The 144,179-nt window shown below is 35.6% G+C and overlaps 4 protein-coding genes across 4 annotated transcripts; 2 read left to right on the top strand and 2 right to left on the bottom strand.

Moving 5' to 3' along the window:
- The first annotated feature begins 4,107 nt into the window (after positions 1 to 4,107).
- Positions 4,108 to 53,636, top strand: LOC144445473 (adhesion G-protein coupled receptor D1-like). The gene is made up of 26 exons (XM_078135040.1): positions 4,108 to 4,245; positions 12,753 to 12,777; positions 35,818 to 35,961; positions 36,505 to 36,704; positions 37,820 to 37,970; positions 39,532 to 39,754; positions 40,336 to 40,438; positions 41,098 to 41,289; positions 41,544 to 41,612; positions 42,185 to 42,293; positions 42,988 to 43,095; positions 43,551 to 43,623; positions 43,876 to 43,981; positions 45,132 to 45,172; positions 45,794 to 45,908; positions 46,769 to 46,872; positions 47,389 to 47,491; positions 48,318 to 48,468; positions 50,068 to 50,134; positions 50,622 to 50,688; positions 51,325 to 51,410; positions 51,818 to 51,944; positions 52,233 to 52,274; positions 52,808 to 52,888; positions 53,180 to 53,246; positions 53,617 to 53,636. Exons 1-26 carry the CDS (start codon positions 4,108 to 4,110, stop codon positions 53,634 to 53,636), a joined length of 2,712 nt encoding a protein of 903 aa, XP_077991166.1.
- Positions 53,637 to 57,535: 3,899 nt separating this feature from the next.
- Positions 57,536 to 70,114, top strand: LOC144447461 (poly(A) polymerase beta-like). The gene is made up of 18 exons (XM_078137496.1): positions 57,536 to 57,677; positions 58,331 to 58,477; positions 59,280 to 59,428; positions 59,932 to 60,041; positions 60,749 to 60,802; positions 60,998 to 61,109; positions 61,719 to 61,808; positions 62,361 to 62,499; positions 62,942 to 63,014; positions 63,398 to 63,518; positions 63,795 to 63,879; positions 64,336 to 64,389; positions 64,680 to 64,817; positions 65,907 to 66,077; positions 66,589 to 66,934; positions 67,617 to 67,838; positions 68,129 to 68,200; positions 68,744 to 70,114. The coding sequence occupies exons 2-18, from the start codon at positions 58,332 to 58,334 to the stop codon at positions 68,843 to 68,845; spliced, it is 2,184 nt and encodes a 727-aa protein (XP_077993622.1). The 5' UTR covers positions 57,536 to 57,677; position 58,331; the 3' UTR covers positions 68,846 to 70,114.
- A 9,674-nt stretch (positions 70,115 to 79,788) lies between these two features.
- LOC144453506 (serine/threonine-protein kinase PDIK1L-like) lies at positions 79,789 to 90,825 on the bottom strand. Its single transcript, XM_078144819.1, has 3 exons — positions 90,698 to 90,825; positions 89,045 to 90,219; positions 79,789 to 80,995 (listed from the first exon to the last, which is right to left on the bottom strand). Exons 2-3 carry the CDS (start codon positions 89,964 to 89,966, stop codon positions 80,865 to 80,867), a joined length of 1,053 nt encoding a protein of 350 aa, XP_078000945.1. The 5' UTR covers positions 89,967 to 90,219; positions 90,698 to 90,825; the 3' UTR covers positions 79,789 to 80,864.
- Positions 90,826 to 98,533: 7,708 nt separating this feature from the next.
- Positions 98,534 to 142,065, bottom strand: LOC144453563 (E3 ubiquitin-protein ligase UBR2-like). Its single transcript, XM_078144883.1, has 49 exons — positions 141,994 to 142,065; positions 141,033 to 141,298; positions 140,292 to 140,370; positions 139,770 to 139,877; positions 139,218 to 139,348; positions 138,478 to 138,538; positions 137,653 to 137,730; positions 137,086 to 137,272; positions 136,663 to 136,767; positions 135,955 to 136,043; positions 135,603 to 135,701; positions 135,028 to 135,109; positions 134,259 to 134,337; positions 133,833 to 133,932; positions 133,445 to 133,573; positions 132,577 to 132,661; positions 131,898 to 131,984; positions 131,245 to 131,306; positions 129,729 to 129,839; positions 118,645 to 118,710; positions 117,927 to 118,034; positions 116,851 to 116,920; positions 116,259 to 116,383; positions 115,492 to 115,544; positions 115,197 to 115,299; positions 114,784 to 114,832; positions 114,078 to 114,232; positions 113,761 to 113,851; positions 111,998 to 112,069; positions 111,746 to 111,834; positions 110,880 to 111,121; positions 110,434 to 110,586; positions 110,015 to 110,061; positions 109,118 to 109,211; positions 108,467 to 108,640; positions 108,152 to 108,279; positions 107,625 to 107,733; positions 106,998 to 107,058; positions 106,542 to 106,685; positions 106,147 to 106,243; positions 105,555 to 105,625; positions 105,131 to 105,293; positions 104,515 to 104,593; positions 104,124 to 104,257; positions 103,533 to 103,707; positions 103,064 to 103,141; positions 102,639 to 102,809; positions 102,109 to 102,210; positions 98,534 to 101,385 (listed from the first exon to the last, which is right to left on the bottom strand). The coding sequence occupies exons 1-49, from the start codon at positions 142,063 to 142,065 to the stop codon at positions 101,244 to 101,246; spliced, it is 5,355 nt and encodes a 1,784-aa protein (XP_078001009.1). The 3' UTR covers positions 98,534 to 101,243.
- Positions 142,066 to 144,179: the final 2,114 nt, after the last annotated feature.

Raw genomic sequence — 144,179 nt, 5'->3', positions numbered from 1 at the left:
TCAAGTACAAAAATAAAACGACACCAATTTTTGTTGGAGGCAATTAAAAACTTGAATATAAGTCAGCGAAAAGATTTTGCCACTTATTGTTTCATGCCGCATATAGTTGAAGCTATAGTTTGGATGATGATCCTTCTAGACAGCTAAAACGAAATGAGTTTAAAGTTTTAAAAAGTTTTCAGAACTTCAATTTGTCCCGGGTGATATCTGACAGAACTATCGTGTAAGAATACTCTTTTCGTCACTGGTACTACACAGTACGTTCATTTACGAAAGCACTTAACAGTTTCTGTGTAAGATATATATGCCCTAAAACCTTCGTGGCAACGTTATTTACTGCCTGCTCCGATCCAAGTTATAATGCTGCATGTGGTAGGATATCAAACACAAGTAACCATTCGGCTGTGTTGTGGAAAATACAGGAAACGTTTATTCGGTTGATTTGGTTGTGTACATATACTTAACTGCAGTCATTTTTAGATTGAACTTAGAAAGTAAAAACAACTTGATAACCTAGTGACACATTGCAGACAAGTTACCATGCAGTTTGTGCCCTTGACGGCATCCGTATCACTTTCATTATTTCAGCAGTAGATAACAGGTTGCTGTGTACACAGTCTAGTACATTTAGCTTGACTATCCCTGGGAAAAATACACCTGTGTTGAAATGTTGTCAGTTATCTCAGGCTTGGCGTCAACCTGTCGCATGTGTGCTTAAGTTTCAAACGTATAAAACCCAAATGCAGTCGTAAAATAATCTCTCTGGACTCTTGTTACTGTCACCTTTACATTTCCTTTGCTATATCCATTATGCAAACAGCATAGGTAGGAAGTAACATCGATCAATTTACCTGGCAGACGTCCTGACATACACCTTGTAATGAACTTGTAAGTCACGTAGTGTCTGTCCAAAGTGGACTAGAGTTTAACGGCATATATTAAGAACCCAATGTCATGTCTCTACTGTTATCGGCTGACGTGCCAGTACGCACGTAAGGCTAAAACACAGATAATCAGTTTGATATACAAATTGTAAGATAATTGTGCAATCTGAAATCGAAAACTTTAAGATTGAAGTTGAACCGTAAAAATGCTATAAAACATACTATAGGTGAAACTAATCGTGAGATGTCGAAGTAATTGAAACTAGCACGTTGCTATCAGCACTAATTAAAATCAATACAAGTGTAAACACAATGGAACTTTAATTTTATGAATAATATATGTCTAGCTATAGTTTGTCGTCAGTGTGGTTTCTTTAAAACAAACACGTACAGTGGCGACCACAGATCTAATTCTAGTCTACATGTATTAACAGCGGTATATATACAGTGATCAACGAGAAGCCGTTGTGAATTGTAGCACAGACAATCTATACTTGTCTGTGATTGTAGTTAATCACACTTCAAAATGTACGATAGCAACTACCTTCACCTTTCCAACAAGTGTGCATTTTTAATCAGAATTTTATATTACCGACCTGATTCACGTGCACCTGAGGAATTATTCTGTTCAAGAGTTATCAGCTGTCATGATTACTATTATATACTAAATATATCCTATAAGAGTTATGAAAGTGTAACGATAAACCACTAATGACGTTACTACCACAATCACTTCTTGGTTTGTGATTTATACTATTCAAAAGCCTTATCAGCATGTGGCGCTGACATTCGATTTATGAATACCCACAGAAACTTCATGATAAATTCTGAATATAAAAAGCAAGTTGTGGTCTATTCAGTCTCTGACATGACCAATAATAATAATAATGTTAGGGGTATCGCTAAAAATTTCTAACACCGTGACGGTTGTTCACATGCTAATCATATCCCACAAGTTACGATTATGCTTACTGTCAGAAATATGATCACAACTTTGGTTTGCATTGGACAACAAACAAAAAATTGTCAATGTTAAATAAACGAAAACTTTGGTGTTTGTCTGATAAATAATGAAGACAGCGTAGATAGGTTTGTAGTTGATTAAAAAAGCTTCACGTTACATGAAGTGATAAGCCTCATACCCCTGGTATGTGCTCATACTACTTTTGTCGGTGTTGTCTAGTGTGTAGTTGTCTTTTATCTGAATTATATACATAGTACCCGTACTACTTGGGCGAGGGTATTCACCTTCACTGAGTGATATGATCGTTACAGGCAAACAGTAATATGGATATTTCATGGCTTACAAATTGTTACGACGCAGTGATAGAGCTCGATAAAGCATTATATGAGAATTGACAAGAAAAATATTGAAAAGTAATATGCAATACTTATTGAAAGCTCTATAGTTTATAGTTAATTTGTATTAAGGGTATATGCATATCAACATTTTGAGACAAGCAAGCCATGTCCTCTCACTACGGGTGCCAATACATGTGAATTACGTCATTGTTTCTCTTGATAATTACCTTACTCAAGCGAGGTCGGCCAATTTTAACTCACTTCTGAATGATCCATCTTTCGCATTTTCATTAAATGTACGATTTCTCCGAGACGATGTTTGTAGTGGTTTATTGATTGATGGATGGGTACTCGGGTAGGGGTCTTTACAAAATGTATTTGAATACACCAACTGGAAGCTATTTGATATAAACAATGAAATGAAATGAATATGCACACGTACTATTAACCTTACCTTTTTTATAAGGCTGTATACGTCATTAAATTTTAGGCCTACATTGCAATGAATTAAAGCACTGACTAAGTAGATCTAAGTAGGCTCATATTTGGATAATTATCAAAGGATGATGCATCCTGCTACCACGTACTTCATCCTTTACAATCAAATTTTCATAGAATATACTAGAATAGACCTAGAAAACTATCACAGATGACTACTTGATTCGTGTATTCACACTTACTTATCCGTTAACGAAACGGTAATCAACGATCGAAATGAAGCGCACAGGTGCAATTACCGATCAATGTAAAGTTATCAGAAAGTCTGACAATGACCATGTGACATCTACAGGTTGCCCATTCTATTTCAAAGAATATGATGCAGCAAAGACTAACTATTGGGTGTATATTGTTCTGGGTGATTTCTAAATTTATAAAATAAATGTTTTTGATGTTAGATATAATAGAACTTCATGTTTAAACCCAAGCGTTCCAATTTTGAGGTGACTTTCAGTAACTATTTGTCAATCTTCATTAATGTTGCAGATCAAATCAGCAAAAACACACTTGGCCTACAATGCCACTGAATGAAACTACATGTAATACGCTATGCCTGAAAACACACCAATACCCATTTAATTTAATTTAATTTTAAAAATATCCAGTATTAAAGGCAATATCCTGTAAAATGTACTAATTTTTCTGTGAATGTTTAACCTCCATAACAACATATTATGATAGTTCTAGCATTTGTTCAATAAACCTCCAGGTGAGATGTAGATACTACTATCTCGCTACGAAGATATAAATGATAGTTTATAATTTTGAATACATGAAAGAACAAATGCATGCTTTAATGTGATTCTAGGTTCGAAAATCGCTGTTTGTATTCGGAGTGCTATATAAAGGAAACATCAGAGATACCGCGAAGGTCAGCCACACATTACAGGTGGTGCCACAAAGTATTCAGCTTGGAATATTATGTTGATGGCGTGTTGTGCATTGCGTGACGTCGTGTGTGACGTATCAGATTAATCTATTATATAGCTGTTGATAACAGCCTACAAGAACACTAATTCTAATAAATTTGCAATAAACTGGCCTTTTTCATTTTTTAATGTGGCTATTCACTTGAAATTTATGCGTAATCAAGAAAAGTGTTGGCGACACATTCATGTTAAGAAAGCATTGAATATGAATTGCTTCCCCTATACATGGCTCAAAATTGCTGACTCTGATATTTTTCAAAGTCTTCAACATCACCGACTACGCGAACTCTCAAATCGTTATATCTTATGTCATATCATTGCGATCGTAAAGAGTACTAAAAAGTGATGTCAAATTATTTCAGAATGTTGTTCTCAAATGTAAGTTTGATATAAAAAATGCACCTGCCTTTGTTCATTTGGTTGCCGGGAGACAAGTTATTACGTGGTGATCACGTGACCAAACAGCTTTGGGTAAGTAGTATCGCTGTATGCTCATGTATATCACAAGGAAAAGAGACGTCGGCTGGGAAAGGGTGAACTCTGTACAATCGTCGTATGAATACATTCAAACCATGTTCTCACTCTTTCACGTACAACCTGTGCTTGCTTGTTGCCTGCTGTTCCCTACAACGGTTAGTACATTTATTGGTGGCTTAACTGAAAGTTGTTTTTAAAAATACAATACTACAGACTGCCATGTTATCATTTAAGATTTCCTGTTACTGTTATGTAATATTTTGACTACGCTTTTGTAATTAATAGTTTTGACTCCACTTTTTTGTTTATTAAAAACAACCTAGAGGATTTAGCACTGTCACGGTGTTCCATTCCTTACAATGAGTTACATTGTAGGACTAGTTAACTATTAGTTCAGAATAGGAAGCTCATGCAATTCGTAGGATAACCACACGAATTGTGTGCTGATCAAAGTCGAATACAGAACAAGATTTAAGGATGGGTTCGACCTTGACGAAATGTTATGACCCTGGGGCTATGACCACTTGTCTCTCAAAATTGCAGTGAAAGTATGTTTAACTTCAGACCCCAGACATGAAACTACAATACCCACACTATCATATGAGTAGAGATGCCATCGACTCTGACTTGAAAATATCATCGTTATAAGCATTTCTTAACTTTTCTTTAGAACACAAAAAACGCTAATAAAATAACTAAAGTTTGGTCATTAAATATGGTATTCTATCCTTTCACTGTGTGTTCCTAAAATCATGAGTATATTAACAAGGGTTTCGTAAATCATGACATAACATAGCGATACAAAATAGTGGAGACATGTTATAGACATAGGTATCCGTCAGTATCGATCAATAAAGTCTTCTTCGAGATAAAATAAATTGTATTATTATTATTATTATTATTATTATTATTATTATTATTATTATTATTATTATTATTATTATTACTTATGTAAAGAAATTTTCTTTTTAAATTCTAAATGTGACAAATATTGCAACTCTGATAATGCTTTCCCGGTATGATTCACCTTCAAGTTCTTGAATCATGAGATTTAGTACGCACAGTATGTTGCTCCATGTTTCTCCCAGAATGTTTTTTTTTTTCGTGGCTTCGGTAGGAATAATAGACACGGTGATTTGTGTACATCTGCAGTTGAAGCCAGGGGAGGGGAGGGAGAAAACGGTTAAGATTGAACGAATGTAAACAATTTTAGGTCTACTCACAAACCAGTAACAGGTGTCATTTTATATTTACGTAAATGGAGCTGGAGTTTAGACAAGACTGATTGATGATTATGACTGTTGATGTAGTCTAAAACTGCCTTATACTCACGAATGACATACTTGTGACAGACAACGACGCGTATTTTCAGAAGGCTACTGGTGCAGACGTTACATTATGTCTACGAACCTTGAGAATCATGTCTATAAAACTAATTCTCTCAGGGAATTGTTAGAGTACTTTTAGAACACCAATTTATAAATATACACTGAAAGCAAATCTATGTTGAGGTGAAAATTTACTCAATAACACAAAAGTGTTCTGTTGATACTTGGCCACTTAGTCAGTCACATAGTTGATGCAGTTGTGAGTGTTTTTTATCCTCAGTCGAGAGAGAAGAGTTACATTTATATATAAGATAATATATATTAGAGGTTGGAAATCCTGAATTGTTCTTGTCGTTGTTTATTTCTAGGGTAGTTGAAGTGTCATGCCAGGAATAGTATATAATTGTCCAGAAAGACAAAACTGTTCACCACTATGCAAACTTTAAATCATTGTTTCAACCAGAAATGTACATTTAATTTAATGTATTTGCCAGACAGAAAACTCATCTCAGCAATGCACGCATCAGATGCTCTTCAGCAAATAAGCTTGCTTTCATCAAAGGTAGACTACTAAATATTGAAAGAAATCTTAGACTTTGTAAATTTTGTTCACAAAATGGAGTAGATGACTCTCATTTTATAATGGTCTGTGTTTTTACATCTGACTACAGAACATGCTATATTCCTCAACATTATACTTCAAATGCTACATATCAAAACTTTATACTTTTAATGCAAACACAAACTAAAAATGTAATCACGGGAGTTGTAAAATATATTTTTAATAGTTGTTAACTAACGACATCATAAAATTCTTATTTTTGATATTTTTCGACACCTTTGACCTTGAAAATTGTAATTGTTTTATAAGTCATGTACCGAAAGGCCAATGGCCTAGCTTGTACACAGAAATAAACTTATTATCATAAAATTATTATATATAAGATAAAATACAAAATAAAGAAATGATGACAATTACAAGACAAGGTCATTCTTTTATACAGGCGCAAGTAATTAAGTGTTTCAGTTTACAATTATAAACACGACTCGAAACAATCCCAAAGCCGCATCTTGAAGACTTGCTCGCTAAGTATCATACGTTCTTCGAGAGGCGCCTTAGGCTAATAATTCTGTGACCAGGTCAGAATAATTAACGTGAAATCTATCGAGAATTGTTTCTCTCTCTGTTCTACACTATTAAGACAGGAAATCAAAAGAGGTGTAATTATATCGCCTACAGTGTACATGTCCTGGCACATTTGATCTGACATTGGTCCAGTAATAGCTGACATTTTCATAATTGTATAAACTACCATTTTGCGTTCTGTCAAATTACCAACAAAATTACATAAGTGAAATTGTATGATGTAACTGGAAAAAACAGGAAATTCACGTTTTGAGTTTCAGATCTCCGTCTCCACAGCTTATTTTCTTTTTGATAACTGTCGACTTTGGCAAGCCTGAGAAGGGAAGTAACTAGTTTGGCAATAGTTTTCCACGTACCCCAAGAAGGGAAGTAACAATTTTGGTTATCGTTTTCCGGATAACCCGGAAAGGTAGTCATCAGTTTGGCATACTTCATCTAGAAAGTATGTCAGATCATGCTACATATTCACGTTATCACAGAATTAAAAGCCTGGAAGCTTCTTGTAAATTAATTTCAAAATAGACGTTGCAGAAATCCGGGTTGTTCTGATCGACTCGTCAATACAGTTAACACAGAATGTTCCGTGGATTTTATAGCTTGAATTTGAATTTATCAAGATAAGCTACTGCAGTATTCAAATTTAAATCGCAAAGTGCCAATATGTCCGGAAGGCTTCTACAATGCAAACCTTTAATCGCATAACGCTTGCATCTTCCAAATTACAAATTACAAATTCAGTTCTCATAATGCTACATAGTTCGCAAGAATAGAAACCTGTTGGAATGCACATCATGTGATTTCATACCTCAGTATCAAGGGTAGAGTTTAGACCATGCGGTCGAACGCCCGTCCTTCGGAGTGAGTTCATCAAAGTTCTTTCACAAACTGAAATTGTCCTTTCAATAAATAATGAGTGTTTTGTGTTTGCATGAGAAGTGATAGTCGTAATTGAGCCAATTTCTGTTAGCGAAGAGTTATTTAATGAAGGATTTCGGCCATCATTTTCATGATTACTTTTTGTTTCTTCAAATGTCGTGTTTCTAATTTTGAGAGTACATAGCTTGGGGCTCCATTTCGAGCAATAATCACAACTTCAAGTAGTACCTGGCTCTACTACGTGACACGTGGAGCAAATGATGAGACATTCTCCGGTGCCAAGGCTAGTGATCCTACAGGAGGGACGAACACACATAGCATCCAACGCATTGCTCGCGTTTTGAAAACCCGGGTTTACAAATTGTAAAGTATGTTATGAACAGACTATTAGAAATAACACTTCTTTGGTACAAACCTTGAAATGCGTGGTAATCACCAGACGTGCCGTTTCATATGGCGAGTATGGCTGCACGTCCTAGCCGAATTGTCTCTAAAACACAAAACAAGGTGACTACCGCTCTGTTCAGGTCGTAATCGCCCAGTAATTGATACATGTAATGGATTTCTGTGAGACATGGTTGAAACCGTTGAGAAATGCGCAATTCAGTTAAGATATTCCTCTATCGTAGTCACATCCTATCACATAATAGAAAACAGGCATAACATTGGCTTATCAGTATGCACAGTGGGGTTTTAAGTATAAAAGTATAGATTAAATACGGTTCACATACACATTTTGGTGATATTTAGATGTTATGACCAACCATTTAACCAAGTGTTTCATGTGAAAGATGTATACTTGAAGAGAGGGACTTTATGTTATTATAATTCGCATGTTAGGAAGGATCACGGTCATTTTAATTTGTCTTTCGGTACAAATGAAATCTTATGACATCGTCAAATTTGTTCATATCTATATTCAAGCCACATGCATGTATACATACATACATACATACATACATACATACATACATACATACATACATACATACATACATGCAAGCATACATACATACATACATACATATATACATACATACACACACACATACGTACATACATACATACATACATACATACATACATACATACATACATACATCTTTTCAAAAAGCAAAACGCTTTCATGAAGAGATGCTCTTTTGATTATGACAAGGTGTAATCTTCGTACGGATTATATTCAAATGAAATTTACAGTCTTTCACCTACAACCTATTTCCTGCTGTTTCCTACAACGGTTAATAAAATCATTATCCATGTTACTTAACTAGAAGTTTTTAAATACAAAATACTACATTCTAAGCTGGAAGCTACTGTTTTCTTCTATGCGATCAGTAAAAGTAACTACGCGAACCTTTCCAAAATACAGGTCATATACTGATTAAAGTAGAAAAGAGGTCATACTTTAAGGCTGGACTTAACTTAAACCTGGGGCTATAATCGATTGTCTCTAGATTGCGGTAAAAGTGTGTTTAATTGCGAACCTCAGGCATGAAATGACAATATTCACACCTTTCTGTGAGTCGAGATGTCATTTCGTCTGACCTGAAAATAAAGTCCTTTCAGACTATACATTTCCCGTCCTTTTCTCCTACTCATGTGAACCCCTGTTTGATTGCACTATATATTGAAATTGGACTTTTTATCTATTAGCGTTCTCTCTTTTGAAAACAGAGAGAGAGAGAGAGAGAGAGAGAGAGAGAGAGAGAGAGAGAGAGAGAGAGAGAGAGAGAGAGAGAGAGAGAGAGAGAGAGAGAGAGAGAGAGAGAGAGAGAGAGATGAAATACATGATTTAATGGGTCCGCTTTTTTAATCAGTGTTGTTGTATTTCACCTGGGAAAGCAAAAATGATACGTTGATCGATCACTATGATTAATATGACGAATAACAATTTAGAAATGCCAGCGGTTCAAAGGGTGGGTTAGTAGGTCTAAATAAAATACATAATACCTTTGCTGATTACAGAAATAATTTGAAAGTATTTTTGTGATCCAGACAAACGTTCAAGTTTGTAGTATTACAAGCGTTTAATTAGATTCCATTGGTGCAAAATTTATTGATTTATATGTAGTTAAGACTCTTTCACAACAACAAGGCAGAAGATGATCGCGTGTATAGCGCTGTGTACGCTTTAGTAATTAAATGTCTGGCGTTTGTCTGCAATGTTATGACAAGCAGTAGTCGGCAAATTTAAATGAATAGTTTGCCTTCGATCATCAGTCAAAGAATTTGTACAGCGCAAAATCCAATACGTAGTAACGTTCTATGGCGCTGAACAAGAGCAATAGTCTTGACAACAATGTCTTTTTTCTTAGTCTATATGAGTGTGCGAGATTGTATTTTGAACAGCTTTTCTCTAATATTGAACCATGTTAGAAGAGTGTACATGGAAATGTCTTCTATTTACAAACTGATACTATTGTTACTATGTTTAGTCGAGTCTTGTACCTAAGTGCTATCAACTGATGAGCAAATAACAAATGTACTGACATTCACAAGATCGCATGCTTGATTTGCTTTCACATCCATGCATCATGAAGACTCTAGATCTGATCTCTTCTATAACCTAAGGTTGCGAGGAATGCTCCTAGTAAAAGTTTTCAGTCTACATGGCGTGTATTTCCGCTCCACTATGGATTGTTCGACGATGGACTGTCTGCATTTCCTTTGAATATTTCAGGAGACGAGACAAACCTTGTCCAATTTGCATGTCTACTCGAATGGAACAACTTATGACTTGTCATAAGTCCCTTCATGCTTTCCATTTACATTCACTTCTCCTTAACATCGGGTTCCATTAAGAAAATTCCCTTGGCCGTGCTTGTTAATTCAGCAGGAAGACCTGGAGAAGTGTTTCTTGAGAGTGGCAATATGTTTTATTTCGAAAGGCTGGAATTCACTAATTTAATCATTTAGCACCACTCTCTCAATATCAAATCCAGCATAAGAATGTCAAAGTAAATTGTTACTCATTTAATCATGTCAGACTTTGGACTTGCCGTTAATTGACATCGTAGATTGTTTCATATCCTCACAGAAACTGAAAAAAAACCCTGTTATTTGTAGGTTGTATTATGGTATATTTGAGTTTAATGTATTCTCTAATGGATAATGCACCACGTCCATTATTTAGAATTGATATTGACCTAATCTGCGCCAAATGTGGTTTTTGCAATGGGCAGATAATTCGAACTCCACTGGCTGCAACTGAGACATTTTTGTCATCAAACAACCAAAGATATATTCACTAAAGATTACTTACAAACAAGTCTCCATAGATGACATATTCCCCTCAAATAGACACTTTAATGTATTAACATTTTTGAGTTAATTGGTACACTTGTAAATCATGATTGTTCACTACAAATATGGCTGCCATTGAGTAGAATGGGATACGAGCACCAAAAGTAATGCATGTGTATGTTTATTTGGTTCGGCATTATATATAGACATGATTTAAAAGACATTAGCCACACATAATTGCGACAAAGTGTCTGCAATATGTAAGTGGTATTTTTTGGTGGTCCGTGAATAGAGACTATGATTGAAGTTGTTTAGTTATGCAGTATTAAATATAGTGATTGTTTACTACAAATATGGCCGCCATATGGTAAAAATTAAATGAGCACCAAAATAATGGTTGTGTCTACTTCTTTCCCCCAATATTACTTGTAAACATGATTTAAAAGAATTGGCATGTCTGAGAAATGACGGACGGACGGACGCATTGATGGAGCCCATTGTAATAGCACCCCCTTTAGGAGGGGGGGGGGGCCTAAAAGACAGCTTGACTTGCCCCGATACGTACATATGGTAGTGCTCATTAAGTATTCTATGTCAAGGGACAAGCAAGGTCATACACATTCAGTCACAGCAATCACCATGTATTCTTTCACTGCATTATTGTTTTATGTGGAAATTCAACATCTTCTGGTCGATCGAGGCACCGAATATTAGAGTTTGTACTGCAAACTTCAAATTCATAACGATTTCTTACAATGTTATGTATACAGATATATGCACAAGTTTAACTGTAGATGATTCAATACACATAATGGTTTACAATATTGAGAAGTAAGACATTACATCAGACGAAACTGTTTTTGTGGCTAGTGCAAATTGAAAGGATCCTTTTTAAATGTAAACGCACTAACATTCGATAACACAGAATCACTCAGGTGCTATCATAGCGCAAATGAATCTTACAGCTAAAATGATGTTGGCTTGGTGTTTCACTCATGCAATATGACATTTATTACATACCCTCTGATAATTCTAACACAAAAGAAACTACCTTGGTGCCGAGCACAGTGGGGGTGTAGAAGTGGTGTTAGAAAATAAACAATTGCAGCCATTAAAATCAAGTCCATGTGTAATGTTTTCATTGGTAGCCTGCTTTACTGCACTGTGAAAGAATAGCAATATTTACCACTGTTCAATGTGACTTGGCAAAGGACCCTGCTGTGTTTATTGTGTCTCTGTTATTGTTAGTCTTGAGTTGAAATGTGTCAAAGATGTGTCAAACATGTAATGTCCCATGAGAGCCTACATCTTTTTAGCTATAAAATTCCTTAACTCAAACTCGAAATGTGATTTTCGCGTACGTTCATTTACCCTTCTTACACTTCGAAATAGGAGTATTTTTGCCAAAGGCGTTTTTCACTTAATTACAACTAATGTCATCTAAAGCTAAACAAGTCTTCTTAGAAGACACACTTCCAATATCAAATGTAAGCTATTTCACGGTTCCAACATAAAACATAAACATCTACAATAACTAAATTTGACCTCTATTTATAAAAACATTGTGGGATTTCTTGAACATAATGACAACAAAAGTTTAAATTCAGTTTGTCTCATAGTTCCTGAGACACTGTGTACATTGTGGACTTTTACACCAAATACGTCGCCATTGTTTCAAATTTGAAAAGGTCGCGAAAAGAAGAGACTGATGTATCTGCATATATGGTATGCTACCTTTGTGTCAAGTTTGAACGAAGTTCACCTGCGCATGTCAAAGAAATTGTTATGTAATTTGGACCTAGTGTAATAGTCCCCTCCCCCATGACAGTGTTCATGTGGGGTGGGAACCTAGTAGTCACATTTGCCTAATAGCTATGTATTCAAATCTTTTGGGCTTGAGCCTTTATTTTTTGAATTACCCTTTCAGAATTCTAATAAAAAATACTATATAAGCAAAACCAACAGCGCTGTTCTAATATTGTCAAACATTGGTTTCGGAAAGAGTAACCTTGGCTATTGTACTCCTGTAAGTTATAACTATGTATCATTTTTTTTATTTGTTCCTCAGGTCGCTGGTGTCACACCAGATATCGGTAAGTAATGTTTTCAATCTATTCATTAAGGAAAAGAACCACTTTCCGTATTGTAACTCTGCACATCCAAAAGTATTACTATACTCAAATAATTTTTTCTCTTCCCAGGTATATTCACACTATGGTGTAGATTGTTTATACAAATCACGACGAAAGCTACAGGTTCTATATTTACACTCATTCGTCTTTGACGAATGAATGGTTATATCAAGTACGGGATAAATTCGAACCTTAGACGTTTGTGACATTATTTACTGGCGCCAAACCTGTTCAATCCTATCTACCCTGTTGCTTTAGGATGCATTTCTAGTCAACCAGACTACAATCTGACTAATTTGACAATCCCACACACATAAATGTCAATCACAATAATTCATGTGTGCCGACACAGTAAAAAATGAATCTTCATAGATATCCAAGCTTACAAAAGATGTAGTCAGGTACAATCAGAAAAAAATCAAATGTTTGGTATTGGTATAATGTGTTCAGATTCATTTCCTTCACAAATAGGTATTTTACTTCTTGAAGAATGCCTCAATTTTACTGTTTTCAAGTCCCCAAGAATGTCACAAATTTTATTGCAATTTTTCAAAGCACGTCTTTGTATGAGTTGCAAAACGAAGGCTTGTATATATATATATATATATATATATATATATATATATATATATATATATATACATACTAAGAGATATACATACTTAAGAGTATCTGGATGTCCATTCACAACATGCCATCACGTTGGAAATATCAACCCCTACCTTTATTTGGTTTTAAGTTTTAACACATTGTGTGCTGGGTTTAGAGTAATCTCATGAAGAAGGAAGTATCTGAGACAATTGTACTGATACCATACACTTACTGAACAATAAACTGTATTCATAGCACGGTGCGTTTGTTTTAATGATTATAAAGATGAGTAATATATATACCTGTTATAAAAGGTATCGCCAATTTGTAGGGAATGATGGTGTAAAGGAATGATATGGGTCATTTGCTAGGTTTTATAGCCTAGATTGCGTTGTATATCTACTACCAACAGAAAAGTGCGTTTTGACCTAGAACGGCGCAATCATTTCAAATTTACTGTTCCAAAGTGATTACGCTTCACCATAGAGATTCATAAGCTGTGTGGTCAGGTTTAAAAGAGTGCACTGCAGAACGAGGTGACTGTATGGTCATATCTAAACATTTCTTGGAACCATTTCTTGCTTGTGTTCCTTCCGTCCAAATGCGTTACTTAAGAAAGTAGATAGTCTCAAAAACAAAGCCGTCCCTTTCTTGTCTGTGATATACTATATATTTCAGACTATATCTGGCACAAACGTTTCCATGGCTTACTTTTGGATTATGAAAGGCTATGAACACTGTCTGTGCCATTACAAATGATGAATAATCAAACTCACAGTGTCAATAGCATTTCTATAAATGGCAACAATTGTGAGGTTTTCTTTAAAGCGCAGTATGCAACTATAAGCGTACAAAAACAAATACATTAACAAATACATAATTTATATCTAGCAGCAGCATGGTACAGATACGTGTATCCTTAGGGGATGTGATTCTAACTAGATGTATAGGTCACAAACGTTTTCAGCGCCATCGCCTCGTCATGTTATCACCTTACATCTTACAATAAGCTCTGTATGATATTAGCGACCAAATCTCTCTCAAAACATTCATAAAGTTAATCTCGCCTCGTTCAATTATTTCGGAGATGTTGGTCACAGGATCTTATACACTCTTTTGCTGAATCCTTGAGTAAACTGTTGTTTATCCCTGAAATGTCAGTGAAAAATATCATTCCTACACGTTTATTCTGAATGTTTTTGTCGTAAGAATTAATTAATTAAGTGATTCATTAATTAATTAATTTGGTACCAAACTATGTCATCTGGTATTGTATATTATACAATCTAAATAACGAGGGGACTTCTTCCAGTTGGTAGGTAAACATGAAATTTATAACAAAAGCCCCCACCCCTCCCCCATCCGAATTCACTAAGTTACAGACTGTGCCCCATGACAGACACATGTCTAAATACATGTATCCCATTACAATATCGAAGTTGATATGACTAGTGATTAAAGAAAGTCTTGCATCACTACTTACATAAACCAGCTGTGTCGGGCTACTCAAACCAGTACACATACTACGTAAATTAAACCTACCCCAGAGTGTGTATCACAGATTGAATGATGGCTTCTGCGTCGATACTAGATTTGCTGTCCATTCACTGAAACCTAATGAAATAAAATCAATTAAATCAGACTAAAAAGAATTTTCAATCAGTAACTCTCCAGAATACAGTTCTTAATTGCAGGCTCTAACCCATAGATTGTTCGCAAGTAAAGATATAATATAAGTTACGTGTTCAATTTACCTAAATTCTGGGCAGGTTCATATATTAGATTATGGGCAATACTAACTTTAAGTATTCACGCTTCGCAAAGGAGGTCTCAAGTTTAATCATGGCAGACAAAACGACAATTTTCAATACTTTATTCCATGTTTAATAAAGATTGTTGAAATTTCATTTCCTGTTCACCCTTCAAAAACGCAAAGTCCTAATTTAATAGGATGGCCATCAAACTTTATTCTCTTGAGATAATATTCACCATCTAACATGTTCAGTGTCATCGTGTGTCCATCACATTACACTTGTCATGTCATGTCAGTCCGGTGCAGTAAATATGCATTTATTCCTATATGGGGTATCCTTTACTTTATTGTTCCAGAGGAAGCTATCCTTCCGATAGAGTATATTTGGATTTATGGTTGTGAACTATCGTTGTAAATTAATTCCCATACGACTTGTACATCGAAATGTGCCAGGTATGATTTATTGTCTGTCTGTGCTACAAGGATATAACTTTCTTCAGTTACTGAACCGAATCTAATAGTGATTAAAACATTATCACACGACTGTGTACTTCAATTTCAAGTGGATCGCTTTCATTGACAAACATAACATTTTATCATGTGTTCCACTTTCAAAAACCTTTGAATTTCTTACGTTGCTTAAATTGAAAGAAAAAAAACACAACCACGATTATCGTGATCACCGTCTTTACCCATACAGTAAACACTGTCACCATTACCACTACTACCTGCATTGCCACTACCATTGTCATCACCACTATTCACTGCATCTTTACATCTACCATCGACACCATTTATAGTAACCACAGCAACCACCACCACCACCACCACCACCACCACCACATTGATAGCCACTACCAACACTACCATCATTACCATGATAATCATAACTATTATCATTTCTATCACGACGATTACCATGCACAGCAACCTCGTAATCATTAGTACTACCACCATACCACTAGGATATTGCATATTGATGGCATCGACTGGTAATTGCTGTATTAGATTGTTGTGCATGGTACCTATCCTTGGAATAGTATTCCAGCAGACGATTCATTACGACTTGAACATGTCTCGAGGTTGACACACGCATACGTTTGCATGCGCACGTACGCACGCACACACACACACACACACACACACACACACACACACAATCACGACCACTATCACGCACGCACACACACACACACACACACACACACACACACACACACACACGCACGCACGCACGCACGCACACACGTACGTACGTACGAGAATTGCAACGTGTCATTACTTTATGATAAGAGTACGAGTGTCTTGACTTTGTGGAAACTATTGGCGTATTGACGTTACAAATTTTAACAACGTATACACACTGTTGTTAGATACCATTATCTATTTCCTGAATAATTAATGCAATGAGAAAAAAGAAACAATGCCTTAATCTTTGTCAATAGCGATTGCAATTTTAGCTAGACTATTTGCAGACTCTTATCTTATATGTGATTATGAAGCCTTTCTAGCTGTTATATAAATAAACATGAGCGAGAAGCGACGATATTGTACAGAATGCAGAACACACAATGTTGTCTATACACTGTCAGCAGTGATGCTATTAATTGCGGTTTTAAATTGACGACTGACGTTACCTGGAGAATGTTGTGTCAAGTCTTGTGGTTTAATGATAACAATATCTGTCAAATGTTTCATTCAGTTTCTAGTAATTGTGTAAATGACTTAACGTCTACGTTTCCCTAATTATATGTTACTTCTGAATCAATACCTGAATAGCTATTCAGTCTATGCCAACTGATCAAATGTATCCGTAGTTGCAACATGTCGAGTACATTTACCAAACCTTATCATTTCAACAATGATATGTGATTTGTAATCAGGAAAAGCTCATCTTGCTGTATATCATGTCACCAACTACGCCATTCATAGCTTTAATATCTTCAATTACAAACGTTATTAACCCACAAGCAGTTCAACTTTTAATTTTCGGGTTGTCTTGACTTACGATCCACTTCAAACAGATTGTTGCATATGGTTGTGATTGACTGGGACGGATCGGGCAAATTAGAAAATTGAAATGCTCATTAATAAATTTGAAGACGGTGTGCAATAACATCAAATTATGGGGATGTGTCGTCATTTTGATCGGTAATAGACTTTGACGAAATGATGGTACTGGTGAAATAAAATCCTCTGTGTATAAGGGTTTGTTGATGGCCTTCAATTCACAGTAATGATGTAAAAATGGAACTACCGTAACAGGCGGTTCTGAAAGCCACAGAGAATACAAGATGTATGTAGAAATGAGTTGTTGATGAATGCTGAGACGAAATGTAACTGAATGCCATTGGTAGTCCTATGTATCTACTCTAGACAGACCTGTCAATACCAGACTGGCATGGAGAGAACAACAAAGCAGCAGTAACCACATAGAAGATAGCTTTTACATAAGTTTTGTATACATTCATATTGCTTTGGAACAATAAATAAAACACAGTTATTACGTAATAAAGATAAACTCGTCTTATAGATTTAATCTATACAATAGTCAATCACACAATCACAAATGTTTTTAGAGAAATGTTTCCTCAATGTGACTGTATCAACAGTAAGACTGTCTCCGTCGACGCAGGAAGCGGTTCTTCCAATAAGCTTAAGCTACTTCATTCAACCTGTTTGATTTAAGAAAGTGATTAGTTTAAACAACCTGATGCTTCTGTTCATAATCTTTAATTAAAAAGCGTCGGTCTAATTGAAATGTGTTTAAATGTAATACTCCGTACTTCTTTAGATTATACAGTCATGAAAGTGTTAACACGAATGTGATGTAATTAAACTATGATCTAAGCACAAAAATTAATGCATGGAATCATGTATGGTTATTAAATTTGAGATTTGTCATTATTTTCTGGTTTCATTGCAATATTCACTAATATCGTAGTCCAGAATTGAATTGTCATTGGTCCATAAGCAATCTTTCCACAATTCAGTGTTATCTAAATCCAACCATAACGGTTTTTAGATACCCGACTAGCTTAACAAACAAACAGACAACCATGGTTCAAAACATAACAATCCCAATTAGCAGTACACTTTTAGTAATAGGCAAGATTAGAAATTTAGAAAAAATGTTTCGTTTGTGTTTATTGAACTTTTTATTTACATAAGCTTCTACTACTTTTTGTCATATGGCCCATTGTCCTAACTGTTGCTACAATCTTTATATTCTTTAAAACAAACGTGTTCATATACTAATGAATGTATAAAGATTGACCATGTAATGTAAATAAATAAAGTCTTCTCATCCAATTCAAGTGTCTTGTTTTATAATATAGATATCAACATAATTACGGGGTTTATACATTGATGACATTTACCCGCATCAACATAAAGAATAGTCAAGACAGAGATATACAAACCAGTCTTTTTATCTGTCATGCTAGTAATATCACATTACAAATTTCTCCACAATGGTCTTGATAGACGGGTATCTATTCTGTCGATGCTGACATTCATTCGAGCACGCTCATTGAAAAGGTTAGTACAGCATGAACACATTGAACGCCTGTAAATGAAGTCTCAGCGTGAACAAACCGAAAAGTAGAACATTCGACAATGATCATGATAACATCAACCCAAACTGTTATGTATCACATATTATTCAATATGGAGCTGAAACCTGCGTACAAAACATGCTGCGTTGGTCCTTAATATCGACCTAAAATTGTAGTCAAATATAATGCCGAAAGATGGTATCTTGCAGCGTACAGCTAAAGGATGTTTTGAACGACAATGGTGAACTGTTTTCAATTAACAGACGCTGATTAAAATATTAATTTGTATGACATCCTGTATACGTCTACGTTTATTACATTATTCTACTTTTTTCCACTATAATGATGAATGAAAGGAATGTCAATATCTGATACAGACAAAGTAAACATGGTTTTAAAATGTGCGTGTGGCTACTTAGATCGTTGTAGAACAGCAGTGCGACTAATGATGATAACCTCTATCGCTTCAGCTCTGGTAAACTCTTTGACAGGGTACTTAAAGAGTTAAAAGGACTCTGAGAACGATATTAGTATTGTAACGAGCAAATCGGATGGGAATGTTAGGATAGGTATTACATCCTGGTAATAATAATGGATGGATTTTGTATTACAACGCTGATTCAATTGCTTGCAGTTATTAGCTGTTGTCATTTTGATGTACAACGCTTTAGATGGACGCCCAAAGGCTCTAAACCGTTTCATTTCAGATAATCAGTTTTTCTACTTTCTCGGCGTATATCTATTTGCGGTTAATTATGCCTTTCGAGATCCATCTGGGTATTTTCCATTAGCTCAATGCACCACATGCTGACATTCGACGACTGAGATAAGAAAAAGCGTGAAACAACAGAAAACCCCAAAGTACATATAATTTGACTAAAAAGTGTAAAGCTTTGGTGTACGTCAGCCTTTCACCGATACCATATTGGAATGCTATACTCTTGTTGCGCTAGAATCATATACCAGCAGGTGCATGGCCAAAATGTCGTTTTCTTAATACAAGACGATATATTGAGTTGGACTTTTCTTTGTCATCAAAGTTTGATTTGTGGCACTGCATATACAAACATATTACGCTTTATCTTTCAGAAACTCATAAACACGACAGTAAAATCTTATTTGACTTCAATATGGAAGCCAATATAACTGAAATGTCCGATGTGATATACAGTCATTTCCTAAATATCTCGACAGCATACGTATAAAGTAAACCAAACAGATGTTTAGACGTGCAATACAATCTATGCAATTTAATTTACATAATTTTGTAAAAGTTCACTCATTCCTATTACCGTCACCCCTATTTGGTAATTTAATATCATATGCAGTCTTAATATCCGATGGGTTTTCATTTCATTTCATTATGATTACTTGCAGATAATTGCAATCTAGTAATACACTGAAGTTAATTACCCTTTTCGGACCAACATCAGGTAGCTATACTCGACGCTTTGGCTCCCCCCCCCATATCTGCACAGAAAGAATAGTTAACTCGCATAAGCAAGAAATCACAGAATAACTAATTTGTACTGCGATTTTGATGAATTTTGGGGTATTTTGTATTCATTGGAGAGATGCATTCAAGCAGCAACTTAAATATTTATCTCGCTTATTACTTTTACAACTTAAGTTAAAAGAACCGTGTAGTACCCACCTGTCTGCATACACGACGACGTTGAATATTTCAAATTAAAAACTAAAAATACGTTTGGAAAGTGCTCTCTTTTTGTTGCCAATTTGGCAGCACAAATCTAGTAATATTAGCAGGCACATGTTCAATAACAATACACATAAGTCTACAAAATTGGTCATTTAATTTCAATTTGGAATAACAGGTAAGTATTGCGAAATAAATATTTCAGAAAGTGAGTAAAAAATAAAATTTGAAAATCAGCCGTCTGTTTCATTCGTCTGACCGTAAAATAATTACCTATCCAGCTTAGTTTAATAATGTTTGTTACAAAAAGAAAACCATTTTGAACATGCAATAATCGATTTAAATTCAAAGGATTCTGTCAAGCTATTAGAATCAAATGTGATCAAAATATTAGAATATTCTGACATTAACACACAAATATTACAGCACATTATCACTATGTGAGATATTTTCCATGTTATTTCATCACACTTTTAGACAACTTAACAATGAAACGGAAAACTAAGTCTAGAAGAATTGTTTTAGGTAAAGTATCATGATGATCTGTTTAAAGTTACAGGGTTTTTTTTTCACTGTTACTGCAATGATCGTATCACTTTGGCGCTGTTGAGTAAGAAAAATACACTGTGAAAATGTACAAAACATCGCGGAGATGTGAAATACTGATATAATATTTTAGTGACAACATTATAGGTTTACCGCGGAAGAATACTACTACTGTATCCAAGTGTTACGTAATTATAGTGCATTTCTTCACGACTGAGTGAGTGACAAGGTATAACTGATTAAATTAATCAGTAGAGTGTCGTCAATTCTGCCCCTCACCCTGTGGTGTAACAATATGTTAATTTGTTTCCTCGTGAGTTAGTAATATGAATGTTTCTCCATGGGGTAGCAATATGAGTACTTTCCCATGGGTGGCAATGTGAATATGTTTGTATAATTGAAACGCGAAAGGGCACTTTCACGTAGAACCTCACTTCCTGTCCACATGATTTACGATTGAATAGAAGGGTTGCCGTCGTAGATTCTATTGCGATCTTGTCACCATTACAAAAAGCACCATAAAATAGCCAATTGTATCCACCCATGGGATTCACTTTTTTTATCCATACAAGTGAATAACATCTTCAATTTATAACATCGAAAGTATTTTTAGTTATAATCAATGCATCATATTAGAAAGTCTTATTACAGGCTATGAATAAAAAGATATATACATAAAACCGTCATGAAGATTTATATGGTAGGTTCAAGGCTTTAGAAGTGATTTCGGCATTTTATACTTACTCCTTATCGCTCCACGTAAGAATGAAAAGGCACACGTACTTGAAAAGAATGTTTTAAGGTTAGGAATTGCAAATCATGTCAACGTTATCTAAATGGCATTATTAAATGCTTATTTCAAGTCAAGGTATGCAAATCATAATACCTATTTCTCTTTTAACAATATCTGAATGCTGATATGTCTCTGATTAAGCGACTCTATTAAAGACTTGATAAACGTCAACAACCAGTTGCCGTATACGTAGCCAACTGCCATGCCTTAAGGTACGTATTGAATGTAATTACCAATGCGAGTTTGCCGACGAATTATAATCGTTGTAAAATCAACACAGCGGCGATATAAATCAGTGCGCTACGTTTAGTTACTAACAAATCGCACTATAATAGCTCAAAGGACTGTGAGCATTACTCGAAATAAAGACAAATGAGTTTTCTTCTTGATGTTCGCTTCAACTTAAAGCCATTTCCTTTCGTTATTCGTTATTCGTTATTTCGTTATTTGACGGCAAATGTGGATAGAAAATGTCGTTGTAGCCTGAACTGTTGCCTCAAGATCGACAACAATATTCAATACCTTTGTCAAAAGAATATAAATTCTAATGTTTTATTTTTTTGCCGTGTATAATACATATCATTGCAAAATAACTTTGTTGGTATCACGACACAACATGTCTAGTTAAAAAACATTGAGCTAATGTAAGACAGTTAGATAGATTGTTAGTTATAGTTAGTTAGTTAGAGTGTCAATAACTAACCATAACTACAGTAATTTTTGCTGCATACCTAAAGGTACTTGTAATACACCCATTATTGAAGCATATTGCCATAACTCAAACCTGGTATTTAAGCACACTCACTGTATACGAAACAATGACACACTTACTTATTTTATTTTTTATTTATTGTTTGGATCAGGCTCAAGGCCCATATAAAAGAAATACACCAGGAATTTACAAGAAAATACATATAAAAAACCAAACTAATACAAAAAACAAATAGTGATATTAATCAATAAAGAATACCTCTCCACTGGAGAGAGTCATGGTACATACATGAGTAAACACACTGTACATAAACATTACTACTATCTAAAACTCTCTTCACAAAATTATAAACACTTTTCCGGACAAGTTCACCAAATGACAAAACTGAGTAACAAACAAACATAGAACTATAAATACTACACCGCCTGGACAAATAAAAATTTCTAAAACAATTATTATACGCAACTCGAACTTAAAATTAGACCACAGCTGACAACAGTTATAATGAAGTCGCAACCCCTATTATGCCATCGACTATACTACAACACTAACTATACATCAACATTAACATTGAACAACTGGAGTAGTTTAATCGGGGATTTATATAAGTTTGCCCCACCGAGCATGAAATCTATTGACCAAGCTGGTGCCACAAGTGAACATTAAGTAAAGATTTGTACATAGCTACATAAACAAGTATTACAATCACTTGGCTCAAGCGGCTTAAAATCATTTCAGTGTAACATTAATAACAATTAAGAAGTTAGAAGGAAAGAGAAAACTGATTCAGATGTATTGCATAAGATAATCGGTCCCCTAAATTGTATCATGTACAAAGTATGAAACCTCCCTGAGAAATGCTAAAAACTAATTTCTCAATTGCTCTTACCACGTGTTACATAAAGAACTTTAATTTATCACTGCTGTTCAGATATAAAATAAGGACATATGTCCAGGCTAGAGTCATGAAATTGAAAATATAAATTAGTTGCAGAATCAGCGTTTATACACATGGCATAGAAATATACTTGTATATGGATCGAGTTTCATGATAACATATTCCATCTATTCCATTGAACAGCTAATACATCAACTCGTCTAGGTTCTTGCTCTCGACCGACTGTTTTCAAACCGTAGATATAGACAAATAACTGACACTTCTGTATCAGATGATAAAGGTTAAAATGGAATGTGAACTGCCGTAACACTTTAATTTATATTTTGTGTGTAGAACACGATGGCATATTTCCTAACGCAAGAAATAACTCCTTTGTATGGGGTAACTACAATTTAACGACAATATCTCGGAATTTTAATACCGATTGCCTGGGTTATCAAAGTCTATTGTATCTTGGCGTCTTAATTCCAGTGAAGAGGCAATCGTGTGAAATATCTTCAACACTAAACAAGTTAGTTCATCAAACTAACCTTATTGTATCCAAACTTCTTTGAGTAAGAAAATAAATCTAGTGACTACCTTATTACTATTAACTGGAAATATATCAGGAAAGAGACGAATTATGCAAAGAATACTTCAGTGGGTAGCTTTTAGTATGGACTGTAGAGAATAAGAACAAAGAATGTGCACTTTGTACTTGGTTGGATATAATTCAACCTTACAAAGGAAGCAAATTTAACATTTACAGTATGGGACAAAATGCAAGATGTCGATTCATTAACGTTCTTTTGAAATATTCGATGAAAAGAATGTTGGCAGCTAAATGTGTCGAGGCTGATTGGATTGAACGTACGTGAGTGCTATAGTGGTAATTACATTAGGGTTACTTTCCATTTGTATGCCTTTCAATAAGCATATAGTGATTTGGTCGTGTTAGTGACCTCATTGAAAGACCAAATAAAAACGTTATGCTCTATAAATGTGTATGATTAAAACATATTTTGTAACATGTGGCCATACTGACTGTAGCTTTTTCTTTTAATTTTACCATTACCCATTCAACCCTTTATAGATATTTATAAATATAAATATGTAACAAACCTATCAATGACTCCTCACAAAGATTGAAAAATAAGGTTTACTAAATTGCATTAATCGTCTTTGTGAAAAAAGGGACAGTTTTCTATAAACAAAACTATTTTTAATGTCAATTACGAGAAAATGGTTACTAATCGCTATAGTTTTATAATCCTAAAACGTTATGTTACTGTATATTGAAAGGTTCTGCAAACTAAGACATTAAAATAAGTTATACGATGGAAATTTGCCGATGGATCCAAAAGCCATTCATATACTAGATAGATTTATATAGTAACAGTATACATGTAGTCCTAATCACCGAGTAATAAGCTTTATTCTTTGAAACTCTTTCAATTATTATTAAACTGGGTGATTAATAATCAACAGCGATAAAAATCGGTATTCTTTTTGGCTAATCACGGTACATTGTCTTTATTTGTCACATATACAAAGGACCTTGTTTCGACTGAATAAGATACATTACAAAAGCCATCTTTTTTAGAAAAAAAAGTCGAACACATAACAATATCAAATGTTTGCTACTTCTGTTTGACTTATATGTACTTGTACTGACGCCATGCCGTCCGAATTCGCATCTGAGCGGGACTATGAGTGTGTACTTCATATAAGCATTTCTTTCCTTAAAATGAAGGACTGGATGTGCTCACTAGACTTCAATGACATGACATGACATGACATGACATGACATGACATGACATGACAATCATGAATAGACGGTCAAACGTACTGATTTGCAATAATGACGGCTATGATGATGTAAATTGACAATTGTCGACTAGATTTAACCGTTAATTGCAAATTGGTACTGCTGAATAGAATTGAAAGTGTAAAATATCGAATAATGCCTCTTATGTGTCGAAATGTTTCATTGTAAGCTTATGTGTATGGATGGATGTATGAATAACTATTCAGTCTTCACTGATTTGCCCTCCTGCGCTTCATCAGGTTATAGAAGTAGGCCTCGATGATTGTCCCATTAAAATAGGGCTGCCCTGTAGACATTTGTGGCATTGCTTGCATCGAATGAATACATCACAGAAGAGGCATCTTAATATATTGGCGTAGAAAGAGAAGTCTTCACAACACTTTGACAGCTCTTAGTTAATGTTCGTAAAATCTATATTCTTAGTTTTTTAAACCGTTATCTTCTCTCACAAAGCAGTTATGATCTCAATTTGTTATGGCGATTTCAATTTAACATCTCAAGACAACATGTTTCTATCAGCTTCTCGTTCTCATCGACTTTTATATGTCTCGAGAGTATAAATTCATAACGGTTAGCCTATAGTTCAATATCATACAATGTTACAGGTGATAAGGGTAGCGGAGATGAATTCCGCAGATTTTGCGGCTTGTTTTGCAGCAAGTTTTCTTGTGAATGAATTCGAAAAATGAAAAAGTAAGTTCCCAGAATTTTACTAGGGCGCTTTTGCCTCCAGTTTCAATATTCCTTTACCACGTAGCACACTCATTCACGTTCACATTCAGTTGCTAAAAGTTAGTTTTCAAGGACCCGCGGAAACGTGCAACTGTAGAATCGGAAAATAAATAGCAGTAGGATCATACTGTTTTTATGATGAAAACTGATCACGGCATTAATTCTCTAAGTACTTCAATTTAAACAAGTCTGTTTACGAAGCAGAAGTCAGGCTACTGGATTTGTACTGTTTGAAATTTACTGACAAAATAAACCTACCATTGTAAAGTCGTTGTTGAATTGATGAGGGCGATGAAAATACACGTTAACATATAAAACCCCCTTATAAAGTTAAATATTTTGACATTACAATCACGACATGTTAACCTTAAAGGAGTGACATGTCACACGAATCTGATGGACATAATATTATGATATCACATTCATATTGACCTTGGGGGCAATGAAATAACTACCATCTCATAGGAAATTACCTGTCATAATTAATCACACTATATCGGCTGGGCTATGACACTAGTGCTTCCAAGAGGACTTTACCAAGGATTATTGTTCAAACACAGTGAATTATCACACTCGTAAAAGTCCCAAGAATACATCAAGACGTCATGTGCTTTGTATTGTGTGTTGGACGTTCTTACGTTCTTTATCGGATGCCTAATGCATTTGGCAGTATGAGGTGTGTATCGTTATCGAAATCGTTAACATCAAAAGACAACTACAACAGTGGTTCCTTACTCACAGGACAACCCACTCCTTTGTCAAACTATTTTGACCAACGTCCTCTGTATTCGCCATGCAGCTGTTACCTAACCGTTGGTTCCTCTAACAACAACATCTGATGAAGATCGTGACATTTGATCGAGACAGTCATGTGTTGTTTTTGAGTCCAGAATGAAATATCACGTACGTCATCACATGCAGTGCAATGCTATAACGAATGAAACGTTTTCAGTTTACAGTGAGATACCTGTGAAGATGAAAGAGACGACTTGTCAAGGCCGACTCGATATGCAATGCAGCTCTGTAGCTAGCGTGGTAACATGATATATATGTTTGAATACATTTGCCTCTAATATCACGTAAAATGCAAAAGATGTAAAATTATACAGCCTAATGTACGTGATAAAGATAGTATAGTCAGTTATGCACTGTTGGAATCATTTTAATCGTTGTGGAACTTCTTAAGTGTGAGTAAAATGTCATAAACTTGATGTATTATCATAGTATGGGGTTTTGCACAGTTGAAATAACGACCAGCTGTTGGGCGCGACTGGAGATATGAAACAATATCTGTGAAGAAGAAATTCTAACAACAGTAAATTAGTTTTCGATATTATGGTTGAAAACCCACGAACAAAGAAAATCAAAATCAAAACTATAGTATACTATAGTATTCAATTTGAACTTTTGTTCCAAACACAACTTGAAAATTTACGTGAAATTTTCGACTGTACACTTCTGTCTTTATCAACAAATTAACCTGTTATTCAGTACACGTATATAAACTTCCAGGCACCTATGACCCATTATTAGGCTCACGTGTCCGTACGCACGCACGCACGCACGCACGCACACACATACATTACATTACATTACATACATACATACATACATACATACATACATACATACACTACATTAATTACTGCAACATTACATTTACCAAAACTGTTACATTTTAGCATCTCATTGGGAGCAAAAAAGACAACAGAAAGCATCATGTAACTACAACGAAGGGACTAAGATAAAAGTCGTCGACAGATTCTACAATACATAATAGAGGTTCAGCTACGAGGGAAAAGTGTCATCCTTGAAAACTTAACTTGCAGACTTTACTACAACATTTATACTTTCGTGATGTGTAACTTTACATTCATCATTTTTCGGAAAAGTCACTCATGGGCTGTTACAGTTATATTTTATCATCAATTTGTATATCCTCGTCCAAAATGAAAAATAGAAGCCCTTTCAAACATTTCACGCCTTAGGGAAACTTTCACGCTTTACATTCAAGTGTTTTGTCGAAATGGATTTTTTCTAGAAGTGCAAATCTCTTCTAAGTGAGTTGGCATGCAATGCTGGTTAAGGTAATAGCTTTATATTACAGAAAAGTAGTATAAAATGGCTTTATAATAATCGTACTTTGGGGAAATGAATTTTGTCGAATTAATTTTTTATATATTTGCGATATTGATATATCACGTGTCGTCGGTAATATTATGAGATTGTTCGGAGTTACACGATTTCTACATTTATGTAAAGGGTTTTGGTAAGAGATTCTGACATATATATATTCATTTTTTGCGAAGAGACTTTTATCCAAACTATTAACACGGGGAAATTCAATTTGATAATGCACACGGCCACTCAGTGGAATTGTTGGGTAAGTTACGATATCGTTAACGACACTGCACTGAGTGCCTTTTAAGAAATCTGTCCTCTGTGGAAATATGGTTCTAATAAGATTATAAGATATTGCTGTGGTAAAAAATAACCTTCTTATAAGTGTGTCATTAAACCCGCAATATACGCAGTATTACTATATTATTGCGCCGAAACTACTTTTTAAGAATACTAAAGTTTGAACATAAAATAATTGTGCTGTGAGATTTGAAATGTCTTCAATTATGTCAAATACCTAGTTCTTTGTTGCGGTACACCAAACAGACGTCACAGTGAGACATACTCTTATACTCGTTACCAGTAGGAAAGTAAACGTTTGAAGCCATTAAAATTATCTAGTCCATGCGTACTTTTTTTCAGCAGAAGCCTATTTCTACTGCACTGTAAATGAATAAATTTCAATGTAAATGAACAGTAATGCTTTATCACTTTTCAATGTGATCGGGTAAAACAGTGTGTGTTGTGTCTCTGTCATTGTTACTCTAGAAATGAATTGTGTCTACCTTTCTATTAAAAACATTATGTCCTATAAGTGAAACGCCAAGGCAACTTCATTTCTCGTGTACATGTAATATGGACGTGCTCTGTGCATGTATTTCATACATTTTAGGTGAAGTATTTACTTTAGTACAAGACGGCATTCAAACTATGTGAAATCTGACCAGGTTCAGCATGTAAAGGTGTAATTAAAGCTCCATTCAGGCAAGTGTGATGTAGAGAAAATGTATAAATGCATGTAATTCTGAATCAGTATGTTCAGCTGGTTACTGCATCATTCTCAGTATACACAGACTTGTTAATAGTGATTAATAAGTTTCATTTTGTAGGTAGATTTCTAAATATGTCTAAAATATTCGAGAAAATCCGCTGAGTGTATAGTGACTGACCATTTGCCCTTTAATCGTGCATTGATGAATAAACATGAGCGTATAATACACTGTATCAGCAAGTGGCATTTGACTTAGAAATGCAGCTCATGGCCTGTCTTCATGACAAACACTGTAAACATGATATTAATTCCCCCGTTATGCATACAATCCTGCAACTGTAAAAATGTTACTTTCAGAACGTATGGATAAGTAAACTTGGCGAGTATGAATATCATAACACAGCAGTTTCAAACATATTATTGCTGTGGAGAGTGTAATGAAATGAATATGAAACCACGATAATGGCGTGGTTGAAATATACATACATTTCGTCATCACTGTCTTGTATGCCACGTTCTAGAAAGCACCACATTGATATTGAATCGGAGTCATATATAAAATTATCTGTGTGTACCCACAACTTCCTCGTCTGTGGAAAAGAAATGAACCTGAAACGTAATCACTGAAGAAGGGTTTGAAATGTGTTGACTGGTTGAATAACCAATACGCTATTATGGTCAACAACCAGGAAAGGTTTATATAAGAACTAATTCATAACTCCGAATGTTAATTTTGATGTTAAAGTAATCAGATATACACTGATATATAATGCACTAGTATATGTCTTCGTCCTTAAGTACAACACCCGCAAGACAAGCCATATGCATGTAACTTTTCATGCTAACGTTAGACTTGGAGAACTTAGTCGTTAATGAAACAAACATCATCTTTAATTGACTCAAATATATCTCCTTTTTTCCCATCAAAAGAACATTATGTAAAAACTCCCAAATACTTGGCAATCTGATGGAGAAACTAACTCTCTCTTTAAACCCCTTGCCTTGTGATCGTCCTAGTTGTAGCGTATATCCTTCATCATCATCATCAACAAAATAATATGTTTGGTGCTGAGAGCAGTGTGGTTGTAACAAGCAGATTTACTAACACACTGTTGTGTTGTACACTCTTGTGAACAAATTGTCTTTTTTTTTGTATTAGATTCGGCCGTACGCCGTTTTGGCGATCAATTTCCTGCTTGTTACACCAGGCAAGGAAACTTGTCAATATCCTGTAATCTGCCTACATTAAGTATTATAATTCCAGAATCACAATTCATTATGCGTTTCTAGGTCACCTACCCATATACAAGAATAATACATGTCGGTGATAAGAACCGTTAAGGTACCTTATGAGGGGGGGGGGGGATATATACAAAATTTGTACAAGTATTACAATGGTAAAAGAAGGTTAATATTGGCTTGCTCGAGGAAGATCTCATCGTTATTGTGTTGAATACAAATTTACAGAGATCATTCGACAATTCATATCAGACGTAACCTAATGTTTTGAAATGTTGATAGATTTGTTCACAATTGGAAGCCAATCAAATTGTAATAACCATAGGGTATGAATAGATGATTTTGCTTGAAATGTCTAGATTAATAGGACTGTTTTTGCCGATTCTCGTATCAAAGGCTTTTTACATTGCCTCGCCATGAGTACTTGCATATACCTAAAATGGCAAGTTGTACATTTCGTAACCACTTGACAAGTTTTCAAAACAGCCAGGTCTACATTCTTTATCAAGAATAATACAAATTGTTAAATAGACAGTGTTTTCTATACACCAAATTTCCCTTTCCTCTGATTTAGCAAACTTTTTCCCTTTTATGTAGAAACTGATACTCCATTGTGTTTGAAGAAGGGCATCATAAAGCTTTTCTCATATACATGTAATTGGTGCATTTGTAAATTCAAAGAATGCCGTTTTTTCCACTTTTATATCCCATTCCATTTCTTGATTAATGTGTTCGTTAGCACACAATAACTAATGTAGACCGGTTTACTCGACATGCAGTAAACTATTTGCCATAAAACGGTGCATAAATATGTCAATATTTCATTGAATGATGTCTTCGGAAAACGGTATGACACGGGATTTGCAGTTGCTATGGCATCGCTAATACTCGTGTTAGCAATGTAAACGGTTGTCAGACGATGAATACTAATGAGTGTTTCCAAACATTTTCGATAACGGCGATACACTCAAGGCGAATGGAATATAACAATGTTATACTGTTTATAGTAGATCAAAACAAAATGGAGGAGAGCGATGAGTGGTTATCCACCCTGCTCCAAAGTACAATTTAGATGATCAACCCATCTTCTGTACCCTGTTCCATCACTTACCAACATCACTAACTGAGACTGTACTTTGTTTTATCATACAATCGCTACCTCCTTTTTTGTATCACCTATCAAGGTTGATAAGTAGAATCCCAGTGGTGACCTTGTGTGATTTTCCCCAAACTCAAGTACGTACAAGCAATGTAATGGATTTATATCGAGGTTGTGTTTGTTATATTACTTGTAAACTTCTTAAATGTCCTGTACAAGGTGGCTAATCGTTGTTCGGTACATCTATTGAATGCTTATTTACTTGTAAATGTGTTATGTACTTAGATGTTGTTCTACTATTGTTTACTGTTAAAAACACGTCCATGGTTAGTCATCAGTTGGCTGATCACGATTTCTTGTAAATTGATTACTTTTCCTTCAGGAAATCAAATGGTTTACACTAATGGTCGGATTTATCTCAAACCACTAACTAAATTAGTTGTCTGAGGATTTATCCATGTCAGTGCAGTTTGAAGCACCACGCTTAAATGGTTTACAATGACATTTTCTTTTACTAAGTTTGACACGAATATTAAACCAATGCATCTGTAAAAACACATGATTGAAGTACTCTATAGGAAAGAAAAAAAATACTGCAAATGAAGTAATTTATTTTATACGACTAAATAAGCTTAGGTCATCTCATTTGTGCAACGACTAAATTTACTACTATGTAAATCCCTGACATACACAATATCTGACATACACAATTAATTACTTTCCATTTTTATTTAATACATTGACGGTATGTGGACCAACATTTCCACATAAATCCTACTGCTGCTAGTAACATTATCGGATTGCTTTGTAATAAATGAGTACAAAATCGACAGTTTGACGTCACTTCATTTTTGTCGTATACTTGATTTTAACTTTAATATCTGCGAATGTGTTCATTCATATATTCATTTGTTCTTGAGTTATTACATATATTTTATTCATTTTTGATCACTGTCCTTGTCACAGTAATTTAATATATAGTAGTCAAGTGCGGTCTTCGAGGGTTTGTTTGATGTGATGTGGTGTCCCTGTAGGTGAAGGATCACTTGATTTGACACCTGTTCAGACGTTTATAACAGTTTTATACTCGTTCATAGTAGAACACTATTGCTTAGTGTCATGCGCGTTCAACATACTAGTAAAGTAAACTTACATTATGAAAAGGACGATGCTAACCTAGATTCAAAGACTACAATGGTTGAAAAAGTTTAGCGATGATGATGTTATAATGATCGTGGCCATTTATAAACACAGTATGATTATCAGAGTTATTTATCCTCCTAAATGTCAAAATATTATTACCTTTACCTATGAATTTGTTAGTAGGTAAACTTCATGCCTTAGACTCAGAGATAATTGAAAAACAATTGTCTTATCCTGAATTCCATATGAGAACTTCCATTTTCCACTGACAGCAAATACTTTTGGTAATGTATTGCGATTAACGTATCCTAATTATACCACGCACAATCCAGGTTGAATGCATTCGAACAAGAAATATGGATTTTATACCCTTGTCGTCCTATGTCACATTCAATTTGCGTCGACATTAGTTCGCTGATGCACCAAATATGAGTCAAAGCGTTCCAAATCGCCATTATTTTGCCTGCTTTTTCATAAATTTTGTTATAACTATATTATCCAATATTTTTCGTCATTCAGTCGGAAAACACTCGTGACCTGAGGATTTTGTCACTACTCCATCATCTTTTGGATAATAATGACGATGCTCCTTAGGTCAACGTATTGTCCTTGGCTGAACGAAGAAAACATTGGGAAATAATATCTAAAATACATATCTAAACTTGATTAACGACGGTCCACATGCCAATACAACCACGTTTCTAATCCTTCTAATTTAAACAAAACGCAATTTTGTGATATATATGTATGTACGTCATGTGGCAAACAAACGTGCTGTGCCTTCAGCTAAGTTTAATTGGTAACCAGCTGTTTTAGTTCAGTGTTTCTCTATCTAATTAGTTTATTCAAACAGTTAAATATCGTAATGTATTGCATGTACGTGGTTTGTATTACAAAGTGTCTATATATCATAGCAGACTCTGTCACTATTCACAGACTACTCTCCTACCAACCATAACTATACAACATCTTTATGTGTGCCCCTGATGATCATGCGAAAAAGATTAATTAAGATATATGTGTCAGAAATCAAGTGACAATTTTGATTAGATAATTACGAATTAGTATTCGTTTTACGGTGGACGTCTAAATGATTTTCCCATTTTGGCAAATGAAATGAGATTGGCCTTACATTGTGAATAGTTAATTTTACTGTTATTGCTTACGAATGTTGCAGACGCTTGTGTTTTCGTTGACAAGGTACATTCTACACCTACAGCCAATTCACATTAGGGACCAGTCAGTTTCTTCGGCCTGGGGGGGGGGGGGGGCGGTGGATTGGGGGGGGTCATGCTGTTTTGAAAATTGTAGATAGGGGGGTTATTGTGTTTTTGATTGTGATGGAAGAACAAAATCCTTTTCTACAATGGCATATAGCCTTGTCTGAAATGTGGTACATGTAAATATCTGTTCTTGTTTCTTACATTAATTCTTTAATATTACCTAAGTTCAAACACAACTATACATATACATATACATGTATTACCTAGCTACCACACTAGATACAGAACATGTCATGTAAATGCTTGGCTGGTTCACAATCAATGCTTCACTTATATTGCAATTTGGGGCAAAAGTGAACTTGAAGGTTTCGTAATGGTAATTTTCAGAGATAGTTTATAAAAGAAATTAATCTAAAAATTGTTCTACTCGTCAGTATGAACTTGTCAGAAGGGATTAAATTAATACACTTTCTATTTTGGACACTACATGTTATTGACACTACACATCACCACATCTTATCAGATTCCAGTTTCTATTATACACTAGGTATGCCTACCTAAAGTTCTCTAAGATACCGGTGACTTTACTATACATGCAATATTAATGCCCCTATATCAATGTTACGGGCCCATTTTGTGTGACATCGGAAACTCATTTAAAACGTACATTTACGTTAGCTTTTCGATGCTTGGAAATATTACCTCAAAGGCTTTGAATAACCTAAACATTGTCTTAGTGGAAACTCCAGATCTGCCAGGGGGGAAAACCCCAAGGACTCCCTCACCCCAGAGGTCACTCATGCATTCAACCAACAATCAATCAGATGCACAAACAACATTTTTACTGTCATAATGGTATTAAACTTTTCTTAAATATTTTCACCCTATTCTAATTTGAGATGATTGAGATTGCCTTAATCTCCAAATCTCCCCTACCAATGGTACTACCATTAGATGGGCTAACATTTACTACATGTATATAATGATGCCATTTAACTTTTTAAGAACATATTTCAACCCTTAGTGTAAGTTATAAAGAATAGTTTCTGATACTTGCTGTCTTGTAAAGCATGGTTTAAGTTATTGCTTAAAAGGGTCTGAATAGCCTAAATATTGGCTTTAAGAGAAAAATCTTTCAGGGCTTCTAGAGGGACCCCTCACATGAGATGGCCATATCCCAGTCTCAAGCTCTTACTGTCAAGATGCTATCAAACTATATTTCAAAAATGTTTCAACCTTATGTAGTTGCTTTTTACATGTTGATGCTGTCTTGTAAAGCTTGGAAATTGTCTGAAAGGGTCTGAATAGTCTCAAAATTGACTTTTCAGAGTTAAAAACATCCTGGGCTTCTAGGGGGAGACCCCCTACGAGCCATAAGAGATGTACATATTCCCATCTCAAGCTTCCCCCCCTACCTTTCACTGTCAAGATGCTATTAAACTCCTTTTGGAATATATTTACCCTATGTAGTCAATAATTGTAATTATGATAGTTCTAACCCGGGATCTTATAAAGTAGATGTAAGAGTCAAGCAGTTCACACTGAATCACGATCAAAAAATACCTGTCATGTGAATATTATATATGGGGTGGGGGTGGTCATCATGTTTTAGAATTAAGTGTCAGCCTCTTTTTGGTTTTAGAGATGGGGGGGGGGGGTCCAGTGACTTTTTGTCGGCCCGATTTAAGAATCCACCCCCACCCCCCCCCCCCCCGGCTGGAGAAACTGACCGGTCTCTTATTGTATCTGAATTCATACTCATTAAGATTAAAAACAAATTAGTTCATACAGATTAAGGGTTTAAGCCTGAATCATGAAATATTAGCATTAATTCCCAAAACTTTTTTAGACCCTGAACATTTCAATTCCCTACAAGGTACGTTATTTGCACTAGCAAACACTAATACGTTCTTCATTTCCTTTTAAAAATCATATTAGTAATTGATGACTATGTTTATATATGAACTAATTACTACAAGAATTTGTTTTAAATGTATTTAGAATAACTCGTAAATGTTTATTAAGCATTGATAAATATATTTATGTGTACGGGGAATGGATTATAATAATTATGTATTATATCGTGACAATGGTTGCATTATACATGAAATGTAACATGTTTTTTTATATTGATTTCAGTATATGGGTCAGCAAAGTATCACTGGTCGTTTGATGAATATTACGAGATGGGAGACACCGGTAACTATATAACACCTGATGAAGGAGGGATATCGAATGGTTATGTACTGGCCTCTGGTGTACCATTTGTGTCACTTGTTGAAGGTGGGTATTCATAAACAAGTGTTGCTTTCACTTTCACAGTGACTGGTGTACATTGTCACCAATGAAGAATGTCGAGTACGTATAATCACTGTTACGGGTATTGTTTTAGCTATTAAAGTCTATGTAATATATTCGTTCAAAAGAAAAATTCGTTTTCAGTTCGTGATTACTATTACATGTAAACCTGTTAGTGATTTGAAGGTTATGGAGACAATGTAGTACACCACTGAACTATCATATATTTTTGCTATATTGAAGTGCAATTCAATTTACAATATCCAAGTGTGTAGACTACTTTCCCCATTAAAGTACATACTACGTAAGCACGAACGCACACGAACGCACACACACACACACGCACGCACACGCACACACACACACACAATGATCAACAATACCTCCTCCATAATCATTCGTTTAACTTTACATAATATAAAGCTATTTCGGGATAGCCACGTGGTATTAATTAAATGTTACCTACCTCGTAATGTTAAGTGATTGTCTTTGAGGGCTCACTGCTTTCGTTCGTATGTCCTTTTACAGGAGTGGTAAACAATTCTTTAAGCATTAATGGGACTACTACAGTTTACCTTGGTGATGCATCTGGCACGTGTTTAAGTGACCCTATTATATGTACTGTCGGTCTTTCTGCTGCATTATGGGTCCATATTTCAGATGAACAAAGTAATCCGTGTGTGGTGTTCACATCGGGAGCGGACACGGGCGGTAGTCGTGGATTTTACGTGAGTAATAGGGAAATCCAAGGCACAGGAAACTTATTAAGAAACTATCTATCCATTCCTGATCCATACATTATTCCTTAACAACTGTAAATATATAGGTATGATGGCATAAGAGTCATATCCATGTTTACCTTCTTATGGAAAATTCTTCCATCTTGATCATGTTCTTTGAGAAGACGCAATGCTGATGAAATTGTACGTAAAACTCTCAATTTTAGCCTTTCAATTTAGTCTAAGGCACACAATAACCCAACACTCTATAGGCCTAAGGTTTTATATATTGAACAATTACTAGACTACCAAATGGTATTGTTTATTTACTGGCAGATGTGAGGACAATGTAATAATAATATTTATTTCTTATAGAGCGCATTAGTATAAAATTATTTTAAAAGGTACATATACACAAGTATAAACATGATATGAAACAGGATAAAAATACAAAGACACGGAATGACATTTAAAAGACTGAAATGTAAAAAAACCTAAAGTTAAAAGTTAATAATAATGAGATCTAAAAAGATGGCATTTCAAGGCAGATTTAAAACTGTTCAAAGTATGAGAAGAACGAAGACATGATGGCCAAGATTGCGAACACCATTAGATGGCTGTATATCGACATATGTACATGTTAACATAACATATATATATCATAAAAGCTCAGTGGCTGTAACTTTTTCCCATAGTTTTTGACATAGTCAGATCATCGCATTTTGCTGAATTACCTCTCTCAACTAGTCGTTTATGGTACAGTGTATACTGACATGATGTCTATCTATAAACAACTGTAAGAGGGGTATGGACCATTTCCTCTGTTCGTTTTCAAACTGTACACTTGTGGTCACCACGTGTATGTACATGCTTCAGCAACTACAACAGCGTAAGTCATTCAAAAGTAAACACAACATTTATGAAAAAATATTTACACATACTGCTACCGAGGCTTTGATTAAACAATGTACACATGAACATTATGTATGAAGTCAATTTAATGTTTCAGCGGAGCTAGAGTAAATTCAAAGTTGTAAAATGTTTTCATATGGTGCCTCTTAAATCATCTTCACTTTGCTTTAATCAACTGTACAGATATTAAGCTTCATTTCTTTTTAATGTAGTTGAGATACCAAGGCAGCAATAGTGGACTTTTGAAGTTCTATGTACACGACGGCACCAAATACTGGACTTCTGACGTCGATTTTGCGACATTTCAAGCAAACAATTTCTGGAACCACGTGGCCATGGTATGGAATACAACAGGTACTGATGGTAAGTTAAACATGCAAAAAAAGTTGCTGGTAGTAGCAAATTGTCCCTTAAACAATGTTAAAACCCCCAAAACTTTCGACAAAAGCTTTTTTTTTCAAAGGAGTAAGATTAGCTTACTAGTATGTTATGGCAAGTTGCTCTCGATTAGTTGTCAATTATATTATCTGAGTTTTTACTTACATCATTACGAAAATACCAGTTGGACTCTATGTCGAGAATATGCAAATTACCTTGGCTTCAATAAATGCTTGCCTTGCTTTCGTATCTTACATACAAAACCCAAACATAGATTAAATACCTTTTAGTATATACATGTATAATATTACATTGTGTTGTCATTAGAATTGTTTGAACGTATACTTAAAGATTGTGAAACCTTCCTACATTATATGATATAGTGAATGGAAATGTGACAGCTACAGTCCTTCTGTGATCGATATATGCGGTGACATTTCGACATTTCAAAACTATCATGTTGTTATTAGTCTCTGTACAATTAATATCTATGAATAGAGAAAAAAATATCGCATTCGGGGAAACGTTTTGATATAAAAATGCCTTTAGGCCTAATTAATTTAGCAAGGGGATATTTAGTATTTAAGGTTATAGTGTATATGAAGAGTTCATATTTTGTCATTACATTAACGAGTACTCATTTTTTTGCGCCCTTGTTTGCATATAGATAAACTCTTGTCTGCTTACGTGCATCTATCTGGTTTACTAAGGGAAATAGACTAGTGGCACAGGCATCAAGTCATTGAAAATTACATAGTCCCCGCTACGATTGGGTTTTAAGGAACTGGCAATTTATGTTGTCATTTTCAAACCTGGTTAATGTTGTTTGGCCTCATATGGTTGTTTTTGATATCACTACTCTGTTCAAGCATGTCTGAGTTATAGCTTTGGACAAGAAACCTGCGCCAACAAAATAGCTGCCAGGCTTGATTGTATCACAACGAAAATGGATATGCACCTGTATGTCATAGAACACTGTGCTAATACCAACTTTGAATGAGATCTGTTCAAGCATGTCTGAGTTATTGGTTTGGACATGGAAAATTCACAAACAAAATGGCTGCCAGGCAGCCATATTGGATCGTATCACGACAACAATGAATATGCACATGAATGTCATAGAACACTGTCCTAATACCAACTTTGAATGAGATCTGTTCAAGTATGTCTGAGTTATGGCTCTGGACAGGGAAAATTCGAAAACAAAATGGCTGCTAGGTGGCCATATTGGATCGTATCGTGAAACTAATTGACGTAGTACCAAGTTTGAAAAAAATCGGTCCAGGCATCTCCAAGAAACAGCTCTGGACGGACGGACGCACGGACAGGCGGAACCTAATCCATAAGTCCCCGTCCGGACTTCGTCCGACAGGACTAAATATTAAAATACATGTTGAATCCCCCTATAGCCATCCCGTAAGAATAACACCACAACACTTTCAGGGGTTGTTTTATGCATATTTTACATTCCTATAACGTAGCTCTATAAAGTCAAACAAAATTCCCAAATCGAAATGAATTTGTTTTGGTTTTGCTTTTATTACAGCAACTCTGACTGTGTTTGTAAACGGTGAAGAAGAGACGTCAGAGTCATTAGGTATCGATAACACCATACCCGATAACGTAGACAATACGTTATATTTGAATGGTGATACTGCAGAAACGGAAATGTGCATAGCACAATATGACGAACTAGCATTGTGGGAGGATGGTATAGACTATATGGATGTTGACGCTATTTATCAACAAGGTAGTAATCAGCTGTATGACGTATCTAATTCCAGAAATGACGGTGATAGTGATGGCTGTAACATTTGAACGTACCTGGCCTTTACCAAAGACATGAATTCAAGTTGTTCATTTATATGTATAACATCGACGTTAAATTTACGACATGTATATGTTTTAATTTATGAATTTTTGTTCAAACTTTGATTTGAATAAAAAAGAACGTCATTACATATCTGAAATACATTTAGTAATGAGACTTTCCTGGCACTTTTCATGTAATCGCTGATATCGATGTAGCAACGTTTACTTGATATAAAACTAAGGATCCAAACAGAAAGTCGTATCCACATCACACGTCACCTTAGTACGGTAACGTATATATATTCTATTGAAAACACAACACAGTTCTGTTTCTCTTCTATCTTGTTACAAAGGAAGGTGACTAGAAACGAACGACACGGTAGTATTTATCTGTCCCTTTTCTCTGTTCGATTATTCTATTGACAACGAAAGTGTCATATCCCCAGATTGGTAATATTGCTATGATGATTCATTAAAATAGAGAACACGTAGACATCATGTACATTTTACTATTATTGTCCTTACCACATATAGGTGTACCAAGTACCACGCCGTCCTCCTCAACTGTGCAGTCCACAACGCCAGGTGTAACAACAGGTAGTTACTCCGTCATGTCATCAATACATTCAGCTAACATTCATGCCAATGGCAATGGGCAAACTCTGCAAGATATATATGATGAGGTAGGTCATACATTTGTACGTTTTAGCAACAGTTTCTTTCCTCTAGTGACACAGTCACTGCCTGTAAGAAGGAATGAACGGTTGTTCGTTTGAGCGAATGCTGGTTTTGATCGAAATATAGTAACAGTTTCTTTCTAAATTGAATCTATTTTCGTGTATTTCTTATCAAGAAATATTCATTTTTTTTTGTATTTAGGAAGGGTATTACAACACTGTCCTACTACATTTTATACGTAATGGCAATAAATGTATATCACATCACATTACACCATATCCTATTACAAAACATTACAAGACTATATATATTAGGAGGACAATCTTTGAACCAAAGATGCAATTGCAAGTTACTCTACTTCACCAGTACCCATGGGGAAGTTTAGGTTACAAGTTGTTACAAGCACAGAAGGTCTACCGTCAGTTACGAAACTTACAGATGTGACTGTCTCATATACATTGCGAAGTTGATTACCTGTTTGCCTTAGTATTCTATATCTTGATATTACAGTTTTCCTCCTACAAATCTGAAAATCAGATGAATTATTAAATGTATTTGCGTTAAACCTGGTAAAGATTATGCTCTGCTCTATAATTCGAAATCTTTTGTTGTTGTATTGCAGCTAGCCGACAATGGTGTCACAGCATCGGGAGCAAAACTCTTGGCAGAAAAAGTAGCCAATCTGACAACAAGTAATGAGCACATGACATCAGAGGAGTTGTCATTAACCCTTGACATTTTAAGCAAATTGTCAGGCTTAAACAGTAATCTGGATAGTATAGCTACTACTGATGAGAAGACGGCCATTCGAAATGTAAGTTGAACAACTATAATGGGATTAACGTATAACTGTCAATCAATAATCTACAACATGTAACATGGTGTACTTGTAGATAACGCACTAACATATATGTATTTATATATAAACTCAGTATATGTAAAATACATATATATATATATATATATATATATATATATATATATATATATATATATATATATATATATATATATATATATATATATATATATATATATAGTGTATCTTACTCTTTCCTTTTCTTACAGAGTTTCATCGAAACCGTTAATGAATTGGTAGATGCAAGTAAATCAGGCATTTGGGATAAAACAGTAGCGGTAAGGCCATTGTATACGAATTTTTTGTGTCCATTTATGGAGGGTTTTGAAATCTTGATTTCATTTTGCGTGCTTTGAGTAGTCACCATTCAGTTAAACTTCGATTCAAGTACGTTTACTGATGTCAGATAAAAGAAACTGTCGTAATTATTGTTTTCTTGGGCGCAATGTGTTTCTGCGTAGGAACCAGGTCTTTGAAAAATATGAATACCGTTAACCATCTTGTCACACATATTAGTATCTCTATGTCCATGTATGGAGTTCCGGTTTGAATCAACATTATGTCAGTTTCATCTTCCATATTCGTTATATTGCTCAGCAACGATCACCGTAATTATCTTTGTGGTTATCTCAGGATTACAGTAAATATGAAGACCATCGGAAACATACATAAGTTGCCCGTATTGTTAGATACATAAGAAATTAAAGTAGTGTATGCTTTCAAATCAGTTACACACTTTCTGGTGGCTTGTTATACCCGATCGGAAACGTAAACGTATAATATATCCTTAGAACAGAGTTGTGACGATTGTATATTACTATTGTCTGTAAAGACTAGTGTCTTATTACAGGCAAACATAGATGCCAGTGCCTATTTGATGGGCATAGTGGATGATTATGCAGAGACTTTACTTTCTGACGCAGACTTTCAAGTATTTGAAGCTATACATAAGAACATAGGTAAGTTGGTGTCTTGGTAAAGAATTTAAGCTGTAGTCTTGGTGATATAGATAAGTCGATGTCTTGATAACATAGGTAAGTCACAGTCATGACAACACCTTAGGTAAGTTGTAGTCTTAGTTACATTGGTAAGTCGGTGTCTTGATAACATAGGTAAGTCGTAGTTGTGGTAACTCCTTAGGTAAGTCGTAGTCATGGTAACATATTTTGGGTAGGTCGAGGTCTTAGTAACATATATGCAAATCTATAGTTATTATTCCCAAAGAGTGTATACACAGCTCTACCTAAATCTAAGTAAACAAGGTTCTTACTGTGTGTCTATTTTGTTACAACACAAACGTGTCTGTCTTGTGAAGGTATAAGCTTAAGCTTGATATACTAGTATGTGTTTTTTATTCAAAAGGTAGTACAATTTTAATGATACATCCGAAGGCCTTTCATATCAAAGGAAAATTCACTTTTAAGTACAGCTGAAACCTCTTCAAGGTACACGTAGTTTCCATTGGCTTTTGTCATCTAAGAACAAAATTGATAAGCTGAAATTGTATATTTCCTACACTAAACATCAGTATAAGTGTGTACCAGCACATGCAAATGCAACTGTAGTTCTAGTGAAGTGTTTGGACAAATTTAGATTTTGAGGACACTTGGAGCTGAATCTGTTATATAGTAATGCAAGCGAGTTTCGTTTCAGAAATGAAAGCCATAGCAACGTTGGATGACAATGATATAATTATTGAAATGAACGACGGTGATGCAACAGTCACCATACCCGTCACCGCCTTCAGTCCAGGTATAGTAAGCTAGTCACGTTCATTAAGTTTGAAATGTACAAAATATCTCAATGAATATGCAGAGCCTGAGAGGACAGGCATGCAATTTGCACGAGTGGAAAGCCGAAAGACAACCGATGCTTCCATGATGCTATGTTGACAAAGCTAGTTTCTGCCGTGAATCGTGGTTCGAGGGTTTACATAATAAACCTATACATTAATATTCGATTTGTCCGTTCTTTTATTCGAGATCCCCTTTGAATAATAATAATGATATTGAGTTTGTGGTATATTATATTTACAGTGAATTCATTTCACAATTATGCCAACATTTCGAGTTGTAAAACTAAAATGAAGGATGTTCCAAGCGGCTAAACCTGTATGCATAATGTCACCACTTGCCAATATATGACTGTATCAGTGAAACGTCACACTGATAATTGAAACTTTGAACGGTTTTATATTTTGATCACAGAATCTACAGACCGAAGAGTTATTGCGACAGTTATATCTGAAATGCCTCGCTTGGCCAATGCCAGAATCGAAAGGAAAAGCAAGTAAGATTCGTCATACTTCACTTCAACAAGCAGTATTTTCCTGCACGAAATCGTCTCGGGAGTTTTAAATTTAGAGGGCTGAGAGTAAGAATAAAGAATAGTAAAGAACAAGTATTGCACTCCAAGGCAGAACCTTTAGTAACCTTTATTTATGCGAGGGATCGAATTAAGGTTTGATCGTTTGATAACTAATGATGCTCTCCGACTGACAGAGACCTGACTAAGTATTGACGTTTTTTCTCCCTACTCCAGTTATAGTGGTAAAGTAGTGAACAGTGCAGTTATTGCTGTCGATATCAGTAAGAGGGCCAGTGGAATATTTAAAGATGACGTCACCTTGGTTTTTAGGACTAAGAATGTAAGTAGAATAATTAATGTTGATACAAAACACCAACAAACTATGAGTACAGACGACAATGGGTCAAAAGATCACAGTTTGCACTTTTCTGAAAACACTTTCTGCAGTAAAGTTAGAAGTCTAACACATTTTCGTACAGTTTATCAATGAAGGCGATATGCAAATTAGGATACACCATATCCTTTACAGCTTTGAATAAGGTTTTCCCCCGTATAATATATTGATATGTGTTTGTTCCTAATTTATACATATACTTGGTCAGTTAGTTTTGTTTATAGCACCTTTGACCTTACAGATACAACATATAACTGACATGATGGTCGTTCATATGACATGACCAGTATCGTTCCAATTGAAGTGTTAGAGCAATTGTCGTTACGCCTTTTTTGTTGCTTTTGACTATATTGTGTTTCTTTTTGTACACAAAAAAATTAGGGTTTTTTGTAGCTGTTGTCGTCTTTGCATAGTACCAATAATGTCTGTTGTAACTGTCACGTTTTGTGAATTATACCTTTTACCTTTCTGGAATGATTTGGGTGCACTTCTACGAGCACTCGAGTGCTCTAGCCTATAGGATGATTTATAAACGGAAACCTGGGAAATTGAGAAGGAAGACAGTATCACTGTAACTTCTAAGTGTCCATTATTTCCTTTGTGCTGGTTTATATTTTTTCATCTTTAAGTACAGTATCATAAAACATCAACTAACATAGATGAAAATGTCAAAATTTAAACCACCTTGAGAGTAAAAGAATGACATTTAGCTGCTGCGGTGTCCACTCTCTCACGGTCTAGAGCATTTGTGCACCATTGTTTGGATTGAGATATGCGGAGTTTTAATCTAAATAGTAAATGTGCCTATAGTATACAACAGTCTGTGACAACCAGTCACTCTCCACTGAAGACAAATCGAAGCAACGGGTTATGGAAAGACCGATCTATTTGAAATTACTCGTATGTCAAATGAGGTGCATGAAATAGAATGAAAATGTTTTATTTGGTTGCTAGAAATTCATGAAGCGACAAAGTGTCATTAAACTCTTCCGTGAAATGATCTATAGACGGTGTAGAGCTTTGCCAATCAGCGATTATATGTGGTGATGTGTGGGTTCACTGATGTAGCGTTAATTGTTTTCAACTCTATTCACAGATCACGTTTTCGAATCCAGAGTGTGTTTTCCTAGATAATGGGTATGTGATCTTATAAACACGCTATATTAACTGTGAGTTGCAATATCCTGATACAAATATAGGTTTAAGGAGTCTAATAGTATCACTGGTGCACACGTCTCTCTGTGCTGATACTATAGCACTCCATCTGGGAACTGCCGCTTTTTAGAGCTAGCATTTTGATGTTTTCCTTACGAGAAAAGTCTGGAAGAGAAATATTTACGTATATTTACACTGCTATGACGACTCACCGAAGTCTGTTTGATAAGAGAGATGGGAAGAATGGTGAATAAAAGCATAGACAGAGCTGATACATACACTGTGATAACAAGTCAAAGAAAGACAGGTATACTTCTATTAAATGTAGAGAAAAATACTATCTATGGCGCTGTGTTATCCAGACTCCGACCGACCCTGTACTGAATTTTATACAATTACAATCATAGTATTTGAAATTGATACGCTCAGTCCCAAGGTATTTTAGGTATGTATTATTCCATAGCATGTTAACTTTTTTTTTATCTGAATGTAAAATGGTGAGTTGAATTTGCAGAGTAAACGAGTTAGGAATTCAAATGACTCTGCTGTCATTGACGACGAATCTCTCTCACTCTCACATTTCTGTACGTCTACTAATAACAGTGGCGATTGGTCGACAACTGGGTGTCTTGTTGATGACTTGGGTAGTTCAAACATACAATGTAAATGCAACCATCTAACTAACTTTGCTGTATTAATGAGTATGAACTCAATCAAGGTAAGTTCACGACACCGAATACTGTATATGAATCTGATGAGTGACACTGATGTAGTTTATGTCACGTTTTGCGGCTTTGGAAAATCTATTTTAAGTTACTCTTTCAATTTTAAAAGTTATTCTTAACAGTTCTTAAACTTTATTCTCTAAAAGTTAAAGTTAACAAAACCAAGCATATTACACCACCACGACCCCAATGTGTGTCACTAAAATGAGAGGTTTATTTGATTGAAATTGGTTGGTTGGTCGATCGCTCGCTCGCTCGCTCGCTTGATTGATTGATCGATTGATTGATTGATTGATTGATTGATTGATTGATTGATTGATTGATTGATTGATTGATTGATACTTTATCGCTTGTAAATGTCACAAGTAAATATCCAAGATCACAGTTTTACCTAAAATTAAAGGACTATTTTGGTCAGTATGTTCTTCCTGAGACAGTTTTAAATGTTGATTTTGACCAGGTTTCACCCTCTGGTATAACACTTGTAGTAGTGAAGTAGTATTACATTAGACCAATATAGTAACTGCTTTACTGTAGTGATCTCAGCTGTTACTAGTCTGAAAGGTCAAGTCGTTGGTCCGCTTAAGTAACCACTCGGGTTGAGCATGTTCAACGTCATAAACCCCAGGCCTCTTTACGGTAACATCAGAAATTACCCGCCAAGTATCCGTATTATATAAGCGGAAACAACGCCCGGATATTTCAGTCTAAGCTGATACCTATCATATATCCAAGATTTTAATAATGTTGCTGTGGCAATGTATTTTCCTGAAATGATTAATAGAACCTAAACTCCTAAGATTATTACACAGTGTCGATAACAGTGTTTCCTTCTATTGCCTACATGTTACAGTTGTCACATGCCAATGAGATTGCTCTTCAAGTTATCACTTACGTAGGATGTTCCATTTCATTGATATGCCTATTCTTTGCTTTGGTTCTTCTTCTCGTTTTAAGGTAAGTTGAATCATTTAAGCGATCGTCATAATTGGGCCTGTCAACTCAATTAAATCGTTAGTTCTGTTCGTTTAACGTTATAACATGTGTATTTGATTTTACTTCGTGATGTATAACTAAATTGTGGTCATTTGTGTTGTAAATTCATTCATGACACATTTTTACGAATTATTTACGTGACCTTGACCTGCAAGGTAGATCAAATCAGATCACTGTTAACACTGTATTTTACTGAAAGGGGAACGTCATGTAGTTTCATAATCTTTGAGTTCTGAAGTAATTTCGTGATTTCAGATCTGATTCACATAATTTTGCTCGTTTGCCAAGAAACACCAAATTGCTCTATTGTAAAATTCATGAAATAAAATATGCCACACTGCCACTGAGAATTTACACTGACAGTCGACTAATATCTGATATCGAAAGGCTTCGGTACCCAATATTAACCCTCAATCACTTAACATTCGACGAAATCTTTGAATATCTAATAGTTTGCATATGTGATTAATCCGACAGAGAATTATCCTCATCTCGCATTACAATTCTTAAAAACCTCATCGTTGCCCTACTACTGGCAGAGGTCTTGTTTATGACTGGTATTCGAGCTACTGAAAGTACTGTAAGTACGCATTTAGATTACATGATTCCATCTTTGTGGGTCTACTGAAAACGATCATCCTGCCCATCAATACAATATATTACTACTTAGTTATAAGCTGTATCTGAAAGCTTTGAATACAGGTTAGACATTCATTTCAAACTTGCATACCTTTGATTGCAGACACATTGCGTAATCGATGGCGTCATTATATGTATGTACACGACACTGTTTTGGAGTTATGAGCCTTATGCAGATGTTGGATTTGTAAAAAAAAAACGGTCCCTAAAATAATTTTTAACAAGACATTTTTAGCAATGGCCTCTTTTATCGATGTTTATAATGCCGTATCAGCAATTGAAATCATACAGGGTAGGTGACTCCGTCATTCATTATTTCCACGATAGATCAAAGAACCAAAATATGATGGGAATAGAATGTTTCTGTTAATATCCTGTATGATGATGAAATTTAGTTGGATTTCTTGTGGCTTAAGAAAAGCTGCTTGTATAATAATCTAAATCATTGAGTCATTTTGTAGTTGCATGATATATTAATAAAACAATTTACGGGACGAGAATAATGCAACACAACCTACAGTATAGCATTCAGCCGAAGTCAATTTCTATTGTTGAAAAAGGGGGAATGTATGTTCTGAAAGTACTGAGAGCAATTCCTAGAACTTAAAGACAACATTGCGTAAGAATTTACAGTCACATTAATCACATTGTAAGTAGTGATATACAGTCACTTAGCAATTAAAATTGAAAACCTTTTCTACAATACCTATAAATCAGGAGGCAAACTGAAGCGTTCCCTAAGGTCTCGCACATTTATTTTATTCCAGATGCTATGCACTATCATTGCAATTTTTCTTCATTATTTGTATTTATCCGTCTTTTCCTGGATGTTGGTTCAAGGAATACAACTCCTCGTTAAAATACGAAAAGTGTTCGATTCAAACATACGGGTACTCCATTTCTGTCTCCTTGGTTGGGGTAAGTTCAATCACGTACGTCCTCTTGATTTAGACAAGTTTATTTGCACTGATGAAAATATCATCATAGAATAACAGATTTAGATAAATATGTGATCTATCGGGGTTGTTAACGTTTTTACAGCATTCGCGTGTTGCCATTATCGTGATTACATATTGTCATTCTGTGGTCTACCTCTTGTTTAGTACATCCAGTGTGACGCAATACCATGTGCCACATCATGAATTTCACATCATGTTAATTTGGAAACCGATTTTAATTCTCCATTTGGCAACATGGTATAGACAATTCCTACGTGTAAGTTCTCATCCATGCACGTGTAATATCTAGGCTAATGTGGTCTTATTCGCACAGTACCCAATAACTAAGTAGCCTGTTGTGTATTAAAATATTTTACAGAATTTCCATGACATTGCTAACTTTTCTTTTTCATTTTCTTCAAACGCTTCACGGTATGCGCGCTGGGGCACAGGGTAGGGGGGGGGGTGATTCAATTTGGTCCTGACTGTCTTAGCATAGCTAGACCGAAACGTTTTTGCGAATGAGAATTCCTCAACCCATGGACAATGTTTTATATCGTACACCTTTGTACTTCTGTTCTAAGCTTTCTTTTTTTTACAAAGGAACTTCTGTGATTTGAATATACGTGTAGTACTCAATGCAGGCGGGCGATTGTTGTGACGTAGTGTGACGAAGCCTTGAATTGTGAATATACCAGTAAACAGTAGTCGACTTGCTATCGCAAATTCTATAACATTTTGATATTAAACACCAATAGGTTACATTTCAGATTAGTGGCAAAATAATTTCTTTTTTGAAAAAAATGAAATTATATGTGCACAATATACAATATATACAATAACAGACTACCTTGTCTTGTAATGTTGCGTTTCAAGGAACGAGTATGGCTTTGAATTGATTACAATATGACAAATTCATGCAATAGTATCCGTTTCCATACTATCGAAGCGTTGACCACACTTGACAAAAAAACCAATAAGTAACAACACGAACAATGTTACAATTACCACAATCAATACAACGACAGAAATAGAATAACGACAGCTATCGGAAGAACAAAACTATTAAACATTTTTTTGGAATGCAGTATTAAACTGTTACATATCTGACCAGGGATCGTAAAATTAATCTATACTCCGTTGTTTTGAGGGATTAAGTCTACCATTCATACTACTAGAGGAGATTTTGATGCTCCCCCATGGTACTTGATAGAAGTACTGTGCGGCGCAGACATTCTTACATAATACATGGTGGATATGACAAATGGAAGGCATCGAGTAGTATCTATTTATGACTAGAGTTCGTTTATTCCTCAGAAGTGATAAATAAACAAGTAACCTTTGCACATACAGGTTTTGGAGTGCGTGGAGCTGTCATGGTGATATAGGACGAGAGTCACCACTGATGTAATTAATACGTGTGAACAATGCTATATTCAAATGTTATTTTCAATAGCAGTACACCTAACACCACTTGCTACGTTTTACAGTTGTTGAAAATTGGACGCTATATTGAATAAATTGAATAAAGTGTGGAAACGCATCCCAACTGTCATTTTCAACCTCTCGTTTGATGCAGGTCTTCCGGCGTTAGTGGTTTCTGTGACGTTGGCAATCGATCACCATGGATACGGTACAGCTTCTCAGTGAGTATAAGTCTTTACCATTAGTATGCTACTAACACAACAGGTACATCGTACACAACAAGGTAATGACCAATTATTGACAAAGTAGTACAATCAGCAGTAAAGCAACATTTGAAAGTAGTATTTCGTCATTTTTGTACGGAACATATTTTACTATCACGACTCAAATATCCTTACAACACTTCCAATTATTTTCCTCACCTTGTATAAGTTAACCATGTTGTTGAACAATCTGTTTGTTATATATGTTTTTCAAGAGTTTTCGCCATCATATCAGAGAACTTTACTTCAATCAATCAATCAATCAATCAACCAAAGAGATTTATATAGCGCCAAACTCCACTACGTAGTAATGTTCAATGGCTCTTTACAAAAATGTGGGTAGTTTTCTATTCAAATAATAGCTTTCAAAATCATAGGTTATCTTCCATTGGTGTAAAGCATGATCGGACACTTCTCTCAACAAGTAAAACAATTACATTTTCAGTTGTTGGTTATCAACTGTACGACATACCATATGGGCATTCATTGGACCAGCTCTCATTGTCATCTCTGTAAGTTATCATTAACTCTATGGGCATATTATATAACTTTGGTAATCTATCGACTGAATCACGCGATTTGCTGAAGGTTTCATATGGCCAGGAGCATTGAAATAATTCTTTAAAGCATGAGCTGCACGGCCCTGACATACGGTCGTTGATGGCGCTCCATTGATCTCCGCTTTTCTGACAAATAAACGTTATGCAATCGTTGGCCCTCACGCCAAATATGAACGTTGAATTGATCATCTTCAAGCTGTTAACATCACATGCAATGTATTGGGTAGATGTGCATGCTTTAAATCTGTGAACTTTTGATAAGTTCTGGCAGTTCAATTCAATATTTTGCAGTATGTTGATGTTTTCCATGTTTCTATATGATGATGATGATGATGGTGGTGGTGGTGGTGGTGGTGGTGGTGGTGGTGGTGGTGGTGGTGGTGGTGGTGATGATGGTGATGATGATGATGACGACAACGATGATGATGATGATGATGATGATGATGACGACGACGACAACGACAACGATGTTGTTGTTGTTGTTGTTGTTGTTGTTGTTGTTGTTGTTGTTAAGTTGTTGTATTACTATGTATAGTTTATCATCACTCAGTTTGTAATTAAGCTGTTTTTCTGACACAAATTTTGAAGGTAAACACGGTAGTTTTAATCATGGTGATTAGAGTGTTTATGAGTGTAAAATCCAACAAAGACAAGACTGAAATCCAGAAAATAAGGTACGTTTTTTGTTACTTACAGTAACCATGCCAGTATGACAAAAAAAAATACTAGAGTTATCATTTTAGACTTAAAGGACCCATATCTCCGTTATACTTGCCTGAAAAAATGGCGGGCTCTCAGATTACAAAAAAACGTCGACTTTTTATTTATTCCGAAAAGTTTTCTTATTAAAATCAATGACAGGGCAAAATGAATACAATATCACAAGCAAATGGGTTGGAACATTATTCACATATGCAATTTATAACAATTTTACTCATGTTCTACAGTTTGCATTCTATTGTTTTCGGATATTAGCGCATAGACTCTACAATAGCAATACTCTACATGTTATTAATACGCATTGTGTGAATTCTATAATTCGGTACATTACAATTTGTACTCTATGGTCACTCCACTACAGGTCTGGATTCCGAGCAACTGCATTACTTCTCCCTTTACTGGGACTAACATGGGCATTTGGTCTGTTGTCCATAGATGAAACCACGGTCGCTTTCCAGTATATATTCGCCATACTTAACTCATTGCAGGTGAGATCGTAGTCTTACAAACATAAGATAGGTTCTAATGGAAATATAAAAATTCTAAAATTGAGTGTAATCGGAACCACACAATTTTTTTCGGCCTTAGGTATAAGTGGAACATTCGAAATAAGGGTAACATTGTATACTTGTATATCGTACTTTAATACACGTTGACCACCAGAGACAGCAATTGCACAGCTACTGACAAAGATAAAATGGACATATCCGTCAACTTTGAAATATTCTTTGCATATGGCGAACGGGTTCTTATAGCGTGTGTATTCTATTTTCCAGGGACTCTTCATTTTTGTGTTTCATTGTGTCATGAATGACGAGGTAGGTACAACACGTATTGTAAGATTGCATATCTTGAAAAACAGAATGGAGAAGGAGCGACAGACTGTACAGTCACGATATTATATCATCAGTTGATTGTTTATTTATTATTTGGGGCTAACTTTGTTTTGAAAGAACGATGAGTAACGACATTCACTAAATACTAGGTACTGACTGAATCTCAATCTAAAACAGTTCTTGATGTGACTAGTTGAATTTGTACTGTAACTCCTCTAGAGTTTTACAAGTGCCAACCGAGTAGAGAATCGTGACTGATGGCTATATATATTTGTATTTATAAATACAGTATACTTTTATATACGACCGTTAATGCATTGATAGGCATGTTTTACATAAGTAACCGAATTACCACGGAAGTCATATACACAAAAGATTTACCAAAAGTCACATATACCTATTCGCGCTCGTGTAAATTTTGTTTTATTGTCAATATTTTCGTAGAGAGTTTGTTTGTGATTGCCTACTCTAGTAAAATTACTGATAAGTTATATTCTTTATTGTCTTTGTTGTAGGTGAAATCTGCATTGAACACTCGCCACAAAAAACTGCTATCACAGAGTGATCACGATAGTGGTCTCTTTACAAAAATCATTGTAAGTCTATTTCGGTTATTTGTGCAAGAGTTGAGTGAATATAGTCAATCTACACACCAACTTACGCCTGCAATATGACTTGGTTAGCTGTCAAGATTTGTTTTAGACTATAGGAAGATGTGTATATATAAATATACGGATAATGGATGGATGGATGGATGGATGAGTGTGTGGGTGGGTGGGTGGGTGGGTGAATGAATTAATGAATGTATAGCACATTACCTCTTTAATTCCAATTTGATATTTAGATTTGTAGACCAATAATAAGTCTCTAACATTTTTCCTTTTCAGCGTTCTGGAAGATCTGCCGTGGCTCCAGAAGACAGCTCTTCAGTCACTCGGTCCACTCGTGCCACAGGTCTGTGAGCTTTCGATGATTCGATGACATTTAAATTTCATTGCTTTCGTATTTACCAACCTTTCATTGTTAGATTAGACAGACAGACAGACAGACAGACAGACAGACAGACAGACAGACAGACAGACAGACAGACAGACAGACAGACAGACGGACGGACGGACGGACGGACGGACGGACGGACGGACGGACAGACAGACAGACAGACAGAGAGACTACACTCCATGTCTGAATTCCAGAAGGAAACGTAAAAGTAGTAAATGCAATCGATATCAATTTTACATGTAAAAGTAAGTCACTTAGAGTTTAAGTCTGTTGTAACCACTTACATATTAAATATTAAAATGTTTTCTCTTCTTGCACATTATAGCAACAGCCACAGCAATGTGAATGAGGGATCCTGGAGTGACAATGGAAATATTCTACGTTTATGATGACGAATACATGTATTTCATGAACAACTCGAGCTCACTTCCTCTTTGTTTCAATTTGAAAACCGAACCTGTATCAATAATTACTTTTAATCAAGATAACTCCTTTAATTTACTTAACTTATTTTAAGTGGCAGTTCAGAAACATTTACAATGTAAATAATTTCAATATATTTATTACATAATATGTATTCACTTTTACATTGTTCTGTGTACATGTTCATTTTTATATAATCCGTGTTAAACTGAAATAACTTTCCATATTGAAACATTTGAAGAGTAAACAAGTAGATGGTTTCACGATCATTATTTCAAGGTCTACCTTTGTAATCTGTTGATTGACAATGTGAATTAACTCACAATAAACGCATATTTAGAAGTTATAGTTTAGAATTATATCAATACATTACAGAAAATGACAATTTAGACTGATGGGATGACGCCCAACGTTTTTAAAAATTTGAAGTCAGTAAAATAGCTTACTTGCTTTTTAGTCGTTATACATCATGCTCATTAGTGTGTATGCCATGTGACTTAAATACATTTACCAACTACAGTAGTATAGTAGCAATTGAGATTTGTAGTATATGAGTTAAACAAGGAAGTCTGTTATTGAGTACATATCTATTACTGTATTTAAAACTAAGATCAGTTGATGCCCAAGAATACATATTTGTATACGTTATACTAGCTGTCATCTTGGAAGTATAGTCATTGAAGTTATCTCTGATTTGCTGTCTTAATAGATATAATATATGTATAGAAATTACTATTTGATATTATTATACTCTATTACGTTTGTGTTTATTTTTACTTCATCCCTTCCAACCTTCTGATCAATGTAACTTCCCATTGGAAATAATAAATACATAACTTTACATACATGCATATGTATCGTCCAATTTACCATATGCTACCGTGGTTGTTGTTTTGTTATCTTATTATTGTGCTTGTATAGGTGGGTGAGTGAGTGGATGGATGGATGGATGGGTGGATGGATGGATGGGTGGGTGTGTGGGTGTGTGTGTGTGGATGGGTGGGTGGATTGATGGATGGACGAGTGGGTGAGTGGATGTATGGATGAATGGATGGATGGATGATGATGATCTGAATTTCACGCCTACTTATGTATTTGTCTTGTAAATTATTATTAGACTTATGTTTATATATAGTTCCTATCATTTCACAACATACAATAATTTTGTACTTCTTGTTGCATAGAAACATTAATATATCTTTTATTACCGGATCATTTGATTGATATGTAATTACTCTATCATTCATATTTGTCAGTTTTTATGTTTTTATTGTAGTTTTTTGTTTGTTAATTGTTCTTCGTAAATATAACTAACTATGTTGGACCCAGGGCCTGAACCCCTGTGGTCGGGCAGGCTGGTGGTCGGGCTACTTGATCTAAACAGCGCCCTCTTTATGATTACCTTTTGACGGCCGGTCGCTACCTCTGTGCTGTGTAGGAATTTCTACCATACCGAAGTTTGCTTTCTATCATATTGACAAACAAAATCTTTTTACTTTGCTGTCATGATGACTGAAAAAATCTGATTATGGGGCCCGCAGATACCAAATGGTTTACCCATACGCTACTTTCTATCTTGATTTTGTCTTACACAAGTTCATTTCAGTACTCAACTATTTCAAGTGTGTGGACCCACGGAAAACGGACACAGATAGTCAGATAGATAGAGAGATAAAATGGGATAAAGGTACAAACACAACAACGAAATTGACGTCAAATTTGGAATTTCGAGACTTTTGACTATCGTGGATCAGCTGTATTCCCTATTATATAAATTTCAATAACCCCAAGCGTACTTACCAGAACTGACCATTTGTCAAGACTTCCTTCAGCCACCACAAAGACAGACATGATTGGCTATTTGATGAGACTCGGTTAACGAGCGATCCGAGCGAGCGATTTGATGAGACAACCATGCGCACGTGCGCACATGCAAGATGTTTGGTCGGTCTGATCTGGCGACTTGATGTAAACAGCGCCATCTTTAGGATAGTCTGGAGAATAAGCATATTGCATGGGTCGTACACTCACAGGGGACCAAACAAAACAAAACAAACAAACAAATAAATAAATAAATAAATAAACTATCAAATAAATGACAAATGAACAAACAAACGAACGACACGTATAGGGACAAATAAACTAATCAAATAAACCAGCAAATAAACAGATACTCATGGGGGTATACTAGATATGTTTTTCTTTCTATACCCATCACTATTTTTTATGAAAGTCTGAATACAATAAAATTTTGAAATTTATTGTTCCCGGAAACATGTGCCAGTATTATAAGATCTTGTTAATTTTTCTTCATTAATTTTCTATTTGGTCTTAGCAGAAATCCATGGATCAGAATAATCCTTTACAAAGTGAAGTCGACAAAATAATCAAAGGTCTATATCTAGATATGTTACTTAGGGGCCGCGCCGGTCATGTTTAGATGACTGTGGGGCCAGTGTTTTGGAGTTTGGATTTTCTCAAACTGACACGAACCCCCCCCCCCCCCACACACACACACACGACACCCCCCCCCCCCACTTGAATCTATGGAACGTGTATTTTACTGAGGGTATCTCAGTACACAGCATAAATCCATGGAAGACTAACTGCATGCAGTTAATACAACTCTTTCTATCAAAAGAAATCTTTGCAAATGTAGCAAATGTTGATCTGACAGAAGGTAAGGTATAAACTAATTTCTAATAATGCTACGTACACATACGTACCTGTTTAAGGTATTATACACTGCAGTAAAACATGGTCTAAGTATTGCTTCATTTTTATGACTTCTAACACATTTGAAAGTACATAAGTGACATTATTAGTTTGATATAATTCCAATTTATAACGCGGTGGGATACTAGGTATTCGATCAACTCCAGGGAGAGGGCTGGCCGAGGGGAACTACCATAAACGGCTGGGCATGGAGGGTTTGCTGAGCATGGAGGGATCCTTTTTACGCGCGGCTGTCAGATTTTGAGAAAGGGTATACCTTTCATACATAAAAATAAATATAGTTTCCATAGGGTGGTTAGAAATCAAATGTGAGCTCTTCACCACGATTATAAAGTAATGTGAACATATTTGACTTTCATGGTAGGCAGGGTTACAAACGCTAAACTATTAGATAACAAACGTAACAAGAAATTAATGACAATGCCAGAATATACAAGGGTATCCTTTTTCGTGAGATGTGGTACAACACTTTGGGTTTAGAGTTTTGGACGGAGTCTGACCATTACCCACGGCGTCCCCCCTCCCCCGTCGACTTCATTAAACTGTTATTTGATTGAGGTTATATTTAGCAGATAGTTTTTGTACAATACTGGAAAATGAGAGAGATAAATAGATAGATATTATTCAACTAAACATATTGATAAAATAAATAAAAATAAATAAATAAACATATAAATAAGTAAAGAATGAATGAATGAATGAATGAATGAATGAATGAATGAATGAACGAACGAACGAACGAACGAACGAAAGAAAGAAAGAAAGAAAGAAAGAAAGAAAGAAAGAAAGAAAGAAAGAAAGAAAGAAAGAAAGAAAGAAAGAAAGAAAGAAAGAAAGAAAGAAAGAAAGAAAGAAAGAAAGAACTAATAGATGATAACTATATAAATATGTGACACTCGGTTATGTGATCCGTCGTCATATTTTTTCAAATACATTACATTACATTACATTACATTGCATTGCATTGTAACAAAACAAGCTTCGCTGCCTTCGCTCAGCCTGGGCTTCGCTGTACTTGCATGATATGCAGCGCCACCATGTGACAAACATTTTCTTCAAACTGTCCGGGTGCATCCTGGGAAATATGAACGACCTTGGTATGGTTCCGCCATTGTTCTGTTTATCCTGACAGCGTGATTATGGCTTAAAACAAAGCTGCTTTTTGCCAATTATCACAAAGCTATGGACTGGAAAGGTTTATTATGTGAACAGGGATAAATGCACCAGGTATGCCATACAAAATATTATAGTATGATGCGGTGTTGGCGGAAATCATGCCATAGCCATGATTACCGGAAATGAATCCCAAGCACTCGATTTACTTTGTTTTGCATTTTGAATTACATACACTGATACTGGCCTCGCAGATAATGCAATCCCAAATTTAATGTACTGAGGGTAGCATTTCTAAATTCAGTTGACAAGTCAACTTAGGCTATCGAAAGTGAGTGCAGTTGCGAGCATTTCGTTGTAAATGTGACCATTTACATTACGGGCCACACCGCCAACTTGGATGCATTGTCTTATTCGTGGTAGTAGAAATATGGCAGGAAAATAAAAAGGGCGCTAAACTGCGACTCTTGAACTTAAATGAAATATTATCGTATGAATATTGTTGTTGGGGTAAATTACTGGGTAAAATTGAAAACTTAGAGATGAGCCTACTAGAAGTGGAACGCTTGCGGCGACTAGTAGTTCAAAGTTAATATTGTTTATTTATATCAGAATGTGAGTGTGGTAGCCAGGTAGTTGGCTGTGAGGTAGTTTCATCGTGTTTTTGAATATAAAGTACACATATACGCATACAAAGCTTAGATGTTCATTGTTCTGTGTTAGTCTTAAAGTGGCTTCTTCTTTTTTTTCTGCGTATTACCTTCCAGTATGGATTCTTCCCCGTTGACATATGGTATCACTTCACCCATCAGCTTGGCTGATCCCAAGCAAGCTGATATAGAATTGACTAAGAAACTTGCAGAAGCACTCATACCGTTTGATGTTTTTGAAACAAATGCAGAACTTAATCATCGGTAAGTAAAGTCATGGAAGTATCGCCCACACATCATATACACACAAAAGACTGGTAACAGTGACACTGATAAGGTGTATGAGAACCACAAAGATAAAACACATGGCATATTGTGATGTTATCTATTGTCAACAGATTTGGGTCATGACAGGTGTGATGGCGATTGTGTGGTTTAACACTATTTCATTCAGTGTATGTGGCAGTACTGAAGGGTCTGTGGTGGAACAGTCTAGACAGTGATTGGAATTAACAGTAGTCAGGTGTCCACAGACTACCAGTTCATGTCATGGGGCTACCATAATTGCAACTGGTAGCTCAGGCTATCACTGATTATGTGATGATTTAAAGGATGGAGGATTTACAGACAAAAGTATTTTTATAACTCATATTTCCAATAAAGGAACTCTGTTTTCAGTTCAGGAATATAGGACTATTGGTCACCATCCATGGGCTACCCATTTCTGAAATTGGTAGCTCACTAAGACTTCTAAGCAAACAAAACAGCCCTGCTAGTGGGTATACATTGGCTTTTAAATGATCCTAAGATCTCTAGTGGAATTGATGTAATCTAGCAAAAATGTAGCTCAACCACATGCTAGCAAAGTTAACAACAGTGCATGTCACTAGTAATCCATCATACATTGACAGGCGCATGCTACTTCATTCACACTGAGTTGCTCAGTAATATTATACCTTTCAAAAAACCTGCTCTTGATATGCAAGATAAGTCATCAAAAAGTCTTGTTGATAAAGTTTTTATGACCATTTCCACTTTAATTTTTTTTTCCCCTAACAATTATTAGAATGGTTGTGTTGGCCAAGTTGAACAAACTTGTGACAGAATGGATCAAAAGTATGAGTTTATCGAAAAACATGCCACCAAATATTGCCGAAACTGTTGGGGGCAAAATCTACACATTTGGTTCCTACAGACTCGGGGTTCATACTAAAGGTAACTTTTCTTTTATATTTCTTGTTCAGTGGACAGCAAAACATATACTAAAAGTTCTGTTCAATATTCTGAAGGATATGGCATGGATGATACTATTGATAGTAACTTGCCCCCCCCCCCCCAAGAGGTTTGTAAGGGGTGCACTGCCCCTCTACTTCAGTAGACCCCCCCCCCCCCCCCCCCCCTTTGGTTCAGTGTGAATGTCATTATTAGATTCCTTTCAATGCAGGCAATACTGAAATTTGAAAATGAAGAGATGTTAGTTCTTTTCAGGTATTATATGCAGTGGGACGATCATTGTGCATGAACATATCAAATTTTGATAATAACTGATGCTGTAAAAACAGTTAACATCCCAAACAATTCTGTACATACATGTACAGAAGTACCTACCAGTACATACTATACAGTTGAACATTGACAAAAAAGGAAGTAATACTAACAGAGATGATTTGTCTGGTATTTCTAAGTCTGAAAATCAAAATATTATATTCTGTCCACAGGTGGTGATATAGATACATTATGTGTAGCACCTCGTCATGTAGATCGCACTGACTTCTTTTCATCATTTTTGGATTTGTTGAAACAACAACCAGAAGCAAAAGACCTCAGGGTAAGTTACAGTGTACCTCTCATAATAAATTAGACTTGTAGTACCACTCATAACATTTTAGACTTGTACCTCAGAAATTCCAATTTATTCACACTTCGTACCAAATAAACCCATTCTACTGGTTCATATTAGAATTGAAGTATGGCAAACACTAATTGACAACATTCCCCAAATTTTATTAGCCGTTTGTGATGATTGTACCATATGTGTTGGTAGGGCTCTCTTTTTGTAGATTTGTATATAGCATTTGGTGATTTAGGGTATAACCCAGCAGACATTTAATCAAAAGAATTTAACCAGCATTTTCTAGTTCTACTTCACTCATTGAACTTAAAAACTTCAGAAATGTGATAAAGCTCAGGAAAGTTCATTTCAATACAAAATGCCCAATATTAATATGTAATGAAATGATGAAATCTGTGTCATTGTCTCAACATTTATGAGGTGCTTAGGGGTCCTTGTCATTATAGTAGGAAAATATAAGGTACTTAAGGTCCTTGTCATGCATTAAAGGAAAGTATCAGTAAATCCTAAGTACGACCAGAAAATAATTCTCATGCCCTGGATTTGAACGTGCACAACTTGGCATATGCTTGGAATAAGCAACAATTATCACAGATACTCTAATGATAAGATGTATACCAGGATATCAGCAGTAGTTGATATGTTTAATTAAAGCAGTCAGTTTTACATTTTGTTACTTGCAGGCAGTAGAAGAAGCATTTGTTCCTGTTATAAAGATGGTATTTGATGGTATAGAGGTGAGTGATTTATCATTGTTAAGTATTGAATAAATGAAATCAAATTTTTGTGATAACTCTAAATCCACAGCTTTAAAAGTATCATGGCATTTTACAACTACATGTATTATTTACACATCACGCTTCCACTCAGGTTGATATAACATTTACAGGTTTGGTACTTGCATTAAATTCTGCTCAATTTCTGTTTGGCAGATTGATATGACATTTGCCAGATTGGCACTTGCCCAGATACCAGAAGACCAAGACTTATCAGATGATAACCTCCTCAAAAACCTGGATCAAAGATGTATACGCAGTCTCAATGGTAAGTCTCGAGTTTCACCAAAAGGTCTGTAGGCACTCTCAATGGTAAGTCTTGAGTTTCTCCAAAATTTCCGTTGACAGTCTCAATGGTAAGTCTTGGAGTTTCGCCAAAGGTCTATAGGCAGTCTTGATGTTAAGTCTTGAGTTTCACTAAAAGGTCTATAGGCAGTCTTGATGTTAAGTCTTGAGTTTCACCAAAAGGTCTACAGGCAGTCTTGATGTTAAGTCTTGAGTTTCACTAAAAGGTCTATAGGCAGTCTCGATGTTAAGTCAGGTTTTCACCAAAAGGTCTATAGGCAGTCACAATGTTAAGTCAGCTTTTCACCAAAAGGTCTATAGGCTGCCGCTTGGCAGTCTCTGAAAATAGTATATGTGTAAATGCTGTATACAAAACGTGCTTGATATTGGCATACAATATATTATAATCTCAATTGGTATTTCTCACAAACTTTTTGGGTGTGGAATAGGTAATGTCACTTGTTTCACAAAGATTGTCAGATATGAAAATGAATATAGAGTAATATTTGTGTAACAAGAACTGTCTCCTTGTACAGATTACCGGTACTTACTACATGTAATATATATTGTATACTCATTGTCCATTTTACAGGCTGTAGAGTCACTGATGAAATTTTGAACTTGGTTCCCAACAAAGACAGTTTTAGACTGGCACTCAGGGGCATTAAGATATGGGCTAAAAGTAAGTAGAACTTGTCATTTCACCCACTCTTTGCCATTAACAACTAGAATCATTTGTAGAAGAAACTGTTGTAAACAAAACACAGTATTTGTAGATTTGTCACTTGGAATTTAATGGAAATTCTACATCAGTCACCCATTCTTGATAACTCCAGGAAAGACCTTAAGTCTCATTTTTTTCAAAGGGCATTTAATTACGGCAACTAGATTTACTTTGTTCAGCACCTTTGAACGTTACTATGTGCTTGATTTAAGTGCTTTATATATTGTTTTTGATTGAGGGATTGATTTTATTGAAATTCCATGATGACCAGTTTACCAATATTGATATCACAAACATCATTCTTATAATAGAAGGGGCATGATGCTCTGTCAGACGTGTACCCGTATTGGTCCTACACAGTAAATGTTCAATATTTCACCATAAATACCTGTTACCAAGATCAACAATGACACATTGAAACCATATTGATAAATTTCAATATCTGAATATCTGTTTACATCAACTATGATGATTTTGAGCATGAATTTCTATATTGTATTTTTGTTGCAGAGCATGGCATTTATTCCAATGTATTAGGTTTTCTGGGTGGTGTTTCCTGGGCCATGCTAGTAGCTAGAACGTGTCAGCTCTATCCTAAAGCAGCTGCTTCTACCATTATACATAAGTTTTTCCTAGTATTTTCAAGATGGTAAGTGTTATATAACAACAGTATGACAAATGACACTGGTGAAGAGATGTCTACATTAATACACACACACACACACGCTCACACACACGCACACACACACGCTCACACACACACACACACACACACACACACACACACAACATTAAACTCAGTTGGAAACTAGACTCTCAACAAAACTCGAGATCATAAGAACTCAGAATAGCTTTTGACATGTAACAGAGCATCACCTGGTCTATAACATACATACATAAAATAGAAAGTCTGAAGTCTGTATGCCACAAGTGTGTCATAACTGTGATCGATATATTCTGCAAATATTATATCCCTTGAAAAAGTAGAAAACTTCATGATAAGTCAGAAGTAGGATGTAAAACCTGTGTACAAGATCCTATGATAAAGTTATCAAGATTTTGATATCATTCATGTAATGCTTCATTTCTAGGGAGTGGCCAAGACCAGTTCTCCTGAAGCAGCCTGGTGAAAATAAATTGAATATGCCTGTTTGGGATCCTAGGGTGAGACCTGTTTATGTATCCTATCTCAGATAGCCCCTGCCTCAGATCAGGGTCGGGCGTTTACTGATATGACAGTAGATGCAATGTAGTCATGCATGCTTAACACAGAACAAGTTCAGAATGGTTCTGGTCGACCGCTGGGTGTCCTTAATCAAGATGGTTTCAGAAGACCTTCTTTATATATGTCCTATTATAAAGTAGAGTAGTTTCAGGACACATTCCTATCTGCAGTAAGAGTTACTGGATCTTTCATGACCATGCAAATGTGTGTACATAGGGTATGAAAATGAGAGCGTTTTATGAAAATCGGTATGCCATACTAGCCATATGAATGAATTAGTCAGTTGTGTGCTAGTGTTGAAATTGTTTTGTTTGTTAAACAGACTAATCCTACAGACCGTTTTCATCTGATGCCAATAATAACACCAGCATATCCCCATCAAAACTCCACCTACAATGTGACATTATCAACAAAAGCTGTCTTAGTAGAAGAATTCAAACAAGGTAGGTTCAAATCACTTAGTTTGATTGTACTCGCACACTACATCGCAAAGTACCATGCATGTTTGTCTCTGGTACAACTTGAGTCTCTTCCATCCTATGTGAATATTTGCTCATTTCCCTGCCTATCATATCAACATGCCTCTTATATCTAGGAGACTTCATTGATACTAGTGTTAGTGAGTATCCTTTGATAAACCCCAGTGTCAGTGTGATATTTCATATTTGAAACCAGTGAACCTGTTTATTTTGAAATACATGTATTGTTATACATTGCAGGTCTGGCAGTAACAGAAGAAATCCATTTAATGAAAGCTGACTGGTCTAAGTTATTTGAACCAACAAACTTCTTCCAGAAATACAAGTAAGTAGTTGTCAATCCAGAATAGCAGTAACTGAAGGCAGTCCTTGGTAGTGAAATAAGCAATCAAATGCCCATTCTTGTGGAAATCTATTTTACGTTTTAGTAAGTTAGTGACTATCATATGTACCCATAGGAACACAAAGCTCAAAGGCAATGTCTGTGCCTCAGCTCCATTGCCTCTACAACATCTGCTGTTATCATTTTTACTTGGAGACTTAGATACTTAGATAACATTGGTGGTATCCTTGAGGGATGCATGACAACCTCATTGAATGGATAATTTCACATAGTCAAATTGGCATAGGTAATTTAAGTAAAACATGTATAGCTAAACTAGAGAGGAAGGAAATAATTTTGTTCAAGTTGAGTTCTGTATCATCTTTATCACAGCTTCCAGTCCTGAAACACACTATGATATATTGAGGGTAATATCAAGTGAATTCATTCTTATTTCAGACATTATATTGTTTTGAGTGCCAGTGCCACCACAGAAGAACACCAGTTAGAATGGTAAGTCCATAATCTATGTAACAGTAAAATATATTTCTTTCCATATGTGTACAACGTTGTATTCTGTGTTTGAGTATGCACAAGAGCATCGAGTCTTACACACCCTCTGTGATGGCCCCATTGGTCATGATATTGCAAGCATGGCCCACCCATAAAAATCTGAATGAGTCTCAATTCAAGCGTCCACACCTACTTTGTTGTAAGCTACACTTTCTGTTCAGAATAGGCAGATTGAACATGAAGATACATGTATTGAAACTGATCTAGTCTGTCGGTTTTAAACTTTGCAGGATAGGACTTGTGGAATCCAAGATTCGAATCCTGACAGGAAATTTGGAGAGAAATGCTTACATCAAGCTTGCACATGTCAACCCAGAGGCCTTTACACCCATGAAGTCAGACAAGTCAGAGAAATCTGATGAACAAAAGTAAGTGAATAACATAAAGTATCTCAAGTAATGCATAACCCTTTGTCATATCAGGTCAAATTAGGACTAAAATGTGGGTGAGAAAGCAATATTCTGTAGATGTATAGAAAATGTTGTTCATCAACATTTTCTTTTGGCGACACTGAGAAACCAAGAACCTTGGATTGAATCATAAGCTTTTATTGTAAAACTCGACAACTCTGAAAACTGCTAATATGCATTTGTTTTGTAGTTAAATCAAACATAACAGTTTTCAAGAATTTCATTGCATGGTTTCTGTGTGTACTTAGTTGGTGAAAATGAAAATTAGGGAATCACTTTCATCCTTTGAGAAACCATCCGTGCTCAGTGGCAGTTTGAATGATCTTCCCAAACTCTCCTTGGGCAACTGAAAGGAGGGAGCCACCAGTGAAGTGGTGAGTCTGAGTAATAGACTGTGAACACCACTGCAATGCATGCAATGATTAGCCTGTATATAGATATAACACCCTCAAGAGTCTAATCCAAGTAACTTTTACTGGACAGTGTACTGTGTAGCTGCTGTATACAAAATGAAAATGATGGTAGTACATAAAGTGTGTGTTGTATTGCAATACAAAGCCATGTATGTTAATATTGATTGGTGTGTATACAACACTGGTAATTGAGCCTTCAGTTTACTAAAGATAGTGGTAGATTACACAAGTGGGTGATAGTGGTTCCTCTGTTCCTCTGCGACTCTAATCACCCTGTGATCAAGAAATGGTAAACGTTGGAAGTCCCAAATCACTACACTGCAAGTTCATGGAACTCTAGTGAGACTATAATTAAACAAATGCCCATTCAGTAGCTTATCACTGTTGTATCAATGTTTTGCAACGATAGTTTAAGTTTGTCCCTATCTTAGCAAACCGAAGGCTCAATTACCAGAGTAATAACAGATGTGCTGTCTTTTCATTTATTATTTCAAGAAATGTGTGACATGATAGTTTTCCATAGTATGGCTACAGTGTGTAAAGTTTTGTTAGATATACACCTAATCCACCCAAAGACCCCTCTCCCATATTATTTATATGTTATACTAATCACATCTTGGTTTTTCTGTTGCAGGCCTGAATTTTGTTGCATGTGGTTCATTGGTCTTGCATTTGAGAAATTGGAAAATGTAAACGTAGATTTGACTTATGATATTCAGAGCTTCACAGACACTGTGTATAGACAAGCAGTTAGTATTGGAATGTACAAAGAAGGCATGAAGCTTGAGGCAAAGCATGTCAGAAAGTGAGTAACACAACAACATACTACATGTATGTGATTTATTAATATGAAAAAGATGATGTTAAGTCTGTGTAGAAAAGGTAATTGTGATGGTGTGTATGGAAGTATGATAATCACTCGCAGAACTGAGGCCAGTTTTGAAACTTGACTGAATGGAGGCCAGTTTTGAAACTTGGCTGAATGGAGGCCAGTTTTGAAACTTGGCTGAGTGGATGCCAATTTGAAACTTGGCTGACTGGATGTCAGTTTGTCTTCATAGAAATCCATCATATCTCAATAAATATCATTTGTAAAACCGCTAGTATGGGGAAAAAAAGAAAGATTATTTAGTTTGGCCACTAGGTGGTGCTATTCAAGATGTAAAATTTTCAAGACAGTATGATGTGAATTTGCTTGGGTGTGCCCTTCGCCTTTAGATATATGTAGATGAATGATCTTGATTCTTCACTTGATATCAAATACTCAGCAGCTACATTTTAAATCTAAATTTCTATTCCATTGTTTTATATTTCAGAAAGCAACTGGGAGAATACCTACCTCAAACTGTATTAAAGAGTAATAAAAAGAAATCCATTCAACCTGGTGATGGCAGTGGCACACCAACCAGAGACCCTACATTGACATCACCAACTATTCATATTAAAACACCAGACAAGGGTTCTAAGAAGGCTGAATTAATGGTTGACGAATCTAGTAATGATACCATTGAATTGGTAGAAACAAAGACAGACGCCAGCCTAACTGAGAATGAACAGAAAGATGTAGATGGCGAGAAAACCGATGGTAACACAGAAAAGAAAGACGAGTCAAATGTTAGCATAGGACATGATGCAAAAATTGATGGTAGTGCCCCAATCCAGGTAACAAGACTTGTTTGTTAGCACCAATGAATTTTTTAAAATGGTGATTCTAAAAGCTATAGGTGATTTTACGTTTTTGATAAACATAGCAATTTAAGATTTAGAAAACACAAAGATCTGCTTCCTCCTAAATGGCACTGTTTAATGCCATACATAGCAAAATTGAGCTTGGCAGAGTATGAGAGCTTCTACTAGTATAAATGCACAGTTTACTGATCACATACCCACACACAATATTTTACAGAGGCATATGCTTACAATACCAACTTCAAGTTCTACACTTTAATGACTAAATACCCAAATGCAATGTAGCACAAATATGTACACTTGCAGGTACCAGGTGTAACACCTCGATATACTTAATGATATATGGGACCATATTCATATGTATTTAAGGCTGGCTGTTGTCTTGTTTTAATCACACTTTTTTCCCTTCATGCTTTTTACTACATCAAGGGTATGCCCTGATTAATGCCTACCTCCCCCCCCCCCCCAAAAAAAAAATAAATAAATAAATAAATAGTAATAATAAACACTCAGCCCAGACCTTTTATACTGCAAAGTATAACTAATGAAGACATTATGAGATTTCTGAACGTGTTCTTAAATCAGTGTGAATGAAAGTAAACATTTATAATAACATGAACAAATTTTCTGCCATGATGCTCTATATATTTCACAGCCAATAGCAGACACTGTAACCAGTGAAGGAGATGTGAAGCCGGACGCAGTCACCAGTGAGACTACAGCCGACAAGACCAATACAACTACACCGCAAAGGAGAGATAGTGAAGGCAGTCCTAGAAAGAGACCGCTTTCTCCAAGTGTTGAATCATCACATCCAGCCCAAAAGAGGATACGAGAGAGTACAAGTCCATCGAGGGAGGAGGATCTCTCCAGTCAAGTAAGTCATAAAAAATGGTAGCAATTGCAACATTATCAGCTCGTCAAGAATTTCACTTATTGGCCGAAGTCAGTGTCGTCATTTTCCAATTTGCGAATGCTGACTGTTATGACATCTGTGCAAGCCCATTGTGATAGGCATGCTACATTCTGGTAAATTACTGACACTAATAGTAATAAGAGGCACGGCAGTACAGCTGTATTGATATCAGCTCCCTTGATTGTACTTGTCAGGTGTTCACACACTAGTGGTAGCTAGTATATGAATTTACATGTGTTGACTACTTACAGAAAAATGGTCCAGAGGTTGAAGTTCAAGTACCCGAGTCTTTACCATTGACTCCAGCTGACAAAAAGATAAAGGTGGGACCTAGAATGTATATAGAATAACTCTTTAGTATTTTAGCACAATTGAACTCAGAGTTCAATTGTGCAATAGGCCTGGTAAGATGTGTGTGTGTGTGTGTGTGTGTGTGTGTGTGTGTGTGTGTGTGTGTGTGTGTGTGTGCATCTGTGTGAGTGCTTGCACATTGTGTGTGTGTGTGTGCGCGTCTGTGCATGCGTCTGTGTGTGTGTGTGTGTGTGTGAGTGCTTGCACATTGTGTGTGTGTGTGGGTGGGTGGGTGTGTGTGAGTGAGTGAGTGAGTGAGTGAGTGCATGCATGCACATGTATGTGTGTGTTTGTGTAATGACAAATTCAAAAATATTGGATTGATTGCCTTGGTATTTGGTGGATATATTTTTGGAGTACATTTTGTAGAGAAAATGTTTTTTAGAAGTAGTGTTACTGTTCTATACATTATGACTTTGACCTAAAATAACTAGATAAAGAGAATTTAAAGTGCTACATCTTCAACTAAAACTTGTTTCCCTTTATACTGTTCCCTATACATATTATTATTGCAGAGACTTGCCAGCACTGACCTGCCTGATCTCCAGTCACCCGCACAGAATGCTGGCAATCCTATCACCATTGTGAAAAATTCAATTCGATTGAAACTGAAGTAGTTCCATAGTAAGTAAGTATTGTAAGTAATGGTGAAGTCAAACAAATTGATTCTGTTTGACTGATGACATGTTTTGTAGTGTAAGTACAGAAATTGGAAACCCCCTGTGAGTGTAGGATGGCAGTTATACACATCTATAACCAGTCTGTTGTAGAAGAAAGTAATGGTGTAGACTATAGAGTGTAGTGATAAACAGTGCATGTGGCTGCAACAGATACAGTTAGAAATTAGATGACTTCCTTTATACGGAGCACCTACTGATATTACCATGTAAATATTCTGAACTATACACAATACTATTTCAGTTTGAGTTGAGTATTTAGATATATAGTGAAGAACTTGAACTTTTTTGATGTAAAAATTAATGCTTGGGTTATTTTTACATCAAAAATAAAATGAACTGTAGTAGTACATTCTAATTTCTGGGTTTTGTATTCGTCATAACTCAATCAGATAAACTAGTTTTATATTGAGAGACAGTCTTCTGACAACTTTTGTCATATGTCTGTAGTTTCCGTATGTAATTCTATTGTAGGTGATAATATAGTTCATGTCTAGAGTTTTTCGTCATTTATAACATCGACCCAAAAAAAAGAGTCTGAGTTGTTTTGACTGTTGTTTTCAGCAATTTTTGTTTCTGCCAGTATACTGTGGAATATGTTATTACCACTGGATTGTATTTTTCACAGACTTAGTAAAAATAACTTGTGGGTATGAATGCGTTTTCGTGCTGACGTCTTTCTGTTTGTCGACATGAAGTAGATTGTTGCAATTCCTATCATAATTTTTCGATTTGTAGAAAAACTATATTGTGATTGCCATTAAATCTTTATTTTCCATATATCTAACTAAGTGTATGTGTAGTGTGAATTAATGACAGTGTTCGATACTTTGCATATGTGGTCAGCAAACTGTACCATCAGGATGGAGAAGAAGTTAAGCAGCCCAACTACGTCAAAGGTCAATAACATTTATGTAGTGTTAACTACCTATGATAAGGCTGACAATGAAATTTGTGCTGAAAAATGTAGTCCTGTAAAAAGAACTAAATTAGATTCTGAGCGGTAATAAAGTATTCCATAGTATTCCTAGAATTCCCATAATAAGTTAATATGTTCCTATATTTTCCTTTGTTATTTTGTAGTTCCCCAAATATTCTAAAGAGATACAATGACAGATGATTTGTTGAAAAAAAAAGTTTGTTGTGAGACTCTTTTGTATAACAAGATGGTGGGATGTCATGTAATAAATTATAATTTTAAAAAGTTTATATCTGTGTCACTGTACAATATTGTTGTGTGTGTGTTGTAGATGAGAGTTGATATGCACAATACCAAAAAGAGATGCTTCCAGAGTGGTCTGAAAGGTACGCCGTGGCAGGGCGCCCTCACACATCGATCAACCCCTTCATAGAGCATGGTGGGATGATACAACACATCTTAGGGACGAACGCACAATGTCGAGCATAGCGCATAAGCTCAACGAACGAACATCGTTCATTCAGGTCAAAACCCCCTCCCCCTAAACGAGTGCCCACAAGTGCGACATCAAACGTTTGTATATGATGTAAACTATGATGAAAAGTAGTAATCACACCACAACGATCGTTGTAATGTTAAAACATGATTGTAAACACATTAGAAAACTATCAAAAACCCAGCACCATATCTCACATTAGAAGTAAATTTTTATCAACTTATCAACATCTCAGTGCTAAATACAACAGTTGTTATCATTGAAGGAGTGAAAGCTTTCCGTCGAAACATGGTTAGAATTGTGAAATGAAGTTCAGCAATCGCATTTGCACCAGATCCCTTCCCCCACCTAAATGAATGAAGTTATTGAGCTTGTGTGACATAGTGATCATCAGACTATTTCTAGATATGTCCAACTGCAGACGTATTGTTTCTGGCAACGGTAACCACATCTTTAGCAACAGGCAAATCATATCCTATTGCAAAGATTATAGTGATGGGTAATCATCAAGTGAACAAATAGGCAAAGAACTGGACAATGTATGCTTTGAAACTTAGACCGTACCCGTACCCAAAGCAAAAACAAAATGACTTCATTACAAAAATAATATGTGTTGGGTCGTCAAGTGAAATAAAAAAATGATAATCCAAACATGCCTAGCAACAAGAATCATGCCCCATAGCAACAGTCAAAGAACACTTTAAGTTACAAAATAGCAACAGATGGGTAGTGCAGTGAATGAGCATCCAAAATACAACCTAGTGTGCATAGCAACCATGGCCGCACAATTTTATATGCATCATTACCATAACAAGGTATTTTCTTGCTGAACATTCCATAACATTGTAAATATATGCACGTTTTACCAAAGTTAGTGTAGCGTATATTTATTATATATATATAATATTAATTTCAACCTACCATTTTTCCTGTCCATAATTTGTGAAGATCGGTTCTCATCACACACACGACTAAGGTTGCAACATTGCATTGATTTATGACCATATTGGCCTGTAAATACCATCTTTGTATCTTATATTTATCCCCTCTGTTATCTTGCAACTAAAAGAAATGTGGCCACTTTTGATGGCAGTATAGTCTTGAAGCGGTTGAACTGCACAGAAGCTTGAGAAATAAAACTCTGGGAGCATAAGGTGACATAAATGGAAAATGCATTGGACATCGCACACACAAACAAACAAACAAACAAACAAACAAACAAACAAACACACACACTCTTGCATTGCCAAAAAAATCTCGCGCTTTTTTGTGCCCCCTCCCGGCCATATTAAATAATCACAAAATATTATCTTTAAAGACTTAGTATAATGAATTAAATACTCGAAAATATATGTCATTACCTTTAATATAATGTTCTATTATTAAAAATCTACTTGCCCCACCTTGAATAAAAATTTATATTCTATTTTGTAAAAAAAATCATATCGTGTACATTTCATATCAGTTTCTCTTGCATAAAATGCATCACGTTTGATACTGAACAAGACACGAGTTCCACATAGGATTAAGTAGTATCGGCTTTACACAGAAAACCTTCTTCAGGAATAGAGCAATGTAGAGGCATGTGTTTTACCATGAATGTATTAGTCTCACTAATACATCCACGGTTTTACCTAGCTAGCAACACACGCCTCTACATTGCTCTATTCCTGAAAAAGGCTTTCTGTGTAAAGACGAAACGTTGAATTAAAGATCTACTTAACCCTACTTGAAACCCGTGTCTTGTTCATTATCAAACTCGCTACTTTCCTCAAGACTTGGCTATTCACAGTGTGCACATCACTCTATAGTTAGACTGATCTTAGTTCCATATCGTAAAAAAATAAAATGTATGTTCATTGATCTCTCTATTGCGTTCTGGAAATAAATGTACAACTGTAACAATTCATGACGATTTCAGCCAGTGTGTGTACTCTGGAGACGCTGAAAACTTGCATACAATTTTTTTCCAAGGTCGTCTACCTCAGCTTCATTCCACAAGACTGCTGAATTACAATACTATATGCACCGCTTGCTGAAGCACGCCACACCTGGTAGAACTATTTGGCCCTCTAGGGATAGTTTGCTTACCTGTTTAGTAACAGTCGCAATTTAGTTTATTGAGTTTCAAAGCCTTTGGCAGTCGATACAATTCAAGATAGAAGCAGTAGATAACAAGCATACCGAAGTGGATTTATATACAAGGTCTGACTCTTTATGAAAAGACTATATTGACAATCCAAATGGCGATATTTATCGTTGTGTTGATTTGGCAGGCCAGTTGAATGGTCGTTCTGAAACCCTTGAAAATGCAGACGACAGTTTATATTTGCACTGCGTATAGGTCATTAAACTGGGTGACCCTAAAACGAATGACAACCTGAATGACGGAAAACGAATGACAGCATTTCTAGGTGGTAAACAGTGGAATGACACCCTTTTCTACATTCAGTTAGTTGAATGACACCCTCTGCACTGTAAAACCAGTGGAATGACAGCCGCCACTCTATAAAATAAGTGGAATGACAGCATTTTCAATGCTTTAGAACTGGAATGACAGCATTTCTAGGTGGTAAACAGTGGAATGACACCCTTTTCTACATTCAGTTAGTTGAATGACACCCTCTGCACTGTAGAACCACTGGAATGACAGCCGCCACTCTATACAATAAGTGGAATGACAGCATTTTCAATGCTTTAGAACTGGAATGACAGCATTTCTAGGTGGTAAACAGTGGAATGACACCCTTTTCTACATTCAGTTAGTTGAATGACACACTCTGCACTGTAGAACCACTGGAATGACAGCCGCCACTCTATAAAATAAGTGGAATGACAGCATTTTTAATGCTTTGGAACTGGAATGACAGCATTTCTAGGTGGTAAACAGTGGAATGACAACCTTTTCTACAATCAGCTAGTTGAATGACACCCTCTGCACTGTAGAACCAGTGGAATGACAGCCGCCACTCTATAAAATAAGTGGAATGACAGCATTTTTAATGCTTTGGAACTGGAATGACAGCATTTCTAGGTGGTAAACAGTGGAATGACACCCTTTTCTACATTCAGTTAGTTGAATGACACACTCTGCACTGTAAAACCAGTGGAATGACAGCCGCCACTCTGTAAAATAAGTGGAATGACAGCATTTTCAATGCTTTGGAACTGGAATGACAGCATTTCTAGGTGGTAAACAGTGGAATGACACCCTTTTCTACAATCAGTTAGTTGAATGACACACTCTGCACTGTAGAACCACTGGAATGACAGCCGCCACTCTATAAAATAAGTGGAATGACAGCATTTTCAATGCTTTAGAACTGGAATGACAGCATTTCTAGGTGGTAAACAGTGGAATGACACCCTTTTCTACATTCAGTTAGTTGAATGACACACTCTGCACTGTAGAGCCAGTGGAATGACAGCCGCCACTCTATAAAATAAGTGGAATGACAGCATTTTTAATGCTTTGGAACTGGAATGACAGCATTTCTAGGTGGTAAACAGTGGAATGACACCCTTTTCTACATTCAGTTAGTTGAATGACACCCTCTGCACTGTAAAACCACTGGAATGACAGCCGCCACTCTATAAAATAAGTGGAATGACAGCATTTTCAATGTTTTAGAACTGGAATGACAGCATTTCTAGGTGGTAAACAGTGGAATGACACCCTTTTCTACATTCAGTTAGTTGAATGACACACTCTGCACTGTAGAACCACTGGAATGACAGCCGCCACTCTATAAAATAAGTGGAATGACAGCATTTTTAATGCTTTGGAACTGGAATGACAGCATTTCTAGGTGGTAAACAGTGGAATGACACCCTTTTCTACATTCAGTTAGTTGAATGACACCCTCTGCACTGTAGAACCAGTGGAATGACAGCCGCCACTCTATAAAATAAGTGGAATGACAGCATTTTTAATGCTTTGGAACTGGAATGACAGCATTTCTAGGTGGTAAACAGTGGAATGACACCCTTTTCTACATTCAGTTAGTTGAATGACACACTCTGCACTGTAAAACCAGTGGAATGACAGCCGCCACTCTATAAAATAAGTGGAATGACAGCATTTTCAATGCTTTAGAACTGGAATGACAGCATTTCTAGGTGGTAAACAGTGGAATGACACCCTTTTCTACATTCAGTTAGTTGAATGACACACTCTGCACTGTAGAACCAGTGGAATGACAGCCGCCACTCTATAAAATAAGTGGAATGACAGCATTTTCAATGTTTTAGAACTGGAATGACAGCATTTCTAGGTGGTAAACAGTGGAATGACACCCTTTTCTACATTCAGTTAGTTGAATGACACCCTCTGCACTGTAGAACCAGTGGAATGACAGCCGCCACTCTATAAAATAAGTGGAATGACAGCATTTTTAATGCTTTGGAACTGGAATGACAGCATTTCTAGGTGGTAAACAGTGGAATGACACCCTTTTCTACATTCAGTTAGTTGAATGACACCCTCTGCACTGTAAAACCACTGGAATGACAGCCGCCACTCTATAAAATAAGTGGAATGACAGCATTTTCAATGTTTTAGAACTGGAATGACAGCATTTCTAGGTGGTAAACAGTGGAATGACACCCTTTTCTACATTCAGTTAGTTGAAAGGGGTGTCATTCCACTGTTTACCACCTAGAAATGCTGTCATTCCAGTTCCAAAGCATTGAAAATGCTGCCATTCCACTTATTTTACAGAGTGGCGGCTGTCATTCCACTGGTTTTACAGTGCAGAGGGTGTCATTCAACTAGCTGAATGTAGAAAAGGGTGTCATTCCACTGTTTACCACCTAGAAATGCTGTCATTCCAGTTCCAAAGCATTAAAAATGCTGTCATTCCACTTATTTTATAGAGTGGCGGCTGTCATTCCACTGGTTCTACAGTGCAGAGTGTGTCATTCAACTAACTGAATGTAGAAAAGGGTGTCATTCCACTGTTTACCACCTAGAAATGCTGTCATTCCAGTTCCAAAGCATTAAAAATGCTGTCATTCCACTTATTTTATAGAGTGGCGGCTGTCATTCCACTGGTTCTACAGTGCAGAGGGTGTCATTCAACTAACTGAATGTAGAAAAGGGTGTCATTCCACTGTTTACCACCTAGAAATGCTGTCATTCCAGTTCCAAAGCATTAAAAATGCTGTCATTCCACTTATTTTATAGAGTGGCGGCTGTCATTCCAGTGGTTCTACAGTGCAGAGGGTGTCATTCAACTAACTGAATGTAGAAAAGTGTGTCATTCCACTGTTTACCACCTAGAAATGCTGTCATTCCAGTTCTAAAGCATTGAAAATGCTGTCATTCCACTTATTTTATAGAGTGGCGGCTGTCATTCCACTGGTTTTACAGTGCAGAGTGTGTCATTCAACTAACTGAATGTAGAAAAGGGTGTCATTCCACTGTTTACCACCTAGAAATGCTGTCATTCCAGTTCCAAAGCATTAATAATGCTGTCATTCCACTTATTTTATAGAGTGGCGGCTGTCATTCCACTGGTTCTACAGTGCAGAGTGTGTCATTCAACTAACTGAATGTAGAAAAGGGTGTCATTCCACTGTTTACCACCTAGAAATGCTGTCATTCCAGTTCCAAAGCATTAAAAATGCTGTCATTCCACTTATTTTATAGAGTGGCGGCTGTCATTCCACTGGTTCTACAGTGCAGAGGGTGTCATTCAACTAACTGAATGTAGAAAAGGGTGTCATTCCACTGTTTACCACCTAGAAATGCTGTCATTCCAGTTCCAAAGCATTAAAAATGCTGTCATTCCACTTATTTTATAGAGTGGCGGCTGTCATTCCAGTGGTTCTACAGTGCAGAGGGTGTCATTCAACTAACTGAATGTAGAAAAGTGTGTCATTCCACTGTTTACCACCTAGAAATGCTGTCATTCCAGTTCTAAAGCATTGAAAATGCTGTCATTCCACTTATTTTATAGAGTGGCGGCTGTCATTCCACTGGTTTTACAGTGCAGAGTGTGTCATTCAACTAACTGAATGTAGAAAAGGGTGTCATTCCACTGTTTACCACCTAGAAATGCTGTCATTCCAGTTCCAAAGCATTAATAATGCTGTCATTCCACTTATTTTATAGAGTGGCGGCTGTCATTCCACTGGTTCTACAGTGCAGAGTGTGTCATTCAACTAACTGAATGTAGAAAAGGGTGTCATTCCACTGTTTACCACCTAGAAATGCTGTCATTCCAGTTCCAAAGCATTAAAAATGCTGTCATTCCACTTATTTTATAGAGTGGCGGCTGTCATTCCACTGGTTTTACAGTGCAGAGTTTGTCATTCAACTAACTGATTGTAGAAAAGGGTGTCATTCCACTGTTTACCACCTAGAAATGCTGTCATTCCAGTTCCAAAGCATTAAAAATGCTGTCATTCCACTTATTTTATAGAGTGGCGGCTGTCATTCCAGTGGTTCTACAGTGCAGAGTGTGTCATTCAACTAACTGAATGTAGAAAAGGGTGTCATTCCACTGTTTACCACCTAGAAATGCTGTCATTCCAGTTCTAAAGCATTGAAAATGCTGTCATTCCACTTATTTTATAGAGTGGCGGCTGTCATTCCAGTGGTTCTACAGTGCAGAGTGTGTCATTCAACTAACTGATTGTAGAAAAGGGTGTCATTCCACTGTTTACCACCTAGAAATGCTGTCATTCGTTTTCCGTCATTCAGGTTGTCATTCGTTTTAGGGTCACCCCATTAAACTGTCAATATGATTTCATTCTCAATGATTTCACACATTTTTTCTCTTCGAAATTCTCTCAAACACAAACAGTGTATGTCTCCACCTAGAATTTGTTGTGAATAGACATTAACCGGATAGATCATGTTCTATTATGCAACTATAAAAAAAGGTCGCTTTGATACTAGGTTAAAGGGTGAAACCTTTTGTTACCGAACTGAATACGCAAGACAACATCTCAATAGACATTGTCTTGAAGAGTGAAAGTAAACAATAGTAACATCGCTGCATCCATGTTGGCTTAGTTCTTGAATTGGACAAAGTCCAGTCATTTCGCCGTCACTATAACTAATATAATGTGTTTATAACAACGTTAGGTCAACACTTGCTTACAGTTGGCTCTCATCCAGCGACTTGTACCAGACGCTGTATACGGCGATTTTTCAATATCTCAGACCACTGTAATAGTAAAATAGACTGTCAGTACGCGCAGTACTTGTGAATTACTAACCTAGAACGGTAACAGCCCAGAGACGCCGTCCGTGCGTGGATAGCCACACCAACACTCGCAACTCAATTTCAAACAAACCTGGTACAAATGTCTTAAAACGATAGCACGCCATTTTATTTCATGAACACCAGGTCATATTTGTCATAAACGTTATAATTTTTGACCAGAACCCAAGAAGTTGAGTCAAATCTACTCATCTCAAACGTCTATCGAGACTTACTTGAAGTGTCTACCCATCCAAGTGTATATTACCAGATGCGAGATATCTTGTAGTACCCATCGTCAAAGTGAACCAGGTGTTAGCTCAATAACATTTTAAGTTTAGTACAAGAGACTCTTTTCCATGTCTGCATCTATGTAATCTTTCAAGTAGTGTGTGTACTCTGGAGACGATGATGAAAACTTGCATACAAATTTTTTCCAAGGTCGTCTACCTCAGCTTCATTCCACCGGACTGCTGAATTACTTTCATCTTTGCAATAGTGCGCCATTTCGATTGTTTCAAAATAAGTCCAGGCTCAAGTAATGCATATTGTACATTCACTTAGGAGTCAGCACGTGATCAACTAACATATTTATGCATATCGATTAAAAAGGATTAAAAACACAATTTTTTTTGTCATCCAAAAATTCTGAAAGAGATGCAATTTATAGGTTTCACAATTTTTTCATATGACGTATTTCTTAGTAAGATCATATACGCTGTTGTATAAGAGGTAAACTAATATGTACTTCTAGTTCTTTGCAAGTAGCCAGCGTACAGGCAGAGGTGTATTAACCTGACGTCCAAACGTAGTGAAGATAAGTCTGTCAATACACGTACGTACTGGTCTGGTGATAGTCTTCTTTTCATATTTATAAAACAAATTTAAAGTCACAACTATACATTTTATAAAACAGTATGATAAATGATATATGTATATGATTTATTCGATACTTTGGCCTCTGGCCTTACAAATGTATAACAATACAGTGAATGGACACTACAAGGTAAATGATGTAGAATAATGTGTTCAATTGATACCATTGCTGCCCTCTCACTTTGAAATCGAGCCTGGATTCTATCCAACTCCCATTATTTTGATATTTTATTCACTGGTTGGTAAGCCTACTACATTTGTATATTCTGTTCAGTCATGCCAATGTTTCTTTTTACTAAACGAGCAGGTTATGTGAATTCTAAAATGTCAAACTAAAGTACACGGACTAGACATGGTTGGGTTATTTCACCATTTCTCTATGACAACCTACTATACTTGTCATCACACCATCTGTAGTCGTCGTGTTAGCCATGTTGAATCACCAAAGTACAGAGTCCGGTGATGAACGTCAAGTAGCATATACATGTCGACCAAAGTCTTGTTATGATGGACGATGGGAGAGTTTTACTAAGTGCAACATAACAGAAAATCTTGATACGAGACACACAAATTGCATCGACTGAAGACGGGTCATCTGCTCGTAGGACTAGTCTGCATATTGATACACGTATTTGGCTTACACGTAAAACATTTAAACATTCAGAGATATTTCAAAGGAAACTTTATTTTTTTATCCACATAGAAATATACAAAGAGGTACAATAGTTTAAGAGATTAAGAACAAATTGAATTAAAAATAATCACCCACGTGGTCACACATGCATGTATACATACATACATACATATATACATACATACATACATACATACATACATACATACATACATACATACATACATACATACATACATACATACATACATACATACTTGTATACATACTTGTATACATACATACATACATACATACATACATACATACATACATGCATGCATGCATGCATACATACATACATACATACATACATACATACATACATACATACATACATACATACATACATACATACATACATACATACATACATACATACATACATAAATACATACATACATACATACATACATACATACATACAGACAGACAGACAGACAGACAGACAGACAGACAGACAGACAGACAGACAGACAGACTGACACACATACACGCGCACACACACGCACACACACACACACACACACACACGTATATGTATAGTACGTACATACGTATACCTACAAATATCATTATCAGAGAAGAAATGCCATATTTAAGAAAACACCTATATGACACTTATCTCAGTGAGGCTAGCGAATGTATAACAAAGTGACAGTATGCTTAAAGCATAGTTTCACTTTGTTATACACTTAAAGCATAGTTTCACTTTGTTATACACTCGCTAGCCTCACTGAAATAAGTGTCATTAATAAACGTATATTACAATTCCGTGACTATATATGAAATGTATAAAACTGTGTTTATAGATTTCTATTGCTTTTTCCGGTGTCTTTGATGATAGTAATAGAATGCATAGAAATTTCAATGTCAAGTTGAATTGATCAGTACTAACGTCGATATAGGATTATATTATGTCATCTTGTCTTATAATTAACATCACGATCTTTTGGTAGCCAACACCCACACGTCACATCATATTTTTATACATCGCTATAACAGTGGGTAAGTCTATTTCACTTTGTTGTAAATTCTATAAATTAGTATTTTATGTTTACATCACTGATTGTGAGTGGCATTTTACAGTTTACCCCTAGTGTGAAACTATATACTTGTGGATGTCTACATTATCAAAACACATTATTGTAAATGTCAAAACGTTTGGATTTGCATAATCAGTCGAACTGGTGTCTGTGTTAGTAAGTTAAGATATATCTACCATGTGTATGCATATACTTGTCGTGAGATGGTTCGTTTGTTGTCATAGAATTGTTCGTGTTGATGCCAACATTGTCATAAGTATTGAAGAATAATCCTAATTAACTTCCAGACACGTGACCTTGGTGATACTAATTATTTAAACATTCACAACAAATAATCATCATCCCCCCCAATACATTTGATCATCTTGCGTTCACTCAATTGCAAGCAGAAAGTCTATTTTCATATTAAACCAAAATGGCGACGACATATTGACGGGTTAAACCCGTCAATATACGTCATGCCCGAAAGTCTCATTTGCATACGTACGTACGTCATCACTTATAAAGATAAGAGTTTATCAACGTTAACTATGCTAAATATTAGTTCAAATTCGTTAAGACTTTGACCAGATATACGTGTAAATAGTGTAAAAATGAGATAATTGTATTATGAAATGTATATTATACAAATATTAAAACGGTTTGATGAATAGTCAGTCGATCCAGCCGAGTTGGCGTTTCTGCACGACGTTCAGTTTCACTGAGTCTGCACATATATCCTCCATTCGTATTATCCCTTCAAAAACAGCCAAAGAGGATGCAAAAACAGCACCACGTGTTGAAGCAACAGTGACAAAAAGGACTCTGTCCACGGCGACGAAGATATCGACGACAATGGCAACATCCCGTGCTAACAACAACGTGTGGCCCTGCATTAAAAGGAGAGAATGAATAGATATATCACGACTAGTTTGTATAATTGTCTTCTACAGGAAGAGATTCATAAAATGGAGACATTCATTGTGAGTTGTTGTTGTTGTTGTTGTTGTTGTTGTTGTTGTTGTTGTTGTTGTGTTGTGTTGTGTTATGTTGCGTTGTGTTGTGTTGTGTTTTAACGTCTTAATACAGAGTGTCCGCCTAACTACACACGCCTGTCAAGTTATTAATACATTTGCAAATGACATCTTTTGATGTGTGATCACTACACTGTTACAGTAGCATTGAATAGCGTAATTAATGCCAACATCTTACAGTGTAATGAGTTGTCATGCCACAGTCAAAGCATATTCCTTCTATCGATCAGACCTGTTACGAGTAGATACCTGTATATGCTAACAATGACTCAAACATTGTTCGCACATAACCTTGCTTTCATACTTGATAATGTTTGAAACGACAACGTGATCGTTACTCTCCGGGTTATCATATTAAACATTGCATTAAACAATCATTTACGGCGATCGAAACACAGCGTAGGTATAGAACTACTCACAATTTATTTCAATTGTCCAATACGTTGTTTCTTTTCCTATTTTGTTTGTTTGTTTGTTTGTTTGTTTGTTTGTTTGTTTGTTTGTTTGTTCGTTTTTTTTTCACTTTAGAAAAGAGTAAACAACAAAGTCACAATGACCCTAGTACTATTTAGAAGTGGCCACGGTCTGGGAAATGCATCATGACTGCAGTTGTTTTCAGTTTTGTGTACAACACCGATTTCAGTGATACGGATTTGATCAGTATTAGTTGTCTAGGTGATATTCATAGATGAGTGAGGTAAGATAGTGGAAAATAGCATCTCTCGGGATTTATTGAAAAGTTAAAACATTCATGCAGACAGCAGTGTTTTGTTATGTACTGCCGGGGGAGGACGAGTCTGGTTAAATATTTCGATTCCGTACATTTAAAAGGAATCGCTTTATTTGCCCTTTTTCAGCCAAAAGCAAAAATTTGTATTAAAATGGAAATCAATATCTCGTGTAAAAAGGTTCTTTCACTTTTGTTGGCATGGAGGTTGAAATATTCCCAATGACGTCATAATGTTTGCTATTTGATTGGCTGGTACGAAGACTTCTACATGTAGTGCAACATTGTCTGAAAGTATACTGATCCGTTGGTATCAAATATACAAATACACCATGTATGTGATCGGCATGAGAATGGTGATACTTATACTCCAGGGATGTTCGTTGTCACGTGATATTTTCACCAGAATGTCGGACAGGAAATTTTCTCATTAAAACTAAACAAAGAAAAGGTTAGGAATGACTGAGCGTGAGAAATGGCATTTAGAACAGCAGGAAGGCACGCAAAACTAAATTATGGACGGAAAATGTCTTGAATGAACGGTAATTAATTTCCTTTCACTGCAGAGTGTGCGTAATAGGCTTACATGCACATCTAGAAATGAAATCAAATGCGATCAATGTTTCCCAGAGTTACCTATTCAGTTCAAAATTTTGACAGGAAATTCGCATATATTAGAAATCACGTATGATAAAATGTGTTAGAATCGGATAAAATTACAAGAAACTTCCACTTCAAAAATATACTGCCATTGGTGTTGTAGCACAACTGACTATACTGAATTAGCGAATTTTAATAATTTACTAGATTTACTCAAGTGTCCGGGCTTTTTTCGTTCTAAATTTGAATAAAATATATTTTTGAAAGAAAACACAACTGTATTCGTTTGTGTGATACTATAACCTACTGTCCTTAATTGGTGATTATGAAAGAGTTGTGACGAACGCGACTGCTAGTAACAAGGGAAAAAAGCTGACGACATTTTCCTTTACAAATAAACTAGAAATAAAGAACAAATTTTAAAAATTGAAGCTAAAGAAACTAAAACAAAACTCTTCCAACAGACTGATGCAAGTCTAGTAATTTACCAAATGATTTTGAAATTTCTATTTTCAGGACACCAATTATTTTGTTCAGATCTAAATATTTCAATTGCACAATTACTATGGTGTAGTTACGGTAACAAAATAATTTTCTAGGGATTCCGAAGAAAATTCATAGCAATTTACATATTTCTCTTACTCTGGACATAGATCCTACACGTGTAGATGTACGTTACACAACAGTATACTTTCAGACAATGTTGCACTACATGTAGAAGTCTTCGTACCAGCCAATCAAATAGCAAACATTATGACGTCATTGGGAATATTTCAACCTCCATGCCAACAAAAGTGAAAGAACCTTTTTACACGAGATATTGCAATTAGCCTGTGTACTTGATCACTAGTTTGTGTAACGTACATCCCAATACAATTAGACTGTGTACGTGATTACTAGTTTGTGTAACGTACACCCCAATGCAATTAGCCTGTGTACGTGATCACTAGTTTGTGTAACGTACACCCCAATGCAATTAGCCTGTGTACCTGATTACTAGTTTGTGTAACGTACATCCCAATACAATTAGACTGTGTACGTGATTACTAGTTTGTGTAACGTACATCCCAATGCAATTAGCCTGTGTACGTGATCACTAGTTTGTGTAACGTACACCCCAATGCAATTAGCCTGTGTACGTGATCACTAGTTTGTGTAACGTACATCCCAATACAATTAGACTGTGTACGTGATTACTAGTTTGTGTAACGTACAACCCAATGCAATTAGACTGTGTACGTGATTACTAGTTTGTGTAACGTACATCCCAATGCAATTAGCCTGTGTACGTGATCACTAGTTTGTGTAACGTACACCCCAATGCAATTAGCCTGTGTACGCACTAGTTTGTGTAACGTACATCCCAATGCATTTAGCCTGTGTACGTGATTACTAGTTTGTGTAACGTACACCCCAATACAAATAGACTGTGTACGCGATCACTAGTTTGTGCAACGTACATCCCAATGCAATTAGACTGTGTACGTGATTACTAGTTTGTGTAACGTACACCCCAATGCAATTAGCCTGTGTACGTGATCACTAGTTTGTGTAACGTACATCCCAATACAATTAGACTGTGTACGTGATCACTAGTTTGTGTAACGTACATCCCAATGCAATTAGACTGTGTACGTGAACACTAGTTTGTGTAACGTACACCTCAATACAATTAGACTGTGTACGTGATTACTAGTTTGTGTAACGTACATCCCAATGCAATTAGCCTGTGTACGTGATCACTAGTTTGTGTAACGTACATCCCAATACAATTAGACTGTGTACGCACTAGTTTGTGTAACGTACACCCCAATGCATTTAGCCTGTGTACGTGATTACTAGTTTGTGTAACGTACATCCAAATGCAATTAGACTGTTTACGTGAACACTAGTTTGTGTAACGTACATCCCAATACAATTAGACTGTGTACGTGATCACTAGTTTGTGCGAGTTACAAAAACTAGTGATCACGTACACAGGCTAATTGCATTGAAAACACTAAGACAAAGTTCTGCCCCGCCCCCCCCCCCGGCAATTTGGACGTTACTAACGTACAAACCAATGCACTTAGACTGTGTACGTGATCCCTAGTTTGTGTAACGTACTTCCTAATGCAATTAGACTGTGTACGTGATCAATAGACAACAGATGCCACTGTTGTCGCATTTACTATTTGCCAAATCGTTTATGACTATTACATGTTATCTTGAATATCTCAAGACGATTTGTTAAATGACGACATATAAAGAAAGTAGATATTCCTAGTACTGTAATCGTACAATCAGAATCACTTGTTTGTAATCTCTGCTTTTATTGCTTTTAGCCTACGGAACGTTTTATACAAAACAATTAATAGTTCAGAAATTGTTTTCTGAAATGGTCGGTGTCTTTTTGGCATGTATGACAGACAAACGATTAAAATATAATTTCACTGGGGTAAGGAGGGTAGATATTTGATAAATACTTTCACGCATATACAAGGACATACTCTCCGTTCAAGTCTGTTAGATATAGAACCGACCCCTTAATAACTATGTCTATTGTTGTTTTTTTGGTTTATATGCACCTGCGATTGTCCATCGAATTCTTTGTTACGAAAGGTCACCCTGCAGACAAACATGACGTAGTCGTCGCAGATCAAGGTTTACAACATATTTCACTATATCTAGAAGCATGTCTTGCTGTATTGTTATCAAACTTTATCGATTGCACAGTTTTAATTAGTTTCAATTTCACTGAATTAAGTGCACGGTTACCAAGGAATTACAGATTCAACTCACTCCGACTCACTCGTCGATACGAGATTCTATCAGTGTAAATTGTCAATGTACATGCCATGGCACAAACGAACATGGCTGATAATGTATAGTAAACCTAGATATTTACATAAGACAATTTTGCCGTTTTACGTTATTCAACTTGTTAATGACGACTATTTAGTGAATTACCGAGCTTAGTAAATTGTATATTAAGTAGACATTTTAGTCACTACTTACTTTCGCATGTTGTTTTAATTTTCTTGCGAAATAAGTGAAAGTTAGGTTTAAGTTAAAATGATGTACAGACAAAACGATTAAAATATTATTTCACTGGGGTAAGGAGGGTAGATATTTGATAAATACTTTCACGCATATACAAGAACATACTCTCCGTTCAAGTCTGTTAGATATAGAACCGACCCAACAATGTAAGTTAGTGATATGATGCAGGGCAACTGTCGAACCAGTCAGCTTGCAAGCACCATTACGCGTGTTGATCTTGCATATTTATTACCAATATCATTGTAATGATATTACCCTACATCAAGTTGATTGATATATTGATCAACATAGCATAGAAATAAAAAGTGGGTCGTGCCCTCGGGTGGCATTTAATCAGCAACTTTTTCATATGTACATGATCACAGACAAGTAAGTCTGTGACATAATATGTATATACAAAATGCAATACTACATGAGTTTATAACCCAATATCACCTCTTTGTTCGTCCATACCAACGTTCGTGTTATTTCCTCATAGTGACACAGTATGTGGAAACAGCACCCATGGTGACACGGACAAATGTATAGAGGTGATATCGCGATCGCGTAATATACCATTTGTACAATTGTAATATAATCGACGTTTAATGTACTTATCTCACTAACCACGGCTGTAATCAAGAAGTTATGAATACTAAATATCATTATATTAACCTTTTCAAATTATGTAACGATTTCAATGACCCCCAAGGCTTTTCATCAACAAATCGAGTTTATTTCATGTAATATTAATAGGGAGACTGCTTTTCAATTTATTTACATTTGCAGCAGTAATGTTATTTTTTTCTTTAAAAATATGAACACGTGCCAAATTGAGTTTTAGCAGTTGAAAAGTGATATTTCAAAGGAAAAGTCACTGGGGTAAAAATAATATTAAAGAGTACCAAGAGTGTTACTACAAATGAGAATATGATATTAAGCAAACTATATTCATACATAAAACGGTTGACATTGAGTTTCAGTTGTGTTTATTGTGATTCCATCACATGGTAAAATAGATGATGAGTACTTTCTTTGCATAGTATCTCTAGTATAACTTAAACAGCTATATGTCTAGACCACCTTATACAAGTGCGTTTCTTTCGCTTCCTAGCCGTTGTCGAATACACGATTCGCCTGACCATGCATCACCATAGTCTAGTACTCAATATTTCAATAATGGTTGTAATTGTATACAGAGTTACATGTAATTAGGTTTATAGCGTTGTGTAGCGAATGGCACTTGCTGGCTAAAATATACTGTCAATTAAACTAATGAAATCGTTCTGGCTGTGTAGTTGTTTGTACCGTGGTCATGCTCTAATGAAAGCATTGAATCTAAAAGAGAGTGGAATACAAGACAATTGTAGTTGAAACTGCTTTGAATACATTAAGTATTAAGGCTAGAATTACATGTGAAAACCCAGGAAAACGTTAATTGCGATGCGCGTGAATTTTGGCTTTTTGCGGCAGACGATATTCAATGAACTGTGCGCCGCGCTGGGAGAATAAGAATTGTCGCGTTATTTGTATACTTACAAGTAAGATTTTGCCATATTTGTATTTTCTTTTGCCAAATATGCTAATCAAAGTATAACAGGATTCGTTTCTCTTTATAGAAAAGACACACGTTACACACATGAAAAGCGATATTTTAATGCGTTTTGAAACACTCTTTACGTGAAATGCAAAATTAATGATTTATGACAATATCAAGTACATTTCATTCCTTTTACGACCCATGGCCAAGGTCTAATTTATGGAAAGTTGTTCAAAACACTTCTGAATCGATCTAAATACAGACACGATATTACTCAAGTAGCAAGGTTCTTGTCCAAATTATTCTCTTTTAACAACCGTGCATATTTCGACTGAATCCTTTCAAGACCAGATATTTCATGGGCTCATACAATAGACTGGCAATTAAAAACAATTTTCTTTGATACGAGGAGGAAATGTAATGATATTTTCACCGTTTCTTTCACAAATACATACTCGTACATGTTACTTTCTGCGGTGATGTACTGTCATTAAAATAGACATAATGTGTATATAGTAATCTACATGTAGTGTACTCAATGAATGTACATGTCGGTTCAAATAGTCATCATGCTTTTATATCACGCTATTGTGTACTTTGTTCGGTGTAGATAACATATTTGGTATCTATATTGTGTGTTGGTGCCCTTTCATATCAGAATTCGCCCCATACTCATCCTGATAAAATCATGGCGTTCTCATATACTCTCTATTCAACAACCTTCTAGGTTATGTGTCCATGTCATGTGTGTGTGCCAAACAGTTTTTAAAATGCACAGGTTATATACATATATCATTTCTTGACAATCCATACCGGTTAATTCGTCCTGCACTTTAGTTATGTCCTGCTCAACCGCTTTACTTTTCAGTACTCACAAATGATATCATTTCATGTTTTGCAATTTGCTGTTTCCTTACAGGTTGACAATGTGTACTATATCATTACGAATTCAATTAATATGATATTTGACTGGTCTGAGATAGAAGAGTCCCTGGAGAGTTGTCTGCAAAGTAAAGTATAGATTGTACTGATATTCTGGGATATATGTGACATTTAACATACGAGGTTTTACATTCATGTTTCAAACCAAGGCTATACATGTGTTTGTTTCAAGATACTTTTTCCATATGCCTGTTGCCATGGTAATTATAAACACGTCATAACGGGTATAATGACAAGATTAACGGCGTAAAGTGTAGTATTGTTCCTAAGTAAATTTATTCACTCGTCTCTCAGTCTTGAAATATTTGCCGAATCATTGTCTAACCAACTAGCGGTGTATGGAAACAAACTGAAACCACTGGAAGGGAAAAAACCCGTAATTTTGTAAGACAACAATAACAAGGGAACCGGATTACAAATACTCTTTGCGCCCAATTGTATATTTAACTTAGATACGTTCTGGTACACAATGTAGGCCCATAAACCCTACAGGGCCTAAATCAAAGAATTCATCATATGTATTACAGGTTATTTTTCTAAGGGGCTTTCTTTGATGACTTCAACGGTTTGGATCAAGATATCCACTATTGTGCAAACGCATCAACAATACATTTTGACAGAAACACAATACATGTAAGCTACCGTGTTATAGTATAACCCACCCTAGGATAGATTTAAGATCGTACATCACGGACACACTGAGCTGCTATGCACGTTTTAGTAGCACACTCAGCTGTGGAATTCGAACGGAAAGAAATGTACTGATCCGTATCAAGCACCCAAGCACGGTTCAATTAGAATTTTACTATCGAAAGCATCAATCGATAAATCATCTAAGTATCTTAATGTACAATCTTGTATTTTGTATTCCAAGTAGGATTGTGATATTGAACTGGTGTAAATGCATCGCTACGCCACATGAGTCTTCACCTTCTATGAAATGTAATATTTCCATAATATAAAAAATTATCAGGCAATATCTTAATGACACAAATGTTGGTAAACTTTCAAAACTATTGTCAAGTATGGAAAATTAATGGATGGCATATGCCTGTTTACGTTCTTTTTATCTTACCGTCAGAAACATCTCGAACAGATGAATAGATCTCATCAGCATTCGGTCGGCGATCGGGTTCTCGATGTAACATGCTATTGATCATCTGCCGAAGTCTGTCGTCAACGCTTACGTCACTGTCTAATCGTCGAACAGCATGCGAACTCTCAGAAAGAGTCTTTCCAATGTACGAATTTTTCCCCTTTCTAGCGTCGTTATAACTGTACGGGGCCACTAACACCTGGTTATCGTCACAATACCCGTCAACTTCCCTTTCTAACATTGCCATGAAAATAATTCCCATAGAAAAGATATCCATTTTAAACGTGTACTCGTTTTTGTATGCTTCTGGAGCAACGTATGCCTCTGTACCTTCCACAGTTGTCATATACTCCATATAAGCACCCGATTCTTCATTCTCTTCGCTCAAACAAAGTTTTTTATCCGCAGTGGCGGCAACTGAAAATCCCGTCACTTTAAGAATATCGGTTCCGTCTGGCCGAAGTTTAATAACAATGTTCCTTGGTTTAAGGTCCCGATGTATTATATCGTTATGGTGAAGAAATGATACTGCATCTGCCAACTCCATCATAAAACGCACATTCAGTTCTAAGTCGTAGGCTCGTTTGAATAAATAATGGCTTAAACTGCCACCGTCACAGTATTCCATGACAATGTAGGCATATTGCTGATCGGCGTATCCATCAATACACTCGACAATATGTGCATGATTTCTTGTAATTGAGAATGCCCTAGATTCGCGTATAGCACTATCATAGTTGGCTTTGCCGTGCCAAGGTATTCGCTTCATTGCCTTTAGTTTGTCATCTTCGTCTTTGACCAGAAAGACAGTACCGAAAGCTCCACGGCCGAGTGGTTTTATGATATCATATTGGGATGACAACACTTCGTTGACAATGTTGAAAAGAGACTTGGAGGTCATTATGACGCTAATTTGGTTGTAACAATATATGTGAAAAAAATATAAAAGACCTAAACAAAGCCGAGAACAAAATGTCGGTGTCCAATTCACAGTCAACACTCCTTACGACGATGTATGATATGGTGACTTCGTGTTTACGTTGTTACCGGCTACGGATAATAGTAACGTTATATAATGTGGCCGATGACGGGGGTCTCGGGGGAGCCTTTCCACCTATGTCGACACAGAGAGAATTCCATCGATGTTCGGGTCACTGCAGTAATGTAAAATAGAAATTAGTCTGTAGAGAGAGACACCTGATGTTTTACCATATGAATCAAGATTAAAATGCACACTGCCGTAAGTCGATAAACCCTTCTTCGTCACAGATCTTTTCTATACAGCAATACAAACCTATGACGTACAAAAGTACAAGAATTCCATGTGACTGGAGACAGGTGTGAATTTAGCGATCGATAAAAGTGTAATTAAACAGCATTGATACATTTTGGAACTATCTCGGTGTCATTTTGTGCTTTCATTGAGAATCTCACAGTGACCTCACACCAGCCCACATGTAAATAGGTAACGACTACTATTCAATGTCATGCATTTAAAACAATGTACAAGAGAAAGTGGGTGAGTGGATCTTCAAGACTCCGACTCCGAGTCGTCACAGATTGACACATTCAATCGAACTTAAAAACCATACTGCACTGAGTAAGTTGTATATGTATATATTATATACATACTGTACTATACCGTCGTGTTGCCTTGGTTTGCCGGGGCAGTTCCGTGCACGACCCGTCACCTTATCAAGTACCTTGCAGCAATGACAAACATTACAAGCTCCATGGCACCCAACCAAAAGTGAACGTGATGTATATGTTTGTGTTTGTTTGTTCAGTTTATTGATAGCTAAGGGTCATATTATACATGACCTGTGAGGGCGGCGTACCAAAAGTCTTGCATTATAGTCGCACTTTCTATGGCACGGAGCAATAGGGGTCGACGTGCATGTACACGTTTTATTTGAAAAACGAGTAACACTAGTACTGCAACGCAGTCTTCTGACACTTAACTTTTTCATAACTATACTTCGAAAGTCCAGGATTAGGCACAGTTCACCGTTGGGTATTTGTTGGGGTAGAGATTTTTAAAGCCATTTCAAGTACTTATTTCAAGACAAATAGCATGGCTTCCAAGCTCTCGAAACGCTCGTATATGTATCTGTATACACAACTTTTAATCATATTATACCTAGTACTACCCCTTATTAATTTTGCACCGATAATAATTTTATATATCATCATATGCACCTACTTTTAAATGTCAATCTTAGAATGTGTCTCATAGAGCAGGTAGTGCAAAAAGTGGGAGGGATTTGGAGAGTGCAAAAGCGGAAGGGATCTTTTCGGTAACGTGCAACAGTTGTGAGGGTCATTTTTAGAGAGGGAAAAAAGTAGAAGGGATCATTTGGTAAAGTTGAAAAAGTGGGAGAGATATGTGGCAAAGTGCACAAAAAGTTGGAGGGGTCTTTTTAGAACTAGTACAGAAATTGAAAGGGGTCACTTTGCAGAGTGTAAAAAGTGGGAGTGGTCATTTTGGCAAAGTATAAAAAGTGAAAGGAGTCATTTTTTGAAGAGTGCAAAAAGTGGGAAAGCAATTTTGCAAAAGTAGAAGGGTCGTTTTTGATAATCTCTGTGAGTATTTCATATACTGAAGTCACCAGCAAAAACCAGTATACATAAACTGGTCGCCCTCGATTTATACTAAGGCTTGAAAATTCTAGAGTGGGATATCCCTGTGCCATCCTTCCAAATCTTAACATTTGCATGTGTATATGACATGTTCTCTGTTCCTTAGAAAATAGAGAGAGAGAGAGAGAGAGAGAGAGAGAGAGAGAGAGAGAGAGAGAGAGAGAGAGAGAGAGAGAGAGTGTGTGTGTGTGTTGATACAGTACCTGTAAAGACGCCTCCTAATTAAAAGCTGAACATTTACTTCAGAATTGTGCCCGATCCTTCTATTGACTATGATAATATTACATGTAATGTAGTGCAAGGCCATAAGTTAGATGTCTGATACATATCCATGTTTAATTTGTTTTGTGGGTTTCAAAATTACAAGTACACAGGGACAGAGACATGGACATAGACATAGACATAGACATAGACACAAACATATACATAGACATAGACATAGACATAGACATAGACGTGGACATGGACATGGACATGGACATGGACATGGACATGGACATAGACATGGACATAGACATGGACATACACATAGACATGGACATAGACATAGACATAGACATAGACATAGACGTAGACGTAGACATAGACTTAGACATGGACATAGACATAGACATGGACATAGATATAGACATGGACATAGACATAGGCATAGACATAGACATAGACATAGACATGGACTTAGATATAGACATGGACATATATATAGACATGGACATAGACATAGGCATAGACATGGACATAGATATAGACATGGACATAGACATAGGCATAGACATAGACATAGACACAGACACAGACATAGACATAGACATAGACATAGACATAGACATAGACGTGGACATGGACATAGACATGGACATGGACATAGACATGGACATAGACATGGACATAGACATAGACATAGACATGGACATGGACATAGACAGACATAGACATAGACATAGATATAGACATGGACATAGACATAGACATGGACATAGACATATACATGGACATGGACATGGGCATAGACATGGACATAGCAATGGACATAGACATGGACATGAACATAGATATAGACATGGACATAGACATAGACATAGACATAGACATAGACATAGACATAGACGTGGACATGGACATGGACATGGACATGGACATAGACATAGACATAGACATAGACATAGACATAGACATAGACATAGACATAGACATAGACATAGACATGGACATAGACATAGACATGGACATAGACATGGACATGGTCATAGACATAGACATAGACATAGACATAGACATAGACATAGACATAGACATAGACATAGACATGGACATAGACATAGGCATAGACATGGACATGGACATAGACATAGACATAGACATAGACATAGACATAGACATAGACATAGACATAGACGTGGACATGGACATGGACATAGATATAGACATGGACATAGACATAGACATAGACATGGACATAGACATAGACATAGACATAGACATAGACATGGACATAGATATGGACATGGACATAGCCATGGACATGGACATAGCCATATACAAAGACATAGACATGGACATGGACATGGACATAGACATAGACATAGACAGACATAGACATGGACATAGACATAGACATGGACATAGATATAGACATGGACATAGACATAGACATGGACATAGCCATATACAAAGACATAGACATGGACATGGACATGGACATAGACATAGACATAGACAGACATAGACATGGACATAGACATAGACATGGACATAGATATAGACATGGACATAGATATAGACATAGACATGGACATGGACATGGACATGGACATAGACATAGATATGGACATAGATATAGACATAGACATACATAGACATGGACATGGACATGGACATAGACATGGACATAGACATGGACATAGACATAGACATAGACATGGACATAGACATAGACATAGACATAGACATAGACATAGACATAGACATAGATATAGACATGGACATAGATATAGATATAGACATAGACATAGACATGGACATGGACATAGACATAGACATAGACATAGAGATGGACATGGACATAGACATGGATATAGACATAGACATGGACATAGATATAGACATAGACATAGACATGGACATGGACATAGACATGGACATATATATAGAAATGGACTGCTGATGCTTAGAAACAAGAGCAGGTGAAATATAACGAATGTTTTAATCATGATTTTAACTGAGTTATCTTCAGCGTAGTGTCAAAATTTCAAGTGTTAGAGTGATAAATTTCCGTCTACACCTACCATTGAAATGCTGTCTGCCGTACTGCACTCTATGCCATACTGTACTATGCCATACTGTACTATGCCACACTGTACTTTGCCATACTGTACTATGCCATCTGTACTCTGCCATGCTGTACTATGCAATATTGTACTTTGCCATACTGTACTCTGCCATACTGTACTATGCCATACTGTACTTTGCCATGCTGTACTATTCCATTCTGTGCTATGCCATACTGTGCTATGCCATACTGTACTTTGCCATACTGTACTATGCCATACTGTACTTTGCCATACTGTACTTTGCCATGCTGTACTTTGCCATACTGTACTATGCAATACTGTACTTTGCCATACTGTACTGTGTCATACTATACTATGCCATACTGTACTATGTCATACTGTACTATGCCATACTGTACTTTGCCATACTGTACTTTGCCATGCTGTACTTTGCCATACTGTACTATGCAATACTGTACTTTGCCATACTGTACTGTGTCATACTATACTATGCCATACTGTACTATGTCATACTGTACTATGCCATACTGTACTTTGCCATACTGTACTTTGCCATACTGTACTTTGCCATGCTGTACTATACCATGCTGTACTCTGCTATACAGTACTATGCCATGCTGTACTATGCCATACTGTACTATACCATACTGTACTAGTCGCAAGTCAAACAACGACAAGACTTCTTCCAGTCTTGAAGGGAGAGGGGTAAGCAAGGGTATTGCGGTTATCCAGTACAGAGTACAACGGACAACAAATTAAAGTTTTACAATGTTTATTTTCACTTTTCGACAATTAAGCAATTACTGGCTGTGAAAACTGACGTTCGGGCTTTCTTTCGATACTATAAGCGAACGAAGTTCGCAGTGAGGGCTTGCCCGAACATAGCGATGTTCGGGCGTGTGTCGTATTCTATCGGAAGAACATCCGAGGTCTAGCAGATTGTATAATGATTTCAGTGAAGTTGCATAAACCCGCGAATTCTTGTCCTGAAGTCAAGTTTAGAGTTCCATTAGTAAAATTGATATTCCACTGAATTTCGACCACTTCATTGATCTCGTACGTATACATTCCTTATTCAAGTGATTCTTGAAATGAAAACTGAGACGGCTGATATGAACCAATGTGACGTCATCATGATGTTAGCTGTCTTGAAGACTTCACAATCATTCATCAATATTATTTTCATTGCTTAAAGGATATAAAGAACTCCTTCTGAATTCATCATATTATTATCGAATCAAATTTCTCTCTATTCATGAGATTTTAGGGGAAAATTGAGGTCACAACAAAGAGGTGGTTGCGAAAGCGTAAGCGATCTTTAGATGGGGGTGGGGGGTTCCAGATTCAACACCGTCCTTTTTTTACACCAGGGAGACACTATTTTATGTAGATGAATATTTACTTTTAAAAACTAATTACATGTAATTACCATATGAAGTGAATTTAACAGGTTTGCGTATTTACAATGAATTTCTCTTACGAACATCTTAATAGTTGACCTAACCGCTACGCTACATATATGCAATAGTTACTACAGTACTGGTGATAATTACACTGTAAACATACTTCAGTTTAGGCAAATAACATTATTCGCATGAATTAAAAGGTAAGACATTACAGCTGTAGAACGATAAGATCTGGCCTATCTCAACCCAAAGATACCCTGCTACTTCAGTCAAAGTCCAGGCCCTCGTCCACGTAGGTCACCCAGCTAGGCCTACTTTCTTTCATACTTGTCTTCATAGAAATGCTTTCCTCGTCGGAGCTCGAAAAGAATTGCTCTATGATTTCCCCGTAGGAGTTTATCTTTTTCCCCCGAGCATTGGGAGATATTAGAGCATAGAAACGGAATGGGAAGTTGGTGTTGACAGAGATAAATTGTTATTTATAAAGTGATAGATAATCATGCCAAGAAGTAGTCACGTCACAGTAGTACCTAACTTTATTGCGAGATGACAAGTTGAAAGGTAATGTTAATGTACATGTATTATTGTCGTTGTGTCATATCATCTGTTCAGTTATTAGTAACTCTATCAACCCTAGAACTGCAAGTGGAGTCATGCTTTAAGACTCCGTGCGTGCGTATGTGCGTGCATGCGTATCGTGCGTGTGTGCACGCTCTCGAAAATGTGATCGAATCCGACGTCATATTCCCCTTCCCGTGAAAGTGATAATGCATACCAACATCTTACGGCTAAAAATTGGTCGTCTGTGGAATAGAACAGTTGGGTATCAGGATATCATTCCCAAATATTTTTCTTCTTTCAGACACGAAAAATACTCGTCTAGCAATTCGTAGTGACAAGGTCCCTTAGATCAGGCTAAATGAAGAAAAACAGTGGGTAATAATATAATATACCTCCTCAATTTATGAAAAATCGGGAAACGTGTCAGTGATTTAGAACGTTTTCACTCATATTTTGAGCACCACAGAACAACTAGCACATACACGCACACGGGTTGCTATGACGTGTAATGACCAGGGTATATAATCCATATTTTCTGTTCAAAGACAATAGATTGGTTTGTACATGGTATGATATGATAGTTATCATTCCTGGCCCTGCCTACTACTGACCATCTTCGAGTCGTATGGAATATTTCAAAAGGGAAGAATCCAGCTGACACTTGGAGGTGAAAACTATTGGGAAAAAAATGGAAAAACCAACTAATTCCAAGCATCCTAGACAGAAAGTGAATAAATAAGATATTTAGTGCAACTAACATTCGTTTGTAATATTACAATTATGGGAACACAATGAAATAATAATACATTTGTAGTAACAATGGCAATATAACTGAGTAGGCAATTTATTGTATTAGTAGCTAGTCGGCCAGAAAAATAACCTATTTAGGGGCCATCATTGCACTTTTCGAGCATTTATACAACTAAAACAGCAGAAGGTGTTCCAGTTGTCAATAGCTTTGCCTGTCACCTTTACAGATGAATGCAATGGGTCGATAGCTTTGCCTGTCACCTTTACAGATGACTGCAATGGAAAAATTGACATTGATAAATGGTTAAGCTTTAGGAAAACCATTTACAGTAGTAGTTGTTCTATTGCTAGTAGATAGCTAAACACTTCGTCAGTCAAAGTAGCAGGTATTTGATTAGCCGCAATAATTGTACTTTTGCTTTTATTTACAATACTTTTTTTTTAGTCTTTTTTATATTTTATTTTGTGTGACTAAACCTTTTTCGTTTTATTTTTTATTTCTTACGGGGTTTGCAAAGGAAAACAAGTTCTAGCAGAGGACCGAGCGCGACGTAGCGAAACCGCTACAGTACAGTACTGCATCTAGTATTTGATGTATCGGTTTTCACATATCTACTCTATACACAGTCAACAACCCATACACCCAGGAGTCAAGCTTTCAGAAAACAATATCCGCTAATAGAAAAATAAAACATAAGGTTTATAAAATTGACACGAGGTGTTCAACAAGAATGTATTATAATATAACATTTACAACTTATAATTGCCCGTGCGATGGAAACTTCAAGTTGCTTTTAAAGGCTTGGCCGGTTGAGGGCGCCATTGTCATTGGAGAGAATACAGCGTTGCTTTCGCTCCATGGTCTATGCTAGTTGCTACTATATTTTAACACCCCCCCCCCCCCCCCCCCCACGTACGGCTTGACGAACACTTTTGAATTAGGTGCTGGGTTGTCAATGGTTGCTCAGAATTTCACCAAATGTGAATGTATCAATAGTATTAAGATAAATACTTCCCAGAGATATGATAATAGCATACTGTATTTTGTGTTTGCATAATAATTACATTTACTATTAGATTATACATGAATATAACAAATAGAAGTTTTAATTTACATATCACTCATCTGATCATTTCACTTTGAAATCCAGTATCTACATACTTACCATAATATCCCAACCAAGTTTCACTGCAACAACCACATGGTTTTTAACTTGTAAGTCATTCAAACACACAGGCAGACATGCACACACACACATATACATAAATAGATACATACATACATTCACACACACACACACACACACAAACACACACACACACATGCATGCATGAGTATGTACATACGTACATACATAAGCACACATACATACATACATACATACATACATACATACATACATACATACATACATACATACATACATACATACATACATACATACATACATACATACACAGACAGACAGACAGACAGACCACACACACACACTTCACCACTTTTTTTAGCACTACTCAACTCAAGGAGTTCAATTGCACTAAAGATTTACCATTTTCTCCTGTTTCATGTGTTTATTACTTCCTCCCCTTAGCCTACCTCTACTAAGATTTATAATTAATATGCAGAAACATTCCGAAGACAATCAAAACAATAGATATCAAGAATTAGTATTAACAGCAACAAATCATTTAGGATACATTTTACAAATCAAAATATTTGACTGCATTGTTCATGTACAGTTTAATCCCCCCCCCCTCCATATTATTTACAACCATGTATCTATGGTTTATACCTACCCTCCCCCCGCCCCATCAGCTCCTGCTGCTATAATTGAGCTCTACGTGACACACTCCTCTTTCCTCTCCAAATTACTACAACTGCAAGGTTAATGTACAATCTATCTTTTGACATAAACCCCACATACCAATTAATACATGCCTTTATTATGACTGTATCTTTCTATCTATCAAATACCTGGATAAATCCAGAAGTCACAAAACCAGTTCTTCTCTTCTCCTTGGATTCCAATACTACATGTATCACATAACTTAAGTGTATAACAGTTTAACATATTCAAATTTCCATGCTGTTAAAACTGCATCTATGCATACACTGTTACAATCACTATACATCTATCTATGTATGTATACAATATTACACTCCTGGGTTACGCTCAATGTTGCTTTCTGGTGATCGGTTGCAAGATTCAGATACTGAAGAGGTAGCTTCATTCCCAAAAAAATCACAAAAATGTAAAAGAACCAAACCTAAATTTGGGCTTTCTTATGACAAATGCATGACTGTATATAGAATAGTTTGCAGGGATCAATGTTTGATACAGGGCTTTTGACATATGTCTGCATGTACAGTAAAATGTCCTCTGTTGCCTACTAATTAAGATATTACATTTACTGACATACATCTTCTTCTTATATGAAGAATATCAAATCTGTTTACTTCAAAAGCTATGTAAATGTAATCTGTCTACTATGGTAAAAGCATGCAAGGTAAACCTGGGGTCAAATACAATTGTGGTTTGCCATGGAAACAAGAATCCATCAAATCATAAATAATTTTGATGGATTGGCCAGAAAGAGCAATAACTATCAATGAATACATTTTAACTGGCAGTACAAAGAAAACTAAATTTAACAGATATGCAATGTCTGTAGAAACAGTTTGAAAAAAAGTCATACTGTTACAGGCCTCTACTGTCCTTTGCCTTGTTTTGTCACACTAACCAGTGTTTCCTTCAAACGTCCTATTTGAAATCAATGCTCCCTCCTTTTCAAGTAAAATGATAAACATTACAATTCTTGACAACTCGTCAAAACCAGCAAAGTCAAGGTTTAAAATCTTGATATTTCACTGACAACACTGGATTTCTACTTTTGAGAAAGCCAACCTGTAAAAAAATATGTGTATTTTATTGTCAATTCCATACTGATTACCTCTTTGTTAATGCAAAAAAAACAAAAAAAACCCCAAAACATCTAAAGTGTCTTTTTTTGTTTCATTTCAGCGCTGGTCTTAGAACACAAATGGTGGATCTGACTTTAGGTCGCTCAGAAACACAAGACAAGGTGTTCAGTAAACGATCTATCCCGATAAATAACAATTCCTGGTTAAATTTTCAACATAGAAAATAAAGGAATACATGCCTTCAATCAGCTAATAAATATGTCAAAACATGCACACATCACAGTGGTTTATTTTATTTTTAGCCAGGTCATCATCAACATATTTGAAGATAACGCAGCAAAAAGATCTGTGCTATGTTTTCAGGGACTTCTTTCTGCAATTGATGGCAACAGTGTCCTCTTTCCGAGAATAATATACGTCTTAATGATGACAGACATGTTAAATCAATTTATTTCTATTTTGACACATTTCATGAAATCCCAGAATTGAATTTCATAATGATGTGTCAGGTTGGGGTGTGTGTAAGTAGTAAGAACATTATCCACAAATGGACCCAATGATGCATGAGATTTTCTAAACAATTCAAATAAAAATTCTTTTAGGGATAGGATAGAAAGGTAAAACGATATTTCAACGCAGCTGACTGCATTGTTACTTTGCTGTTTTCAGTGAAGCAATTCATCACCATTGCAGTATTTGTTTTGTCTGTTGCGGAATTTCTCAATCCATAGCCTACTTAAAAGCAGTTGCTATATACATGGTCATGGTTGCTAGGTATTTCAGTGACTATATATCTATTATCATGCCTCCATGGAATCATACTTATTGCATGAATCTCCTTGAACAATTCTTTTGGTCAAAAATAGATACGAGAATGACTGATAAACATGTTGATTTTGTTCAGTTGATAACGTAAATAACCTGTATATGTTACTCCAAGACAGGACAGGTGTTATAAACTACTTCAGGTTCTCAAAACTGTATGATGGACTGAAGACATGTTAAGATTGTTTTGGGAGTTTTGGCTGTCTAACTATGCATCCTCTTTGATCTTGTTAAAATTAAGTAATATCCATTTTGCTGCAATGGGAATATTTCCTATTACAGTACTGTCAATCAGAAAACTAGAAAAAGTATGTATTGGCAATAAAACTGCAGACAGTAAAATAGGTAAACCATACAAAAGTTAAATAATTACGAAAAAAAAATTGTCTACTGCAGTAAGATATGTCTGTTTATAGATCTGCTTCAAAATCTGTCCAAGCTATTTCAAATGCTGCCAATCAGTGAAGCTGCTATGATTTCTGCCAATCACCAAGGCTGTTACAGACTCTGCCAATCATCATAGTTTTCACAAGCTCTACCAATCACAAATGCAGTTACAGGCCCTGTCAATCACCAAGGCTGTTACAAGCTCTGTCAATCACAATGGACATTACAAGCTCTACAAATCACAAACGCAGTTACAAGTTCTGCCAATCACAAAGGCTGTTACAAGTTCTGCCAATCACACAGGGCTGTTACAAGTTCTTCCAATCAAAAAGGTTGTTGTTACAAGTTCTGTCAATCACCAAGGCTGTCACCATTACTGCCAATCACCAAAGGTGTTACAAATTTTGCCAGTCAATAGTCAGCAAGCTTGTATTTGATTCCAACTGATGGGCTATCTCTTCTGGTACTCCGTGTAGAAGCCAGAGTTTTTGTAATTTACGGTATCTATCTTGACACAGGTGTAGTGGATTACCTCTCCTGATAAAAAAACATAATGAGATACCAAAGTGACTTCCTGTCTTGTAAAGCTTGCAAAGTGTATAAATGCAATACATATAATATGAACAATTCAATGCCAGTCTTACCACGATAGAACTCTAATAAAATGTTTCCTAATAGAGATAAAGTTACCTTTCTGGAATCTACGTTGAAGCAACTACGTAGCTTTGCCTTTGAATCACTAAGACAGACATCATCAAAAAGCTTTCTGTTCTTTCATGTAATAGCTTTTCATGTCAGACTGACTACTGTATTAAATTTTTGAAGAAGTCTTGATAATACACAAACACAATGTACACTAGTGACAGGTGAAAAGACAAAACAACACATTTCCATTTATCCATGATAATCACCCCAAAATACTAGCAGTTTCTTTTGAGAAGACGTGTCCTAGAAATATTACCTGCAGGGCATTCTAGGTATCATAATGTATATATTAGTAACATTATGACCAACTTACTATGCTGGATATTGGCTCTGTTAAATCAAACTTGTACCAAATTTAGGACTAACATGGTGTGGCAACAACTTACTGTGTTGAAACATATACTATGAACAAACACCGTGGTTGCAAAGTACACTATGATGAAACATACCCTATGTTGCTAAGTATAACATGATGGACCATATACAGTTACACTACATGTATGTTCCAACAACTTACAATAAATGGTACAAACACAACAGAATGATGCAACCTACCTTAGACCTTGATCTGTTTCACCATAATCATCTAAATATGGTGGTGTGAAGAAGCAACCTTTATTTTTACCCGAAAGGAGAATAAGTTGACACTCCCTCACCCTAATGGATAAATCGATGAACAGAGGAAATACTTGCTAAGTTACTTAGTACTCATAGTGTAACTAAATTGTTTACAAACTATCAATACAGAACATTAGTGTAAAATGTACACAATATATGAGTTAGACAAATCACACGTGTCCAATTGTTTTCATGCAAATATCACTTGATAGGAAATTACAGACATCAACTTACACTTTGAAAGATTTATTAGTTGGGTCACATTGAGTAATAACATTGAATTGGGTTCATTACTGACTCCTTACCATCTCCAGTTGAGTATTACTGCTGATAGCATTTCATATATGAACTTGATAATGGAGTCAAATAAGGTTTGGTCAAAGTCATGAATAAATTCTGAGTCTTAAAGACTGAAAGCTACATTTTGATATTATTTGTAGTGAGTAAAATCAACACTGCATACATACCTGAGAAATATTCCAACTCCAGCACCACATGTAAATGTATGTGCCATGCAGGCCCCAACAATATCTCCATCTATATCATTCTGACAGCAGTAACTCTGAGAGCATAGAGTTTTACCACAAATCAAACACAGTGTTGGTGCTCTACTGTCACTACCACTTGACTTTGGACACCTAAAACACACACAGAATTATTTGTGTTAATGATAGTTTTCATACGTGTTTATGTACTTAGCTTGACAGTAAGTGCCAGGTTTGTACAATGGATGTTAGAGTACCTTTGTAGTTCCCAGTCTCAATAAATAACACAGTCAAATGTACTCATAGCATCTATAAATCTCAAATCATAATTGTAATAAAACTTCAAAGCTACAAGTTTTTTGGTTTTTAAAAAATAAAAGTCATGCCTATTAGATTAGAATACTTACATAAAGAGTGATATAGTATTAATAAGTTGACTGTAGTCCTGAGGTAGGCTAATCAGCTGATTAACTGTAATGGGATACCTGCAATCACATACAAATTCACAAACATGTTAGTTCTGCTTGTATATGTAGCATAATAGGTCTCAATTCTAAGAAATTGCATATTAGTGTTCTAAAACTTGGCTAATATAATGACCAAACCAAACCAAACCAAACCAAGTACTAAATTTTCAACAGTCCATCCTGAATTTTTTAAAATTTTTTTTGTTGTTGTCTGAAATATTTTTAATATGCAAAATACCATGTGAATGGATTATGCATAACATGTCCTGAATAGCATAAGTGTACAAAGTGCTTGATGAATGGCATAACTTTGAGGAACATGAAGTCTTCATGAATGATGTAACTCATGCTTAAAACACTGCAACACAGTGTCAGTGCAAATTGTAAGGGTAAGGTGAGATTTGTTCACCTGATCAAGGCAGGCTGTTGTTCTGCTGATAATTTTGTCTTCATATCAGGATGTTGACACCATCTCTCTAGAATCACTTTCATTTGAGGTGTAGTCTCAATATCAAACAGCTGTGTCAGATTTGTAGGCATGGCTAGGTATTGACACAGTGGCTCAAACTCATCAATACCAAGTTCTATCGAACAGAAGGTAAGTAACAGTGTTATAGGAAAATATCATATCACAGATTTAAAATATATACATCTGATAGCATTCATTTTCTTGTACAGTTTATATTTGCATATCTTTCTTGGGTACTTAATCCTTGCTTGGATTGTTTCACATTGATAATCCACTGCCGACTAATGCCACAGCATCACATTCATTACACATGTACACATAAACATCTAATTCTAGAAATTAGTGCCAGTTTACTGAAGCACACTGACTGACAGATGGATGGATAGGTAATGACTTATCAGGCAGACTGGGTTGAAAAGTAACAATCTGTGGTGAGAAAAAGATAACAACCTGTGCTCAAAAGTTGTCTTTATCTGTCTTGGAAGAAATTTTTTTGTACTTTATCAGTATGCACATTATCTGTTTACTTACCATGAAGTGTAGCTGGACTGACTATACCATTGAGAAAATGAAAGAACATAGCAGCACACCTCAAGAATGGCAGACATGCCTTCTTGACATGAAATAGTAGTTGCCAAGCTGATGGTGTAGTAGTAGATGCCACCCTGGTAACAAACACATACACAATAACATAAATATACAACAAGTCTCCACTGAAGACAAACATCCAAAATCAGTGTTTGCTTCCTTTGATGGTAAATATCACAGTCCTAAGAGAACTTCATGCTTAGAGCTATGGCTCAATCAAAATTTACATGGTATTCATGGAATATTAACTTGTCTAATTTGTCATCTATGTTATTACCTGCTCAAAATATTTCCCAAGTACAACAAAAAAGTAAATACTGAGTGAGACACTCACCCTGTCAATGTGTAAAGTTTCTTGTAAATTTCAAGTAATTGCTGAGCTTCGTTGTCATCTTCTTGCTCCATTTCAGTATCTGAAATTACAGTTTCAAACATATCTCTAAAACAGTTACTCCTATTACATGTAAATACACCAGTACGTGTCCTTAACAGCAGGAGGCAATATTATTACGTCATGAAAGAAGCTCAAAAGTAATAATTACACTTTCAACTTTCAGTCAGACATACCCACAAACAGAGTGTCAGTCATTGTCACAATATATGGTTATCTGTTACATTCATACAGTTTCTATGTCACCGATGGGGGGGTGGGGGGGGGGGTGGGGGTTTCCATCAATATGAAATTTTTATATTCATTGATAGTAGGCAAATATTACTCATAACATTGAATGCCCATAATGCTGTCACTGTCAGTAAAGTTTGTATGATGAAAGTAATGATGGACTAGGATTACAATTTAAGTCTGAAAAAGTTGTCTGGCAGAGCTATAGAAAGAGATGTTCCTTAACAAAATAACGATCCTGTTTATCTCTAAAGCTCCACTGATAAGATAATAAAGATTCAAGACTATGGTATTAAGACATTGGGGTTTAAGCATGTAGTCAACTTACCATCTATTGTAAATGACGCTGATAGTAATATTTGAATAATGTGAGCTGTCAAAGTGGCTTGTAAAACAGATTGGTGATTGATACCTTCTCCAGAGACGTGTATTGTAGATACAGATCTACTGTCTTCACAGTTCAGTAGAGGTACAGACAAACAGATGGACACCTAGTTGACAATGAAAACAACAATATCTTGTAACAACTGCCCTCTATAGATAAATAAATATAACTTTTTTTTTTACAACATCTTATATTCTCCATTTGTACATAATATTTCAAAATTAAACTGCACAAATTGGCAATGTCACAACGCTATAATAGAGAAGTTGATTCATTTTGTTAGAGTAATTGACTTGACTGGTCAGACAGAAACAAAGATATTGTAACAGTTATTTCTTTTTTGTACTGAGAAAACAGTATTACTTACCATTAATGTAAACATGTCCATTTCTAGTATACATGGTAGTTTATTAACAGGGTCATCCATACCTGTTAGACCTATCAACAAAACACAAAGGAATACAATAAACATGAATTATCCTCACTTTGTCACATATATCTGACACAAAATGTCACATTCAAACCTAGGACCAAATGAAAAGAACAGTTCAGTAGTACATTGTGTATAATGTTTGATTGGTTGATTGAATTGTATTTTCATGTATTGCTGTTCCTTCTTGTGTTTCCTAACTTTTGCATATTTTCCTTGTGTTTTATTTATTTTTTTAATTTCTTAGCTTTTTAACTTTTAATTTTAATGACACATTTTAACTGTTACATTGAGAGCTAAACAATAGGATTTTAAAGGCTAGTTATGAAATTTACAGAATATGTCGGTTAATTGTTATTTTCAGATTTCTATGACAATTTAGGTTTTGTCAAAGATAAGCAAATAAATCCAGTGAGATAGAGGTAATGACAGACATACATAATCAAATAGGATAGGGTACAATGCATTTGATATGTTTCAAAGTATTCCATATCAGTACAAAATGTTAGCTTGTGGAATAAAAACTCACCTGATAGTAAACGCAATGCATGTTTCTTACACTGTGTAGTATTGGTCACATTACCACAGACTGCAGCAAATCTCACCAATGCTCCTAGACAATCAGTCTGATGAGAAAACACCAACAAAGTCAGGTCTACATCAATTGTCTAAAATAATTGCCATACTTTGTTTGACAGGTGCATGCCATAAAACATCAATTTACAGTTTTGGTGGACATTGTATGAAAGGCCAACTTGAACTTGACCTTTTAACTTTGAGAACAACACCATCTGGGTGACTAATACAAGTTTCAAGAATAAAAAGTGACGTCAACTTCCATTCATGGAATTGGTAATAACACTTGTAAACTCTTGATTATACCTGTTAGTAGAAAACAGAGGAGACCGTTCCATTTGGACTCACCTGTCTTGATGATAAAGCACCAAACAATGGTTTGCCTTCATCTCGTAATAAATTCTCTATTGCATGGATAGTATAGGCACATGTTGTCCAGGCAACAAGTGGAACTCTTGGATCTTCGTCATGTGGCATCAGACCAAGACCAACCTGTATAAGAATTATACTAATCTTATCCAACTTTTATGATACGACAAGTATGTTGAACATAAAGTTTTATCTTCTTTCTTTAATAAAACTACGGAAACTTCAGATTTTTAAAGAAAGGAACAACAGCTATCATCATGGTAAACAGAGTGGGTTACTATCTATCCTTGCCATTGTGTCTATGTCCTTGATATCAATGAAGGATGATACAAGCCAAATGAAAGATACTAAGTCTGCAGCTGTTTTTGGTAATTGCTTTTCCAGAAGATGATTTTGATATGGGTAACCTATGTAAGTCTTGGTTCATGACCTTACCACATATGTTGACCTTGCAAATATCCTGATCATCTCAGAGATACTGTCAGAGAACTGGGACCTGACAAATAACAACAAAAACATTATTTTACTTTCTTATATACTGTCAACTATGATAAGGTTCAAAACTTAGTGATGTGCATATGCCCACTACGGTATATCACCTTTGTACAATGTTTGAATGAAATCAGTTCCAACAAGGGATGTGGCTAGACACCAGTGTTCCTGCTAAGGCTTATTTGTGCGCTACTTGTGCAAGGTCTCCGTCTGCTCTCGCAGTCAAATTTCATGTTTTGCGCAACCTTATATCGAAGCATTAAGAATGAAACAGAAAATATATACAAATAAAGTATAATTAATGATTAAATAAAATATTGTCAGAGAGTTTTATTTCTCTCTATGCGGCATCCAAGAGCAGGTAAAAAGTGTTAGCTTCATATTGTAAATAAACGTATGATATTGATTCTGGTCTTCCGCCTACAGGAGGATACCCCTTCAAGACCAACAACTATAAATGTGGCATGGATTGGGTTACATCTTGTATTTATACAGAGTAGAGAGATAATACAGTTCTTAGTATCTTCTTTAGGAGAGACAAGTACTATTAAACATCATGATGGTACTTACGGTGTTGCATAGACGTACTCAAATAATAGTTGGAAATTGTCTGCTAATGTTTGTGCCATCATTCTGGTAAGTGATGGAAGTGGACATGGATCCATCAAACTACCATCTTCTGAAATATCAAAAAATGTATTCATTTATTAGGGTGATAATAACAGAAAGCATATTCACAATGGAACAACCATAACTTAAAGCTTTCCTTACCCAAAACATTTGACTCATCCAGTTGCACTAGGCATGTTTATAAGGAATCTGGAATGCATCTTTCGTAGACTGATCACAAACACAATAGTCAAAACCCTTACATCACAACTATGCAATGCTGTGGGCATAGGCCATTGTTACTATGGATTTTAGTCAGCTGTCAGTCATTCATTAGTTGATTGCCCTGTAAGTCACTTATTGGCCAATCAACTATCAGACTCTTATTGGTCACTCATAGACTGAGTCAGCTGTCAGTCACTTATTGGCCGAGTGACTTGCCAGTCACTCATTGGCTGAGTGACATGTCAATCATCTTATCAACTTACCAGGAGATTCCTGTTCTTTCTGTTGTTCTTGTTGCCTTGCAGCTGATTCTTGACTTGCTTGGAGAATACTTTGTATACCTTCCAACCATTCATTGTATGATACTTCTATATCATTGGGTTTCTCCATACTTTCATCACTACAAAATAAACATGTTGTATGATTACTTGAAACACTCTATGTGAACAAGTATTGTGAACTATAAAGTGAATGGAGGATTCTATGGTAAGATGAAGTTCAAAATCTATTAATTTCTACGCTTTGGAGAATCATAAAGAAAGCAAAACAAAACAAAACAAAATGTAACTGTACTGTACCTTTGTTGTGATGGTGTTGTTGGAGAGCCTGAATTGGGAAGGAGTGGAATCACTGCATTACTTAGTGATTCACACAATGGACATAAAAATTCATTTTTGTCAACGTCAAAACTTAGATGAGCCCGGAACCGTAACGGTCTTCGTTGTTCCTTAGCAACAACTGACTCAAAGAATCTGAAAAGATAAATGATATGAAGTTTATTTCTATGAATCATACCTGTAAACTTTGTTTATTCATGCAATTAATTTGTTCATTGTGGGGGTAGGGGAAAGGAGGGGGAGGGGGTATCTAAGAAAGTTCTGTGGTTGAAAGTACATGCAAATAAATATTGAATGTCTCTGTTGGTGAACATTTGTTTAGTGCACTTAAATTTTAAGGGGAATTGAAACATTATTGGAACTGTCACGACTATAATAAACCAAGGGAAAATGTTGTTTTGAGTTTTTGCAAAATACATCTTTCCTAAAATAGAGAAATGAATTGATTTTCAGTCACTTTCCATCCCCTATGTATTTATTAAGCAATTCTACATATAATAGGCTGAGGCCCTTTTAAGTGGAAATAAATGAAAGAACAAGAAGTGAATTTGGCTGCTTTTTGGCAGTCAAAGTTCAATTCTGTAATGCAATGAGTTGTTATGGTAGACCTACCTTTGCCAGCAGTCCCAGTGCATAATATGACCACAAGTACTGATATGTGTACCACAGTAAAGATCAGGTGGCATAAACATGGGGTCAAAATTCTCTGTAAGTAGTAACAAAATACAATTATCAATGGAACCATGCTGCTAAATGTTTTACTTTTGAAGCAACAACTCGAGTACAAAGTATGTTAGGGTAGATATATAAAGTCCCTAACAAGTAGTGAAACCACTGATGTTTTGAGTTATTAATAATCTTTAGTTTGAGTTGTGCGTAAAGCAAAGCCTACATATGTACATACGGAATAGAAGCTTGGATTTCAGACAGCAGAGTGAGATAAAGTTACAGAAAATTACTGAATGGTTGTCCTCAATTACTTTGTACAAACATGTGTTCCTGTTAGATTCATTTATTCAAAGTGTCCTGACTATGTCCATAGTCATAAGGGAATACACGAGTCAATATTATGTCTATTTTCAACTCTGGTTGAGTTTATTTTCCAAATTATTAATTGAACCCAGTGTACCATTACTACAGAAATAGTTTGATTATTAATGAGTCATTGCATAAACTAATGAAAAGTATACAAGGTCATATGAGTACAATTCATCTGATGACATGTCACTGTTTTGATTTCCATCGAGATTGAATTTGCATAGTCACTACAGGCACTCACTGACTACTATCTATATTATCAGCTAATGTTTAGGGTATCATGTAGTCAGCCTGTACTTTACGGTAGACCTGTCACTTGTCTAGTTCATAATAATGCATTATGCTACAATTCCAAACAATTCTTAAGATGTGTAATCACTTGATCTCCATCGCTGTATTTTTCTAGGTTGAATGGTAGCACACAGAATACACAGATGTTGTGTATATTACATTTACTTCCTTTCTACTCACCAGAATCGGTTATATTCTTGCCCCTTGTCTTGGACAGCACAGTTGATCTGAAAACAAGTGTAATTCAATACACAATTGTTTTGATAGGTAGCTACAATAATATATATACTCCTTGATCAAATCATGACTTTTACATTAACCCCATCACCTTCAACTTTACACAGTACTAGCAATCAATCAATGCAAGGCATACCACATAAACAATTTCTCTAAAAGTTGGACAGAACTATGTTCATCAATAAAGCTGTATGTTTTGTAACAATGAATACAAGTGTTCTTAGAAGACGTATCCTAATAACAAACGATACTCTGCCATGTCTACATCTCAAAAGTAGCAGTCATCTTTAGTATAATTATGATGTTCATTGCCATGGTGATGACTATATCGACACCAACAAACTATTGGGGAATATATTCACCTTTGAACTAAGGCAGCTAGCACCATGGCTCTTCCATCTAATGTCACTTCCTGGTCCTCTTGACATAGAATACAAGTGCATTTACTGACTCCTTGCTCAAGCGGTTTACTTCTATTGGCACCAACAGCAATTGGAACATCCAGAGCTGCTTCACTGTAAAGACATACACACAAATAACTACTGTCAAGTACAATAACAAAGGATTTGCTTTCCTTGTTATCAGAGATCAAAGTATAGTTTATAGTGCAAAAACATTAGTCCCTCAATGCTGTTATCCCAGTAAAGCATACCACTCCGTGTGCATGTAGCAGAGCACAGGACGCAAATGACAGCCCAAAAACAGATGACAACAGACAACCACTTCCCCTGTTGCTGTTATTGGCAGCAGAGCTAACGATGCAATCAATAAAATCAACTTCTGCATTTTCATTGTGATCTTTATATACCTTGTATCCATAGCAACACTCATTGGTGCTGCGCTGTCTAGTTCTGTACTAGTTTCTTCAAACAGCTCTGCATTTTCTTTGATGAAGTTTCTCTGCATAGCAGACATTTGTGCCATGATCCTGGCTCTCCTCTGTTTGGCCAATTCAGCTTTTCTCTTCTTTTCTTCCTCAGCATCTAAATCTTTGGTGACTTTAACACTGGTCGTTTCTCTGCCTTTGGCTTGTTGAACTTCTGCAAATGTCTAAAAAAAAAACCATATTTGTTAATTCTGCTAAAATCATGACAATGTTTGGAAAATTATTGATGTTTTATTTTTCTTGAGGCATTGAGATCAGCATGATAGTAACTAAATTTATTTATTCATCTGAAGAGTGACAAAAGTGAATATCTTATTCTAGAAATAATCAATCAATCAATCAATCAATCAATCAATCAATCAATCAATCAATCAATTTATCTATCTATCTATCAAATTTATAACGCCACAATTCAGAGGCACTGCGTAGAAGGCTTTGGAGAATAAATAGGTCTTTACATTCTTTCTGAAGGCATTAGTTGTAGATTTTTGTTGAAATTCCAAAATTTACTTTAGTTTATTCCAAAGACAGGGTGCAGCATGTGAAAGAACACATCCACCATATCACACACACACACACACACACACACACACACACACACACACACACACACACACACACACACACACACACACACACATACACACACACACACACGCACACATACACACACACACACACACACACACACACACACACACACACACACACACACACACACAATTCAAGCATCAAAATGACTTTTGGTATTAAAGACATCACAACAAGCTATGACATAATAAAACTACCTTTAATATCCAGGCCAAGAGATCTTTATGTTCTTCAACTCTTTGCATTTTGGCCAAAGTCTCCAACAAACCCAACAAGGTGGGGTTTCCTATAAAATAATTCACAGCAGTAATCTATAAGAATTGAGAATTTTACAGAGCAGACAAACAAGTGACAAGAAATTGGTGGTGCGAATATACACATGTACACATAAAGTTAATTTACATTTGACAATTGACATAGGTAAGTAAACAAAGATGGACTGAGCTCACCCTTAGTCTTACCAGGAGAAGGGTTCAAACAAGACAAGCACCCTTCCTTCAGATTGTGTTGCCATGGTAACTCTGGAGAAACAAAATATGATGGTGATACTAAGACTGGTAGAAGGTGCATCGACACACAACAAGACACATACTAGATACCTTTATACCCTAGCAAGAATACAAGAACAGATTCCATATCATTGTCATCAAATTTGGATTCTATGACAGAATGGTCTATGATATGTATAACGGTATGAATTAACACAACATAACACAACACAACACAACACAACATAACATAACATGACAAAGATATAACACTATATGTTATTGTACTAAACTTTGAGGACAATATTTGACATTTCAATCAAAATGTGCATTACAGTAGGACATAAATATAACAATACAGTGACACAAAACCATGCATTATGGAAACAATACAATACATTTTCATTCAATGCTAGTACATATACTTGTATGATAGTAACAAAATTCAAAGCTAAGCATAGCAATACAATATACTTTTAACATAACATTACAGTGCAATGAAGAGATAAAATGAAATACTATGCACCACAAAAAAAACGGTACAATTTACAGTGCACTCTATTATGCTACAATAAGGTATGTGAGATAAAGTAAGGTGTGACACTACACTACGCTATGCTACACTTCACTATACTACGCCACGCTACTCTACACTGCACTACACTACACAATGGTGTACTACACTACACAATGCTACACTACACTACACAATGCTACACTACACTACACTACGATACACTCCACTAAACTATGCTACACTAGACAACAATGCACTACACTATGCCACACTGCACTGCACTGCACTACACTATACTACACTACACTGAACTACACTACTCACTAGTGTAGTAGAGAACAACATGACAAATATACTGTAGAACTGTACTATACAATATGATATGATATGATACGATATGGTGTGCTGTTGTATGATAAGAGTAATAAGGTAGTGCAGTGAAGTGTAACAAAACAGTATAGTACAGTACATATATATTCACAGTTGTATAGCATAGTATACTAAATATAATATACATTATATATTAAACTATAGTACAGTACATTATGGCATGATGTGGCTTGGCTTGGCATGACATGGTATGGTAGTACAGTATGATGTAACATAAACTGGTATTGTGCATCACAATACAGTGCTGCAATAAATTGCAGTACAGTACAGTACAGTTCACTGCATAACAGTATTGCAGCAGTGCTTATTGAACATAGAATGGTACAATTAAATACAGAGCAGCTAACTATAGTGCAGAAAAGTACACTGAAGGACAGTACAGTACAGTACAGTACAGGACAGTCCAGTATAGCACAGTACAGTGAAGGATAGTACAGTCCAGTACAGTACAGTACAGTGCAGTGCAGTGTACTGCAGTACAATTGTGTGGTAGTGCACATTAAATATAGAGTAGTAAAATACAAAGCAGTAAACTATAATGCAGAAAAGTCAACTCTCTGCACAACAACACTACAACACAGTACACTACAATACAGTCTGGTATAGTAAACTTGCAGTACAATGCAATATTAGATATATACCAATTTCAAATTACAACACTATCAAGTACAATGCAAAACAATACAAAATATTTCTAATTTATTTGGCATACAGCTAGCATAACTGTCAATATTTGACTTCACATTAATCAAAATGAACAAAACAGACAACTACAACAAAACATTAGAATTACTCCAAACTACTTGAATTAACAAACCTGATGTTGCCTTGGCAACAAAGCCAAAGTCTTCATTGTTAGCATGGTATAGCTTTTCTTCCTGAAGAGCCATTCCGATCAGGTATAACACCTGGAATAGACAATATACAAATGTTCAATGTTTCATAATTTCCATAGACAAGGTACAGTACAAATATATTGATTTGCCTTGTGAAAGGGAGGGGGAAGCGGACACAGAACAGGGATTATATTGTATTTGAGTATTTGATCTCTCCTGTTCTATGTCAAGTACACATGTGAAGATGTGGACATCATTAAAAGATAATTTTTTCCAACAATCTGAAATGTCTACTCACTCTTTGTATCATAGTTTCTGTCCATCCTCTTATCTTAGATGTACAAGCTCTCCTTAGAATGGTAGCCAAGGCATACACCAACACATCACATTGGAGTAGTTTAGAGATGGATTTAAAGGCTGATGTATATGACAGAGGCATTGGTGGGGGTAAAGCTATCAAATCAAACAGAACGAGGAATATGACGGCCAGTTTACAGTTTAATGGAATATGCTGTATTCTAGTTCACAGCCATTTTCAAATAAGGAGTCATATGAGGACATCCAAGATATTAGTCAAAACAAGGGTAAAATATTTGTTTTGGATAGAGATAACATTTGGATAGAGATAGCATACTGTAACAAAAAATGCATGAAAAATGATTATTTCAATTACACCATTAGAGAGTAAAAACATTAACTATTTGAACTAACCAAAACACCGTTAATTTATTTTTGTCACATAACACTTCAAAAATCTGCCTCTGATAGCATCTTTGGTGATCAATCTGTAATCTTACAATCTTTATCTTTCTGATAATCAGAATGTGGCTTGTTTTCTTCTGGCACCAGTATATAAATGTCATTTTATACAGGAACAACATGTCAGTGATGTCATTAAAAGGTTGGTTGATTCAGTGAAACGCTGTGTGCTTATAATTAGATTGAAAAGTTACAACACCGTCCTGTTTTTATTTATATACAATTATCAAGAGTAGATAGTTTACCGTCTCCATCACCACTTGACTTCTTCCTTTTCCTTTGTGCTTCTTCAGCCTATCAAAAGATGAACATTTTTAACATATTACAAACTTCTATTGACAATTTCTAAAAAAATTCAAAAGATGCTACCTAATATAACTGTTTTCTATGAATAGCATACACTGTACAGATACATTTGAATGACTCTATTGATTCTACCATATTGGGCTGAAAGAAAACATGGGTACAACTTTGGAATCACATGGGTACCACTTGGGTATCACATCAGTACAGCTTGAGTATTACACAGGTACAACTTGGGTATAACATGGGTATGACATGGGTATGGCAGGGGTATGACATAAATTCAGCATGGGCATGGAATAAGTAAATATCAACAAAGCTATTTACCAAATAACGCATGATCTTATATTTTTACCTTAGACTGTTCTGATTTGGAATAGTGATAAAAGAATGGATTGAAATGACTGTAGTATTCCTGTTTTAGTTCATACAATCCTTTACCAGTAGCACCAGGTTTTCTACAGAAAAAATGACAACAACATTAACTAACATCACTGTTAGTGTTAAGGTCAAAATTCATTTAAAAAAATTATTAACTTGATTGCCTATCAATAAACAATATTCTTCTTGTGGACTCCGAGTTTATGATAAAGACTTAATAATCACTAATAATTGTAATACAAGAGTAGTATTTCTAGGATATTACTCACTTGAATGTTGCCACTGTAGCTATGACATTTTCTAAACCAGTCTCATGATTATGCTGCAAATAGAAAACAAAAACAAAGCAATTCTTGTCAAACAGTTTCTTTCAAACAAGTTTGGCTAGTGAAAAAATAGTGTACAACATACGAATTCCAACACTTCTGTATGTATGCAATGATTTTACTTATACAAGATATCATTGTTCCAATCCTAATGAATACTGAAGCTTCCTCATTAAAGTTGACAAATACACAGCAAGTATACGGATTATCACCATGGGAATAAGTACAATGTATGTATACTATAAATAGGACAGAAAATCAATGTATAATGATAGAGATGATAAATTTCAGTTCTAATATCAAACAAACATTTTGTGTGTATTTTTTCTGTAATTCACATACCTCTGACTAAAGCACATATTTGTGAAATGGCAATACCATGAGTGATTTCAGTGTTTGGAATATTTAATGACCTTTGTGGTATTTTAAGAAGCATCATAAACTTGCATAATTTGTTGAGTATGCTATCTTTGATTATACACAAAGTCTGTGGTGCACACTGGAATAAGTCTGAAGATCGACAGTTACATGCCTTTGGGCCTTACTGAAAGATCCAAACACAGTGGACTGGAAGAACATAAAATTTGACTTTGCACTTTTTAACAAGTATATTTAATGTGGATGTAGAGTGATTGACTTTATCCTTGCTGACTGTCTAGATTACTGGCATTGTTGGCATCCATTACTATACACTACTATAGATGACTTACATCTTCAGGTAAAGCTTTAGCCAGTTCACTGTGTGACATTGGACCAACACAGAGTTGGTGAATGACCTCTCGTTGAACTCTGTCTTCATATGTCACATTGCCAATACCATCTGTATAACGCTCACCTATAGGAATGTCATAGATATTGACAATTATTACAGCATAACTAAAACTGAAACTATTGTTACCACATGTTGTAGATTACACAAGAGGGTGAAAGTGATACCTTGGTTTAATCACCGTGCTATCAAAACAATATAAACACTGAATGAGGTTGAATGTGCAGCCACATGAGAAAAACTTGCTATCAGAAACACCACCCTACTGTGAGTGTAATTATATCAATGATAGCTTATATAAACATGTTGCAATAATCACTTTAGTTTATGTCTGTGTTAGATTCCCCATAGTTCATATGACATGCTTGTATATGCACACATATGACAACACTTGCTCTATTGATTTAATCTTCAAAGATTGTCCATATTCTGGATACAAAATTGAAAAGATCTGATAATTTATGTATTAAACAAAAATGTGCAGATGCTGGCGGAAAGATCACATCTGGTAATAAGGATATAACTATACTTACCAAGAATTACAATCAATAAACCAAGGAATTCTTCTGTAAGCATATCAATATGGATCTGTTTCTGTGAGTCCTGTAATAAATACATGTCACTGAAATGTATGATGCAAGAACCATTCTTCACTTTTCCCGGGTACCCATCCCAACAATGTAAGTTTTATCTAAATGTTTCAGACAAATTGCCCTTTGTCAGTAAGAAAACAAGTGCTAATGGTTTTGTAGCACAACTTACTTTACTAAAATAACTGACTCTATAATTATACGAATGTCAGGTTTTATATGGCACCTTCCCACATTGTTCTCAAAGTAGAGTACATGTACTTTGAAATTGTTACTCCAGGCATGGTCCTATAATAGCACAACACGCTCTTTAGTATATATTTCCTCAACTCCTTGACAGGCATACATTCCACTGCAGCCTCTGTAACTGCATAGATTAAATCCTTCACATAGTAATCTCTATCCTACCAGGTTCCTAATTATAGAGCTGGGTAAGTGAGGCACAATCAAATCAAATTTTGCCAAAGTGCTTAAACCATTCAGACACAAATAACAATGATATGGCTCAAACTGGCAATTTGCTGACAACTATTATTTTGGCAGGTAGGTTTAATAGTGAACCTTAAGGCCAAAAAAAGAAAAAAAAAGAATTGTTTCTGGTCAGCACATGAATCACTTAAATACCATCACATCAGTCTTTTATTTGAGTGTTTGTCCAGCCCATGCAGTCTGCAGATCCATGCGAGAAACACAAAAATAACCCTCCCTACTTCAGTGAAGACAACTGCAGAGCCAATCATGAACAAGCAAATGACATCTGCCCCCACATCCACACTTACTCTAAAGTAGTAAATAAAAAGAACAGTAACTGCCATAAATAGTAGACTGAGTGACAGGTTTGTTGAGAATTTTTAAAAAAATCATATCGTCGAACCATTTTAAACAAAGAGTCCTGACCAGAAAGAATTATTTTTTCTTTTTTCCCCTAAAATACTACCAAGAAAACTAAAATAAAGAAATTGCCATTCCAATGAAGATTTAAGTCCAAAATTCAAAATAAGGAAAATACTTCTCAATACCTCTAGTGATGGATCTCTGTCAGATTGATTCTTCATTGCATTTATCAATCCAAATTTATTCAGTAATGTTATAATATATTCATTTGAGTCCATCAATGATGATCCAATCTGTGAAAAGTACAATGATTTAATTAGACATATAAAAGTCAGGGTTAACTGTGTCTTTCTATTTCCATAGTTTTTTTTTTTACAGTGACTGACATATACTTAGAATTTCTCTCAAATGAAAATATATTATTATAGTATATTTAAATAACTTTGCAAAACTAGCATGGAACTCATTCTATAATCATTCTGATATATTTGAAAATTCAGCTTATCCATGATAATTAGAATTTCAATTTAAAAAAATGAAAATATATAAAAAGTATACACCCATAACTTGGCAAAATTAGCATGGAACTTATTCTACAATCATTTTGATGTGTTTGAACATTCAGGTTATCAATGACAGTTAAAATTTCTCTAAATTGAAAATATCTTAGGAAAATGTGATTCACATAATTTGTTGAAACTAGAATGGAAGTCATCCTACAACCCCATATGACACGGTACATGTAGAAAAATTAGATTCAGGTATCAACATTGAACACAAATTCACACCACTGTAGACCTCTTCATACCTAAACTGAAACTAACCAGTCAGGGTAAAATGATATTACACAGTCTGACAAGAGACTCTGTAGCAAAAGTTACACCACAAAGTGTTTCTACTGACCTGTAACATCTGAATGTCCCTGTCTTGCATTTCCTGTTGGCATCGAACATTGTGGTAGTAATAAATCTGAAAGAAAACGGTATTGACTATCAGGATTCCAAATTACATGAGTTGGTTTTTTTAATAGTGTATGATTCATGTATTATGTATTATGTCTCATGTAGCAAATGAATGTGACAACATTGTCACAAAGTCAATGAATACCGTGACATAGATTTATGAATCACAGCATAGACAGTGGCGTCACAGTGGCAGTCACAGTCTATAGTCACAGCGTGCCCACATTAAATATTCATTTAATTTACATATTTATAGCCTAATTACTCTACTCCTTGTAGAACGACATGTCTTGTCAAAGACTCTATGCACTCTGGCGGTCACACATCTTTGACAGATTTCAATATTTTGAAGGCCTATTGCCTTTAGTTAAGGTCACACATCTTTGACAGTTTTCAATAGTTTGAGGATGTATTAGGTGATAGTACATCCATGGTTAAGGTCAAACATCTTTGACAGTTTTCACACACACAGACCTCCATATATATCATTATTTGAAGGAAGCCCTGAGCATATATTTGACTCTGTGACAACAACAGAGCAAACCAGCATATATTTGACTACGTGACAACAACAGACCAAACCAGCATATATTTGACTACGTGACAACAACAGACCAAGCCAGCATATACTTTTTTTTTTGACTATGTGACAATAACAGACCAAACCAGCATATATTTGACTCTGTGACAATAACAGACCAAACCAGCATATTTTTGATTCTGTGACAACAACAGACCAAACCAGCATATATTTGACTCTTAGTCTTTACAACATGTAGTTTACAAGTGATAAATTAGTAATCAAATATATAGAAACCTACAGGTGTGAATAAGATTTAAGGGTTAGTTAATACTTAAAAGGACGTTGCCAGGATGATGTCAGTGTTAAATACACCATGGTACTACTAAGACTACTTGACCTTTACACATACCCAGTATTAGCACTTTAATGAAATACTCATTACAAACCTTGCATTTCTCCCTATACAAATATTACCTACTTATAAGGTAAATGTTACAGATAAGATTCAACAAAATAATCTTCAAACCCCCACAGTGAATACCTTGGTAATCTTGCTGTATCACATTAGTTCCTCCTTGATTTTCAATGAGTTTCTTTGTATGTCTATCTTTCTTCCTGTCTGTCTGTCTTACTCTGTCTGTCTGTCTGTCTGTCTGTCTGTCTGTCTGTCTGTCTTACTCTGTCTGTCTGTCTGTCTGTGGCTCTGTCTGTCTCTCTCTGTCTCTGTCTCTGTCTCTCTCTCTGTCTCTCTCTCTGTCTCTCTCTGTCACTCTCTCTCTGTCTCTCTCTCTGTCTCTCTGTCTCTCTCTCTGTCTCTCTCTCTCTCTCTCTCTCTCTCTCTCTCTGTCTCTCTCTCTCTCTCTCTCTCTCTCTCTCTCTCTCTCTCTGTCTCTCTCTCTCTCTCTCTGTCTCTCTCTCTCTCTCTCTCTCTCTCTCTCTCTCTCTCTCTCTCTCTCTCTCTCTCTCTCTCTCTCTCTCTCTCTCTCTCTCTCTCTCTCTCTCCCTCCCTCCCTCCCTCCCCTACAGACTTGTAGAGCCACACACTAAGCATACTTCTGTTTCTCAGTGATCCTAGGTCTGCTCAGCATCAGGAACATCACATTACTGTGTTACAGTGTAACATCACAAAAATACAGTAATTGCTGTCAAAATATCACTGTCTCTACCCCTAGACAAGAGCCACAACACACACTAAGTGACATTACTTCCGTTCTAATGAGAGTAGAAATAGTTACATCATTTCTGTGTGTCAGTTTCTCCAAACATACACTTCAAACGTATAATTGTCGCTGACAGTCAAAGCGATCACAACTAGAGATGCAGTAGTTCAGTCTTATCATAATGGTTTGCAATATGTCAGTGGTTTACATCACCTTTGTATATCACACAGTAAAGTCTCATTATGGGGACAGTCTCATCGACATAGATGAGTTCATCTTTTTGTTCTAAACTGCTTTGGCCTCTATATTTCTACTTTTGTGTTAGAAATCTCATAATTAAAGTGTGGTATAATTCAAAATTTGACTGGATGTCTTTCCCATTTAAAAAAAAAAAGAGACCGAAAACAAGAGTGAATTTATCATTTGTCAAAATGATGAATAACAGTGAAAGCTTACTTGGAAATTTTACTGTTTGACCCTTAAGCATGTAAGATCAATGGTCAAGATTCAAGGTCAGTTTCTGAACAGATAAAGCTCACTTCTAACAATATAATATGGGTGTAAACACTTGAATGGTGTTTATAATGTGTAAACCTTCAAAAGAAGAAGAAATTGGAAGAAATTGCAATTTCACCTTGAATATGAAGGTCAAGGTCATGGGTTAGTGTCTTATCAGAAAACTTTATCTATGATAATATTGGTGTAGACACTTGAATGGTGACCTAAGAACAAAACTTCCAAAGTCATTGAGTATTAGCGATTTAGGTGATCAGTACACTAACTCGGTAACAGCTGACTAGCACAGTATTGAGTATAAACATTACTTCACCATCTCTTATATAATGCCATGTTGAAAATATTTGACATTTAAACAAATCATTAAGAAGGCTCAAACTTGACATTGACACTTCCACATGCAATATAATACATGTGACTCTTTATTTTACACATACTATGGCATGTTTTCCAGAAACTACTAAATATTAAAATATTGGTGACAGTTTGAGTACAAGTACTTGCTATTTATAGATTAATGACTAGATAATTTATGAAGATTCAGGGAAGAGTCAAATGTCAAAAAGACACTATTTATTTAGATCTGACCCTCCTAGATTTATACTAGATATGATGGCAGATAATCTATCAATTTAAATTAAAGTTTATTACAAATATAAATAGATATCATGTGACGATTTAATACACATGAAATATTCCTAAACAAATTTGTTCCCGTGAGTAGAAATATTAATATCAAAAATCTTACAAATACAGAAAATAACAAAAGATATTCATGGTCAAATTTATATATAATGTATAATCATAAAAATCCCCCCCCCCCCTTCCATCTTGGGGCTAAAGGGAAGGTATCTCCAAACTTTGGAAGACAGTTAAATTGTTTAAATATTACATACATAGCAAAATATGGAGAAAAAAACCAAAAGATTTCAACCTTTTTATAGTGTATGATAGATATTCATGTTCAGGAAATTAAGTCTACATTAACTACATCAAATATCTTATTTTCAACTAATCTCATCATCGTAGCCATTTATTACATGATTTTCATTTTGACAAACCAGACATCCAGATTTTTTGTTTATTTTTTTAATATAATTTTCTTATATATATCATTTTACAGAAAGAAAACCAATTTGCTAAATACTGAGAAATGTAATGAGACTGGTGTAACTATTTGTCTTGACAGGGTTCACTGATAAAAGGACGTTTAATAATCTTTGGGAGAAATTCCCTGAAATCTAAATGACGACATAAAGGTTGTATTTGACAAGTGATATTACCCAGATGTAGAAAATGACTATAATAGTTGTAGAAAAGATACAAATCAAGTACTTGTCTGCACACTACCATTGTTGTCGTTTCAGATCATTTTAGTGAACAAATAAATACATTACTATTTTTAGTTGAGGGGGTGTGAACTAGTGTTGACTTGATAAATACTTGCCCACAACTCTCCCTGTGTCAAAATGGTTGAGTCCAAAATAAACAAAAAGTCAGACATATAATACTATAGGGAGGCAGTCCACGTGAGGAAGTCACTGGGTTATCAATCGTGCCTTGTGCCTACTTTTAGGACACAGCACAAGATTACTGTACCTGGTGATCATTCGGTGAAAATCTTACTATGTCTGATCTGTCCGTCACAAATTTTCCAATGAGTCAACAACCAGTAGGAACCATTTAAGGAATATAACCAGAATTGGATGAACTCAAAGAGATGGTGGAAAACCAATAGAGAATATAGGCTGACTCAAATAGACCGCAGAAAAATGTATGGAACAAGCCTGAATTTGATGGACCGAACCATAACCATGGAAAATGTATGAGGTTTGGATTTGGCTGAACTGAATGGAGTCACAAATACTCTGAAAAAATATTGTGTGGAATATGCCAGAATTTCATGGACTCATATATACAGTAAAACAAATATCCGGAACATAGGTGGAACTTAATGAAACACTTGGACAAGAAAAACTCAGGTATGAACCCGTGTAATCCTGTAAGATACGCGCTGTTATTACTATCTAGTCTTGATTGAGATGGTGAGATTCACAACATCTTACAAGTACTGGTAACGTTGAGATTTTATCAATTGACAGTGGAATTTATGCAGAACATATCTGATGAACTCAATACAGTATATATAATTATATATATATATATTTCTACAGAAAATTAACGTTGATATCAGCCAGCATAATTAATGGAAGAAGAGCCCAGCCGTACTGTTGATTCTGTCACACTTGTTGGTTTTTGGGTAAAATCCATTATCTCAAGTCCAAATATTGATTTTACATTACAAAGATAAATAGCACATAAACTGCATACCTCATGTCAAATTAAGTATCTTAGAATCTAATCTCATTTTAAAATACACACATTTGTATCAATCAAGTATCAAGTCCTGTGTGCAAAGAAACTACAGGCTGTGTTATAGGGTACATGTACAAAGCTTTCACTGTCTCTCATTTATAATCTTAGTAAATTTCTCTCCCAAACACTAAATTATTAAAACTTGAACACAGAAAAGAACAACAATTATAAAAAGAATATCAAGTTTGAGTAAACTTAACTGTGTTAATTCCTAGTCAAATTCAACAAATAACTTAATGACTTGTTCATTGAACCAAGTAATTCTATTTTCGATATAAACATATCAGTGTGTGTCTAAAAGCCGTTATGGCTAGTTCAAGTACAATCTCCATCAATAGTCAGCAATTAAGCTAGAAAGACGACAATTGCCTACGGCTGATATTCTATCACACAATATTGTCAGTAAATTGATACTTGATTGTGTTTTTTTAAGAGAATATTTCTCGTTCTGATACACCGCAATAGTTAATTTGTATTTAGTTCATCTTTACAAAACCATATCCCCCGACGTATTCATATCAAATTCTTATAACTCATATCAAGATTGATATTTCCTCACAGTAATTGTATAAGTGAAGACATTAGATAGCAACTAATTATAAATTCATTACTTATTGTCCCAGTAGGAGATTTGCGTACTACAACTCTTAACATCTAAATGATGAATATATCACTGTACACCAACTTGTCATTTTGGAATGTTAGTAACAGTTCCATTGAAAACTACAAAGTTGAGTATCCGTTGATTTCTAGGTACATAGCAGCTACTTTCTTAGTTCTGTTTGTTGTTATAGGTTTTATTGGCAATATCATGGTTATTTTAGTGGTCAGTATGCATCCTAAACTAAAGAAATTGACCAATATATTTTTCGGCAGCTTAGCTGTCAGTGATCTCTTATTCATATCTTGTGTGATTCCACCTAGTATTGATGTGTTTTTCAATGGACATTGGCGTTTGGGTGACAAGTGGTGTTTTCTACTTGCATACTGTACACCAATATTGATCGGTATCTCACTATGGCATACTGCGTGTATTGCTGTCAATCGATACATAAACATTGTACACTCCAACATAGCATGGAGGATAGTGAAGAAACAGACATACGCTGTAGCGCTGGTGTTTGTGTGGATGTTCCCAGTCTTGGCTTTGTCGCCGACATATTTAGGAAATCTAGGAAAAGTTACTTTCAGTCCAATACTATTGAGATGCTGTCTGAATTCAAGAGACAGTCTGGTTCAATTCATCATTGTCATGTCCTCTCTGTTACTGATACCTGGACTTCTGGTTATGTTTTGTTACGGACACATTATGCTGGAAGTACACTGGACAAAAAAGAAAGTTGCGAAGTATGTCGTGCATCGTAGAACGACACTTACGTTGACACAGGAAGAAATCCAGCTTGCTAGAACATGTGTGACAATATGTTTGACACTGGTATTTGGATATCTACCATTTGCAATGATACGGAGTATTGACAAGGATGATATGTTTTCTGTACACGTCTATTTAACTGTAACTGTCTTATACTGTATTGCTGGCTGTGTCAATCCTGTTATATATGGATTGCTAAATAAATACTTCAGAAGGGCTTTCATTGATTTGTTGCACTGTAACATCAGAGGTTCAGTGGTAATGACGCCAAGCAGAGCGAGCTCCTTCCATAGGAGTAGTCGCAAATCATCCCTACAATCGACGCAACTATATATCAATGACAACACCGAGCAAAGTATGTATCATAAAACTTATGTACTGCAAACTTCAAGTTCATCAGACAATGTTAGCACATGTTCAGTGAATTCAAAACACTATAATACTTTCACTAAAACAAAGCTACCTGATGTTTTAACTGAATGTAGTGAGGAGGAGGAGAGTTCGAGATTCATGAATGCTGAAGAAACAGACGGCTATGAGATGAACAACGCTACAACACTGACACTGAATGTGATGAGTGAAGATTGCGATGACCATGAGCAGAGAAATGCTGACTCTATTGCACACATCTGTAAGTGTGCTATGTGTACAAGTACAAACGGACCAATTCAAGTTTGGATTAAACGATAGCACTGAATCAAAGGAACACAATCTTTTATACCACAAACTTGACAAGTTGTATGTTTTTGAAACTAAAATACACAATTTATGGACCATATTTTCTGGTTGTTTTAGATCACAAAAACAATTGTCTCTATGCCATTTGTTCTAGGATGCTCAAATACTGAATCAAAAACATTTTAAATTGCCAATATTTTCCTCACTTTTTCTTTAAATCATGAACAGGAATGATTAGATGATGTTATAATATTGTCAGGTATTCTTTTTTTTTCAGCCAGAAAATACTTGAGATATAAAATGGTTTCTCAACTTCCTGTTTTCAACTTGTTCTGACACGGTCCCTTTAATATGTCATTCATATGTCAGCTTGTTCTAACAAGGCCCTTTACGTCATTCATATTTTCCTCAGTTGAAAAAAGAAAAGAATTGATGAATAGAATGTAATTATGGTGTTCCTGTCATATCAACAAGTTGTGTCTGTGTTGATACAATACATTATACATCACATACAGTTTCCTTGCTGCAATTACTCATCACAATAACTGACTGATGTGTATTGGGAAAATATTATTTAGGATTATGATTTGATAAATCAAATGTTTGTCTATGTCTGAACTAAATGTACCTTTTGATGAACAAAAGTGTTCCAATGTGAATATTTTATTAAATTTTCATTTAACAGAATAGAGTCAAATGATAAATTTGCAATCAATTTTAATACAAAAAATACAATGGTGTCACACAAAGGTGGTACACAGACTATGGCATGGTAAGCTAATATTGGAGGGAAGGGATTATATAATAAAAGTATCCAGACTGTGGCAAAAAACAATTTCAAGGGATTATCTTATGTTGTGGTCACACGAACCAGTGAAGAATCCTATCGCTTCTACACAGTAACCACAAAAACTTGGCTACCTGGGTTGACATACTGGCAAATAGCACTGTCAAGCCAGAGAGCCAAGTCTCAGGGTTATGTTCCTTCATACGTATCTAAACCCACAGATTACTTTGATGAGACAAAATGTAACAACTGGTGGATTTCTTACAGTAAAGTTGTGTGTACTGTGACACTTCACAAGATGTGAACATGAAATAAAGATGTTTCCAACATTCAATAAACTTTAGTGAGCTTATTATTCATACACCAAGTGGACTGGAACATCAAATTCTGACATAATTCCATTTCACTATAACTCAAGTATACTGGTTGTTTGCATACTTATGGAACTGTCATCCATAATTGATGACATCTTTAATTAATTATACACTTGTGAAGTAGATTCCAAGGTCATACACACATCCCAGATACAATCGTTACATCTAATTTATTTTATTTACATTTTGGTTATCTCTCTCTCTCTCTCTCTCTCTGATACGCTGTCCTGGCTATCTATATAGAATGCACATATCAGAAATTATAAAATGTATAATCATGATTTCACTATTTTTCATATTTATACATGAATTACAACTTTTTAGAAATTTTAGTTTGATAACACACATGAGAATAATTATTTATCACTGACAAAAATTAAACCTCATTGAAATTCACTGTGCATAGACAACATTAATTTGTTATGTTTGTTAAGTGACAGATATATGTTTAGTAATAACTCATGTCATCTGAGGAATATTCTGATTTATACCTGGAGATAAACACTGTCAAATGAAATGAATGTTAAAATTAATACACAAGTGAATGTACAAGAGATCATTTATTACTGTCATTTCTATGCCAGGTGCAATTACTAAACTGACATAGAGTCTCCTTGAAAAAAAAGCCTGCATGGTAATCAACTAGTAGGAAATTCAACCTGTCGTTTTACTCAACTACTGCAGCTTCTATTCTATAGTCATAGTTGCTACTAAACTACAGCACTCTCCCTTCAACCAAATATCAGCCCCAATTCATGCACATAACAATTTTTTGACCAAATCTGATTGAAAATTGCACAGATGCTACTTAACTACTTTTGGAATGTTTGTATGAATCTCAGAATACCCATTACATGGGAACATCTTCCTTCAACCAAACATCTACCAGATTCACACTGTGTGCCTGTGTGGTACCACATTTTTGACCAAAACTGATCAAAAATAATTGATGATGTTGCTACTAAACTGCAGCATTACTTTTTGAATGTTTTGTGTTCATAGCACACTCATTTATCAGGCACATCGCCCTCTGACAAGATGCTGACCAAATTCATACAGCAGTTTCTGAAGCCTAATTTCTTTTGACCGAAACAAATCAAAATTGCATACATGGAATAAATCAGTAGATGCTGTCCATACTGCACTAGACAGAACTGAACAGACAGGTTTATCACTTTTCAGTGGAACCCACACATGTCAGCCCAGTCATGACTTGATGTGAAGTGAAACTTATTACTGCTACTCAGTCAACAGAAACAGAAACAACAATGTAGACCGTTTGATGTCAAAAACCTCAGAAACCATAAATACTGAACAAACTACTTAAAACTAAATAGCTACAGAGGAATCAAAATACACATTGATACTTTGATAATACTGTAAATATACACATTAAACATGTCATTGTGGATTTCCATTCCCAAGGTTTTTCAAATGGAGTATATTTATCTTTGAATCTGTACACTATTTGAATAGTGTCTGCAGGCTAATAGTCCTTCAAACACTCAGTATCAATCCAAGCTGTCAATATGTCGAGGACCATATGTACATACTGTCAGACAACTCTTTCTCTCTGCCACACACAATTTCCGAGTCTTCTGAACAAATGCATATAGCATCAATGGCATCATAGCACAACTGATTACACAATATGTTAATTCATTTTTTCCCTAAACAATCAACTCAGTTTGCAGTCTAACTTGCACACGATAACACTGATCAGCTCATGATAGTTTGTAATGTAATCTGCATATCAACAATCATGTCATCAACAACTCTTCAACTAACACATCCTGAAGAACATCCTCATTGAATTTTATTTTTCAGAATTTTGACAAAAAATTATTTTTAAGACACATTATTAAAAATGAGGTCACTGTGTGATCAACGACTCCATGGCTACACATCCCAGAAACATCCCAACTGAATTTGAAACCAGTCTGCCAAGTTTTGAAAATGAAAGATTTTTGACAATTCAAATCCATCAATCCAATTTGCATATCATCAATGAGGTCATCATGTCATTAGCAATTTTTCTTCTATTTTTCTTCTAGCAATTTAGCACATTCTTCAAATTATTCCAAGCAAATTTTCTGACTGATCTGAGTTTTTGACCAAGAATCACATTTTTAACCTAATTTGCATATTAGCAATGGGGTCGTTATGTCATAAACAAATATTCATCCAGACACACCTAGAAACATCGCAACAAAATTTCTGACCAATCTTCCAGTACATTTTGAGTTTAAGTTTACTACAAAAAATATCAATTTCATTACTGCAAATCCAATATCTATAGTGTGATTTACTTCACCATAGCACTACTGAAACTCAATTCACTTGGGTGCACTATAAACTAGTGCACTATAAATGTTTTGAACTACATATACTGACAACGTATTGTTAGCTTTGCATACGTAAGTGCAATGTTGTACAGGATACAGAATACAAACTACATCATAATTAGTTGTGTTTTCAGTTCAACCTAACAACGAAACCCTGGCTGATGTCAAATTGACTCATTTATCACATAGGCAAGTCACATCGACCACATTTATCACATCTAATGACATCTAAATTATTCATAGTGTCAATCAAATCTACACATTAAGTGTTGATTCTCTGCAGTTTACCTTTATACAAATGATGGTAAGTAAACAGGTCAGTTCACTTCATATGCAGAAACCAGATTTAGATATGGTCTGACATCTTGCAGAATATATATGCATTACCTGGGCTGTTTAGAACCGAACTATACATAAGTCCACATCAATCCGTATTTTCTTATAAAGTCTGGGACAATATATTGAATTATAGAGAATCGTATATTGAATTGTACTAATAATGTAATTTGCAATTCAAAAACTTGCAGCCTGATTGTCCCTGGTTTGAATGAATAGCAATACTGTCTTAAAATTACTCCACATTTTCAAACAACATACACAGCTACATTGTGTTTCAATCCTTAAAGAAAATGGAAGATACTTAATTTTCTCAAAAAATAAGATGGTGAACATGATGCCACTTTTTTCAATTTGCACTGCTACACTTCAATAAAAGCAGACTTTACAATATAGAAGGTTGGTGTAACATAAACTTACATTGTGTACATTTACAACAGTGTTATTTCTAAGGGTTTATTACTCCAGGACCTGACCACAGAAAGCTTGCATACTTGACTGAAATTGGTACAAATTAAATTTAAAATCCAAATATGATTAAGTATTTTGAGTACATACCTGATTTAGCAGTGCATAACCATTTCTTCTCCACATACCAGCCTGTACCTGTGCTATCATGACTTGTGTACGTAGTGGTTCTTCCAACATCTCACTTGGCGATAAAGGTTGCTGAAAACACAATGATATACACACATAATAATGAAATATGAAATAATTCACAGAGTGTACATAATGATTCAAAATCTGTTTTGTTTTTGTTTTTGAATAAGCATGATTAATGATTACAAAAAATTAGTCTTTGTGTACACATTTTTAAAAACAAAATGCCTACACATCTCTGCTTATGGAATTATTACAGGGGAAAAGTTATGAGACAATTATGAAAACAGACTTTAATGCAAACACAGGTCTTAAGACATATTTCTTCAACAAAACTTTTGCTTGAGTCTGTTTTTGTACTCGTGTTTCTGTGCTTTGTAAAACGCATTGTGATAGTTTGATGGAATGCGCTATATAAGAAAACTAGACTAGATTAAGCACACACCAGAGCTCTGCCAAGATCTCGTATCTGTGAGGAGGCATTTCTGCTAACCAGCCCAGCAGTTTTGGATTGAAATCCGACTCAAAATTGTATGTATATCACCTGCTTCAATCAGTCTGCCATGACCAATTCCAAAACTTAAAAACGTTGACACCCAAATCAACAGCCCCAGGAAATATTATGGTTTATAATATTTGTAAAGACCAAACAAAGATTGATCATGAAGAAACTGTTAAACAAAAATCTATTGTTTTTGATTCTTTATTGACATGTATGGTCATTTGCACACTTTGAAAACAGTACATATTTGAGTTGAACGTTGTACGACTCATGAGAGTAATTTCGGACTAAAACTCCATTAAGTATTCTGCTTAGAAGCCAAATAGCTCTTTACATGGTGATAACAACCTTTCCCTGCCCTTAGGCTATGGAATACTGCACTAAGTATGCAGCTGTGTCATGATGTATATATTTGGTACATTGTGTCAATACACCATGCAGTTACCTACTTTGCAGCTATTTTTACAAGACACATCAAGTAAAGTTGTCCCACATTTGGCTAAATGAGGGTTAACCTTTTCTTAACAAATGCCAATTACATGCTTAGCAATACAAGAAGCAGTCATGAAAATGGATATAAAATTAAAGAACATCACCAAAAACAGAAATGGTGGAACATTTTGAATGCCAGCAAACTTTGCCATGAAACATTGAGAAAGGGTGGTTTTCAAAGCATGTTATTTTTCTATGAAATGTGCTTTCATATTATAATGTTGCGTGATTCTATTTATAAATGAATGTTAATATTCATGAGTCCTTCTCAATATTAATCAGTAGACGTACATCTCACTATCCAAGCACAAGTAGTTTAGTCCCAGACTCACTGATCACATGTACAAACACTGATCAACCTGCTACACACACCTACACTTGGAACCATGCAACATTAAAAACTTTCCCAAAACTTGACAATACAAGAACAATGGATTTATATTTTGTGATTAACATACAGTACATAATACATGTACTTACATTTGGTAGAAATCCTTCTGAGTAATAAGAAACTCTATGTTTCTGTAGGTGAACATGAAGACCTGAAGAAAAGAAGGAAAGACAAATTAAAAAATATATTACTGTTTTTTTGAGATGTAAATGATTTATAATGCAATTTGTGTGACCAGAAAAGTATGCTACGGCAATCATGACCCCTATCAGATCAATATATCTAGTAAACTTTGGCAATCCTAGGAATCAATTAATTTCATTTAAATCACGTTGTAACCTCAATAAATCAAAAGAAACTTAAACATTTCTTCAAAATTGTAATTTTTAAGCCATTGTTGCAATTTGTCTTCAGGAACAATATCCTTGAACAAACAAAAGTTTGATGCTTGAATAACAAATTGTTCATGTGTTTCATTTATGGAAAACTTTACCCTGACTTTGTCTGTGCATTGCTCTTTGATCTTATACAAATTAATGATTTAAAGGCCAATGTTGGATAACAATAAGAAATTTGGGTCTGAAAAATAGTTGTCTGGCTGCACTATTTACAAAGTTGGTTCTGCATGAATGGGTGAATCAATCAAATCATTAAAGCTCCACTGAAGACCATTGGATCCAAACATTGGGTTTTAAGTGAATAATATTAGAAAATCAGCGAATACGGGATGTTTATGACTAACCTGTAAGGAACCTGGATATTGGTAGATGTACAGAGACAGGCTGTGTAGCTACATCATATACAACACAGTTGGATTCATGGCCAGCAACTGTACACACAAAAACACAACTAGGCGTTACATATCTATCTACATGGTATATTGAACAACATCACAGTACTTAATGTCCAAGAAAGGAACAGTTACTGTGTCTACAAGAAAGGAACTTCATCTAAAATAAAATATTCCAGTATTTTTCCCACTGTGTTGTAACTTTAAATGCCTATGCCTTTACTAATGTGATGGGTTTGTAAACATTACATGGTAACACGTACAAGAGCTAGGTATCAGTATGTTTTTCAAGATACTCTACAGTACAGTGATGGTGACAGTCTCAAAAGATTAATATGTCTATGGTTTGACAGTAATTCTCTTCTGTGAACACATAATTCATTGCAGATGCTTCTTTACCATGGAATAATATACCCTGCAACATGCATTAAGGAATATTAAGTTTTCTTTTCAAACGTATGTTCCAATCTTTGAAATTTTTACCTATAAGGCATATTGAATAAATGAATATAGAAATTACTCATGATATAGGCACTTCCCTATATCCCTGTGTGCTACACAAATAACCTAACATCTATTCGTACATCATTTCTTGACTATTATAGTGCTACATAATGTTGATGTCTCTTACTCTTTCTCTTGGCTGTTCTGAAGGGACCACTTATCTGAGTCAATCGTTTCATGGTTTCTCTATACACTTCAACTAAGACGGTTCTCTGAAAAGAAAAAAAGAAAGAAGACCATGATTACAAGGTGAATCAGGGAGTGATGTACAACCGAAAACCTTGCTCTGAAATCACTCAGCCTTCTTCAACTGTTACTGTATACGATTCTATGATGTAGACCCTAAAAACACCAAAAATTTTATACGTGAGAATCACTGCCTCAAAATGCCAAGTGATAAAACAGCAGTGACCGTCACTTAACAGGGACTGATAGCAAACAACACCCTCCTGCAGTCATATGACAAGACTATGTCATTGAATCGTATACAATAATAGCTACAGAAAGCTGAGTGATTCAGCCAAAATGTACTTGGTAAATTATTCACACTCTGAGCTTGGAATGATTACACGACATGGTAATGATGAAGTACATGTGACAGATCAGAGTATAAAAAGTGTGAGAACTGAAATCTCTCTCATGGCAGTTCCACACTACATTGGGTGTGAGCTATTGTATTTCAAGAAAAGAAGAGAGTCACATTTTCTTGTGTACAAATATTTGGGTGCAAAAGATAATGATCTATGTAAAGAAATAATGTGAAGATGGTCTATTACAATGATACTGAGAGACTTTCCACAAGTCAACACGTACACTAATAAACTCAAGTGTATCAAATTAAGGCACTTTGCGATGATACCGTAGTGTGAATAGTGACATATATTATGATCTCATCAAACCAAACACAGATCTATTCATTTAAATTCATACAGATGGGTTTCTTATTTTTGTTCTCCTTGATTCTCATTTATGTTTTTATGGTGAGACATACTTACATCTGTAGAACACCAATCTAGAATCATAGAGACACAAGAACCAATCTTAATTTGTAAATTAAAGGCAGTTTCCCACTCTGGTTCAACCTCAATATGCTGGCCAACTTGTCTGGTTACAGCATCCATCCCCTAGAAAGGAAAATATTTAAAATTGCAATCAGGATGATTAGAGTAGCTGGCTTAGCAGTTTGAGGCTCACCACTGGGAATTGCTTCTGAATGGCTTCATATCAACATTAATCAACGACATCACAGTTATTAGAATTTGACACATTACATGTATTGTCTGATCAACACTGACTTTGATGTTTCTGACTCACACCCCCACTCCCTCCCACACCACACACCACCATCAACCCACACACACCCAAAAAGCCAACGACACATACCTGCAGAGCTGATAACAACTCCAACAACCAAGTGATACCCTGAACAAACTTCTCTCTTAGCTTTGGTTCCCATTCATCAGGTTTGGTAGATAGAACATACCTGTAATCACCAATGTAAAAGATTAGTTATAACACTTTGCTATCAGTTTCCTACGATAAATATTTTGTAGCAAGTTACTTTTCAACCACTTTGATATGATGACAAAGTTAGGGTAAGTCATTCTGCTATGCTATCCCAGTACATATTATGAACTGACACAATCTATACAAGAGTTATAAATTGTCCTAACTCCTACCACAGTTCATAGAGGGACTGTGCATAAATGCATGTACACATGAACATAGTTGCAATTACATACATGTGTACACACACACACACACACACACACACACACACACACACACACAATAAAAGAGTTACTTCACCTGACGTCGATCAATGTATACTGAATTCTTCTGAAATTCTGTTGCAATGAAGTCTTTTCAAATGATGACTTTCCTTCACCTAAATGAAAAAAATGTGATATTCAAGGATGACTGTGTGCAATGGTTTATTGTGACGCCTAACAAAGTTATCTTTTACTAGATAAAATATTACTAGTTGATTCGATGTAACTTTTTAGTAAACTTTCAGTAGTACAAAAAAATATGGCTATGTGAATCCACTAAAGAATACTAAGCTTCATTTTATTTTTAAAAAGTGTTATTGACAAGAATTTCAGCATAAGATCTTGCATGATGGATGCATAGCAGTACTGCATAGTAAGCAATCTTTCTTCCTATTACAAGTAAACTCATTTTTCACGCCACCATCACTACTGCAATTGGCATCTGTTGGCATCTGTATATTAGCATGACACATATGTCTGTATATTTCAAATGAATGAGTCCAAGTTATCATTTAGGTTTGTAGTATATGATGATGACAGCTAGACTGTGATTTATAAGTCTGATGTATATACTTCTATTATCACATATCACATCATTGATGAGTCTGCTGGAACAACTGTTGAATATCATGGAGGTAGAAGAAGATTAACTGTCATTGTCTGTTGTCTATTCAGAAGTAAGAAGACATGGCATATACTAAAGAAAAGTTAACACTATATTAAGACTGACGAATGTTGGTCTTCAATATATTTCTAAAGATCTTATTAAAATCTTTGGTAAGGATATAAAGTGTTAATACTCTTACTTCTTTTAATAGGTCCACAGAATTCACTAAATGTTGACAATAAAACTGACAACAAATCATGTTCCATTATCAACATACGAGACTGTGAATAAAAAAGAAAAGAAACTCATTTAGATTTACACAAATACAGTTACATGTAATGGCTTTTCCCAACAAATATTGCTGTCATTCATTTAAAAGGCCCTTTTGTATTTGTTATATGATATTTCTTGCTCCATGGTTCATTTATCTGAGAGACTGGACAATGATTATGGCCAGGTAATGCAAATGGCCAGGTAAACACTAGAGGGCACATGTAAGTGGCTACAGACAAGGACAATTGATAATCTGCCAAGTTCTACTCAAGTCACAGCAATCTGAGCAGCCATCAGTACAGCGCCCTCTATCATGTATTTTTAATAGCTATACCACGTACATTGCATTCTGATTATCATATCATGTTATAGGTTATTTATCTGCACAAAATTAGTCATAAATAAAATAATATTTCAGAGGCTTTTTTAAGGAATATGATAATCTATAATCTGCATCTGAATACAAGTTATTGAAAATTATGCATCAACTTTTTGACTTACCAATGTTGGCACTGTAAACATTTGCACTGACAGTGATGTTATTGATACTGCATGATCATGGTCATCTTGCATGAAGTCACGTTGCAGTTGTGCATAATTCTGTAGACACAAAATAGTCAATTTTAAAAATAACTTTCAATAGTAAATGGTGATTCACAAACTTTCGGGTAGTGCACATGTAATGAACAATATGTGGTATATGATCTGCCAACCCTAACTTTGTGCATAGTAAAGTTATTGTATCTTTGTGCATAGTAAAGGTATTGTATCTTTGTGCATAGTAAAGGTATTGTATCTTTGTGTATAGTAAAGTTATCATACCCTTGTGAACAGTTAAGTAAAGTAACCTTACCTTTGTGTATAGCACAGCAAATTGCTTCTTAAACCCTTGGTCCATTAGTACACTACACATGATCAGCTGATGCCACTGATTGCGAGCAACTGAAAATATAAAGCAAAAAACATTATAATACATGAATAAACTGCCAAAAGTTTTGAGGATACTGATATGTTAAAACTAAACCTTTTTGGTCTGAATAAACTTTCATGTACACGTCTGTCTACTCACAAAGCACAGCTTTACAACCTGATATGCAACCACCTATTCATGTATAAATAGTGAGAACATTCTGATTTGAACAAATTCCATCCTAAGTATCATTTCCTCATATGCTAAGGTAATCCAGTCCTGACATTTTTTTGATACTTTTGACACATTTCATCACACATTCCTCCCCCCTTCTCTCACTTCATCATATCTATAGTACAACTGAATCCAAAGTTCAATTAATGACACTCAAGCACAACTAGCTACACTGAAATTAATCACGTCAATGTTATTACCACAAGAGAGGCAATGATAGCAGTACATGTAGTTAAAATGGTCATTATCACAGCTGCTAAAGTTACCACAAGTTAAAGTTACCACAAGTTAAAGTTAAGCCATCATAATCATACTTAGTTTGGTCAAACAGGAACCAAAATAACAGACTGGGATCAGAACTAGATCCCTACATGCCTTCAAGACACATATATATATAATGACTCTACTACAACCTACCTTTCCAAAGTTTAGAATCAACCAGCATAACATTTTCAATCAGCACTTTCCCTTTATCTTGATGTGGTTTCATACATTCCAGACAAAGTACTTGTCGTAAACCATCTAGAATACAGAAGGTACAAACAATTTGAGAATTGTAAAAATTTCATAAATTTTCAACTTCTCTCCAAAAACTCAGTAAATTTACTACTTCTTGCTAGCAAAATAAAGCATACATGCACACAGACACACACAGACAGACAGACACACAGACAGACAGACACCCCCCCCCACACACACACATACATACATACATACATACATACATACATACACACATACATACATACACACTAACAATGTCACACTAATTGAGCATGACTACAGTTACGTTAAGCTTACAGTCATATTGTGAAATGTGTTGTACAATATACAACTTACCTGAATGTGCCATGATTTCAGTCAGCCAGGATAACAAATTCATAGCAAACATTTGATGAGCCACTACTGATGTATGCATTACATGAACTTTCAAAGCTTTGTTACCATGTCTGGAAGTACTCCGTTGAATTATACTCCTGGCTTGCTCACATAGTCGGAAATTACCATTACATACACTGCTCCGACCCTGGACACAAAGAAGCAAGAATGAATGTTCATGGACATTTCTGGTATTTAAAGTAACAAAAATTAATAAAAGATTAGTAAAAAACATACACAGGTACTATCGAAAATAACTAATCATACAAAGATAATCATTAACTTGAATATAATTTTGTTACTTTATTTTATCTGTCTGTATTACCGATATGGTAGAGGAAACCTAAATTACACGTAATGCAAAAAGCAGAAGTGTTTTTGTACCATATGCAAATTCATTCCGATAGTGTAAGCAATGCCCATCAAATCTATGTGATATGTGTCAATAAACCATCTATACATTAACCAAGCTAGTTGAAATTTTGAGCACCCCTTCTCTGTAATGGTGACACATCAAAGCTTTCTTACCTCCCTATCAACAACAGTAGCAAATTCAACAGCTTCCTTGTGTGTACAATCAATAGCCTTCTTAAGAGTATCAATCACCTAGAGGAAGACATCAAACCAGTCAAATCAGTGTCACAAACAGTCCTACACACAGAGAGACACACAGACACAGGCAGGCACAGACTCACAAACACAGACACAGACACACACAGACACACACACACACACAGACAGACACACAGACACATGTACATATCCACACATATACATGTATACACATATATACATTTATATACAAACATATACATTCACACATGCAAGAACAAACACATGCACTCATTTATACACAAACACATGTACATGCATACATGCATGTATGCATGCATATATGTATGTATGTATGTATGTATGTATGTATGTATGTATGTATGTATGTATGTATGTATGTATGTATGTATGTATGTATGTATGTATGTATGTATGTATGTATGTATGTATGTATGTACACACATGAACACAAACACACTAATATATCATGTATGTATGGTCTGAATTTGCAAGTGATATTATAATGGAAATTATGATCTCACACACAAGGACCATTTCTCAATTGCATACCAAACAACTCAATATTGCAAAAAGCAAGATTTAAGATTGGTGCAAAAATCCACATTATTGGTATCATTTCACCTAAACTTGTGTTTTGGTGTAACATATATCCAAGGTTCCACATATTCATTTTGAATCATTCTTAGTATTTCATCACTGATATCTATTTATAGAAGAATCAATATTTGAAAACATTCTTTGTAGATGCAATGGTTGCTTATATCACAATATGCATACCTGGTCATAGGTGTGGACTTCATCATTAAACAGCATTGTACAGTAAGTATCATTAACAGTGCTGGAAAATGGAACAATAAAAGATAACAAATAAACATGACTGCATTCACAACATTACTTACAAAAGTTAATATTTGTTATGAGAAAAACACTAAAGCTGAAGTTTGCACTTGATGTCAGTTGAATATATGATACATGACACATCAGTTGAATATAGGATATTTATATGTTGATGTACAATGAAAAGAACAATGATTATGGTAATAACACGTTCTTGTACCATGACCAAGGGTTCTTATTATTTACGAGTAACATATTTTTACTATGTTTTACCAACCTGGTGAACATGTTTTAAGGAAACAATGATTATGGCCACATGATAAATACATAATTCACCAGAATAACTTCTGTACATGTCATTATCCGCTAGAAGTTTCTGATAAATTATATTCAGTTTTCACCAAAAATACTCCAGCTCTATGTGCTCTGACATGGTTTCTCAAGACCTGGTTTATGTTTTTGAATTCTCACTTCTAAGCACATTCATAATCATTTTTCACTGGTTTCTGTTTACACTATTATATGTACTCACTATGAGCTTTAATATCATTATGAAGCATTTTTATAATAAGGTAGTTTATCGATCTGTGATAATGAACACTGGTTGTAAACCAGATGTTAAACCAGGTGGTAGTATATCACACAGTGTTATGTGAAAGTGTAATTAACACTTGACTTACCTTGGCTGTAAACCAGTTGGTAGTGTATCACTCTGGGCCCACACTGACAAATCATATGCATAATTCAAAGCAATGTTAAATAACATCTCAGCTCTTGTTCTGAAACCACTGGGTAACCTTTCTAATGGACTCTGAAAGAAAATAGGCAAGCCACTGGTAGGATGGAGGCAAGTTTCTGGTAACTGTGTGAAAACTGTAAGGTTTCTTTGACCAAACATGTCTTTGGCTGGCATCTTTGAAAGTTTATATCATCTCAAGTTTGAGAGTGCAAATGAGCCAATAGAGACAGTCTGGGTAGACCTCTGACTACTGTAGAATATTTCCCCCTGTCAATCCCTGGTAAGAGCTCTACCAATTACTAACCACGATTCAACATTTCAGAAATTTCAGTATAATAACAATATTTCAGTATATAACGAAAGTAATTATAATATCCAAAATCATAAAGTCACAGATTATCACCTTCAGATGATATTCCTTTAAAGTTTGCATTCACATTTACCATCTATTCATTTCACGACTGATTTCAAATATTGTAAAAATGTGAAATACCTGTGTTGGCTGTTCATGTGATACCGTATGTATTTCACATGAGTGGTGCTTCTTCCAGGCTTCAGCATCTCCACAGTCACAGAATCCACCTCCACCTGATGTACTCATCTACAAAATGACAACCCTTTCATTATTATACAAATAACTTGCCTATACTTATTTCTTGTATAGCATTTCCCTTTTTTTCCATGTAATACATTTTCTCATCCAACCTTTTTCCTGGTGTGTAAACAATGTTAAATTCCACACAGTGTGAGATTTCCAGTGCAAGATATGTTTTGTGTAGCCTATGAATAGAACATTCACAGGAAGTAACACTTCCATCAGACTACTATATACCCATTGCCATCTCATTATCAACTGTTGACAATATGCATTGTGACTGACTGGGAGTGTGCATACAGCACAACATTGGAACCCCCACCCCACATCTTTATTTTGTACTAGGGGTTCCCACCCCCTGACAGTATCTCCCTTTGTCGAAAAGGAAACAATCAGGTAAATCAATCAAGACAAACTTACTCTGTACCGATGGGTTGTGTGAGCACTCTTCTGAAAACAATCTATACAAAATACACAGGTAGGATCCACTGCACAATCCCTGTAAGAGTCAATACATACTTTAGTACATGTATCCACAATTACAAACAGAATTCTGTTGATAATATACAAGTATTGATATATCAGCCTTGCAAAAACTCACACTGAAAAGTTGTGAAGCTGTTTGTTTGTAACTCATTTACTAACCAAGCATACACTTATAATATCAAAGTAGATTTACCCATTTGTTTCTGTGACCATTGGTTGGACCAAGGGTGACAACAGATTGAACCAACTCTATGCCATATTGGCTCTCATTATCCCAACTTTTGGACTGCATCATGATACATTATCTGTATTTCTTATACAAGTAACGTTTGCAAAAATCTTTCATTTTTTTTATGTACTTGATTTATTTGTTTTTACTGAAAATAAAATTTCCTGAAAATGTAATAAATATTAAAATCATATTGTATCGCATTGTTACAGTATTTCTTTCATTTTCCTGTTTCAACAATACAAACAACTAAAAATAGAATACAGTTGAATGCAAGCAGGGAAAAAAAGGTTGGGCAGTTGTCAGATGAAGCAGAGCTACACATCAGCTGAACATGAGCCAGCAGTCATCCATGACAGTGTAAAGCCTTCTTGCCTATCTGAGCACCTGGCAACTTGATTGGGCACTTTATACCGACACAGAGAATGGTTTACCATACAACTTACCTACAGGAGTATGTGGGTTCACCCATCTTGAATACTCTGCCACATAATTTCGGAGGATCATCAGACTGTTTCAATTCCTTGAATGTAGTTTTTGGATCTTTACCACCACAAATAAACCATTCCAGAGGTGAGTATAACAAAACATTAGCTTTAGCATCTTGCTCCTTATCTACTTCATTTAGGAAGTAAATAGCAGGAACTTGGTTTGACCAATAATTGAATAACTTCTCTTTCAGGGCCGTTGACTCTCTGCACTGTAGCCATTGCTGAAATCATACAAAATGAATGAAGTTGACACCTTAAATGTAAATAACAATATACCAATTGTCTTGTATAAAGCTAACTACTTGAAGAAATGACAGGTTTACTGTTATGTCATTATTGTGATGGCTTCCTTGCTTCGCTCTGTTTTTGTAAACCCCCCCCCCCCTTCCCCTGAGCCCATATGTTTCAGTAAGCCAACACAATGAAGGTGCTAAAGCAGCCGATGAAGCGAAATACTAAAAGTCCTTGAGTCATTTTACAATGGGGCACTTTGGGAGAAAAATAGACCCCACATTGAATTGTGAATGTACACACACAAGTTACTAGTATATCATGTATACACATTCAGCAGTGGGGTTCCTTCTCCGATATACCTGTGAATACACGCCGTGCTATGATCACACTTCGTAATATTATTCAATGTAAAATGTCCATCATGACGTCTAACCAGGGGCTTATTGATAAGGCAAGAAACAATTTCATTTTCATGTTTAGATTTCACAATCAAGCGTAAGTGTGACATATCACTCACTGAACTACGCAAGTCGGAGTCGATCGTCGGACCGACATTGCAAAGAAGAAGAAGTAAACGTAAACAATCTATCAATTATAAAGTACACGATCACGATTGATGCATTAATCAATGCATCGATGTATATTACCGAAAAGAGTGCAACGGTAATCTAAAAATACTTACCTGTGCCAATCCACGAGGATTGTTTTCTAGCAACTGTCGGCTTCGTTGATTTTCTCCCCCATCGGTCGCCATCTTGTTTTGGAAGTGACCCCCTAGCACGTACGTAATATTAGGGAACCCCCAAGTTCCAAAGAAAAGTACCCTTCCGAAACATGACTTGCATATCATCGATCATCAGCATCATCATCGTCATCATGGGAGTTATTGAATGTGTCATCACAGGGAGCCAAAGAACCATGTTACAAAATAAAGCATAAGAAACAAACAATAGATATACACAAACAAACATGCAAACAAAATACAAAATACGTGCACGATTCATTTAAATTTCTGCTAAACCAGTAGGCATATTCCTTACAAAAATTTGGGTTTCAAGATGGATAAATAGTGGGACCGTTGTATTCCCCTTTCCACAAGTGCAAAATAAACTATTTAGGCTCGAATCACGAATAATAGCTCAATTTAGTCTGTACCTCAAATGCTACCAGTCGGAGACTCCCCTTAGGCCTAATGGATCAAAATTTGCAAACTTATTTTTTTAATTAAAAAAAAGTATGCAAGTGACATGTTTTGAACCGATTTGCAGTAATTGCATTGTTCTTTGGTATTGTTCTACAACAACAATAAATCTACCTTGTGTAAAAGGTCAAATCAATATACGCTTTTCCAAACAATACATTTAATTTATAAGCTTTTCAGGGGATCTTCACGAGTTGTCGATGCATCTATAGTACCTGACTCATGACATCCGCTTACTAAGAACGCGCAAGTTATAATTTCACTGGTATTTTCACTGCAATTAGATACTTACCATGATGATGATCTGAATGTAAGCCTAGTATTAAAGTAGATATAAACCATATTAGCTTACTTGAGCTGAAATTCAGATTTATAATGATTATATCACATAGCTGACATTCTGAACACACACACACACACACACACACACGCGCGCGCGCGCACACACACACACACACACACACACACACACACACACACACACACACACACACACATATATTGTTTCCATATAAAGACAGCTGTGAATTTCACATGTCTAAATTAGAGCAATTTCTTAATATGCCAGCTGTAAAGGATAGATATTTCCGAAGTCACTAGAATAAATTTAAATGGGTCAAGTATGATGACCCTTGGAGTAATTATACTGACAATATAATTACTCCAAGGAAGACCTATGATAGCATGGGACCGGATATCCCGAAAATTGTTTCATTTCTTCTAAAGAGACACCTGTGTAATATGTGAAGATAACGTAGAGTAAAATCGGAACACGGTCGTCAGGAACTAGACTAGGAAAACATGGTTAGTTGTGAGAATTACAGTCCATCTCATGACATACTAAGAAATGGAGAACATCCAGTGAATAAAAGAAACTTATGAAAGCAAAGTAGGTGATTCAAAATGTCCAAGCTTTATTTCAACGATTTGATGTGATTATTGTTTGAAATAATGTTTCACAAAAAAAATGTAAAAAAAAAATGCTCTTAATTGTTCAGAAAGTTACAGTCTTTGCTGATTTCGATGTATTGATGTGATTCTCTTGTGCTTTTTTATTTTATAAATGTAACAGTACGCCTTACATATAACTCTTGAGATACTGTCCGTGACATATAGGTCGATCATGGAAGTATCATTCATGTGGGTGATACATGTACTTCGATGGATGAATTTATGATCGTTATTGAAAGTGAAAGTTATACCGGTGATTAAAATTATTCAGTTTAGTAGGACACGGGATAGAACCTTGAGATATCCACAGCGACTTATCATATAGAACCTCGTTATAATAACAAGTGTACATGTGATGTAAATAAATCAATGCATATAACACGTGGTGGCAAGTGCGATACGATGTTTGAAGATCACGAGCTGTCCAATCGAGACAGTAGGGCGCCCTCTATGACTTATTATGTGAAGAATGTATGTAGCGTCGACGAGTATTTTATAATGCATCCAGAATAGTTCATAAACGTTCATATTATTTAATAGTAATACATAAAATGATATTGGCATTATATTATAATAGGCTTTATGTAAGTATTTTCACCCGAGCTCAGATTGAGCCACTTTGTCTTGTAGTTCTAAAAATTGCTGTTTCTTTCAAAGTTTCAGGTTCCTGATGTACACTATGTTAAAATCCTGATCGCAAATGAATGTGTTTCCAG

This window comes from Glandiceps talaboti, chromosome 2 (assembly GCF_964340395.1).
Source record: "Glandiceps talaboti chromosome 2, keGlaTala1.1, whole genome shotgun sequence".
Lineage (NCBI taxonomy): Eukaryota > Metazoa > Hemichordata > Enteropneusta > Spengelidae > Glandiceps > Glandiceps talaboti.
Note: the sequence above shows the minus strand (reverse complement) of the source record. Positions and strands in the feature narration are given on the sequence as shown.

What these genes read in the sequence shown, in the direction of transcription:
- LOC144453563 (XM_078144883.1), bottom strand. Translation starts at nt 142,065, where the DNA reads ATGGCGACCGATGGGGGAGAAAATCAACGAAGCCGACAGTTGCTAGAA. An exon ending in AGTTGTTATCAGCTCTGCAG is followed by an intron (nt 133,574 to 133,832) that starts GTATGTGTCGTT and finishes TTTCCTTTCTAG; the next exon opens with GGGATGGATGCTGTAACCAG. An exon ending in CTAAAGCTTTACCTGAAGAT is followed by an intron (nt 115,545 to 116,258) that starts GTAAGTCATCTA and finishes TTCTATTTGCAG; the next exon opens with CATAATCATGAGACTGGTTT.
- LOC144453506 (XM_078144819.1), bottom strand. Translation starts at nt 89,966, where the DNA reads ATGACCTCCAAGTCTCTTTTCAACATTGTCAACGAAGTGTTGTCATCC. An exon ending in TGTTCGAGATGTTTCTGACG is followed by an intron (nt 80,996 to 89,044) that starts GTAAGATAAAAA and finishes CTTTTAATGCAG; the next exon opens with GGCCACACGTTGTTGTTAGC.
- LOC144447461 (XM_078137496.1), top strand. Translation starts at nt 58,332, where the DNA reads ATGGATTCTTCCCCGTTGACATATGGTATCACTTCACCCATCAGCTTG. An exon ending in ATGTATACGCAGTCTCAATG is followed by an intron (nt 61,110 to 61,718) that starts GTAAGTCTCGAG and finishes TCCATTTTACAG; the next exon opens with GCTGTAGAGTCACTGATGAA. An exon ending in CAGCTGACAAAAAGATAAAG is followed by an intron (nt 68,201 to 68,743) that starts GTGGGACCTAGA and finishes TTATTATTGCAG; the next exon opens with AGACTTGCCAGCACTGACCT.
- LOC144445473 (XM_078135040.1), top strand. Translation starts at nt 4,108, where the DNA reads ATGTATATCACAAGGAAAAGAGACGTCGGCTGGGAAAGGGTGAACTCT. An exon ending in TACATTCAGCTAACATTCAT is followed by an intron (nt 40,439 to 41,097) that starts GCCAATGGCAAT and finishes GTTGTATTGCAG; the next exon opens with CTAGCCGACAATGGTGTCAC. An exon ending in CCATACTTAACTCATTGCAG is followed by an intron (nt 51,945 to 52,232) that starts GTGAGATCGTAG and finishes TCTATTTTCCAG; the next exon opens with GGACTCTTCATTTTTGTGTT.